The 105,957-nt window shown below is 42.0% G+C and overlaps 4 protein-coding genes and 2 long non-coding RNA genes across 19 annotated transcripts; 2 read left to right on the forward strand and 4 right to left on the reverse strand.

Annotated features, from left to right (window-relative positions):
- The first annotated feature begins 886 nt into the window (after positions 1–886).
- LOC118937636 lies at positions 887–11,622 on the forward strand. Its single transcript, XR_005034891.1, has 3 exons — positions 887–1,045; positions 3,138–3,308; positions 11,582–11,622. It is a non-coding gene; the product is annotated as an uncharacterized LOC118937636 (long non-coding RNA).
- A 2,593-nt stretch (positions 11,623–14,215) lies between these two features.
- Positions 14,216–16,550, reverse strand: rbp4l (retinol binding protein 4, like). The gene is made up of 5 exons (XM_021622908.2): positions 16,499–16,550; positions 15,944–16,061; positions 15,544–15,680; positions 14,923–15,248; positions 14,216–14,716 (listed from the first exon to the last, which is right to left on the reverse strand). The coding sequence occupies exons 2-5, from the start codon at positions 16,058–16,060 to the stop codon at positions 14,706–14,708; spliced, it is 591 nt and encodes a 196-aa protein (XP_021478583.1). The 5' UTR covers position 16,061; positions 16,499–16,550; the 3' UTR covers positions 14,216–14,705.
- Positions 16,551–20,668: 4,118 nt separating this feature from the next.
- Positions 20,669–39,932, forward strand: LOC110537124 (rod cGMP-specific 3',5'-cyclic phosphodiesterase subunit beta-like). Its single transcript, XM_021622909.2, has 22 exons — positions 20,669–21,145; positions 24,026–24,178; positions 25,334–25,423; positions 25,589–25,729; positions 27,188–27,262; positions 27,377–27,441; positions 27,559–27,625; positions 27,767–27,814; positions 27,928–28,077; positions 31,865–32,008; positions 32,113–32,178; positions 32,335–32,481; positions 32,671–32,778; positions 33,135–33,244; positions 33,439–33,526; positions 33,659–33,759; positions 38,341–38,448; positions 38,576–38,639; positions 38,770–38,844; positions 38,938–39,021; positions 39,235–39,358; positions 39,478–39,932. The coding sequence occupies exons 1-22, from the start codon at positions 20,675–20,677 to the stop codon at positions 39,501–39,503; spliced, it is 2,505 nt and encodes an 834-aa protein (XP_021478584.2). The 5' UTR covers positions 20,669–20,674; the 3' UTR covers positions 39,504–39,932.
- A 1,492-nt stretch (positions 39,933–41,424) lies between these two features.
- LOC110537126 (FYN-binding protein 1) lies at positions 41,425–66,502 on the reverse strand. Of its 13 annotated transcripts, XR_005034899.1 has the most exons (19): positions 64,027–64,339; positions 57,823–58,816; positions 53,125–53,251; positions 52,431–52,527; positions 52,279–52,322; positions 51,961–52,084; positions 51,661–51,820; positions 51,403–51,535; positions 51,219–51,238; positions 51,032–51,104; positions 50,145–50,185; positions 49,687–49,786; positions 49,437–49,599; positions 49,298–49,331; positions 49,106–49,137; positions 46,080–48,919; positions 43,516–43,570; positions 43,133–43,231; positions 41,425–42,410 (listed from the first exon to the last, which is right to left on the reverse strand). XR_005034899.1 is itself a non-coding variant. In XM_021622918.2 (18 exons), exons 3-18 carry the CDS (start codon positions 58,784–58,786, stop codon positions 48,897–48,899), a joined length of 2,214 nt encoding a protein of 737 aa, XP_021478593.2. In that variant the 5' UTR covers positions 58,787–58,813; positions 65,703–65,859; positions 65,943–66,502; the 3' UTR covers positions 48,584–48,896. The 13 variants fall into 13 exon arrangements, 5 of the variants coding, with proteins under 5 accessions (XP_021478593.2, XP_036793008.1, XP_021478587.2 ...); XM_021622918.2 differs by lacking the exons at positions 41,425–42,410; positions 43,133–43,231; positions 43,516–43,570; positions 64,027–64,339 and adding exons at positions 49,908–49,986; positions 65,703–65,859; positions 65,943–66,502 and having other exon boundaries at positions 48,584–48,919; positions 57,823–58,813; XM_036937113.1 differs by lacking the exons at positions 41,425–42,410; positions 43,133–43,231; positions 43,516–43,570 and adding an exon at positions 49,908–49,974 and having other exon boundaries at positions 48,584–48,919; positions 64,027–64,337.
- A 7,159-nt stretch (positions 66,503–73,661) lies between these two features.
- LOC118937637 lies at positions 73,662–85,888 on the reverse strand. Of its 2 annotated transcripts, none has more exons than XR_005034901.1 (4): positions 85,773–85,888; positions 83,415–83,518; positions 82,625–82,668; positions 73,662–73,863 (listed from the first exon to the last, which is right to left on the reverse strand). It is a non-coding gene; the product is annotated as an uncharacterized LOC118937637 (long non-coding RNA). The 2 variants fall into 2 exon arrangements; XR_005034900.1 differs by lacking the exons at positions 82,625–82,668; positions 83,415–83,518; positions 85,773–85,888 and adding exons at positions 79,779–80,046; positions 80,135–80,255; positions 80,488–81,179.
- A 2,744-nt stretch (positions 85,889–88,632) lies between these two features.
- Positions 88,633–93,969, reverse strand: ccdc80l2 (coiled-coil domain containing 80 like 2). The gene is made up of 7 exons (XM_021622924.2): positions 92,517–93,969; positions 92,277–92,433; positions 91,537–91,670; positions 91,247–91,389; positions 90,807–90,910; positions 90,563–90,643; positions 88,633–89,816 (listed from the first exon to the last, which is right to left on the reverse strand). The coding sequence occupies exons 1-7, from the start codon at positions 93,693–93,695 to the stop codon at positions 89,515–89,517; spliced, it is 2,100 nt and encodes a 699-aa protein (XP_021478599.1). The 5' UTR covers positions 93,696–93,969; the 3' UTR covers positions 88,633–89,514.
- Between the last annotated feature and the right edge of the window lie 11,988 nt (positions 93,970–105,957).

Consider the following 105,957-nt stretch of genomic DNA (forward strand, 5'->3'; position numbering starts at 1 on the left):
AATAGGATTAGTCAGCGAGCTTGGAAAAGTGACCTATTGGTGACCATCTCATCCATCTGAACATCCAGGTTTACAGCAGATACACTTTTGACCTTGAGATCCACTCTAACTAATACCCCTTACATGTCAAGATGTTTAGCCACAAACTTTACCATGCCGCCAACTTTTCGCTGCCTTTTCTATATATCTGAAAGATATTGCCGGTAACAAAGCCTGTAGCAACGAAGGTAGTCATGAATGCGATAGAATTCTGCTTATGGCTTAGAATGAGTAGAATCAGAGCTTAGCTTGAGCAGCAATGTTGAACATTCCCCCTTTGATCCTGACAAGACGGATGGTTTCAAAATAATAAGAGCAATATGTAGTTGCAAAACATACTTTGGCTTGCTTAAAATTACATTTTCTAAAAGGCAATTTGTGTCATGAAAAAGTAAGCTTTGTTTCCAGATCAAAGTTCCCCAGTCATTGTTGTCTAGTTATTATTGTTGTAAAGTCCTTTGGGTTATATTGTAACCATAGAATAATGTGTTTTTACATCTAAAACCTTAGGTCTGGCTATAATGCTGAGTCACACTAAGTTCACTATAAAGTCCATAAGTTTTTTGTTTCTTAATCGGTCACCAATTACTTTCTGTTTTTGTCTTTTTAGGACGGGGGCGAACAGTTGTTGAGGGAAAAATAATGCATACCATATAGATTTGAGGTACCATAAAGATACAAATAAATCCATAATCATTGCATAATCATCACTCTTCCTCATGAGTGTGGTAGTACTAATGATGGTGGATAAATAAGATAGTTTACTCGGGCTGTTTACCATAGAAAAAATGATCTGTGTAAGTGGGCGTTCCCTCTAGCGTGTCAGAATGCTCTCCTCATGAGCTCACGGTTCCTCCAGAATATCTGGCATGCTCAAGCGAGGAAGGGAACAGCTTGCTCTGGTCAACTGTGTCCCCACAGATGATCCATTATATTGACCAGATACTCAAGTGGCCGCTTGAACAATTATTCAAAAATGGAAGGCGATGGGAGGAGGCAAGATCAGGTGGGTCATTCTAGCGTGTGTGAACAACAGGCACTACTCCTGTATGAAGTGTTTTTTCTTAAAGTTTCTGGGACTTATATCAGTACACTCGTAACAACCTAAGCATTAAGAAAAGTATAATAAATCAAATAAGCGATCAGAAAAAATGTGGGTTAAGGTTGAGTGTCTTGCTTTTTCTTCTGTCTCTGTTAGGCCAAATTAAAAATACCATGTGCCACTAGAGGGAACAGTCTCCTATCTTGAGTTCTCACCATGCCACAATCACCACTGTTGAATAGTACAGAAAGGAAGTTAGAACAGGCTGGCAATGAAACCAGCCTGTTCTCATAGACTAGACATAACATAGTAAATGTAAATCCAGGACACTCAAATTAATATGACACATACATTTTTTTTTTGTTGTATGTTTTCATTTGTGAATGTTCATCATACATCTTGTATGATATGTTACAAATTACAATAACATACAAATATGTTATACATTTCAGATTAATAGGCAGTTGGTCAGGGTGGATGGTAGCTTGTTAACTTGAATGTCTAAGCAACCCAAAGTTTGCGTGATAAAATGTCATCACAGACAACATTACAATTTTAGCTAATTAGCAATTTTGCAACTACTTAGCATGATAGCTAACCCTCTTACCCTAACCCTTTGACCTAACTCCTAACCCTAGCCTTAACCTTAACCCTGACCTTAACCCTAGCCCTAACCTTAATGCTTAACCCTAACTCCTAGCCTAGCTAAAATTAGACACATAGCTACAAATGTGCTGCATATAATATGTTTTGCAAATTCGTAACACATCATACGAATAGTAATTCGTAACATTTAATACTAAATGGATGATGGACACTCACAAATAAATACATACCATATGAAATGTAACATATCATAATAATTTGAGTGTGCCAGATTTACATTTACTGTGTTACATCTACCCCTGAGTCCAGGATGATGCAACAGGTGTTTGTGAATGTTTACTTTATCTATTCATTCTCATGAAATAACTACAGTATTTCTCAGTGGGTGATCATGGTTTAAATATAGCTTTTTATACAACGGGTGGGTCTAATCCTGAATGCTGATAGGTTAAAAGCACATTCCAGCTGGTGTCTATTCCACAAGTTACATCCGGCTAAATCTATGATGTTAAAATGCATATTTACTCTGTTCCATCTGACTGCATTACCCACTGTCTCATCAGTGGCACAGCGGTCTAAGGCACTGCATGAGGTGTCACTACAGACACCCTGGTTCAAATCCAGGCTGTATCAGAACCAGCTGTGATTGGGAGTCCCATCGGGCGGTGCACAATTGGCCCAGTGTCGTCCAGGTTTGGCTGGTGTAGGCTGCCATTGTAAATAATAATTTGTTCTTAACTGTCTTGCCTAGTTAAATAAAGGTACAATTAAAAAATCAGCCCAGGCAGGGAAGTTAAGAACTTGCCAATGCCATGATTACTGTATATATGTGATAACCTTTGTATGCTTGCAATGCGCAATGACTGAAAAGTACTGGGTAAATGGAGATGTACTGCTTTTGTTCCCTGGCTGAGAATGGTCTGAACCTGTTGATTGTCACCCAGGCTCAAGGCCGAGATAGCATAGTGAGAAACCACAGTCTAGACATGTTTTACTCATCTTAGATACTTTGTATCCAATGTTAAGGTATGATTGACGGTAGGTTGTTCACACCACTAGTATAAGGAGCTTTGTCTCCTGTTTCGCCACACAGATCTTTACTATAGACTACTGAGGTACTCTGTATGTGAATCTCTGTCTGCAATTGCATTTTATTACTAAAGAGTTTTATACAAAGGTTCTGTGTCTGTCTATCTGGAAGACTGATTGTTAAAGGAAACTTACATCACCCCATGCACAGGACCACCCAACAGGAGAAAACAGTTCCTGAATAACTAGCTTGATAAGCCTATTGCAACTCCGCTATTCTGTTAATACACAAAGTCACATTTTGTGTGGGCCATATTCACATGGGGACTTTCCGGGTAAAGGCTTTGAAGGCTCACACAAATAATTACATATTAGAACTAACTTGATAATTTAATAGGATATCTGTGGTCTCGTGATTCAGGAGTTGAGGCCGTTGAGCTGGTGTGAGAGAGAACTGACTTACAGAACTGTCCTAGACTGGACCTAGTCTGGACCTAGCTGGACCTAGTGTGGACCTAACTGGACCTGGACCAGTGGAGTCTCTGTCTGCCAGTATTCACAGTTCACAGACTACAGGAGAACAACTGAGCAGGTAAATCCACTTATATTATTAACTATGGCTCTTACAAAGAGGTTCTGTGAGGAGAAGCTTTAATTAGCAATCTGGCGTCTGAGGGACTGGTGAGTGGGACCATCTGGACCAGTGGAAAACAAAACAACAACACAATAGACTCAAAACAAACTAGCTACACTGTTATTAAAAAGGCCAGCTCTTTGAAACTACTTAGCATGTTAGCTAATCCTTACCTTAACCCTTTAACCTAACTCCTAATCCTAACAATAACCCTAAACTTAAATCTTTAACCTAACACTTAACCCTAAAGCTAACCCTTTAACAGAATTCCTAACCTTAACCATAACCATAACCATAACCTCTAACCCTAAGCCCGAGCCTTGCTAAACATTAAGTTTAACCACCTAGCCACCGAGCTACAAATTGTAGTTTGTTACATATCATAAATTTTTCAAATTCATAACATATTGTAAGAAATTGCCGTTAATGACATATTGCGCTAACTGAAATTCATGTCATATGAATTGTAATTCGTATCATACAAGATGTATGATGGACAATCACAAATAAATACATACCATATGAAATGTAACATATCATAAGAATTTGAGTGTGCCAGATTTACATTTACTGTGTTACATCTACCCCTGAGTCCAGGATGATGCAACAGGTGTTTGTGAATGTTTACTTTATCTAAATACAGTGCCTTCAGAAAGTATTAATATCCCTTGACTTATTCCACATTTTGTGTTACAGCCTGAATTCAAAATTGATAAAATATTTTTTTCCACCCATCTACACACAATACCCCATAATGACTGTGAAAATATATTTTTCGAAAAGTTAGCAAATTTACTGAAAAATAAATACAGAAATTTGTCATCTACATAAGTAGTTACCGCTGAGACAATACATTTTAAAATCACAGTTGGCAGCAATTACAGCTGAAAGTCTTTCTGGGTACGTCTCTAATAGCTTTGCACACTTGTCCTGGATTGTACAATATTCACACATTATTATTTTTAAAATTATTCAAGCTCTGTCAAGTTGGTTGCTGATCATTGCTAGACAGCCATTTTCAAGCCATGCCGTAGATTTTAAAGCTGATTAAGTCAAAACTGTACCTTGGCCCCTCAGGAACATTCAATTTCATCTAGGGAAGCAACTCCAGTGTATATTTGGCCTTGTGTTTTTGGTTATTGTCCTGCTGAAAGGTGAATTTGTCTCCCAGTGTCTGTTGGAAAGCAGACTGAACCAGGATTTCCTCTTGGAGTTTGCCAGTGCTTGACGCTATTCTGTTTCTTTTGATCATAAAAAACGTAGTCCTTGCCGATGACAAACATACCCATAACATGACGCAGCCACCACCATGCTTGGATATGAAGAGTGGTACTCAGTGACGTGTTGCGTTGGATTTGTCCCAAACATAACACTTTGTATTTAGGACATAAAGTGCCTACGGAAAGTATTCAGACCCCTTGACCATTTCCACATTTTGTTACGCTACAGCCTTATTCTAAAATTGATTTAAAAAATAAATCAGAAACACAGAATACCCCATAATGACAAAGCAAAAACAGGTTATTATACATTTTTGCAAATGTATTAAAGATAAAAAACAGAAATACATTATTTATGTAAGTATTCTGACCCTTTGCTATGAGACTCAAAATTGAGTTCAGGCGCATCCTGTTTCCAATGATCACCCTTGAAATGTTTCTGCAACTTAAGTTCCTTCGGCGTACACATCATGGACAAACTGAAATGGTCCACCCACACAGACAGTGTGGTCAAGAAGGCGCAATAGCGCCTCTTCAACCTCAGGAGGCTGAAGAAATGTGGCTTGTCACCTAAAACCCTCACAACAGACACACAATTGAAAGCATCCTGTCGAGCTGTGTCACCGCCTGGTACGGCAATTGCACTGCCCTCAACCGCAAGGCTCTCCAGAGGGTGATGCGGTCTGCATAATGCATCACCGGGGGGCAAACTGCCTGCCCTCCAGGACACACCTACAGCACCCGATGTCACAGGAAGGCCAAAAAGATAATCAAGCACAACAACCACCTGAGCCACTGCCTGTTCACCCCGCTACCATCCAGAAGACGAGGTCAGTACAAGTGCATCAAAGCTGGGACCGAGAGACTGAAAAACTGCTTCTATCTCAAGGTCGTCAGACTGTTAAATACATTTATAAATCTTCTTCAGGATCGGTGGGTCCCCTGCGGGATGGTTGAGCTAATCTAGGTTAATGAGATTAGCATGAGGTTGTAAGTAACAAGAACATTTCCCGGGACATAGGCATATCTGATATTGGCAGAAAGCTTAAATTCTTGTTAATCTAACTGCACTGTCCAATTTACAGTAGCTATTATAGTGAAAGAATACCATGCTATTGTTTGAGGAGAGTACACTGTTTTGAACATGAAAAGTTATTAGGAAACAGATTAGGCACATTTGGGCAGTCTCAATTCAAAGTTTTGAATAGAAATGCAATGGTTCTTTGGATCAGTCTAAAACTTTGCGCATACACAGCTGCCACCTAGTGGCCAAAATCCACATTGCACCTGGGCTGGAATAGTACAGTATAGCCTTTCTCTTGCATTTCAAAGATGGTACAATTATTTTTATGTATTATTTTACCAGATCTAATGTGTTATATTCTCCTACACCCCTTTCACATTTCCACAAACTTCAAAGTGTTTATTTTCAAATGGTATCAATAAAATACATATCCTTGCTTCAGGGCCTGAGCTATAGGCAGTTAGATTTGGGTATGCCATTTTAGGCAAGAATTGAGAAAAAAGGGTCCGATCCTTAAAATTTATTTTAATGCCAACATAGACTAAAATCATTAGCCACTTTAATAAATGGATCACTGGTCACTTTTACAAAATGCCACTTTAATAATGTTTACATAAAGTTGATCTCGGAATTTTACATGCACCTTAGCCAAATACATTTAAACTCACAATTCCTGACATTTAAAAAGTAAAAAGTCCCTGTCTTAGGTCAGATAGGATCACCACATTATTTTAAGAATGTGAAATATCAGAATAATAGTAGAGAGAACGATTTATTTCAGTGTTTATTTCTTTCATCACATTCCCAGTGGGTCAGAAGTTTATATACACACAATTAGTATTTGGTAGCATTGCCTTTAAATTGTTTACATTGGGGCAAACATTTCAGGTAGCCTTCCACAAGCTTGCCACAATAAGTTGGTTGAATTTTGGCCCATTCCTCCTGACAGAGCTGGTGTAACTGAGTCAGGTCTGTAGGCTTCCTTGAGCACACATGCTTTTTCAGTTCTGCTCACACATTTTCTATAGGTCTGAGGTCAGGGCTTTGTGATGGCCACTCCAATATCTTGGACTTTGTTGTCCTTAGGCCATTTTGCCACAACTTTGGAAGTATACTTGTGGTCATTGTCCATTTGGAGGACCCATTTGCGACCAAGCTTTAACTTCCTGACTGATGTCTTGAGATGTTGCTTCAATATATCCATATAATTTTCCTTCCTCATGACGCCATCTATTTATAGTGCACCAGTCCCTCCTGCAGCAAAGCACCACCACAACATGATGATGCCACCCCCATGCTTCACGGTTGGGATGGTGTTCATCGGCTGGCAAGCCTCCTCCTTTCCCTCCAAACATAACAATGGTCTTTATGGCCAAGCAGTCCCATTTTTCTTTCATCACACCAGAGGACATTTCTCCAAAAAGTATGATCTTTGTCCCCATGTGCAGTTGCAAACCGTAGTCTGGCGTTTTTATGGCGTTTTTGAGGTAGTGGCTTCTTCCTTGCTGAGCGGCCTTTCAGGTTATGTCGATATAGTTCTCGTTTTACTGTGGATATAGATACTTGTGTACCTGTTTCCTCCAGCATCTTCACAAGGTCATTTGCTGTTGTTCTGGGATTGATTTTCACTTTTCGCACCAAAGTACGTTCATCTCTAGGAGACAGAACGCGTCTCCTTCCTGATCGGTATGATGGCTGCGTGATCCCATGGTGTTTATACTTGCATACTATTGTTTGTACAGATGAACGTGGTACCTTCAGGCGTTTGGAAATTGCTCCCAAGGATGAATTAGACTTGTGGAGGTCTCCAATTTTGATTTAGATTTTCCCATGATGTCAAGCAAAGAGGCACTGAGTTTGAAGGTAGGCCTTGAAATACATCCACAGGTACACCTCCAATTGACTCAAATTATGTCAATTAGCCTATCAGAAGCTTCTAAAGCCATGACATCATTTTCTGGAATTTTCCAAGCTGTTTAAAGGCTCAGTCAATTTAGTGTATGTAATCTTCTGACCGACTGGAATTGTGATACAGTGAATTATAAGTGAAATAATCTGTCTGTAAACAATTGTTGGAAAAATTACTTGTGTCATGCACAACGTAGATGTCCTAACCGACTTGCCAAAACTATAGTTTGTTAACAAAACATTTGTGGAGTGGTTGAAAAATGAGTTTGACTCCATCCTAAGTGTATGTAAACTTCCGACGTCAACTGTATCTTACGTAACTCATCTCATATGTGTATACTGTATTTTATACCATCTATTGCATCTTGCCTATGCTGCTCGGCCATTGCTCATCTATGTATTTTTATGTACATATTCTTATTCCATCCCTTTACATTTGTGTGTATTGGGTAGTTGTTGTGCAATTGTTAGATTGCTTGTTAGACATTACTGCACTGTTGGAACTAGAAGCACAAGCATTTCGCTACCCTCGCATTAACTTCTGATAACCATGTGTATGTGAACAATAAAATTTGATTTGATTTAGCATGACACCTCCACCCCTGAATGGACTGGAATGCCACCACAGGCCTCCTACATTGCCTGGAAAATGGCCATACGTTCAATGGTGTTTGCGATCATACACCTTCCACCCCATATGTAACATGGTTATATTGGTGATTCCCCTTGTCACTTTATTGTTAAGCCAATGGGTTTTTGGTTTTATTTTTGTCTTGCCTTCACCTACTCAACATGGCAGCTTATTGGCTGGTTTGCGTAGCTTGCTTATGAGGGAGGATGTTTCAGTTAAAATCATCACAGTGACCTACCTCCACCTGCTTTTTTCAATTTTTACTAACAACATGCCACTGACTTGACTGAAATGATTGCAACACTCATCAAAGAGCTGCAGTTAGTTTCAGATGGATGTACACAGAGAGCTAATATTAATAATATGCATGTCAATCTCTCCTGGCTGAAAGTGGAGGAGAGATTGATTTCATCACTATTTTGAAATCTGTGAATGTATTGTAATGTTTTACATTTGTATAAACTGCCTTAATTTTGCTGGACCCCAGGAAGAGTAGCTGCTGCGTTGGCAGCAGCTAATGGGGATCCATTTCTGGAAGCTTGCTTCAGAGCTCGGGTATTTTATGTATACCAGGAAGCTAGTTTCTTATGGCAAATGTTTTTTGTTTTTAGGGGTGCGACTGCATCTAGGGTATTGCGCAAGGTAAAATTGAGTTCCTCAGTTAGGTGGTTAACTGATTTTTGTACTCTGAGACTTTTGATTTAACCAAGGATCATCAAAAGTCGTGCTATACATTCTCGGACAACCCAAAGATTCCTAGATGCCCTTCCAGACACCCTCTGCCTACCCCAAAATCAGTTAACCACCTAACTGAGGAACTCAATTTAAACTTGCGCAATACCCTAGATGCAGTCGCACCCCGAACAACAAATAACATTTGTTATAAGAAACTAGCTCCCTGGCATACAGAAAGAACCTGAGCTCTGACGCAAGCTTCCAGAAAATTGTAACGGAAATGGCGCCACACCAAACTGGAAGTCTTCCAACTAGCTTGGAAAGAGAGTACCGTGCAGTATCGAAGAGCCCTCACTGCTACTCGATCATCCTATTTTTCCAACTTAATTGAGGAAAATAAGAACAATCCAAAATGTATTTTTGATACTGTCGCAACGCTAACTAAAAAGCATCATTCCCCAAGAGAGGATGGCTTTCACTTCAGCAGTGATACATTCATGAACTTCTTTGAAGGAAAGATCATGATCATTAGAAAGCAAATTACGGACTCCTCTTTAAATCTGCCGATTCCTCCAAAGCTCAGTTGTCCTGAGTCTGCACAACTCTGCCAGGACCTAGGATCAAGGGAGACACTCAAGTGTTTTAGTACTATATCTCTTGACACAATGTTGAAAATAATCATGGCCTCTAAACCTTCAAGCTGCGTACTGGACCCTATTCCAACTAAACTGCTGAAAGAGATGCTTCCTGTGCTTGGCCATCCTATGCTGAACATAATAAACGGCTCTCTATCCACCGGATGTGTACCAAACTCACTAAAAGTGGCAGTAATAAAGCCTCTCGTGAAAAAGCCAAACCATGGCCCAGAAAATATAAAAAACTAGCGGCCTATATCGAATCTCCCATTCCTCTCAATTTTTTTTGAAAAAGCTATTGCGCAGTATCTCACTGCCTTCCTGAAGACAAACAATGTATGTGAAACGCTTCAGTCCGGTTTTAGACCCCACCATAGCACTGAGACTGCACTTGTGAAGGTGGTAAATTACCTTTTAATGGCGTCAGACCGAGGCTCTGCATCTGTCCTCATGCTCCTAGACCTTAGTGCTGCTTTTGATACCATTGATCACCACATTCTTTTGGAGAGATTGGAAACCCAAATTGGTCTACACGGACAAGTTCTGGCCTGGTTTAGATATTTTCTGTCAATGTTTTGTCCTCTGACAAATCAACTGTAAATTTCGGTGTTCCTCAAGGTTCCGTTTTAGGACCACTATTGTTTTCACTATATATCTTACCTCTTGGTGATGTCATTCGGAAACATAATGTTAACTTTCACTGCTATGCGGATGACAAACAGCTGTACATTTCGATGAAACATGGTGAAGCACCAAAATTGCCCTCCCTGGAAGCCTGTGTTTCAGACTTAACGAAGTGGATGGCTGCAAATTTTCAACTTCTAAACTTGAACAAAACAGAGATGATTGTTCTAGGACCCAAGAAACAAAGAGATCTTCTGTTGAATCTGACAATTGATCTTGATAGTTGTACAGTTGTTTCAAATAAAACTGTGAAGGACCTCTGCGTTACTCTGAACCCTGATCTCTCTTTTGACGAACATATCAAGACTGTTTCAAGGACAGCTTTTTTCCATCTACGTAACATTGCATGAGTCAGAAACTTTCTGTCCAAAAATGATGCAGAAAAATGTATCCATGCTTTTGTCACTTCTAGGTTAGACTACTGCAATGCTCTACTTTTCGGCTACCCGGATAAAGCACTAAATAAACTTCAGTTAGTGCTAAACACGACTGATAGAAACTTGACTAAAACCAAAAAATGTGATCACATTACTCCAGTGCTAGCCTCTCTACACTTGCTTCCTGTTAAGGCAAAGGCTGATTTCAAGGTTTTACTGCTAACCTACAAAGCATTACATGGGCGTGCTCCTACCTATCTTTCTGATTTGGTCCTGCCGTACATACCTACACGTACGCTACGGTCACAAGACGCAGGCCTCCTAACTACCCCTAGAATTTCTAAGCAAACAGCTGGAGGCAGGGCTTTCTCCTATAGAGCTCCATTTTTATGGAATGGTCTGCCTACCCATGTGAGAGACGCAGACTCGGTCTCAACCTTTAAGTCTTCATTGAAGACTCATCTCTTCAGTAGGTCCTATGATTAAGTGTAGTCTGGCCCAGGAGTGTGTGAACGGAAAAGCACTGGAGCAACGAACCGTGCTTGCTGTCTCTGCCTGGCCGGTTCCCCTCTCTCCACTGGGATTCTCTGCCTCTAACCCTATTACAGGAGCTGAGTCACTGGCTTACTGATGCTCTTCCATGCCGTCCCTAGGAGGGTTGCGTCACTTGAGTGGGTTGAGTCACTGACGTGATCTTCCTGTCTGGGTTGGCATCCCCCCTTGGGTTGTGCCATGGTGGAGATCTTTGTGGGTTATACTCGGCCTTGTCTGAGGATGGTAAGTTGTGGTTGAAGATATCCCTCTAGTGGTGTGGGGCTGTGCTTTGGCAAAGTGGGTGGGGTTATATCCTGCCTGTTTGTCCCTGTCCGGGGATATCGTCGGATGGGGCCACAGTGTCTCCTGACTCCTCCTTTCTCAGCCTCCAGTATTTATGCTGCAGTAGTTTGTGTCGGGGGCTAGGGTCAGTCTGTTATATCTGGAGTATTTCTCCTGTCTAATCCAGTGTCCTGTGTGAATTTAAGTATGCTCTTTTTAATTTTCTCTTTCTTTCTCTTTCTCTCTTTCTCTCTCTCGGAGGACCTGAGCCTTAGGACCATGCCTCAGGACTACCTGGCCTGATGACTCCTTGCTGTCCCCAGTCCACCGGGCCGTGCTGCTGCTCCAGTTTCAACTGTTCTACCTGCGGCTATGGAACCCTGACCTTTTCACCGGATGTGCTACCTGCCCCAGACCTGCTGTTTTCAACTCTCTAGAGACAGCAGGAGTGGCAGAGATACTCTGAATGATCGGCTATGAAATGCCAACTGACATTTACTTCTGAGGTGCTGAGCTGTTGCACCCTCGACAACCACTGTGATTATTATTATTTGACCCTGCTGGTCATCTATGAACATTTGAACATCTTGGCCACTCGGCACAGCCAGAAGAGGACTGGCCACCCCTCATAGCCTGGTTACTCTCTATGTTTCTTCCTAGGTTCAGCCCTTTCTAGGGAGTTTTTCCTAGCCACCGTGCTTCTACACCTGCATTGCTTGCTGTTTGGGGTTTTAGGCTGGGTTTCTGTACAGTACTTTGAAATATCAGCTGATGTAAGAAGGGCTTTATAAATACATTTGATTTGATCCATAATAAATACAAATACCTCCATCTCTACCTCCTCCTCCATCTCTACCCCCACCTCCACCCCCACCTCCACCCCCACCTCCACCTCCATCTCTACCTCCTCCTCCAACTCTATCTCTATCACCACTTCTCTCTACCCCCACCTCCACCTCTATCTCTACCTTCACCTCCACCTCTATCTCAACCTCCTCCTCCAACTCTACCCCCACCTCCACCTCTATCTCTACCTTCACCTCCACCTCTATCTCAACCTCCTCCTCCAACTCTATCTCTATCACCACTTCTCTCTACCTCCACCTCTATCTCTATCTCCACCTCTCTCTACCTCTACCGCCACCTCGATCTCTATCTCTACCTCCACCTCTATCTCTATCTCCACCTCTCTCTACCTCTACCGCCACCTCGATCTCTATCTCTACCTCCACCTCTATCTCTACCTCCACCTCTATCTCCACCTCCACCTCTATGTCCACCTCTGTCTCTACCTCTCCCCAGTGGCGCAGTGGTCTAAGACACTGCATCTCAGTGCAAGAGGTGTCACTGCAGTACCTGATTTGAATCCAGGCTGCATCACATCCTGCCGTGATTGGGAATCTGAAAGGGTGGCGCACAATTGGCCCAGCGTCATCCAGGGTAGGCCGTCATTGTAAATAATAATTTATTCTTAACTGACTTGATTAGTTAAATAAAAAATACCTCTACCTCAAATTCTGCCTCTCTCTGTCAAGTTTGCTTCCGTTGTTCGCCAAACATAGGAGTACTCACCTGTGGTCTTTTTATCCATACCAAAGGTCTGATTGCAAAGTGAACATTTATGCAATCACTGTTTGCACATGTGAAGAGAGAAAGTGATCAATTGATAATTCAGCTTAGCTTGTTGAACAGTGTTGCTTTTCATTTGCACACAATAGATTTTAATTGTGAAGGTTGTGCCAAAGGTAGAGAATTGTGTGTTGTGTTTTGCCAAATGTTTGTTGAGGTAGGAAAATGATGTGGATATATTGAAGAAACATCTCAAGACATCAGTCAGGAAGGTAAAGCTTGGTCGTAAATGGGTCCTCCAAATGGATAATGACCCCAAGCATACTTCCAAAGTTGTGGTAAAATGGCTTAAGGACAACAAAGTCAAGGTATTGGAGTGGCCATCACAAAGCCCTGACCTCAATCCTATAGAAAATGTGTGGGCAGAACTGAAAAAGCGTGTGCGAGCAAGGAGGCCTACAAACCTGACTCAGTTACACCAGCTCTGTCAGGAGGAATGGGCCAATATTAACTGAACTTATTTTGGGAAGCTTGTGGAAGGCTACCCGAAATGTTTGACCCAAGTTAAACAATTTAAAGGAAATGCTACCAAATACTAATTGAGTGTATGTAAACTTCTGAACCACTGAGAATAAAATCTGAAATAAATAATTCTCTCTACTATGATTCTGATGTTTCACATTCTGAAAATAAAGTGGTGATCCTAACTGACCTTAAGACAGGGAATTTTTCTTGGAATTAACTGTCAGGAATTGTGAAAAACTGAGTTTAAATGTACTTGGCTAAGGTGTATGTAAACTTCCTACTTCAACTGTATCCACCTCACTCTCAGAGAAAATAAATAGTACTGCTAGGTTTTGCGCTGTCGAATAGGGGGAGGGGGTATTCAACCCAATGTTAGGTAGGTACCCTGTTTGGTATACTCAGTGTAGTATTCATGTCCAGATAGATTTGGTTGAATTTGCTGGACTAAAAATATAATGACTAAAAACTGAAAGTGATAATGCGCAGCTCCATGTCGCAAGGATTTGTACACAATTCCTGAATGCTGAAAATGTCTGATCTTTGTTTTAAAGTATCTGTGACTAAAAGATTCGTATCTGTATTCCCAGTGATGTGAAAAACATAGATTAACTGTGAACTCAGTAAAATCTTTGAAATTGTTGAGCGTTGCGTTTATATTTTTGTTCAGGGTAACTTTGAGGGTTGTTGTGGTGCTTTGTCTCAGTGTTGGTCTCAAATGTACCTCAGGTATCGCTCTTTATAAACTGGGTGTTTTGCGCCTTTAATGCTGATTGGGTGAAAGCCATAGCATATCAGACCAGATACCAAGGGTATGACAAAGCATTTATTTTTACTGCTCTAATTACATTGGTAACCAGTCTATAATAGCAAAAAGGCTGCTCGGGGGTTTGTGATGTATGGCCATTTACCATGGCTAAGGTCTGTATCAAGGCACTCCGCATTGCGTCGTGTGGTAGAACAGCCCTTAGCCATGGTATATTGGCCATATACCACACACACTCAGGCCTTTTTGCTTAAATGCAGTCTTGATCAAACATGGATACAACTCAGAGATTTGTTGAAAAAAAATAAGATACATTTTAACACACACACTTGACTTGACAGAACACACCAACCTAATTGAGCAACCCTTCCCTTGAGACAATGGGTGGCTGAGGCGGGCTTCTTCCCTCCCGCCTCGCAACACGGTCTATTCATTTCTACAGCGCTGCTATGGATGCATCCATCGGCCCTGGAGGCCTCTTCTCATGCCAGCATGTTTAAGGAATTGAGCACAGGGTGTGCTGCCCACTTAGCAAGCTCCTGTAGATGAAAGAGAAAAATAAGTTAGGTTATGGAGCATGAATAAGTTATGTTCCTAAGGTTGTGAATAGTTTTTTATTGTATTTTAACTACAACTCTAAGCTCCCGCTTATCTTTCATTCATTAATCAGGATGCTCTGGATAAATGCTCTCATTGCAATTATCCAGATGGGATCTCATTTTTTTCCATGCTGTGTCCAACTCACCGGACTGCAGGACAGGCTCGAACTGGCCAGCCATGCAGATCTCCTCCTGTTTCCCACGGACAATGCGCTGGATGGCTGGGGGTAGGCCACGTGGGTTACGGGAGAAGATCAGGGAGTAACCATCCTCGCAGCTTCCATCCTCCTTCAGTGTACGGCAGGCGTAGGTGATGGCATAGTTGTCATAGTCGGTGTCAATCACCCAGTAGTTGTCACCTCCACTGGACAGGTAGCTGGCCAGCCCCTGGTAGTTCATAAACATCTTGCCGGGGGTGGTGGGGTTAGGCACACTGTACTGGGCAGCCATGTCAGCACACACAACCCAGAACCTGTCATCACAACAACACACACTCATCAGCACACAATCCAGAACAAACTCAAACTCATATTAGCTCTCGCAAAACAGAACCGGAGGTCAAATACAAACGCAACATTATTGCGATCCATAACATACACTGTAAACTGTTGTCTATATTTCCTGTCCACAAAATCTTGTTGTCTAACAGACAAATTGTTTAGATTAATGTTCGGATATCAAACCACATTCCTCTGTACAATTAGACAATTAGTTTAGACTCTATGCTTTATATGCTAGTTATTAAAAGTTGATATAGACCTACTCACCCGAAGAGAGTGACACGTCCCTTGGAGGAGGCTGTCATAGTGCCGTCATCATCAATGGTGTACTCAGCGGAGATGTTGTCCTGGAGGAATAGTCCCTCAGGGTCCTTCTTCTGAAGGGCATACCACTTCCCTGCATACTGCCACAGAGAGAAACAGAACAAAACCAGAAAGGTGAGAAATGCTCACACATACCGTAGACAGTGATGGAGATGAGGGTGGAAATTCAGAGCACTAAATGTATATATGGAGACGTAAGACTTAATCAGTAGATCATTGTAATAATCTCATATTCATTTACGTTAAACATTCTCGTACAGCCATGTTTATCCAATCATGTTTAGAACTGTTTTTGTCTGTCTAGGGATGTGACCCATAATGTATGTACTGTAGCAAAGCTCACCCTCTTCGGTTCAAAGTCCTCCTTGACTGTGAAGCTGTCGACCACGCAGGAGGCAGACCAGGTGTGTTCCACGCAGGCCATCAGGACCATGAGGAGAGTCAGCTTTGAGGATCCCATGCTGCATAGCAGAGAGAGAGGGAGAGAGAGAGAGAGAGAGAGAGAGAGAGAGAGAGAGAGAGAGAGAGAGAGAGAGAGAGAGAGAGAGAGAACATGGGGATGAACTGACCACACTAGACAAAATATACACTAGATCAGGAGAGAGAGCCTCAAATGAAGTTAGTAAACACACTAGTAGTTGTAGTAAAATTACATAAAAATTTTTTTTTAGGAACGATGGTCATTCTGTTACATGTTCATAGGGTCCTGAGGTAGAAATGAGCTGTCCAATCCCATATTTCGCATGCACATATATACAAAAGCACAACTCATTCTTAGCTAACTAGTATCTTCCAAAATAAATTCATACTGTATTCAAGAACAATATTTACGTTTTCAGTAAGATAATCAAGTTATATTATATCCACGGCTCCTCTTTACCAAGTGGCTGGACCTTACCTTTCTTTGTAAAGATGAGCAGCAAGTAGAACTCAGTGATCTCTGTTTTGTGGTTGTCCGTTAGGTTGTGGAGTCTCTTGTGTTTGGGGTCCTTTATATACACGAACACAGACAAGCTTAATGATTATTTTCACTTCTTGTAAGTAAATAAGGTGATTAAATCGCGGGTTAATCCGGTTGGTGAAATTCCGACTATAATCTGGCTTCACCTCTGAACCCGCCCATGCCTCCCGTAAAAACAATTAGGGCTTTATGTAACTGTGAAGAAACACACACACAAACACACACACACTTACAATGGGAAAATGTATTCTACAAACACAGAGGACCAGCAAGATTAGAGAAAACAGAGCCAGCAGTAATGAGCATTAGTTGTTGTGTTCCAGCACATAAATCATTACTATGCTGATGGAATACTAGTGCCGTTCCACAAAATAAGTGTATTTTGCGTCATTCTTGATATTTTAAGTTGAAATTTTGCACCAAATATAATTTTAAAAGCTGTTATATTAATTTAAGTTCTCTTTATACAATAAATCAGTGCCAAAATTCAGCCTACTGACATGTTCATTTCTGAGACTTACAGAAAGATTTTAACCCACCTAACCCAGGTTTAAGATTTCACTCTGATTGTAAGCCCTAGTTGTTTTGTTCCTTTGACAAAGTTATTTCTGAAGATTATTATTATTTATTTCATGTGATTAGTGATTCATTTTGAAGTAAAAAACAACATGTCCTTCATTTTAAAGTCAACCCCACACTCTAGAAAAAAATGTGCTATCGGCTGTCCCCATAGGAGAACCATTTGAAGAACCCTTGTTGGTTCAATGTAGAAGACTTTTGGTTCCAAGTAGAATTGTTTTGGGTTCCATGTAGAATCCTATCCACAGAGGGTTCTACACAGAACTCAAAATGGTTCTACATGGAACCAAAAGGGTTTTATCTGGAACCAAAAAGGGTTCCCCTATGGGGAATGCCAAAGGGTGTGATAGGTGAACTTAAATCTCATTTTTACATTTTAGTAAATTAGTAGACACTCTTATCCAGAGCAACTTGCAGTAATGAGCTCATACATTTTTGTTCTGGTCCCCAGTGGAAATCAAACCCAGAACTAGTGAGCTAGTGTTTTTATAGATAGGCTTTGTTTGACTCTGATCCATGTATATGTGATGTACATAACTGGCATGGCTTTAAGGTTATGTTTGTAACGTAACACTTGTGTTCTATGGAGACTCCGTGTATGAACTCAGCTGGAAACAACATGATACAATAAACACTAACGCTTCTGTTGTGTCACATACACATGAACGCACTCACACACGCACACACACACACACACACACACACACACACACACACACACACACACACACACACACACACACACACACACACACACACACACACACACACACACACACACACAATTTCCATTTTGAGCCTGCAGGGTGAGGCTGAAATGTCCTAGATTGCTCTCTTCATCTGGAGAGATTCACCCTGATCAGGTGACTTTAATAATATTGTGTAACAAGTGCCATGTGAGATGACCTCACCAGGATCTTAGTATAGTTGCATGATCGTAGTTATTTAAGAAGACCTATTTTTTTTTACATGACATGCCTATTTTTACCACAAGCATGTACTGTGTCAATGGAGTCTCTCTTCTGCTGAGGCTTTTCTCATCCACCTGCACTGGTGTAAAGTACTTCAGTAAAAATACCTTAAAGTACTACTTCAGTCGTTTTCTGGAGTAGCTGTACTTTACTATTTTTGACAACTTTTCCTTTTACTTCACTACATTCCTAAAGAAAATAATGTACTTTTCACTCCATATATTATCCCGGAGAACAACCCTGGTCATCCCTACTGACTCTGATCTGGCGGACTCACTAAACACAAACACTTTGTTGGAGTGTGCCCCTAGCTATCTGTACAAATTATGAAAATAGTGCCGTCTGGTTTTCTTAATATAAGGAATGTGAAATTATTCATACTTTTACTTTTGATACTTAAATACATTTAAAACCAAATACTTTTAGATTTTTACTGGGTGACTTTCACTTTTACTTGAGTCATTTTCTATGAAGGTATCTTTACTTTTACTCAAGTATTACAATTAGGTATTTTTCCCACCACTGTCCACCTGTTACCAGTATAAGAGTGTAATCCCAGTACCTGGAGCCTCCTGCCAGGAGCTGTCTGGAGTTCTCTGGGGACATTTTGTTCTGAGGAGTGGACACAGAGGATGATGGCAAAGGGCATGAATGATTGGCTAATGGGCTCTGCAGAGGAGTGGCACCACCCCTCTTCATTGAATCTTCATTAATTTAACTAAAGGCACTTCCAGTAGTTAGAGCATTGTGTACTGTAATCTTTCTCAACACAACTTTGAGGCATTACACCCAGTGTTATTGTCTATTTCTGGGATAGCTCTTTGGGCATTAGTAGTTCTTTAGTTGTTATGTAGTTCTTTAGTTGTTCTGTAGTTCTTTAGTTGTTCTGTAGTTCTTTAGTTGGTCTGTAGTTTGGTAGTTCTTTAGATGTAATACAGTTGTTTAGTTGTTCTGTAGTTCTTTAGCTGTTCTGTAGTTCTTTGAAAAGCCACATACTGTGCTTGCAAACTCCAAGCTGATGCCTGTACAATATTTATGCTTGTAACACCACACTTGATCTTAGACCTCAGGGAAGATTGCTGGCACATGGATGTCTATTGACAACATCATATGATATTGTACTGCGTTAGACAACGCCCAGCTTTTTCTGTACAGGTATTTTGGTTACCAGGTTACTGTAATCATTTAGACCAGTGGAAAGTAAGTCTAGGCCTGTTGTTGCTTTTTATTCATTCAACCTTTGGGATAGAGGCTGAGAGGGAGCATACATTTGCTGACTATATCTGGCATATCAAATTAATTGAACTGATATTGAAGAATTATAGTGCCAATAGAAAATAACAGAAGGAGTATGACAAACAAGCAACAGTACTAATATGTACTGGTTAAACAAAATCTCTTGAATACAACTATTTTGATGGCTTGAATCTTAATGGCATGGTCAGCCTCAGTAGCAATGATTAACAGTACAAGCACAATTAGCTTGGTCCTTAGTATGAGCCGGCTGCCATCTTGTGTTGTAACACTGTATCTCTAGGTTAAAATGTGGCCCATGCACCAGCGATCACAAAGAGGCAAGAGTTCATTGGTGACGAACAGGTAATGTAGAGGCCTGCAATGGTTGGATTAATATTACAACTAGTGTCATTGGATGTGTACATGTGTTAAATCCCTCATCTCCATGTGTAGAGAGTATCTCAGATAATATAATGCCTTGGGATCAACAGTTCCTCTGCTGTCAGGTCTGTCAGTTCCCCTTGCTGCATGCATACACTATGTACTGACTGACCCCATTAGTTTCAGAGGTTTATACTGTAATTGTGATTAAAGAACTGTTGAATCAATGTTATATTTATTATAAAATAATAGTAGTTATATCCAACATAATACTGAGTAACAAAGATTACAGGCCAAATTATTTTATATACACTCATAAGCAAATGCCCGTAAGCATATACCCTCATAAACGAGGACAGACACGCGCAGGTTCATATGAACGAAACATATGACTATGACACACCTCCCTCGCCAGCCTCGTCTCACTCACAGGTAGCAGATCTGATAGTATGAATCTATTCATGTGGAGATTATCCAGCTGACCTTTTGTATAAGATGGTTAAGGAACCTTAATATAGCCGGGGTGGAAAGATTATTGCCATTTTATCATCAGGCTTGTCTTATTATCTCATAGACCCCCATACATCTCAATGATAGGACTGGACTGGGATGGCCTCCTTCATAGTGATCACCTGATCAGTTTTGCATGAGCAGATCCTGGTTCACCTTCAACACTATTAAGAGAAAAGCTTGCTGATGACAATGGGATTGGACTCAGCCCTCCCTCCCCTGTCATTGCAGGAGTATCCTCTGTTCACAGCAGGACCTAACTAATGTGCCTAACCTGCCTGCCCTCTTTATTCAGGGTGTTTTGGGATAACATGGAGTGAATGTGTCCACTTTTTTATTTGCCAGTAATCAATAGATAATTGGTTTTGTAGTATTTTTAGGGACCATTGGTTTGAATACTGGAACTGGGGTAGAACCAGTACATCCTTAACCCAAGATGAGTGCGACAAAGGAAGATGTTGAAAAGTTCCTGGATGGAAACCCGGCTTTCGCCCAGGGCTACTTCAACAAGAAGCTCACACCAGGGGCCCTCTCAGTGATGGCGGGGATCCCGGAGTCCAATGTGGATTTTGGGATGTTACAGGAGCTGAGCCAGATAGAGGAAGGCCAGATCCTTTTCGACCTGATCAAAGAAATGCAGGAGAATGTGAACATGGAGAAAGTGGTGTTCAAGATCCTGAAGAGGATCGTCGCCCTGATCCAAGCTGACCGCTGCAGCCTGTTCATGTACCGGGAGAGGAACGGCATCGCGGAGCTAGCCACGCGTCTTTTCAACATCACCACAGAGTCTGAGCTGGATGACTGTGTGGTTCACCCTGACCACGAGATAGTCTTCCCCCTGGACCTTGGGGTGGTGGGAAATGTGGCCCAGACCAAGAAACACATCAATTTGAAAGATGCCAATGAGGTAAGAGTCAGATTGTGGAAATGAAACATAAACGTACGCTGTGGTAGTGATGGGGACAGACAGACAGTGTCCCAGAGGTTAGGACATAAACGTTGTGGTAGTGGTTGGGACAGACAGACAGTGTCCCAGAGGTTAGGACATAAACGTTGTGGTAGTGGTTGGGACAGACAGACAGTGTCCCAGAGGTTAGGACATAAACGTTGTGGTAGTGGTTGGGACAGACAGACAGTGTCCCAGAGGTTAGGACATAAACGTTGTGGTAGTGGTTGGGACAGACAGACAGTATCCCAGAGGTTAGGACATAAACGTTGTGGTAGTGGTTGGGACAGACAGACAGTGTCCTAGAGAATAGGAGCCAGAGGTAGTGATGGGGACAGACAGACAGTGTCCCAGAGGTTAGGACATAAACGTTGTGGTAGTGGTTGGGACAGACAGACAGTGTCCTAGAGAATAGGAGCCAGAGGTAGTGATGGGGACAGACAGACAGTGTCCCAGAGGTTAGGACATAAACGTTGTGGTAGTGGTTGGGACAGACAGACAGTGTCCCAGAGGTTAGGACATAAACATTGTGGTAGTGGTTGGGACAGACAGACAGTGTCCCAGAGGTTAGGACATAAACGTTGTGGTAGTGGTTGGGACAGACAGACAGTATCCCAGAGGTTAGGACATAAACGTTGTGGTAGTGGTTGGGACAGACAGACAGTGTCCTAGAGAATAGGAGCCAGAGGTAGTGATGGGGACAGACAGACAGTGTCCCAGAGGTTAGGACATAAACGTTGTGGTAGTGGTTGGGACAGACAGACAGTGTCCCAGAGGTTAGGACATAAACGTTGTGGTAGTGGTTGGGACAGACAGACAGTGTCCCAGAGGTTAGGACATAAACGTTGTGGTAGTGGTTGGGACAGACAGACAGTGTCCTAGAGAATAGGAGCCAGAGGTAGTGATGGGGACAGACAGACAATGTCCCAGAGGTTAGGACATAAACGTTGTGGTAGTGGTTGGGACAGACAGACAGTGTCCCAGAGGTTAGGACATAAACGTTGTGGTAGTGGTTGGGACAGACAGACAGTGTCCTAGAGAATAGGAGCCAGAGGTAGTGATGGGGACAGACAGACAGTGTCCCAGAGGTTAGGACATAAACGTTGTGGTAGTGGTTGGGACAGACAGACAGTGTCCTAGAGAATAGGAGCCAGAGGTAGTGATGGGGACAGACAGACAGTGTCCCAGAGGTTAGGACATAAACGTTGTGGTAGTGGTTGGGACAGACAGACAGTGTCCCAGAGGTTAGGACATAAACATTGTGGTAGTGGTTGGGACAGACAGACAGTGTCCCAGAGGTTAGGACATAAACGTTGTGGTAGTGGTTGGGACAGACAGACAGTATCCCAGAGGTTAGGACATAAACGTTGTGGTAGTGGTTGGGACAGACAGACAGTGTCCTAGAGAATAGGAGCCAGAGGTAGTGATGGGGACAGACAGACAGTGTCCCAGAGGTTAGGACATAAACGTTGTGGTAGTGGTTGGGACAGACAGACAGTGTCCCAGAGGTTAGGACATAAACGTTGTGGTAGTGGTTGGGACAGACAGACAGTGTCCCAGAGGTTAGGACATAAACGTTGTGGTAGTGGTTGGGACAGACAGACAGTGTCCTAGAGAATAGGAGCCAGAGGTAGTGATGGGGACAGACAGACAATGTCCCAGAGGTTAGGACATAAACGTTGTGGTAGTGGTTGGGACAGACAGACAGTGTCCCAGAGGTTAGGACATAAACGTTGTGGTAGTGGTTGGGACAGACAGACAGTGTCCTAGAGAATAGGAGCCAGAGGTAGTGATGGGGACAGACAGACAGTGTCCCAGAGGTTAGGACATAAACGTTGTGGTAGTGGTTGGGACAGACAGACAGTGTCCCAGAGGTTAGGACATAAACGTTGTGGTAGTGGTTGGGACAGACAGACAGTATCCCATAGGTTAGGACATAAACGTTGTGGTAGTGGTTGGGACAGACAGACAGTGTCCCAGAGAATAGGAGCCAGAGGTAGTGATGGGGACAGACAGACAGTGTCCCAGAGGTTAGGACATAAACGTTGTGGTAGTGGTTGGGACAGACAGACAGTGTCCCAGAGGTTAGGACATAAACGTTGTGGTAGTGATTGGGACAGACAGACAATGTCCTAGAGTCTAGGAACCAGTGGCTTCAGTGTGATTGTGTCAATAGCCTTTTTCAGGGGCCTTCAGGGGTCACACACTCCCACATGATAATATATTTTAGCTGTACCTACTGCCACAAATAACAAACACATACAAAATAGATAGATGCATCAAGTTCATATTCAGCCAGACAAACAAGTGAATAGTTATTTATTCCGTGACTATTTTAACATACACATAGTTTTCACATGTTATTCTTGTTAAAACATAGTGCCACATAAAGTAGTATGGCAACTATACTGTTCTGTGGGGAGTTTCTAAATGTATATCTGGAGACAATATAAATCCTCTCGACAGACATAATCCAGTTATTGTATATCCCATTACCCCCTGCTGTATCTGGGATTATGGCACCTGTCTTGGGGCGTTTACATTGGGGTCAGCATGAAGCTATTTATACATTTATAAATGTATATTTCACATTGCCCAAATTTACATTCACTCTTGATATTGAAGTATATTTCTTAACAGAATAGCTACATATATCCCTTTTATACATGGTCTTTTATCTTGAATTTGCCAGAGGTTAACATGTATTAATCTGTGGTCTATAATGATATGTAAACTGAAAAAGGCTCCACACCAAGCCTATGTATTGACTTATAGACCCATCTTAACACATCCATGTGTGATCTCTGATGTCAGTGATTTGTTTGGTTTTCTGCCATACAGAGCAGTCACTTCAGCTCGTTTGTTGATGACCTGACAGAGTACAAAACCAGGAACATATTAGCCTCGCCTATCATGAACGGAGAGGATGTGGTGGCTGTGATCATGGCCCTGAACAAGACCACTGGACCCCACTTCACCACTGAGGATGAGGATGTGAGTACTGAGGATTAAGTGAGTCTCTGAGAATATGATCCACACATCTCTATGTGTCAGCAGGGAAATCCCACACAGTCACAATGGAAATACTATGATGAGGTCATTACTGGTCACCATAGCAGCACCCACCCGTAGCACACGCTCCAGCAGGTATATTTCACTGGTCACCCACAAAGCCTAATCGTCCTTTGGCAGCATTTCCTTCCAGTTCTCTGCTGCCAATGATTGGAACAAATTGCAAGAATCACTGAAGCTGGAGACTCATATCTCCCTCACTAACTTTAAGCATCAGCAGTCGGAGCAGCTCACAGATCACTACACCTGTACATAGCCCATCTGTAAATAGCCCATCCAACTACCTCATCCCCATATTGTTATTTATTTATTTATTTATTTATTTATTTATTTTTGCTCCTTTGCACCCCAGTATCTGCACACTCCAGTGTTAAATTGCTAAACTGTAATAACTTCACCACTACGGCCTACTTCTTATCTTACCTCCCTAATCTTACCTCATTTGCACACACTGTATATAGATTTTTTTATATTGTGTCACTGACTGTACGTTTGTTTATTCCATGTGTAACTCTGTGTTGTTGTTTGTGTCGCACTGCTTTGCTTTATCTTGGCCAGGTTGCGGTTGTAAATGAGAACTTGTTCTCAACTGGCCTACCTGGTTAAATAAAGGTGAAATAAAATTTTAAAAAATAAATTACATGACGTTAGAGCCTGAATTAGTTGGGGATGGGAGGCAGGTAGCCTAGTAGTTAAGAGTGTTGGGCCAGTAACCGAAAGGTTGCTCATTTGAATTCCCGAGCAAGGCACTTAACTCTAATTGCTCCTGTAAATTGCTCTGGATAAGAGCATCTGCTAAATTACTAAAAAGGTAATCAAGAGGCCTTCCCCAATCCCAAAGTTTGTTCACTGAAAGTATATGCAGCATACAAACACTGAATGCTGTTGTAGAACACAAACATGTCCAACAAGGAACGCGTACAAACTGTATTGCCTTTATGAAGAGGATGGTCACATTTACACCTGTTTCCACATACAGTACATGCGTTCATTCTTCTTGCCTTCCCTCTACCACCTTAATTACACATCAATGTATGTCACTCACTCTAAGAATAATTCAGATTTTCTGTCTCCCAGCTTTTTCTGAAGTATCTCAGAATAGCCTCTTTGAACCTGAAGATTTACCAGCTGAACTACCTGTACAACTGTGAGACTCGAAAAGGACAGGTGAGTCTGCTGTCTGCACTGATATTCAGAGGAAGGAATAGTTGTCAATGACAATATGGTGCACACACAAAAAAGGCTCTTCTTTAGCTTTCACACATTTATGGATATAGCAACCAACTGATTCTTAACTAATCCTTTGTGGTTGTTCATTTCTGTCGGGTATAGGTCCTGTTGTGGTCCGCCAACAAGGTGTTTGAGGAGCTGACAGACATTGAGAGACAGTTCCATAAAGCCCTGTATACAGTGCGGGCATACCTGAACTGTGACAGGTACTCTGTGGGCCTACTGGATATGACAAAGGAGAAGGTGATGCTCTGTCTGCATGTATCCGGGTCATTCTTCAATTGCGGTGACATTTCGGCACGGCATTTTGGAAAAAAATGACTTCATTTGTCTAAAATGTGTTTTGTTTAAATGTATTTGGGCACATCTTCCTATTCTAAATCAACTAATATGGCAGTTGAATTACTTTAATTTGTATCATTTATGATCATTATGATAACATTCTGCCACCAGTAGGAGTAGCAACACCGTTGACGGTAACACAATGACACACTTGAAATACATTAAGACTTACTTAAATGGTCACAGATGCTCAAATCGAAGGTCAATAACCCCTTAAAAATAATTTATTAAAGTGATATAATTAATCATGTTGCGCACAACGTAATTTCCCTGCATTTAAATTGAGTAACACCAATTCCACTTTTGATTTAGACACACCAAATGTTCAATGGAATCCTCAAGCCTTATGACATACTAAAAGGGTGTGATTGTAACGGGTGTCGTCGTCGGTGAGGAGGAATCGGACCAAAGCGCAGCGTGGTGAGTGTTCATGACTTTTATTGAAACTGAACACTTAAACAAAAATAACAAAGAGAATACACGAAAGCGAAACGGTCCTGTCATGTGAAGAACACTAAACAGAAAACAACTACCCACAAAACATAGGAGGAAAAAAGCTACCTACGATAGTCAGCTGTCCCTGATTGAGAACCATACCCGGCCAAAACAAAGAAATACAAAACATAGAAAAAGAACATAGAATGCCCACCCCAAATCACACCCTGACCAAACCAAAATAGAGACATGAAAAGCTCTCTAAGGCCAGGGTATGACAGTGATAAGCAAATCATTTTCTTTAATATAGATCCCTCCCCCGATAACAGTCTGCCACTGGAGGGAATGCTCAATGCAATGAGTGATTTTCAAGGCAGTAACACCAATTAAATAAAACTTAGGGACACATATTGTATTTGTAAACATTTTAAAATAAAGGTATTTTAATAGCCCTTGTTTTTATTGGTGTATACAATGCATGGAATACTTTTGATTACTTTCTTGCATTAAAAATAATAGATAGATATCTCCAAATCCCAAAACATGTCACTACAACTCTGCTCATCACAACTGGGACCAGTCCATTTGCTTGCCCCAAGTACTTTAATGCACAAACATAAGGTTTTGCAGTATAAAGTACTTGCATTATGTTTTATCATTGATAATCAGTAAAATATAAACAAAAATATGTATGATATGTAACTATTTTTCATGTTGAAGTGTTTTTTCATGGTTGCAAAGGTGAGGGACGTAAATGCCACCGCTATTCAAGAATGACCAAGACATTTAGTCATCATAAAGACGTTATTATGGGTCCTCTGGTAATACTGTAGCCTACATGACATATCTCATATGGCACTATACAGTATATTATTAATATGCTGTGTGTGACAATCCATCTGTGTCATTGCTTTGTTGCTATAGGAGTTCTTTGACATCTGGCCAGTGTTGATGGGAGATCAGCCCCCCTACGCTGGACCTGTTACTCCGGATGGCAGAGTAAGTGTTCATATCTATCTACTTATTACCACATGAACAGCTCTTTACCGTTTTGCTTTTGTTCTGCAAATTCTCATTTGTAATTTTTTTGGGGGGGGTTATCTGTGATTGCAGGAAGTCATATTCTACAAAGTCATTGATTATATTTTGCATGGAAAAGAGGATATCAAAGTTATTGCGTATGTTTCTCTCACCTTTCTCTGAACATTTGTGTAGAGTTGAAGTAGTTACAACCCTGCATGACACTGTATAGAGGGATAATCAATGTGTGTTGTCTGACTATCTCCTGTCAACAGGACTCCCACTCTAGAACACTGGGTGTTGTGTACTGGATTGCCCACATATGTAGCCGAAACTGGTCTTGTAAGTTCCCCCTTTTAACTAGCATTCCAGTAGTGCTTGAAATGCTTTCAGAATTTGGAATTGACTTAAAATGTGAGAACATTCAAATTGCCACGATTTGCATGTGTTGTTGATGCTGTACTGTTTATTATTAATATCTAGATATGTAACATCATGAATCCCACAACAGAGGAGATGTTCAAGTTTCAGGTACATTTTGCTTCATTATATAATCAGGTGTCCTTATATGTAGTTTTGGCAAAAAGTTGAGCAACTTGCCTAATTCCTGTTGAGCATTTACTTTGTGTCTTCCCATGATGCAGTCAGAGCCCTTGGATGACAGTGGTTGGACCATAAAGAATGTGCTGTCCATGCCAATTGTTAACATGATGGAAGAGATTGTGGGCGTGGCTACATTCTACAACAGGAAAGATGGGAAGCCATTCGACCAGCAGGATGAGGAGCTAATGGAGGTACTTTACTATACTACAACACTCAGTTGATTTCTCAACTCCTTCTGTCTTCACAGAGAAGTGGTCAAGTAAAGTGACTCGAGAAAGCCTTCTTCTGCTCCTGCTTTGTGTAGACCACATTGACTTTAGTGAACTTACTCAAAATGATATTGTGACTGTCTGTCTCCCAATGTTGCAAATAAAATTAAATCAAAGTTTATTGGTCGCGTACACAGATTTGCAGATGTTATCGCAGGTGCAGCAAAAGGCTTGTGTTTCTAGCTCCAACAGTTCAGTAATACCTAGCAATAAAAAAATAACAATACACATATAATCCAGAAATATATTTTAATGAAGAGATATTAGAATAAGCAATGTCAGAGACCAGAATATATGTATGTACAGATATATGTACAGTGCCTTGCGAAAGTATTCGGCCCCCTTGAACTTTGCGACCTTTTGCCACATTTCAGGCTTCAAACATAAAGATATAAAACTGTATTTTTTTGTGAAGAATCAACAACAAGTGGGACACAATCATGAAGTGGAACGACATTTATTGGATATTTCAAACTTTTTTAACAAATCAAAAACTGAAAAATTGGGCGTGCAAAATTATTCAGCCCCTTTACTTTCAGTGCAGCAAACTCTCTCCAGAAGTTCAGTGAGGATCTCTGAATGATCCAATGTTGACCTAAATGACTAATGATGATAAATACAATCCACCTGTGTGTAATCAAGTCTCCGTATAAATGCACCTGCACTGTGATAGTCTCAGAGGTCCGTTAAAAGCGCAGAGAGCATCATGAAGAACAAGGAACACACCAGGCAGGTCCGAGATACTGTTGTGAAGACGTTTAAAGCCGGATTTGGTTACAAAAAGATTTCCCAAGCTTTAAACATCCCAAGGAGCACTGTGCAAGCGATAATATTGAAATGGAAGGAGTATCAGACCACTGCAAATCTACCAAGACCTGGCCGTCCCTCTAAACTTTCAGCTCATACAAGGAGAAGACTGATAAGAGATGCAGCCAAGAGGCCCATGATCACTATGGATGAAATGCAGAGATCTACAGCTGAGGTGGGAGACTCTGTCCATAGGACAACAATCAGTCGTATATTGCACAAATCTGGCCTTTATGGAAGAGTGGCAAGATGAAAGCCATTTCTTAAAGATATCCATAAAAAGTATCGTTTAAAGTTTGCCACAAGCCACCTGGGAGACACACCAAACATGTGGAAGAAGGTGCTCTGGTCAGATGAAACCAAAATTGAACTTTTTGGCAACAATGCAAAACGTTATGTTTGGTGTAAAAGCAACACAGCTGAACACACCATCCCCACTGTCAAACATGGTGGTGGCAGCATCATGGTTTGACCTGATGGAGTCTGCAAAAGACCTGAGACTGGGACGGAGATTTGTCTTCCAACAAGACAATGATCCAAAACATAAAGCAAAATCTACAATGGAATGGTTAAAAAATAAACATATCCAGGTGTTAGAATGGCCAAGTCAAAGTCCAGACCTGAATCCAATCGAAAATCTGTGGAAAGAACTGAAAACTGCTGTTCACAAATGCTCTCCATCCAACCTCACTGAGCTCGAGCTGTTTTGCAAGGAGGAATGGGAAAAAATGTCAGTCTCTCGATGTGCAAAACTGATAGAGACATACCCCAAGCGACTTACAGCTGTAATCGCAGCAAAAGGTGGCGCTACAAAGTATTAACTTAAGGGGGCTGAATAATTTTGCACGCCCAATTTTTCAGTTTTTGATTTGTTAAAAAAGTTTGAAATATCCAATAAATGTCGTTCCCCTTCATGATTGTGTCCCACTTGTTGTTGATTCTTCACAAAAAAATACAGTTTTATATCTTTATGTTTGATGCCTGAAATGTGGCAAAAGGTCGCAAAGTTCAAGGGGGCCGAATACTTTCGCAAGGCACTGTAGTTACTTCAGAAAGTATTTAGTCCCCTTAACTTTTTCATTATTTTGTTATTCAAAAATGGATTAAATAAAACAATAGTGGTCCTAAATCGAAGCCTTGAGGAACACCGAAATTTACAGTTGATTTGTCAGAGGACAAACCATCCACAGAGACAAACTGTTATCTTTCCGACAGATAAGATCTAAACCAGGTCAGAACTTGTCTGTGTAGACCAATTTGGGTTTCCAATCTCTACAAAAGAATGTGGTGTGTTCGATGTATTGAAAGCAGCACTAAGATCTAGTAGCACGAGGACAGATGCAGAGTCTCGGTCTGACGCCATTAAAAGGTAATTTACTACCTTCACAAGTGCAGTCTCAGTGCTATGATGGGGTCTAAAACCAGACGGAAGCGTTTCGCATACATTGTTTGTCTTCAGGAAGGCAGTGAGTTGCTGTACAACAGCTTTTTCTAAAATGTCAGCGTGCACTGCGCCCAGCCTGCCACAGGAGTCACTAGTGAGCGATGGGACAAGGACATCCCTGCTAGCCAAACCCTCCCGTAACCCGGACAACGCTGGGCCAATTGTGCGCCACCCCATGGGTCTCCCGGTCGCGGCCGGCTGTGACAGAGCTTGGAATTGACCTCAGAATCTCTAGTGGCACAGCTAGCATTGCGATGCAGTGGCTTAGACCAGGGCTCCATCATTCTTACATGGAAGAACTTTGGAACCACCAAGACTCTTCCTAGAGCTGGCTGCCAAACTGAGCAATCGGGGGAGAATGGCTTTGGTCAGGGAGGTGACCAAGAATCCGATGGTCACTTTGACAGAGCTCTAGAATTCCTTTGTGGAGATGGGAGGACCTTCCAAAAGGACAACCATCTCTGCAGCACTCCACCAATCAGGCCTTTATGGTAGAGTGGCCAGACAGAAGCCACTCTTCAGTAAAAGGCACATGACAGCCTGCTTGGAGTTTTCCAAAAGGCACCTAAAGACTCTCAGACCACGAGAAACAAGATTGTCCGGTCTGATGAAACCAATATTGAACTCTTTGGCCTGAATGTCAAGCGCCATATCTGGAGGAAACCTGGCACCATCCTTACAGTGAAGCATGGTGGTGGTGGCAGCATCATGCTGTGGGGATTTATTCAGCAATAGGGACAGGGAGACTAGTCAGGATCGAGGCAAAGATGAATGGAGCAAGTACGGAGAGATCCTTCATGAAACACCGGTCTCAACGTCAACAGTGAAGAGGCGACACCGGGATGCTGGCCTTCTAGGCAGAGTTCCAAAGAAAAAGCCATATCTCAGACTGGCCAATAAAAAGAAAATATTAAGATGGGAAAAAGAACACAGACACTGGACAGAGGAACTCTGCCTGGAAGGTTAGAATCCCAGAGTCGCCTCTTCTCAGTGGTGCATCTGTAGAAGTTTGTAAGGGTCTTAGGGGCCAAGCCGAATTTTGTCAACCTCCTGAGGTTAAAGAGGCGCTGTCGCACCATCTTCACCTTGTTGTCTGTGTGAAGGGACCCTTTCAAGTTGTCAGTATTGTGCATGCTGAGGAACTTTTGCTTTTGACCCTCTGCACTACGGCAATGTCGATGTGGATGGGGGTGTGCTCGCTCTGCTGTCTCCTGTAGTCCACGATCAGCTCCTTCATTTTGTTGACTTGGAGGGAGTCATGGGTGAACATGGAGTACAGGAGGGTGCTGAGCACGCTCCCCTATGGGGCCCCTGTATTGAGGACCAGTGTGGCGGAGGTGTTGTTGCCCACCTTCCCCACTTGTCTTCATCAGGACTTTCAAGTCTTCACCAAGTTTTACCATGTTGGCTACTGAATAAACCTACTCTGAATGACATTGTTTCTGTCTGTCTCCCCAGGCTATGACTAACTTCCTGGGCTGGTCCCACCTCAACACAGACACTAATGACAGGATGAAAATGATGGAGAACCGGAAAGACATAGCCCAGGACATGGTTCTCTACCACGTCAAGTGCCGTGATGACGAAATACAGACAATCCTGGTGAAGACTTGCTCAAAGATATTGTACACACCAAAGATCTAACCCCTTTATACGAGAAGTATTGTTTTAATGTTTGACACTCGTTGTTGTTTCATGTATGTTAGAAAACCAGGCAGTATTTCAACAGAGAGCCCTGTGACTGTGAAGAGGATGAGTTTCTGCAGATTCTGGTATTACCACGTTATATTTGTAGAATAACAGTTTGGTCATCCTCTGGTTCCAGATTAACTGGAACAGTAGGCCTGCATTTGAAACTTCTACATTCATATGGCCATATGTTTAGTTCGCTGTTAATAATGCCATAATAATCATGCATTATAATACAGAAAAAAGAGCTACCCGGCCCCAAGAAGTTTGAGATCTACGAGTTTGGGTTCTCTGACTTTGACTGCACAGAGCTGGAGCTGGTGATGTGTGGGATCCAGATGTACTATGAGGTCGGAGTGGTCAAGAAGTTCCAAGTTCCACAGGAGGTAACTTACTGTACACTCATGATCTGTACTGCAACAACGTTCAATGCTGGGGAAGTGTCAATTTGAGCAAATACTCTGAAAATACTGTATATATGAACATGTAGGTATGCTGTTAGTTAATTTATTGCTCTCCCATGATATCTGTTTATGTTCTAATTCTCTACTTCCAAATCCCATGAAAATCATCAGGTTCTGGTGCGTTTCCTGTTCTCTATCAGCAAAGGCTACAGGAAAATCACCTATCACAACTGGCGCCACGGTTTCAATGTTGGGCAGACTATGTTCACACTGTTGACGGTAGGAGTGCTTAAGCCTCAGTAGTAATGTACTTAATTTGTCTCACAGAAAATAAAAGGCATATTTTCTTACAGATATCCTAATTTGACTAGATTCTCACATTAGGAAAATAATCCTGCAGCAACATGGGTTGATATGCTTTTTGTTAGGACAAATCAAGTCTGACATTTCAAAGTGGGTATTACGAACTTTAGAAGCCTTTTTAAACCTCAAATATACTACAATTGGCATTTTCTGCTGCACAGGAATATTCTCTGCAACAACAATTTGTATTTGCCCAAAAACTTAACTGAAAGACATAATTAAAAGACATCTCTAATTCTTAATGTCAAACTGCTGTGTTTTTTTGTGTCAAGACAGGGAACCTGAAAAGGTACTACACAGATCTGGAGGTGATGGCCATGATCACATCTGCTTTTCTCCATGATATCGACCACAGGGGGACAAACAACCTCTACCAGGTGAAGTGAGTACTCCTGAGAATCTCTGCTCTCTGAGAGTTGGTACAACAAGCTCTTCATATATCTCTAGGTCTCTTCTTTTACAATCTCTCTCATTGCAACTGTAAATGTAGAGAAGCACTTGGATTAGCTTTGTGTGATGAATGGCTTATGATGAGCTCCCTGTACAGTGAGTGGTCTGGTCCCTCCTCATCGACAGATCGGGTAACCCACTAGCCAAGCTTCACGGCTCGTCTGTCCTGGAGAGGCATCATCTAGAATTTAGCAAGTTCCTTCTGGCAGACGAGGTACGTAAGTAAGGCTTTTGAATCTCAACTACTGCAGTAGCACCTTTGATGTCAATTATTTATTTATTGGTACTCTTTACTTCCATGTTGATCACATGACGCTTTCGTCTAACTCCTCCTCCCTCCCACCAGTCCTTGAATATCTACCAGAACCTCAACAGAAGACAGAACGAGCATGCCATCCACCTCCTGGACATTGCCATCATTGCAACAGACTTGCAACTCTATTTCAAGTGAGCAATGGCATTTTATTTGTCACATGCTTCGTAAACAACAGGTGTAGACTAGTGAAATGCTTACTTACTACGGCTCTTTTTCCAACAATGCAGAGTTAAATATAAAAACACACTGAACAAAGAAAATACACTAAACATGAAACAATTTCAAAGATTTTACTGAGTTACAATTCATATAAGGAAATCAGCCCTAATCTATGGATTTCACATGGCTGGGAATACAGATATGCATCTGTTGGTCACAGATACCTTAAAAAAAGGTAGGGGCGTGGATCAGACCACCATTCTCCTCATGCATCGCCTTCGCATAGAAATGATCAGGCTGCTGATTGTGGCTTGTGGAATGTTGTCCCAATCCTCTTCAATAGCTGTGCGAAGTTGCTGGATGTTGGCGGGAACTGGAACACACTGTAGTACACGTCATTCCAGAGCATCCCAAACATGCTCAATGGGTGACATGTCTGGTGAGTATGCAGGCCATGGAAGAACTGTAACATTTTCAGCTTCCAGGAATTGTGTACAGATCCTTGCGACATGGGGCTGTGCATTATCATGCTGAAACATGAGGTGATGGCGGTGGATGAATGACACGATAAAATGCAATTGTGTTTGTTGTCCGTAGCTTATGTCTGCCCATACCATAACTCCACCGCCACCATGGGGCACTCTGTTCACAACCTTGACATCAGCAAACCGCTCGCCCACACGACACCATACACGCTGTCATCGGCCCGGTAGTTGAAACCCCGGGATTCATCTGTTAAGAGCACATTTCTCCAGCGTGCCAGTGGCCATAGAAGGTGAGCATTTTCCGACGCCTAACTTCAGTTAGGTCAAGACCCTGGTGGACAATGAGCATGCAGATGAGCTTCCCTGAGATGGTTTCTGACAGTTTGTGCAGAAATTCTTTGGTTGTGCAAACCCACAGTTTCATCAGACAATCCCGCAGGTGAAGAAGCCGGATGTGGAGGTCCTGGGTTGGCGTGGTCACACATGGTCTGCGGTTGTGAGGCCAGCTAGACATACTGCCAAATTCTCTAAAATGACATTGGAGGCGACTTATGGTAGAGAAATGAACAGTCAATTTTCTGGCAACAGCTTGGGTGGACATTCCTGTAGTAGGCATGCCAACTGCACGCTCCTTCAAAACTTGAGACATATTTGGCATTGTGTTGTGTGACAAAACATTTTAGAGTGGCCTTTTACGGTCCCCAGCACAAGGTGCACATATATTCTTTAATCAGCTTCTTGATATGCCACACCTGTCAGGTGGATGGATTATCTAGGCAAAGGAGAAATGCTCACTAACAGGGATGTAAACAAATTTGTTAAGCATTTTAAGAGAAATAAGCTTTTTGTGCTTATGGCAAATGTCTGATCTTTTATTTCAACTTATGAAACATGGGACCAACACTTTACATGTTTCGTTTATATTTTTGATCAGTATATATTTTTAGTCCAGCAAATTCACCCAATTCTATCTGGACATGAATGATACACTGAGTACACCAAACAGTGGTACCTGATATTAGGTTGAATATAAAACATGGGACCAACACATTCTTCCTTCAGCTGTTCAGTGTAATAATAGAAACAGTGACACAAGGAATAAATACACAGTGAATAACAATAATGAGTAAAAATAGCGTGGCTATACAGTATACAAGGAGTACCGAGACAGTGTGCAGGGTTCAAGGTAATTGAGGTAGCTATGTACACACACGTAGGGGTTAAATAAACATTAAATAAAAACAATTTTAAAAAGGGGTAAAGTCACTAGGCAACAGAATAGATCATAGACAGTAGTAGTAGCGCATGTGATGAGTGTGAAAGTGTGTGTGTGTGTGTGTGTGTGTGTGTGTGTGTGTAGTCAGTATGCATGTGTGCGTGTGTTATGTGTGTGTGGACGTACAGTTGAAGTCGGAAGTTCACATATACTTACTTAGGTTGGAGTCATTAAAACTCGTTTTTCAACCACTCCACAAATTTCTTTTTAAACAAACTATAGTTTTGGCAAGTCGATTAGGACTAGTCGATCTACTTTGTGCATGACACAATTAATTTTTCCAGCAATTGTTTACAGACAGATTATTTCACTAATAATTCATTGTATCACAATTCCAGTGGATCAGAAGTTTACATACACTAAGTTGACTGTGTCTTTAAACAGCTTGGAAAATTCCCCAAAATTATGTCATTGCTTTAGAAGCTTCTGATAGGCTAATTGACATCATTTGAGTCAATTGGAGGTGTACCTGTGAATGTATTTCAAGGCCTATGTTCAAACTCAGTGCCTCTTTGCTTTACATCATGGGAAATCAAAAAAAATCAGCCAAGACCTCAGAAAAACAATTGTAGACCTCCACAAGTCTGGGTCATCCTTGGGAGCAGCCGTCATAGCCGTCATACCGCTCAGGAAGGAGACGCGTTCTGTCTCCTAGAGATTAACGTACTTTGGTGCGAAAATTGTAAATCAATCCTAGAACAGCAGCAAACGACCTTGTGAAGATGCTTGAGGAAACCGGTACAAAAGTATCTATATCACAGTAAAACAAGTCCTATATCGACATATCCTGAAAGGCCGCTCAGCAAGGAAGAAGCCACTGCTTTAAAACCACCATAAAAAAGCCACACTACGGTTTGCAACTGCACATGGGGACAAAGATTGTACTTTTTGGAGAAATGTCCTCTGGTCTGATGAAACAAAAATAGAACTGTTTGGCCATAATGACCATCGTTATGTTTGGAGGAAAAAGGGGGAGGCTTGCAAGCCGAAAAACACCATCCCAACTGTGAAACACGGGTGTGGCAGCATCATGTTGTGGGGGTGCTTTGCTGCAGGAGGGTCTGGTGCAATTCACAAAATAGATGGCATCATGAGGTAGGACAATTATGTGGATATATTGAAGCAACATCTCAAGACATCAGGCAGGAAGTTAAAGCTTGGTTACAAATGGGTCCTCCAAATGGACAATGACCCCAAGCATACTTCCAAAGTTGTGGTAAAATGGCTTACGGACAACAAAGTCAAGATATTGGAGTGGCCATCACAAACCCTTGACCTAAATCCTATAGAAAATGTGTGGGCAGAACTGAAGAAGCGTGTGCGGGCAAGGAGGCCTACAGACCTGACTCAGTCAGGAGGAATGGGCCAAAATTCACCGAATTTATTGTGGGAAGCTTGTGGAAGGCTACCCAAAACATTTGACACAAGTTAAACAATTTAAAGGGAATGCTACCAAATATTTATTGAGTGGCCACTTCTGACCCACTGGGAATGTGATGAAAGAAATAAAAGCTTAAAGAAATAATTATCTCTACTAATTCTCTCTACTCTCTCTACTATTCTGACATTTCACATTCTGAAAATAAAGTGGTGATCCTAACTGACCTAAGACAAGGAATTTTTACTCTGATTAAATGTCAGCAGTTGTCTAAACTGAGTTTAAATATATTTGTATAAGGTGTATAAACTTCTGACTTCAACATGTAATTGTGTGTACTGTATGTGTGTGTGTTGGGGTCCAGTGTGTTTGCTGAGGTTGCAGGAGTGTTAATGCCCAAATGGGAACTACAAATGTGGCTCATGCGCACAGTGTAATAGCACTATAAAAACATCTTTCCTCACACATTCATATACAGCTTGAAAGATCTCTGTTAGGGGTATCATCTCATGCAAGACCAAGGGAGTAATCTATCTCATCACCTGTTCATGTGGAAAAGCCCACGTAAGACAAACGAAAAGACAATTAAAACAATGCATAGCTGAACACCGCAGCTCAATCAGGTGTAACGACATTGATTATCCAGTAGCAGGTCACTTTGTTGAAGCTAACCATCCAATCCCCTCCCTCAAATACACAGGCATTGAGCATGTTGCTCTACCAAGGAGAGGAGGTAACATCGAGATCCTACTACTACAAAGGGAGGCTTACTGGATATCTAATAACATTGACCACTAGTTGCCTGAATGTTGACTTTGATCTCAGGCCCTTCTTATGAACATATTTTTCCTTTATGAACAAGTCTTATAAATGTATATATTATTTCTATAGCTTATTAGCGTACAACTAATATGTTCCCCCTGTTGATGATGCTCATTATACGTTAAGGTTGAACCAAAAGATTACATGTAACAAATATGAAATTATGTGAAATTTAATTAAACAATAATGCATGTTGATGCTAATATGATGTACAATATTCCATTATATTTCTATATGATAGCAATAGTGTAATGTATTTAATATGCCATATAATATTTTTTAACAGTTTAACTAATTCATTTTAATTAACTTAATCATTATGAAACACCCCTCACTATTGTCATTGGTTGCACTAATTGCACTGTTTGTCTACATAACATGGTTCAAATCTTAGGAAGAATGTATTGTTGTTAATGTGGACTCTTTCTCTACATATTGAAGCACTGTTAATCCAAATGTTTGCTTTTCACAGCTTTAGCTGCAACGATCATGCCTACTTAGCCCTGTAAAGTTGTGGAAAACAAGATTTCACAATGCACAGCTTATAACTTTAACAGAATGTATAAATCTCTGTTTTTTCCAATGTCACCAGGAAGCGAACAATGTTCCAGAAGATTGTTGACCTATCAAAGACCTACGAAGATGAGAAGAAGTGGGTGGACTGGATGTCACTGGAGACGACCAGGAAAGAGATTGTCTTGTGAGTGCAGTTTATGGTAGGAGGAGGATTGTAGTGATAGTGGGATATTTAGGATTATAACATGCACATTGGATGGTATCTTAGCACTTCTACTTTGCTCTGATACCTCCAATAATTCTCCTCAAAGGGCCATGATGATGACAGCATGTGACCTGTCAGCCATCACTAAACCATGGGAGGTGCAAAGCAAGGTGAGGAGATCCTCAGATTATAGCCTAATTATATACCTTGAAGACATTTTAGCAGAAGCTTTTGTGTTTCTGTAAATCAATAAAGATGTCCAACATAGTGAAATACTTGGGACTGTCTGGCTTCATCCAGGTGGCGCTGTTTGAAGCAGCTGAGTTCTGGGAGCAGGGTGACTTGGAAAGGGAAGTTCTTGAAAAACAACCCATTGTGAGTATATTCATTGTGTGTGTGTGTGTGTGTGTGTGTGTGTGTGTGTGTGTGTGTGTGTTTAATCATGTTTTTCTCCCTCCTTTCCTCCAGACTATGATGGACAGAAACTGCGCTGGCCAACTGCCCAATCTGCAGTGTGGTTTCATTGACTTTGTCTGCACATTCATCTACAAGGTACAGTATGTACCACCACTTTTTCAGACTAGCTACATCTCTCAGTTTCACATCTATTGCTAAGCACAAAGTAAACCATGAATCATACATTCTATTGGATGTATAGAATAACCAAATGCACAACTGTCATTCAAACAAGCATTATTTAGTTAGCTGGCTTGACTGTCAGAAATAGAGCTCGCTAGTTTATGTTTAGTTTATTTTTCCCATCAGGAATTCTCCCGCTTCCATCCGGCCATCCAGCCGATGTATGATGGCCTCCTAAACAACAGGAAGGAGTGGAAGGCCAAGCAGGAAGAGTACGAGGCCAAGCAGGCCATCCTGGAAGCCCAGTCAGGTCAGAGTGGAGGATATATTGCATTATTGCTCTGTAGTTTAGAGAGTATTTTGTCTGCAGTAAAAGTAACACAGATGATCCTTAACACGTACTTTATTTTCTATTCTTGTAATGTACAGGGTCCAAGACGTGCTCAGTGTGCTAGAGCCCGTTTTGGAGGTCGATCACTCCAGGATACATCACAGCCACACAGTCTTGCTGCCGGCCGGGGCAGGGCCAGCCTCACTTCAGAGCAGCTGTGGAAAAACAGCCTGCACTCACAGCATCAGAGCCTTGGAGAAGAGCCAGAGGGACTATTTAGCAGCCACGCAGAAAAGCAGTTGGACCTGCTGGTTACAGACCCATGTTGGCACATTATGGACACAACAGTCAAGTTTCTTCCTTCAGTTGAAGGGTAGTTGTCATTAGTTGCATTGGCAAATCCACAATTTAGAAGTTACCCCTGTCAATATGTTTCACGACCTTCGGAGGAATCCTGCAAGTAGACGTGTGGAGAGTATGCGTCTTATGTACGCTAAGTTCCTGAAGGTCTTTATCAACCAATTTAAGGAACAAGAAATCACTCAATTCTGAAATATTTGTTTCTAAACATGTGGAATGTCCTATGAATATAACATTAATATGCATTGCTTCTCATTTGACCTTTTTCATACAGAATACTGTTAAATAATAAATCATTTTTAACAGTATTCTGTATTTTTTTAACATTTATTTTAACTTTATTTAACTAGGCAAGTCAGTTAAGAACAAATTCTTATTTTCAATGACGGCCTAGGAACAGTGGGTTAACTGCCTTAATCAGGGGCAGTTATTATACAAAACCTTGGTGGATTCATCAAGAATCCAATATTACATCAACAGTGTAATTACAGTGACTTATGTTGTTCTTCATACCTTCCAGTCAGTCATCATTTACATGAGAGAATGTGTTTACCCTAAAGGTAATCAAAAGTAGATTATGCAGTAGTTAGGTTAGCGTCCTGATACGCCATGGTGGTAGCTAGACGAGCGGTTAGATCGTTGGGCCAGTAACCGAAAGTTCGCTAGTTCGAACTCCTGAGCCGACAAGGTGAAAAATCTGTTTGTGCCCTTGAGCAAGGCACTTAACCCTAACTGCTCCAGGGTCACCATTGATAATGGCAAACTCTGGCCATGACCCCATTCTCTGAGGGGGTTGGGATATGCAAAAAAACACATTTCTAATTCACAAGAGTATTAATACACACTTGTACATGTGTGAAATAGGACAGAAAAAGCACCCACAGTATTTATGTATGTTTTATGATTTCACTCCATTACAGGGTAATGTTACCCCTTGTGGGTTGCTATGTGATAATTTTGCTGTCAACTAATTGTTACTGTATTGTCCCGTGCTGTTTAAGTACAGCAAGGTAAATATTATAGAAAGTCTGAAGTCAAGACAGTTGAGATTCTCTCTGTGTGTACATTTAAAATGTATTGTACTGCGATAGGAGAGAAAGGAGTTGACATTTTCAGGAAGGTCTGTTCCAGTCCCTGGCTATCAACACTGAACTAGAAATGCTTCATTTTGAAAAAAATGAATATGTAACTGTTCACTGTCTATTTTAGAATATTTGAATAAGACATACTTTTAAGGTAAAAACAAGATACAATATGTCCCAAATGATGTGTGTGTATGATCTATAACAATATGGATGGATTTCCAAATGGTCCACTGAGGATAATGGTCAAAGTCCCAAACCCTCGATAGTTATTGAAGCCAGTGGCCTTGATTCTGATACGAGCCGACTCAGTGGATCCATAGAATCTCCTAGTACTCGTTATGAACAAAGAATAAACATGTTCTTATAGCAGCCCCACTCTCTATGGGGTATCTATGCTTTGATTAATGTAATCATTTGTAAATAGTCTCCTGCTGTAAATATATTTAAATTATAGTATATTTCTTCAGGTGATTAATAGGTAATACATAGATTCTCTATGAACGTCAGTGCAACATTACTGTTATGCTCTGTGCCGACATTAAACTAAATATCAAGTACCCATTTGTTAGAAGCAGCAATTATTTTTGCTTAACCATACCATTAAAAATTGCAACTAACATTTTATTCCCCAATTTGCTGTTACAAATATTTGCATGTAAACATGACCAGAATTCTGAAGTTCTGTATGTGCTATCTACAATAACCAAAATAAAGTAAATACATTTTTAAAGGATGCATTTTGTCTAATGGTATCTTGTTAGTTTTATATAACAGGAAAACTCATTTGTAAAATATACTATTGTTTGTATGCATATGGCCAGAGGTTGGGTCAAAGTATCTAAGTTACCCCTGGCCCAGCAGCATACAGATAGAAATGCAAGAACAAGTTACAACAAAATGAATTCAGATTATAGAAAAAGTATGTGCATGTCAAATATTCATGAATGTAATCACAAATTGGCCAGGTAGATGACTATTCTGTGTTAAACCCATACACATCACATCATTTATCTGTCCCAAAATGGCATCTGCATTTCGGGCACTAGAGTCTTCACTTGATCTCCATGGTTGAACCTAGGCAGAAGAGTGTGTGGCAGTAGTGTTGACTCAGCACTTTCTTAGATTGGCCTATGACCTGAATCCTGGGATTTATGCTAAACTGGGCCTGGATTAAAACCTAGTCCTTCCTCCTAACATTGAAGGGCAGGGTGACAGTCCCAGACATACAGTATACACCTAGGAACCAGACAGTTAACTTTACTATTTATTCCTATCCATTTAGTCAGTAGAATACACAAGGGTATAGACAAATGTTTTCTGATTTGAGATTAAAATTATACAAAATGTTATGTTATATGAAATTCGACATCTGGTTGAATTTAGATGTCAAAACACATTTTGGATGTGTTTTGAGAGTACTGGAAGTTGTTAGTATTATACTAATAATTGTAAGCACATTACCATCTAAACAGATATACCAGAGAAGAATTCTGTAATACATTCAATTATGTTTATCATGCATTTATTCTTCTTCTAACATGACAGAGTAGATCCATAAGTTCATTTCAGGATGGTGTCTTCAGAGGCTGTGGGGGAGAGAAGAAAAAACATGCTTCACACTCCATGCTCAAATCAAACATTTCTTCACTTACATCTTCACAGCATCCTCTAGCTGATGGTATCATTGAGTTCTTATGCTGAGATAACAGTTGATCTCAGCAGCTGTATAGGCATAGCAGGAGATTTTTCAAACAACCTTTTCTTGGCAACCCTTTCTTCGTTCTCGATTAGGAGAGGCACCGTTGCCTTATACACTTCTGTGTCCAGTTGCAGGTGGTACTCCAAAAACCAGAGAATATTTTAGAAAAACATTAAATCTACTTTTGCACCACGTGAAGAGGTTCCTCGTCATCGAAGCTACCGCACATCTCGCATTTTCCAGCATCTTTGCAGGAACTAGTCATGTCTATGCGACGTCGCCAAGTGTAAAGGTAGATGACAGTGCGTCTCAGTGTGACCAAAACAAAGACTTACACACTGTTAAAATAAAGGTCCAATAAATTAAAATCTCACTTGATTAATATTGTTCTGAATATTCTGTTTTTTTGGAGTACCACCTGTAACTGGACACACAAGTTTATAACTCGCCTAATCGAGGACAAAGAAAGTATCGCAAAGAAAAGGTTGGTCTAAAAATCTGCTATGCCTATACAGCTGCCTGAGATCAACAGTTATCCCAGCATGATAAGACCTGTATGATACCATCAGCTATTCATCTCCTATAACATTCTGATGGGTTTACTTTTACCTTCCGCAAGTGCTTTGGCTATTTTTTCCTGTTCCTCTCGTATCTTCTTCTCTGATTCCTCAACACGCCTCTCTTCCTCAGCTCTTGGCTTCAGATAGTCTAACGGAAATGCAGAGATGACATTCAGTAACATTGCAATTATGAACATTCAAAATACTCTCGGGTGACATTAACACAATATTATATATTGTAGGGAGGCAGGTAGCCTAGCGGTTAAGAGTGTTGGGCCAGTAACCATAAGGTCACTGGATTGAATCCCCGAGCCGACTAGGTGAAAAATCTGTTGATGTGCCCTTGAGCAAGGCACTTAACCCTAATTGCTTTTGTTTGTCGCTCTGGATAAGAGCTTATGCTAAATAAAATAAAAACATAATTTTACTTACCATATCTCTGTTTGCCATAGAACATGCCAATGAGCAAGAATGACCACCTTGCTGTCTGAAATAAAGGAAAATTGAGTTGATTTAACGTTACCCAGTTTAAAAGTATTGACCTCTATCTAAACTGGTTGACTTTCAATCGTCTTTTGGCATGATAATTAATTAAAGGGGCGCGTTTGTAAATTTGCTCTGGTTATCTACTCCGATTTCAGAGCACTCTCATCTGAGCGCAAAATAATATGAATTTGCAAATGCTCAACACCCATTGTCACCCACACGATCAGAACACACAGGTTGAAATATCAAAACAAACTCTGAACCAATTATATTAATTTGGGGACAGGTCAAAACGCATTAAACATTTATGGCAATTTAGCTAGCTTGCTGTTGCTAGATAATTTGTCCTGGGATATAAACGTTGGGTTGTTATTTTACCTGAAATGTACAAGGTCCTCTACTCCAACAATTAATCCACAGATAAAACAGTAAATTCATTCAGGCTTCTTTTTCTTCTATGGACTTTAAATGGCGGTTGGCAACCACCTTTACGGTGCATTACCATAAAGATGAACCGAGTGTGGACCTCAGTTCAGCTTTCAATCACTCACGTGGGTATATACGCCTAAAAACCAATGAGGAGATGGGAGCGTTTGAGCATCACAAAAATAACCAAGTTCTATTTTAGCGGCTGGCCACACAGAAACTCAATTATGCACGAGCAGTGTGGGTGCAATGATTGAATAACATGTATGTGTAAATGGATTTTGCAATGCTCGCGTATGCGGTGTGGTCAGCATGTTACAGTCACCAACGCTCTGGATAACATGAAAACAGCCTAACCAGCTCTGCTAGGGCGAGTAAAATGGTCAGAGTGAGGTGTTCTCTCATGTGTCTGGATGTAGCTAATCAGCAAGCTACCCAATCAGCAAGCTACCCAACGTTAGCCAGTTAGCTTGGGTGCTTGACTGGCAAAGCGTCCAGTGTGCGCTCTGAACACTCCGAGAGCGAAACTCTGAATTTACAAACGGACAATCTGACAACGCTCTACATTTACGAACACCCATAGTGAATTTACGAACACACCCAAAGTTAGAGTCTCACACGCTAGCAAGACTAACGTTTCCTCTTAGATGAATTGGAACGCCCCCAGTTAGCCATGCAAGTCTATAAATTAGCCCGTTGTTATCAATAATTATTACAGGTCAATGAACTAAATTACTATAAACATTGATTTTGGTTTGGCCGGATTATTTAGTTATGTTTGGCTAGTTTTATGGCAGGCATGTCGTTAGTCAACGTTAGCTAGCTAGCTGGCTAACCCTCATTGGATTTAACCAGTCAATGTCATATGAAAGTTCACGTTAGTAAGCTTTCTAACGGCCCAGACATCTGATTTTAACATGACATAACAATAACATGTTGTATTCATCATATGATGTCAATGGAGTTAGTTATACAACACAATTTAATAAAATAAATATATATTTACCTTGATGACAGGCGACACTACAACTGGAGGTACCATATTGCTGTTGTAAAATGGAGGAAATGCGCATGCCAGGGAGGAGTGTTGATAGCAGATCAAGTCGATTATTCGGAACAGTAATTCTTACTTTTATTTATTTGTTATTATGTGATTCAACGTTTTTTCTATAGCATGGGCTTTATATACAATCAATACTTTTGTTCTCTCGCGCTTTCAACCAGACAGGTTAGGGCTATGTCATACAATGTAATGTGGTCATGGACTAGTGATGGGAAGTTCGGCTCATTTTACCGACTCGGATCTTTACGATTCATTCAGTCAAATAAACTAATATTTCGACTCATTTCGTTAATCTGAGGCAGTAATGCCCAGAGCTACGGAACATACAGAGCACGCTGGACCCTCTACTGGCGAACAGAACTCGTGATTCTACACGCCTCTCGTTCACCATAAGGGGCTTATTGGAGCTGTCATTTTTGACTGTGACTTGTAAACGTGTGCTCTAAATAGTGTACATTGGTTAATTGCTAGGCATACAAATACGATTATTTCTTGATAGACCTATATTTGAAACGAGGTCTAGTTGTGGCCTCAAATGGACTAGATTGTGAATGACTTGGCGGAATGCATTGTTACTGACGCGACACATGGTTCTACTAGAACTTCGAGAGCTGGTGTAAACCAAACTGTAAGCACTGTGTCGTTCGCGAACTGCAGACTCCCAAATTATGAATGTTCTAGTTGTTGAGCAGAGGCTGTGGATGTTTTGTTTCTACAGCTGTGACAGCTGTGACCATAACATTAAATCATCAATTAATAATCAATTAATAATCAATTAATTGCATTCATTCTTGCACCATGCAAACAATTCTCAGTTCTAAACATGTATTTTTCTTCTCTATACTCATGATTGCACATATACCAGACAATCATTTTAGTTGGTAGTTGGGGTACATCTCTGGAGGCACTGAGCTGGAGGAGCATGTATTTATCCTGCTGTAGGCCTCATTCTTATAGAGTTCCACAGTATGAGTCATAATACCCATAAAACCTAGCATTCAAACAAAGAAATTGCTCTGACCAGGTTGCTGCCTGCAGGTTGTCCACATGACGTTCCTTGATTGGTGAAGCGTGTAGAGTTGATCCATAGCTCGGGGAATAGGAAATGGCGGCGAGTAGTGCGGGCTAAATGGAGAAAAAGTTGGTGAAGCAACAGCTGTGTTGGAATACGAACAATATGGGTATCAGTTCTGATTGTATGGAATGGGAGGATGAGGGTCAAGGACCAGAATGGTCGGTAGTGGAAAGACAGGAAGAAGAGAGATCATGATACAGAAAGCAGTGGAGCGTCTAGTAAAGAAAGCATAAAGAGGGCCAAGGTTTGAATCAAGAGTAGTGATGTGTTGGAGTGGAAAGTGGTGATAGTGTTTGATGAGACCACTGGGCCCCACTTACACCCTATCCGACTAACTAATGCTTTAGAGAAAGAGGTAGGTGAAATTAAATTAGCTTGGTTAATTGGAAATGGCAGATTGTTAGTATTGTGTGGTATCCAGGCTTACCAAGAGAAGATTTAGAAAATGGAAAAGCTTAATGGGAAGAAGATTAAAAGCCATGTCCCTGGGGTCTCAATATCTATGTCCACAGATGATATTAAAATGTGAATGGAGGCAGACTTATTGAGACCAAAAGGTTGATAAGTAGGAAAGAGGGTCAAAGAAGTGAAAGCTTATCAGTGATGCTGAGGTTTGAGAAAGTCTTGCCGGGAAAAGTACAGATAGGATTCCTTAGTGTCAATGTCAGAGAATTTGTCCCGTATGCACTGCAGTGTTTTAAATGCCAAAGAAAGGGACATGTAGCTGCTCAGTGTAAAGGAAAGAAAAGATGTGCCAAGTGTGGAGGGGCACATGATTATGGTGAATGTGGAAGCAATGTGATGGCTAAGTGCTGTAATTGTGGGGGAGAACACAGTGCAGCATTTGGTGGATGTTAGCTACAGAGAGAGGCTCAGAGATATAAGATCAGCCATGATGTATCATATGCAGAGGCCTTAAAACAGGTTGGTGGAACTACAGTGCGGACTGATGGAGCTTACATGGATGTACCTGTAGTAAGTGGACCTACTGTCTGGTCTGGTGCTTCTGCTGATCCTGGCATGGTTTGGAGGCCTGTTCAGAAATCTTGTGCTTATGAATGTGCAGTGTCAAAGGACACTTTGATAATGAATGAAGTTGACTTCATAGCTGTTATTGATAAGGTTATCAATACGACTCAGGTTGTGGAAAGCAGAAATCAGCATGATACAGATCAAGAATAGTGGGTTTGAGGGGGAGGGGGGGGGGGGGGGGGGGGTTGCTAGAAGTTAGTAGGGATTTAATTTGGTTTTGAATTGTATTTTCATGGTAGTACAGATTTGGGCAGATCATGATTGATCGTGCATTCCAGCACAGTAGGTGGCGGCATGCACTTAAATGATTGTTTCCGGATTGCCATGATATCATAGAAGAAGAAGGTGAAATGATGGGGGGAAATACATGTGAAAATATTGAGAGAGAGATTTACATGATTATCAAAACATCACGCCACGGTAAGCCTACACAAAACACAGCCCTTATTTCAAGTGTTTATAAAATCCCATATGGGAAATAACGAATGGAGGAAAAAAATTGGAACCATTTCCTTCATTAGTTTTTCCCATATGGGATTTTATAAACACTTAAAATAAGGGCTGTGTTTCGTGTAGGCTTACCGTGGCGTGATGTTTTGATAACCATGTAAATCTCTCTATTTTCACCTGTATTTCCCCCACAAAATGAAATCCTAATTAGATGTTCATGTAGCTATCATAAAGAACTACAAATGCCATTATGATCTGGACGAGACTGCCGACTCGAGACAAAGGTAAGAATCTCTGGATTAATTATCTAATGTTAGCTAAATGTAGTAATAAATAAATAGGCTACATTTCTTTGAATTGACAATTATGTGAACTGTCTTGTGCAGGTTTTAAATTGAATCAATACCTGTTAGCAAAGGTGTCAGTTAAAGATGACGTGCAAAGAGGGTTTTGTAGTCTTGCATGATGCCTACTTTGATGTCAATGATCATTTTTGAATCTGAGTAAATGGAACCAAATATATTGATGAAAGTCACCTTGTTAGAGATTTACATGGTTATCAAAATGTCACATCCTTATTTTAAGTGTTTCTAAAATTCCCTATGGGAAAAATTACTGGTGGAGAAGCGATAGGAACCATTTCTCTGTTTGACAGCTGGGTATCATGACGCCTCCACTGTGGGCCTCTATTATTATCTCAGTGGTAGGATACAGTGGTAGGATACATTGCTGCCAGCACAAGCAGGTCTAGCAAAGAACTAAAATGAACAAGTCACTCAGTCAAACTAATTATGATTCTCGAGTCAGTAAAAAGAGTAGTTAAAAAAGAACAAATCGTTTGCGAACTGCGCATCACTAATGGGCTCTTACTTTCAGTAGGTCTACAATATGACCTAACTCACCTGTCAGGTGAGAACCAGCCAACCATATGACAACTGATCAGACATGCTATATTTGGCATCAAATTGTTAATATTTTTTTTTATGAAAATGTATCATCATTGCACCTTTGTTTTCAATCAGAATTGTAATATCTCTTGTTGAATATAGAATATAAGCATTGAAATACAATGTTCCGTTTTTATATTGAAAGTGTATGTCATTTAGGCCTATTCAATGCAAAGTCACAGTTATTCATAAAGGGAGGAAGTGTCTGTGGACTGTGTTGTTCTTGAATGAAAACCACTTCACCTCAAAATAATCGCAGTAAATTAGATAAAGGTTGTTGATATAAACAAGAAACCCCCAAAATACAAATATCGCATCACTTTGTAGACAGTGTTCAGTCGTTGTCATATATGCAACCTGCAAAGAAATGACAGCTATTACTAGAGATGACTGACATTTGAAAAAAAATTCTCAGACAAGAAAAACATATCAGCACCATATTGCAAGAATAAAATTGATAGCGTTGATCACTTGATCTTCTGATTTAGCATATATTATGATATTCATTATTAAATGCCATTGCATGTCAGGTCTGAAACATACCATCACTAATGTCATCATAGATATCAGCATCTCTGTAAAAGCAAAACAGATGATTGGTATCAAATTCTGGGTATTTCATATCCAAGCATTTTTCTCTGCAGTTTAGTAAACTGTTAATTACATACTATATACAGTATATTATGTGTATTTATGGATGTGATTTTGTATGATCTGTTTTTGTGTTGTACTTACTCTACTACAATATGGCTGGTCAAGACGTAGCCGACTGAAGGAGAGAGAGATGGGGAGAGATCATTGAAGTTAGTTCCCTTGCAGATTTGTTTTATTGCAGAACGCCTATGTATCACACTGAGGATTCATTGTTACTCACACTTGCCCTCCTCGTTTCTGCAGATGAGTTTGTTGTCTACAGGCTTAACGATGACATCCAGAGTCTCCCCAGGTCTCAACAACAGAGCTTTACTGCTCCACTTCTTATTGGCCAAGGTGGAAATGATGGTCACCTGATAGAGTACCTGGATTTCCCCATCATACTATAGGAATGAGAGGTCAGGTTTGAGGGTCGAATGAATGTACAAAAAATGTAAAATTATAAACTTAAATTGTGATAGCCAAATTACCTTGAACTTCTTTCTGAATTCCTTCTCTTCCTTTTCAAGTTTCTTTAGCTTTTTAAGATATTTGTCCTCAGCCTTACCCTTGGTTTTACTTAGTGGGAGACTGAAGAGAGAAAAACGGGACATTATCAAAATGCTTCCCAGTGGATGATAAGGACATTCTTATGTAATAACAGCGACTTTGTTTAAACACGGGTGAAAAAAAATACTCTCTCTGTCATTACCTGCTAATAGGTGGAGGCAGATGGAAGTTAGTGGTGTCAACATCATCATAAATATCTGAATCACTGACTTCAGAAGATTATTTTTAGAACAACAAAAGATACAGAGAAATAACATCAAGAACACATTGAAACAGAAGGGAAGTTAACAGTACTTTCAAAATTCTATTCTTCAGTTGTTGTAATGCCACCGACACAGAACACACATAGTCACTCTGCATATGAATCATATTAAGTTACCAGTATTTCCTGTCTGGTCAAACTGGGAAGGTGGGGATACTCTGAAAATGACAAAAACAGAATTAAAATATTAGTCCATGTTATGTCTGGTGCAAGTTGATTTTATTGATTGTGGGTTCATTGTAAGCAAAAGGACACAAATCAATACAGAGAATCTAGCAATAATAAAACAAAAACAGGTCAACAAATCACAATCAATTGAACTATGATTAGAGTTATTTTTTTCACACCTGTACATAGAACATTGTAAGTGAGTGCATCTACAGTAGATGTATAGACAGAAATGGGGAAGGTTGTTCATTCATTAAAGGATGTAAAATAAGTATTTATTTAATGATTTACAGTGCTTGACTTGGGCAGGAGCTCACCAGAGCTAAGTACTGTTACCCCAGACTTTCTACTGCTTGAGCTCCTGTTCCTCTTATAGAATATTAGCTCAATGGTATTGTGGAGCTCCTGCACCTAAATATTAATGGTACCGGGACCCAACATGAGTACTAGCACCTATTTCAGTCCAAGTCAAGCACTGATGATGTAAGTATGATTTCATTAAATTATTCAGTAGTGAGGTAATGAATCCCTTCAGTCCCTCCTGATTAGTGCTTTGATATTTGGGGTTATCGGGATAGGAGGTAATTACAGTGTATTTCCTGATCCATCTTATGGTATTACTCAATTTTGCTGCCTGGGCTTTTCCTCCACTGGTCGAAGCCCTTAATAAACATCCAAGAGCGAGGTTTAGGAAGGGATCTGGAGTCCGAGGGGCTAGGGCTGCACATACATACTTATTCACATACTTACACAGACACATGCATAGAAAATATACACTCACAGATGAATGCACACCAATGAATCTACACCATCATAGTGCAACATGATATTCTCACCTGACGTTGAAGCTTGAATCGTCAAGATCGTCATATATGTCACTATCCTCATCAGGAGGGGAAGGAAGAACCACTAGGAATGACCAATATAAAAATGTAATCTAGATTTAACTAAAGTAATTTGTGACCACATTGCCATATTGTGTTGATCAGATTCAATATTACGTTTTGGTCATTTGAAACTTACTTCCTGCACTCTTAATCCCACTGGAATGAGGAGGACATCATTCCATTGGATCACATAATTACACAATCAAAAGACAGAAAGAAATTCATGCAGTGCATTACAATAATAAGGTATTCATGTCTTTCCAATGGTTATTTGTCTCAAATGTTTTTTACAGTGTCAGCAGGATCGAGAGCCATTTTACCTGCTGAGGTCATTCTGAAAGGCCACATCATCGTATACCTCCGGTTCGTGCTCCATATGACTGGATATAGACACACCCTGACGCTTCAGGGTGTCAAAGTCAATCTCAACAGACTCAGTCTTCACATAGCCATCTGCAAATATACAGAGCACATGTTAGTCTTGCACATGAAGAACAATCAAAAGGATGTGAGGGAGAAAAGTAACCTGGAATAGGAGCGAGGAGAAGAAGGAGGAGGAGGAGACAGCTGTCACTTACAGGAGCCGTCCTGTGACCTCCCTAGCCAGCGTCCTTCTGGGTTGTCCAAAACACGCATGATGTCAATAGACTCTCCCTGCTTCAGCCCCAGGTCCATCTTACTCCCTTTACTGTCCACTCTGGCCTGGACCCTGTGGATGACCTTCAGTGGACCAGTCAGCTGCCACAAAAGGAAACATAAATACATGATAGAAGATGCAGCGTAAACACATTCACTTCATAAATAGTATACTGGATGGACTCTACAATACAGCAATATCTAGGGGAACTACCGAACAACAGGCTTTTGCAAACACTTACTTTGAATTTCCTTTTGGCCTCTTGTTCTTTCCTCTCACGTTCTTTCTGTTCTTTCCTTTCCACCTGTCGTTTTTTCTCCTCCCTCTCTCTCTTCTTCTCCTGCTCCTTTGATTCCACTGCCCCCCTGATTATAAATAAGTGTCAGTGGTGTTAATGCTCACTAGAGGGCAGTGTTTATATAAAACTATAGACTTGTCTCAGACATCTCATCAGCTTTTGGGCACTGTAGAGTCCTCTGTCTGTCTAAAACCGGTTTCCAATTTCACAGATTGGTACAATAGAAAAAGTTGAATAGAACTTGGAGGGAATCTTTCTCACCATCTTTCGTCAAGATCTTCATACATTTCATCACTTTCACTGTCCTATTGGATGAAAAAGATGCAATCAGAATACTGTAGGCCTGTATGGTGGTATTTAATCAAATACATAGGCCTAAATTGGACAAATTAGGAATTAGGAAAACATTTCACCTTAGTCTTTTGACTAGGATGTCCTCCAGAGGGAGGGGGTGGAGGATTGTTCATTAATCCCACATCATCATAGTTCTCATCTGGGTCAGGTTGGATTCTGGAAGCAGAGACACAAAGTCAGTCAACTAGCCAAAATGACCCACCACATCACAATGGAAATAAGATCAGTGGACAAGTATGCCACTGGGCATAGACGTCAGTTCAACGTCGATTCCATGTTGATTCATTGTAATTTCATTGAAATGATGTGGAAACAACATTGATTCAACCAGTGTGTGCCAAGTGGGATTCTACTTTGAAAGTTACTGAAGGAAATAATGAATAGTAGGATCTAAACAAAAACACAGGGATTTGTGAAAGGGAAGGTGTGCTGTTTCTATGCTCTGAAGTAATTGCAGTGTGTGTCTTCAGGCTTATGTGCATTTTAATTATGTATGTACTTCACAGGAGGTTGGTGACAACTTAATTGGGGAGGACGGGCTCATGGTAATGGCTGGTGTGGAATGGAATCAAATACATCAAACATGGTTTCCATGGGTTTGATTCCATTCCATTAGCTCTGTTCTGGCCATTACTATGAGCCGTCCTCCCCTCAGCAGCCTCCTGTGATGTACTTCAATGCCAGTAGTGGTATTTTCTAATATCGTCCGGTTTTCATACGACTCCCCTCTGATTATCAGAGTCCGGCACTCACATGGCTTCTGGTGGTCGCGGGGGCAGGCTAAGGGCCATGGGATGAGAGGGCAGGGGTGGGGCCATATGGTTACTGGGGTGAGAGGCAGGGTTTGGTGGAACAGATCCCTTCTTTAACCCAGCAGGACCTTCAGGGGAGACAATACAGGCCTTTAGATGACCACCTCACACATACAGTGAAAAAGGAAATTGCATGAACATGTTCATTTTCAAATCAGCTACATATAGTGATTGAATGTTTTGCTACACCCACAATAACATCTGCTAAACATGTGTATGCAGTGGCTGATTTAGGTATAGTTGACATGGGCAGCCGCCCAGGGCGGAATGGGGACATTTGCGCGATTGGTTTTCTATCGATCATTTGCACATCACATCAATGATATCATGTCACCGTGTGGGACTTTTTGGTCAATTAACCTTGCCGGAGTGGGCGCACTGATTCTAGTTTGTGAGCTAGGCAGGCTACTGCCTGGGAAGGTCTCCCACTAACAAGTACGAGATGGGGAGGGGGGCAGGGGTAGGTTTACCTCAGGTCTCCCCACTGGAAGCCTGAGCTAGGGGGAGCGGAGGAATCTATCAAATTGCGCACCTCTAACTTTGTACAGTACTAATGCAATTCGAAAAATCAGTCACACTACAAAATGCTACCAAATAAACCACAATTCATTCATAATACTGTGAATATATAGTTTCACCGACATATTGAGGCATTTCTTTCTGGTTTGTGTGAAATGGTTAAGAATAATATAAAACCAGTCTGCACACCACCAAGGTGAATTAGTTTAGTCTTGACTCTTGGTTGACAGTGTTGGGGGATGGGTAATGTAGTCTTGACTCTTGGTTGACAGTGTTGGGGGACAGTGTTTGTATATGTTTTTACATTTATATAGTTTTAAATGTTCTCATTATTTATTTGTGTTGTTCCAAATGTCTGAATAAATATTGCAGTTAGTGCAGAATGGTGCTTTTTTTTTTGGGGGGGGGGGGGGGGGGGGGGACATCCATCCATTCGCCCAGGGATCTATGCAATCTAGAAACGCCACTGTCTGTATGTGACAAATAAAATGTCATTTTATTTGAATAAAGCATCAGTCCTGCTTCTTCTGTGGATGTTATTCTGTAGTTGAAAGGGAGAATAGCAGAGTTTGAGATGACCCTTGTACTCTTGGATACCTGGTTACTGAATATGTTGATTTTCAACCTGCATGTAGGCAACAATCATTACTCAAATCAATAAATAGTGTCTGTAACAGCTTTGGCCTACATTCTCACCAGGGGGAGTGTGGAATTCACATTGGATTCTTCTCTCTGCTGACTAACAGTAATGCATGCAAACCATGCTGAAATCTGTCTTTAGTCAAAACCATATCCCCATGTGGATCCAAACCTGAAACCTTTCACTTGAATATGTGCCTGTTTAAAGACGAACTTCCCAGTTAGGGTGCAAACATCAGCTGTAGAAAGGAGGAAGAAAAAAGAGAAACTAGAGAGGGAACTTATTTAGGGGAAGCATTCATTTCTGCATCTTTGGTTTTACATTTTGACATTAAATTACAGCACAGCTCCGTGTTTAACTTCACTTATTCTTTATGTAACAGAGCTTATATAAAGCAACGCACTGTGCTGTAAAGCAAATTCAACAGCTCTAATCTGTCTCTCAGTTGTCAGATTCTGTCTTGTGGTTTGTGATGAAGACCTATGATGCAGCCGAGTGTGTGAGTGAGTGTGTACTCTACGTGTGCATGCATGTGCGTGTGTGCGTATGCGTGTGTGCATGCAAGTTGCCTGCCTGTGTGTGTGTGTGTGTGTGTGTGCGCGTGTGTACATGCAAGTTGCCTGCCTGCGTGTGTGTGTGTCTGCGTGTCCTCTACTACTCGTCTCTGGGGGTTCTGATCAGTGGAGCATACAACCACATAAACCCCTCTGGTCTGGGTGCAAGACTGTAACGGTTCTCCTCTTGTGAAGTAAAGGCGGACCAAAGCGCAGCGTGGTGGTTGTTCATTGTATTTATTGACGAAACTATACATGAACAAACTAACGAAAACAAAACAAGAAACGTGAGAACTCAAAACAGCCCTGTCTGGTGCAAACACAAAAACAGGAACAATCACCCACAAACACACAGTGAAACCCAGGCTACCTAAATATGGTTCCCAATCAGAGACAATGACGAACACCTGCCTCTGATTGAGAACCATATCAGGCCGAACATAGAACTAGACCAAAACATAGAAAAACAAACATAGACTGCCCACCCAACTCACGCCCTGACCATACTAAATAAATACAAAAACAAAGGAAATAGAGGTCAGAACGTGACAGTACCCCCCCCCCCAAAGGTGCGGACTCCGGCCGCAAAACCTTGACCTATAGGGGAGGGTCTGGGTGGGCGTCTGTCCGCGGTGGCGGCTCTGGCGCGGGACGCGGACCCCACTTCGCCATTGTCTCAGTCCGCCTTATTGTCCGCCTCCGTGGCTTACTCACCATGCCCACCCCTCTCAATGACCCCACTGGACAGAGGGGCTGCTTGGGACAGAGGGGCAGCTTCTCGGGACAGAGGGACAGCTGCTCGGGACAGAGGGACAGCTGCTCGGGACAGAGGGACAGCTGCTCGGGACAGAGGGACAGCTGCTCGGGACAGAGGGACAGCTGCTCGGGACAGAGGGACAGCTGCTCGGGACAGAGGGACAGCTGCTCCGGGCGGAGGGGCTCTAGCGGCCCCTGGCTGACTGGCGGCACTGGCGGCCCCTGGCTGACTGGCGGCCCCTGGCTGACTGGCGGCACTGGCGGCCCCTGGTTGACTGGCGGCGCTGGCGCTGGGCTGACTGGCGGCACTGGTGGCCCCTGGTTGACTGGCGGCACTGGCGGCCCCTGGCTGACTGGCGGCACTGGCGGCCCCTGGCTGACTGGCGGCACTGGCGGCTCCTGGCAGACGGGCGGCACTGGCGGCGCTGGGCAGACGGGCGGCACTGGCGGCGCTGGGCAGACGGGCGGCGCTGGCGGCGCTGGGCAGACGGGCGGCGCTGGCGGCGCTGGGCAGACGGGCGGCGCTGGCGGCGCTGGGCAGACGGGCGGCGCTGGCGGCGCTGGGCAGACGGGAGGCTCCGATGGCGCCGGGCAGACGGGAGGCTCCGGCAGAGGCGCCGGACAGGCGGGAGGCTCCGGCAGAGGCGCCGGACAGGCGGGAGGCTCCGGCAGAGGCGCCGGACAGGCGGGAGGCTCCGGCAGAGGCGCCGGACAGGCGGGAGGCTCCGGCAGCGGCGCCCGACAGGCGGGAGGCTCCGGCAGCGGCGCCGGACAGGCGGGAGGCTCCGGCAGCGGCGCCGGACAGGCGGGAGGCTCCGGCAGAGGCGCCGGACAGGCGGGAGGCTCCGGCAGAGGCACCGGACAGGCGGGAGGCTCCGGCAGAGGCGCCGGACAGGCGGGAGGCTCCGGCAGCGCTGGAGAGGAGGAAGGCTCTGGACGGATGGGCCGGAGAGACAGCCTGGTACGGGGAGCTGCCACCGGAGGGCTGGGGTGTGGAGGTGGTGACGGATAGACCGGGCCGTGCAGGCGCACTGGAGCTCTTGAGCACCGAGCCTGCCCAACCTTACCCGGTTGAATGGTCCCGGTCGCCCTGCCAGTGCGGCGAGGTGGAATAGCCCGCACTGGGCTATGCAGGCGAACCGGGGACACCGTGCGCAAGGCTGGTGCCATGTAAGCCGGCCCAAGGAGACGCACTGGAGACCAGATGCGTAGAGCCGGCTTCATGGCACTTGGCTCGATGCCCACTCTAGCCCGGCCGATACGCGGAGCTGGAATGTACCGCACCGGGCTGTGCACCCGCACTGGGGACACCGTGCGCTCCACAGCATAACACGGTGCCTGCCCGGTCTCTCTAGCCCCCCGGTAACCACAGGAAGTTGGCTCAGGTCTCCTACCTGGCGTAGCCATACTCCCTGTTAGCCCCCCCCCAAGAAATTTTTGGGGCTGACTCCCGGGCTTCCATCCACGACGCCGCGCTGCCTCCTCGTACCAGCGCCTCTCCGCTTTCGCCGCCTCCCGTTCTTCCTTGGGGCGGCGATATTCTCCTGGCTGAGCCCAAGGTCCTTTACCGTCTAATTCGTCCTCCCATGTCCATACCTCCTCGCGCTGCTCCTGCTGCTGCTTTCTCCTTTGCCCATTACCACACCGCTTGGTCCTGTTGTGGTGGGTGATTCTGTAACGGTTCTCCTCTTGTGAAGTAAAGGCGGACCAAAGCGCAGCGTGGTGGTTGTTCATTGTATTTATTGACGAAACTATACATGAACAAACTAACGAAAACAAAACAAGAAACGTGAGAACTCAAAACAGCCCTGTCTGGTGCAAACACAAAAACAGGAACAATCACCCACAAACACACAGTGAAACCCAGGCTACCTAAATATGGTTCCCAATCAGAGACAATGACGAACACCTGCCTCTGATTGAGAACCATATCAGGCCGAACATAGAACTAGACCAAAACATAGAAAAACAAACATAGACTGCCCACCCAACTCACGCCCTGACCATACTAAATAAATACAAAAACAAAGGAAATAGAGGTCAGAACGTGACAAAGACGGAAAGTCTGAACAACTGCAGCATGTTTAGAAAACCACAGCAGAAGCATCTTCACTATTGATGGATTTGGCGGTATGTAATTTATTAGTTACGTTTGAGATAGAACACTTACCATCGGTACTAGCCTCTGTGCCCTTCTTGAACTTATCCAAGGTCACCCTAGGAGGCCGGTTGGGTTTGGCTGGCGCAGTCCCTATTGCCAGGAAATTGGGCATGGGGTTCAATTTGGGGGGGGGCGGGCTACTGTTGCTCACCCCCACGACTGGGGAGCTGGGACCCAGGGGCTTCTTAATGAAGCTGGGTGTCTTACTGGCTGTAGGTATAGGAAGACAAGAGTCGCTGGAAGTGAGGGGAAGTTTGGTTATTTCCTTTACCCCATTCTCAGATAGGGTATCTCCTCTGTTGGACATGTTCTGTGCAGTCCTGAAGTTGGAGGGTTTGAGGATAGAAGCTGCTCCCAGTGGTTTGGTTGTAGAATCCACTGCTCCATCCACACTATCCTCTGTCTGTAGACTCATCTTTGCAATGGAGATTATGTTTTTTTTGGAAGGGGGTATTTTGGGTGGGATGGAGTTCGAGGTACCCCCACTATCGTCAGGTTTGGGGCTGCTGTCTTTGACCCAGGAGGGTTTGGCCACACCCAGGGGAGGTTTGGGAAAGGCAGACTTGGTGTCAGACGAGGTTAAGCTCAGAGATGGCTTCTGGAGAGGGAGTTTGGGCAAAGGGCTTTTGACCTCAGCATCCTGGGATATCTCTGGGCCAGGTGGTTTGAGTTTATAGGGGTACTGTTTGACAAAGGAGGGTTTGCTGTCCTCTTGGGTGTTTCCAAACTTACTAGGGATAACTTTGATTTTGGGAAAGTCCCTGACTTCTGGAGCGCTCTTGGTGGAGATGGTGCTCTTGAGGAAGTTGGGTTTGGGTGCGGTGGAGGCTGCGCTGCCTGAGAGGCTGGTCTCCAGGGCATGTTTCTTAGGCTGGATGGGGGGTCCTGAGGACAGGGTGGGGTGCACTGTAGCTTTTGGACCTTCTGAGGAGATACCCTCTGTAGCATTTCCCCCCGTGTTGAAGCGAGCCATGATGGCCTTCACATCAGACTTGTTGTCCTGCTGGCAGGAAACAGAGAAAGACTACTGAGGAGGAAGTGTGCTTTATGTATACTCTCAGGAATTTCCCCTAATAAATATGAATTTGAGGAAGACGGAAACATTTAATGTCATTCACATCAATATTGCATTATTGATTCATTAACCACCATTGAAAATGTCTCTACTATACAAACACAGACACATTTAACGAGGGAGCTAGAGAAAGAAGAGAGGGAGAGAAAGGGAGAGAAAGGGGTGGGACCCAGGGGGGAGAAAGCTGGAGGTTGTAACAATTGTTCAATAACTGACATTTAGAAATTACTCCAACTTCCACATGTACAGCTACTCATTCCAAACCAATCACAACATCTAAGAGAAAGGTTGCTCTATGATTTTACAGCTCAGATTGATGAAACTCAAAGGATGGACTCTAAAAAGGATCCTAAGCCTTACGACCGAACCCTGAGTAAACTATACTGTCTTTGCACCATGTTGGTATTTTTAGCCACTTCAATCTCACTGAAGTAAGCCAACAATGATTCACTTACCTCTTTGTGTCTTGAGGTACTAAGAGCACTTAGACCCTCAGGACCCAGTGTGTGACAGATCACACAGGAAATGCAACAAAGTCATGGTGCTAAACAGGAAGTGGACACATAGGTGTTTTGTGCTCACATTACTTGATTAACCCATGCTTTGCTTTTTTTTTCATAGTCAATATAGGAGGTCTAACGATAATGGTTCTGCTACTTACTATTTGACAAAAACAATATATTGAATGGCTGGTTGTTAAAAATATAATTACGATGACCTAAGATGGCCCAAATAACCAGATTACCACTCTATGGTGAAAGAGTTCTTTAACTTCTGTGTCCGCCTACATTGTTGTTGTAGCTGTAGTCTCTTGTTAATCCTGTATTTCCACGCTCAAGATGCAAATGACAAAAAATCTGTTTTTTTGTGTTCTGTCTGTGTGAAAAGGTACCATAGGTTCTGGGAACTCTACTCTGGTGTGAGGTTTTGAACATGCATCTGTTATAAGCTGCACTAGTGATAGCTGCAGTAAAAGACTACTACTGTATGCTCCATGTTGTTGACAGTAAGGGATAAGTGGTGGATGACTTTAATCTTGTAGCACCACACCTCACATTAATGAGGTTTGTTTGAATTGAGACAGAGCAACCTATCATGAGGAAGTGTTGATAAGTCCGGAGGACAGACATTCCTATTGCACAAGGGTGACGGCACCCTGGCCAGGGAGGAACACGCTGTGCTGTTGTTGAACTTGGACAGACAATTGAGACAGCTAGGGGGGCAGAAGTGTCCATAAGAAGTGGCATCAACTAATCAATTAATGAAACATGTTAACACTTGTTTCACAATGTATTGTATTTAATGAATACACAAATAGCCTAAAAACATTGTGTCTTGCCATATAAAGAGCAACAACTTGTAACACAGCCACAGAGGGAGATTACTTATTAGGTATCTGAATATCATTCCCACTGGTTCAGCTTAAAGCAGTCAATGCACGTGACATGTTCAATCATTAGTTAAACACTACCCTTTGCCTCATTGGTGAGCATGCATGACTATTGCTCAACTCCGTAGTTTCCCCCCAGAAACGACACGGAATCCACTTCAGCTGGAATCCACTTACAGTGGCAAGAAAACGTATGTGAACCCTTTGGAATTATCTGTATTAGTAGTGGAAATTTCCTGTATTTACCAAATCATGAGACCAAACCACCACACAAGTCAGAGTTATCATAAAGTCCATCTTTAATTATTTTGAGCTCCATCACAACCCTGTGACTCTCAGATCAATTCAGTGTCTATAAATGAATTCTCTGAGAGTCCTTACACATTGCAACTGAGATCCTTTATAGCAAAGACACACATAGCCAGACAGCATTGGCTATAAATTATTGTTCAGCTTTCTCTCCTAAACTATGTCCTTATCTCGCTCTTGGTACCACTCAGGACCAAAAACAAAACCTCATCCACTAGCATATATCAAATACACCCCTCCTGGACAAGATCACAGAGACAGAGACTGGCACATAGACATTGTTGAGCCAAGAGATAATTGGTTCCCCCTCAATCATCCCTTCACATGGTTTAAAATATATGTTTACATATGAAGACAAGCTTGACCTCTCTCCTCTCTGCGGCCCAAGTAACTGAACCCAGGACAGAGAAAGCATAACTGCAAATGGCCACCACTATAGTACAACAAGATACATTCTAAATGAGAAGTAACTCACAAGCATATAATGAAAATAAAACATCTTATCTATGTTACCCAACTATTCTGATTCATCCCCAACAATTGGTCATCAAATTTGATCTGCTCCTCATCTAAGTCACAACGATAGACAAAAATGTTGTGCTTAAACTAATAACACAAATTATTATTGTATTTTTCTTGTCTATATTGAATACATAATTTAAGCATTCACAGTGTAGGTTGGAAGAAATATGTCAAACCCTAGGCTAATGATTTCTCCAAAAGCTAATTGGAGCCAGGAGTCAGCTAACCTGGAGGTTCAATCAATGAGACGAGATTGGAGATGTTGGTTAGAGCTGCCTTGCCCTATAAAAAACTCACAAGATTTGAGTTTACTATTCACAAGAAGCATTGCCTGATGTGAACCACGCCTTGAACAAAAGAGATCTCAGAAGACCTAAGAATGGTTGACTTGCTTAAAGCTGGAAAAGGTTAAAAAAAGTATCTCTAAAAGCCTTGATATTCATCAGTCCACAGTAAGACAAATTGTCTATAAATGGAGAAAGTTCAGCACTGTTGCTATTCTCCCTATGAGTGGCCGTCCTGCGAAGATGACTGCAAGAGTAGAGTGCAGAATGCTCAATGAGGTTAAGAAGAATCCTAGTGTCAGCTAAAGACTCACAGAATATTTGGAACATGCTAACATATCTGTTGACGAGTCTACGATACGTAAAACATGGGAGGACACCACGGAAGAAGCCACTGCTGTCCAAAGAAAACATTTCTGCACGTCTGAAGTTCCCAAAAGTGCACCTGGATGTTCTGTGGACAGATGAAACTACAGTTGAGTTGTTTGGAAGGAACACACAACACAGTGTGGAGAAAAAAAGGCACAGTACACCAACATCAAAACCTCATCCCAACTGTAAAGTATGGAGGAGGGAGCATCAGGGTTTGGGACTGCTTTGCTGCCTCAGGCCCTGGACAACTTGCTATCATTGACGGAAAAATGAATTCCCAAGTTTATTAAGGTATTTTTGCAGGAGAATGTTAGGCTTATCTGTCCTCCAATTGACGCTAAACAGAAGTTGGGTGACGCAACAGGACAACGACCCAAAACGCAGAAGTAAATCAACAACAAAATGGCTTCAATAGAAGAAAATACGCCTTCTGGAGTGGCCCACTCCTGACCTCAACCCGATTTGAGATGCTGTGGCATGACCTCACGAGAGCAGTTCACACCAGACATCCCAAGAATATTGCTGAACTGAAACAGTTTTGTAAAGGGGAATGGTCCAAAATTCCTCCTGACCGTTGTGCAGGTATGATCCGCAACAGAAAACATTTGGTTGAGGTTATTGTTGCCAAAGGAGGATCAAGCAGTTATTAAATCCAAAGGTTCACATACTTTTTCCACCCTGCACTGTAAATGTTTACACAGTGTGTTCAATAAAAACATGAAAACCTATAATTGTTTGTTATTAGTTTAAGCAGACTGTGTTTGTCTATTGTTGTGACCTAGATGAAGATCAAATTTTATGAAAATTTTATGCAGAAATCCAGCTATTTCCAAAAGGTTCACATACCTTTTCTTGCCACTAACTAGTTCATGTCCCTTACAAATGTAGCCATTTGGAAGCTAATCATTATTCAACAAAGATCTAAAGGAGAATGTGTGTCTGTCTGTTATGGATGTGCTAAAGACTGTGTGACAATGCTATCTCATGTTTATGACTTTACAGACACAGTGGGTTTCACTTGTCTAACGGCTACTGTATGTGTCACAAAGACATTAAAGAAGGTCCTTTCAGCATCCTTCTGTCTATAGTCACCTCACCAGAGATGTGCTACATGTCTAGCAGGAGTAAATTACAGCCAATAACAGAGGTTCTACAGCAACACATTGACTTTTTTGATACATGAGATTAGTTGGCTGTGAACTGGGAATTATTTTGGTATGACATGGCCTTGAGCAAAATCCATGGGTGAAAAAAAGTAGGCTGTTGTAATTAAGATTACTTAGAATTAATGATTTTTCCAACAAAATTATTAACCTCCTGACACGCTAAGGAGAGGTCAGTGTCTTAGATGTTGTTCTTATAGCTCAATAAATGAGAACATGTCTTGAGTAAAAGCAAAGAGGAACCAAAGGTTTCAAGTTGAAAAGGCTGTATTACACAATCCAAACTGCCACAACCCTGTTTAGCAAAACTGCTTTGAACAAGTACTTCTCTAATGCAGAGGTTAAGAGCTACTCTTATAAGAAAAAACAAAAAGACATCAAACTTTTCTAATCTCCGTCTCATAGCGCTTTCATAAAACTTCCAAGAAAAATCAGCAAAGAAAACAGGGCACCGTATAACAAAGAAAATTAAAATAGAATAGTATATATTTACAAAACTCCTGCTCCTACCTGCCACTACACTACGTTGTACAACAAGGACGGTAAACAAACAGTAAAGCTTTCCCAAGTGAAATGTTCTGCCCTGTTACATGTATATCCTACTACCATTCACTTTTTATATATAAACCCACCTGGCACTGACCTGTATATACTTGCATTCTCATGTTTCTTTAACTCTCATTGCAGTTCTTGTGTGTTTTTTAGTCAGACTTAACATTTTATCTATGTTATCTAAGTTATGATTATCATTGCACTGTTGGAAATATCTCTCAAGGTTAGAATATTACTGTACCACAGGAGGATGTTGGCACCTTAATTGTGGAGAATGGGCTCATGGTAATGACTAGAGTGGAATAAGTGGCATGGTATTAAAAACAGCAAACACCTGGTTTCCAGGTGTTTGATGACATTCCATTTGCTCCGTTCCGGCCATTATTATGAGCCGTTCTCCCCTCAGCAGCCTCATGTTTACTGTACTGTTTTACACCTGTTGTATCCTGTGCACGTGGCAAATAAACTTTAAAACTTGAAACATGAAGCTAGTTATACAGTAGCTAATAAAGATACAGTACCATTTACTGTAAGTCTGGTACTCACCATAGTGGGAACAGTCAGCGCCTAAGGAATCTATCCAGTCTGTACGTGGGCTGGTGGTCCTTGGGTAGGGGAGAGTCTTTGTTTGTGCATGTGAATGAGTTCCTCTGTGTGTGTGTGTGTGTGTGTGTGTGTAAGCAATTGTGACCTCAGTGTGTGTGCTTTTAACAACTTCCCCTCTCTGCAGAGGGACTCCTATTGAGTTATAAGTACAGCAGCCTTATCACTTTCTATTCATCTCCTGTATTTGCCTATTGCAAGCAGCCCCACTGCTGTTTTCATCTCCACTGAACCACCAGTGTCACATGTCTACTGTAATGTTTGTCATGTGAAATACGGCCTCTCTCCTCCTCTGGACTACCAGTCAAAAGTTTTAGAACAGCTACCAATTCAAGGATTTTTCTTTATTTTGACTATTTTCTACATTGTAGAATAATAGTGAAGACATCAAAACTATGAAATAACACATATGGAATAATGTAGTAACCAAAAAAGTGTTAAATCAAAATATATTTTATATTTGAGATTCTTCAAAGTAGCCACCTGAAAGATTAGTGGAATCTTTGTGGGTAGCTGGACAGGTATGATGACTGACAGTGAGGTGTCAGGTGACAGAGGAATGGATGAGACTGAGGCAGGAATTCCTATAACCATAAAGTGGTATATTTACTGAGTAGTCTGTGCTGCATCACTAAGGAAACAAATAACATGTATCTGATCAAATTCCTCATCCCAAAGATCATATAACAATCAGTCATGATTAACATAATTAGGGAAGTCAACAATCCAGTTCATTAAGAAGTCAATAGTACTCATCCGTAAGTCATTTAGGCTCGTAACTATTTATCATAAATCATGAAAGAATACAAACAGTGAATGGTTATTCAATCTATAATCCCCATTAGTTTGGTATCAAAATCGATCAGTTAGCAAACAATGACGTTTCTCATTTCACCCTTTCAATTGTCTTCATGTGTACATATAATTAATTTCATTACATATTAACTCTCTGGAGAGAGTTTGCTGCACTGAATGTAAAGGGGCTGAATAATTTTGCACGCCCAATTTTTCAGTTTTTGATTTGTTAAAAAAGTTTGAAATATCCAATAAATGTCGTTCCATTTCATGATTGTGTCCCACTTGTTGTTGATTCTTCACAAAAAAATACAGTTTTATATCTTTATGTTTGAAGCCTGAAATGTGGCAAAAGGTCGCAAAGTTCAAGGGGGCCGAATACTTTCGCAAGGCACTGTACATAATCTATGAGCACTCTTACTGTTTTACCTTAACTATCTACGAAATCCCTAGTTTGAAAGCGACTGTTTTCTGGAAGCTGTGCTACGCCTTTTCCCCTACATTTACCCCCACGTAGCAATTCAAGTTCTAGCCAATTAGTTTCAGCCCTTCTCCATTTGAGTGACAGCTAGCAAGATGCACACACAGCAGAGCGAGAGAGAGCGCAATGACATGGTGCACATATGTGATGTATTATGCAATTTTCGGGTTTCATTTTTGGCTTATGAGGGCTACTTTCAGAACTGCTGGCTAAAAAGTATACAAAAGTACAGGATAATCTCTATAATAACACTATGATCCAGAAGAGAAAATTATTTAGGATCAATGTAGGATCTATCTAAGCGAGATGGAGTCAGTAGACACAGACACACACATAGTAGTACCAAGTTGGTAATGGTGCAGGGTGAGGGTAGTGTCAGGCCCTGAGCTCAGGATGGTTGCCGTAGTAACTTTTCTCAGGGCAAGGTCACAGAAATGAAGCTCGTTCTCCTCCCTCTGCTGGACATACTGAGGTGTGCTGGCACTGGGCGTGGCTATCACCTGTATCACAAATGGATGAACACATCTATCACAAACAAACAGATTATTTGATATACTTAAAAGAGACCTATAAAAGCACATACCATAAGTCTTCTCTTCCCCTTCAAATGCTCTACAAAGTCCATCAGTGCTTTCTTATTGTTGTCATTCACTTCTCTGTGGTTTTTCTTCACTCTCCCTTTCCCTCTCCCTTTCTTCCCATCTTTCTTTCCCTTGCCTTTTTTGGGGGGGTTGTTTTTGGAAGGATTCTTCTCCCCCGCCAACGTTCTCTGGTTTGTTATCTCTAGAGTTGGCTACAGTCTTTCTTTCTCTTATCTCTACAGTAGAAGGATATGTGTTTATTTCTGTAAAAACATTTCCATTCTTGTTTTGGTTGTCCTTTCCCACAGCTTTGGAGTTTGCCTTCCCTGCGATGAAAACTTGTGTTCCTTTTGAATCAGTGGTCATCTACAAATGACGAGCCTAGAGCGACCGCTGAGAATGTCCTGAATTTTGCTCTTCAGTGCAGCCTTCCCTTTGCATTGTATACTCCTTTGGGACACTTGGTGTAGGACGGAACAGGTCTGCAGTATGTCTTCACAGATATCTTATTCAGCACGTTGCACCATGCAAATTAAGACACCATGATAACACAGAGGATAGAAATCAGCCGAAAAGAGGAAGATGTCAGAATCTTGTGAAATGAGAGTAAGCACGCATCTTCTCTGTAACATGGATATAGCACTTTAACTATTTGCACAATGTAACAACACTGTACTGTATATAGCCATAACATAACATTTTAAATGTCTCTATTCTTTTGGAACTTTTGTGAGTGTAATGTTTGTGGTTAATTTTGACTGTTTATTTCACTGTTGTTTATTATCTATTTCACTTGATTTGGCAATGTCAACATATGTTTCCCATGCCAATAAAGCCCTTTGAATTGAATTGAATTTATATATTGACAGACAGACAACAAAATAGGAGGTAAAGAATATTAAGTTTGCATGAAAACACTTGTGCCCCTGGTACTGATGGAGAAAATAAAAATATACGAATATGTTTCGCATAATTTTTTCATTAAGCAGTTTACAAAAAGTAGCTTACAAAAACTTCTGCAGGTTTCCTGTGATTCTTTGTGAAGGAATTGTGCAGGTGTCTCTTGCATGACTAGTCCTACAGAAATTTTGAAAATCTACATAACTACATATCCTCCAGCAATCCTGCAGAGCCAAAGGCTGCATGTGTAATATGTGTAGTGGAGGAAGGAGTCAGACGCAGGAAACAGAGAGTTCAGAGTAGCGCTACTTCTTTATTCACCAACCAGGTGAAAACAGACGCCACTCAAAACAAATGCTCCTTAAAACTTGTTGAGGATAGGGGGCAGTATTTTCACTTTGGATGAATTGCATGCCCATAGTGAACTGCATCCTACTCTGTCCTAGATTGCTAATATATGCATTTTATTCTTACTATTGGATAGAAAACACTGAAGTTTCTAAAACTGTTTGAATTATGTCTGTGAGTATAACAGAACTCATAGGGCAGGCAATCTTCCAAACAAGAAGTGAAATTCTGAATGTGGGGCAACTTTGACGTCATCGCCCCCTCCTTTCCCAACAAGATATGGCTCTGGTAGCACTTCCTACGCCTTCCACTAGATGTCCTCATTCAGTAGAAAGTGGAATGGAGCATTTGCTGTGAACTTTGACCGAATGGGAGGGGAAATAGTCAGTGTCCTGACAGAATGCCATTTTCCTGTGGCGCATTTCTCTGTGGATGCCACCGTTGTTCCATTTGGCTGCAGCTGAAAACGTATGATCCGGTTGGAACGTTAAAGGATATATATGAAAATAACATCCTGAAGATTGATTCTCTACTTAGTTTGACCAGTTTATTCGACCTGGAATTTATATTTTTGAAGTTTTCGAGCGAGTTATCCTGGACCAGCAGTCAGTTTTTGGGCACGTGAGCTGAAAGTGATAGCAAATGCAGCTACTTGGACACTAGTATTGGACATTATGGAACAAAACAACAATTTATTGTGGAACTAGGAGTCATTGCACTGCATTCTGATGAAAGATCATCAAAGGTAAGGGAATATTTATGTTGTAATTTCGTATTTCTGTTGACTCCAACATGGCGGAGAAATACTTTTACGTCTGAGCGCTGTCTCAGATTATTGCAATGTTAGGCTTATTCCGTAACGTTTAAAAAAAATCTGACACAGCGGTTGCATTAAGAACCAGTGTATCTTTAATTATATGTAGAACATGTATCTTTAGTCAAAGTTTATGATGAGTATTTCTGTTATCTGGCGTAGCTTTCTATAATTCCTCCGGATATTTTGGAGGCAGTTCTGAACATGGCGTCAATGTAAACCGAGATTTGTGGATATAAATATGCATATTATCGAACAAAACATAAATGTATTGTGTAACATGATGTCATATGAGTGTCATCTGATGAAGATTTTCAAAAGGTTAGTGATTCATTTTATCTCTAATCCTGCTTTTGTGACTATCTTTGGCTGGAAAAAATGGCTGCGTTTTCCCTTTGATTTGGTGGTGGTCTAACATAAATATATGTTGTGTTTTCACTGTAAAACATTTTTTTTAAATCGGACATGGGTAGATGAACAAGATGTTTATCTTTCATTTGAGGTATTGGAATTGTTAATGTGTGGAAGTTAAATATTTCTAAAGAATATTTTTGAATTCACTGCGCCACCTCTCCAAGACACTATTCCGGTCGTTTATGAACCCCTCGACCAAGCGTGTGATTGTTTCCAAGTCTACACGTGGGGCATTTTCATAGTTTTGAGTCACGCCTTTGGCTTTCAACACCACGTGATTGTCTTTTGTCCTAAAAGCATAGCTTTTGGGACCACAGGAGGACCATTCTGTGATATGGTCACCATCTCTGTGTTCACTCGTTAAACGACCCAGATAGTTGCTAAACAAATTCCAAAAATTCTTCAGGGTCTTTAATGATCGACATTGTTAGCATATTGCAACTCTTACGAAAGCTTCCCCCAAAGCAAGTTTAAGTACAATTTCGACACATTTATTTTGGTTTTGTTGACCTCTATTCTGTCAGGGTCAAGAAGTATGCCTTCTCTGTCGTGATAGTCTTGAATGTACTTGTCTTTGCTCTCTTGATCTGTGACCGATGCAGGATAGCCTGAAGCCATTTGCTTGCTCAAGAAGGTCTTGATGTACTCTTTAAAAAGAGTGTCTGATTTGCTGGAAAAGTTCCACACTTCAAAGATTTTGACCACACGATACCCCATCACTAGAGCCTTAGAGAATTCAACTGTGACCCCTACACCTATCAGGGCTCTTTCTTGATCTGAGTGATCACAAGGGTTTTCCTGGTTGTTGTTTTCACTGCAGGTCCGACAAAGGGGAAAGACAAGTTTTCCATGAGGTCCCTTGTAAGGCAATACTGGTATAAACAAACCCCTAGGAGGGAAGGCAGTTGCTTTGATCAGACCAAAATAGTTTTGGGGTAAGTCAAAGTCGCGGTGAATAATTTCAGGATGACACTTAGGATAGCATGAGGAACTCATTACATGAGGATAAAGGGATGTAAAATCGACATATCCTATTGTCTCGTCGGGTTGCGCTACATGCCTCAATGTCAAAGCATTGGTACGGCCTCCATACAAGTTTGTCGTGGTTCCAAGGGTTCTGGTGTGTCAAAGCTGGAAAGGAAGGCTCGAACATGAGGATCAGACTTTTTGATTGCGATCCATTCCTGCTCCCACATCACATTCACTTTTAACCCGCAAGTAGCCTGTAAATAATCAAATTTGTCTTGAAACTCTTGGCACATTTCCCCAAAAGTGTTTTGGGTTAGGACACACGTGGCCTGGGGAACAAATCAAGATGTTCAACCGTGGAAGAAACAACCGTTGTACTCAAACACGGTCTCAACACCGTCAATCTGTGTGTATCCATCTACATGATAAGACCCAAACGTTTTCTCACCCCTATTCAAAGCATGTTGAATAAAAATGTATTCATCCTGGGCCAAGTACTCCAACCATTGAATGGACCCACTAGAGTATGACTTGAATTGGCGTCGGTAGTTGTCAGGCGAGGAGATAGCTATAGATGCTGTAGGTAGAAAGTGTGTACGATAGGTTTTCATGCATGCCGATGCAATAGTTGTACAACTCCAGGGGTCAATGCCTGAATCTTTGATTACCTCTTCTCTGAATCTGAGGCATCCTTCACGAAGTATAACCACATCATTGTCACAGTATGATTCCATCTCTTTATGGAGATCAAAGGTGCTATGTCTTACTGTCTCGTACCACGTCATGAATCTTTCTCCCTCTTTGGGAGACATTTGATCACACCCGTACATTTCGGGGCTGGGATAAGATCCGATATAATGTAGATTCTCCTCAGATATGAAGAAGTGGGGAAACCAACCTTTCACAGAGTTTTCAAACCCCAAGGCCTCTGGCATTTGAGCCAATCTCATGGGTAAGAAGCTTAAACTGTCAATGTATCTCTGGTTTTGGGTGGGGTCTAAAAAACACAAGATTTTACTACCTTGAGCTATGACACTGGGTGCAACGCCTTGCTGTATCAAGGGGTTCAGAAGAAGGTAGGAGTCATAGGCTCTAGAATTGTACACTATAAACGTGAAGTTTCTGTACTGGGGTTTTCTAAAGTGTTTTAGAAAGAGCAGTGCACAATTGGGCCCCTCTGCCGACCACTTTTCACCCTTGAAAGTCATGATAGATACAAAACTAGGCAAATGAACCTCTGATTGCTGATTGCTGATTTGTCTCCAAATCATAGGCCTGAATATAACACTCGTGTGGCACTTCTTGAACCACTTCAGCGTCTCTGCTTTTCAAAGGCCCTTTACAGATTGGGCAATGTATGATTCCACACACATGAGTTTTAGGGCTATCTATTTTAAGGTTGTAATTGCAATAGCATTTTGGACATTTCTTGTTAATGTCACAACTGCTTACAGATTTACAGGTCTTGGGGTGCCATGTTTCAATTTTGTGTTTTATTCGTAACAGTAGGCCGAACGACATGTGCGCTGACAATCCACACAGGGTGTCAGGTTTAAGGGCTGCATCTGACAATTTTCATCCAGACATACTGAACAGTTATAATGGCACGAGTCCCCCTCATTTTGGGTGTAGCTGGTATGGCAGGATGGGCACACATATGGTACACCTAAAAACGCGGTGAGGTTGGTAATAGCATAATAGTGGGTGTTTTGCACATAAAAGTACAGAATCTGAGGATGAGGTTGGGGGTTGTTTTGGAATTTCAAGAGAAATGGGTCTACTGTGGTACAAAACCACAGTCTTGATGGTCAGAGAGTTTTCAAATTTGACTATGTCCGAGAAAGCCACCGCATCCTGTATACCTAGACCCACGGCCGTTTGGAGCTCTGTAGCCTTGTGTAACGCCGCTAGATCTGTACACCCAGGGTTGAGTAAATGTGCTAGGCCTATTGCAAGCATAGCTTATTACCAGGATTGTGAACGTTTATGAGATATGCCCTTTTATTGCTTATGATTTCTGATTGCATTAGGCTATCTAGTTTCCTTCTCTGACCCCCGCCACCCAGGGTTTAACGTATTATTTGCACTACAAGCTCAAGGGTCCTATCGGCTATGACGGATAAATTTGAGCTATAAATTGTTCAAGATCTGCTTCGCCATTGGGTAAAATAAGAGAGAGCCTGCATAACACTATCTCCACAAATTCCCGACTGTTGATGGAGTTTAGCTTTAAAGGAATGATTAGAATACTCCACTCAGAAACCATATAATTGTAGAAATTGACTAGAATCATAAAATTATAATTAATAATGATGTGTGTAGTTTTAGTCAGTCGAACAATATGACTATTATAGTGTCGCTATAAAATGAAGGTCCTTGTACTGTGCACGCCAGAACGTTCCCGTGAAAAAACACAGACTGTCTGAGTTCGGTGCCAACCTGACTAGAGATTTGGGAGAGAACGGGACATCTCAAGGACAAGGTCTCCCTAAACTCTGTCGGCTGAGTAGTGAGACAGTATGTGCATAGGATACCTTCTGTTTTGTGTAGAAGTATGTGTGTGCGTATGTTTGTGTGAATGTGTGAGCGTATGTTTGTGTGAATGTGCGTGAGAAGCCAATATAAAATGAATTGTTTTGTACAACAGGCTAGTGTGCTCTCGTAAATACATTTTCTGACTATTGTAGCTGGCCCTTCATTTCAACCAGTTTCTTACAAATTCTGGGTTTCAGGCTGAGTAATTAATTCAATTGGGTTTATGGACATTGAGAACATAATTCTCGTGACAAAGACATCATGAGGTTCGCCATAATATCTTGCCCTGTCTAACAGTTCATTCAGAGTATCCAGGATCATCACATAAAACACTGCATAGTCAAGATTCTGATTCACCCATGTGAAATTGAAAAATTGTCAAATCTCTGTATTGCTGAATTTATTTCGGTACACAACCCGGACACTTCTATCAATACCATCTCCCTCCTGATATATTTGACAATTTTCCAATTCCTCAAAAACATCGTATTGCATTTCAGACTCTTCGGACATGGGCGTTAATGGCGGGGTTTGTGGGGGGTCCGGTGTGGAAGATCTTAGACTCTCATTCATCTGGTTAATTAACGATATGAGGGCGTCCGGGATCTGGGTTAACAGGTTTTCATCGGTCGCCCCTGACTCTTTCATACGATTAATTATTTCTATGAGTTCGGGCGGTATCTGGGATAACAGGGTTTCATCTATCGGCATCATGTCTGTTACCCCAGCCTCATTCATGTGGTTAATTATAGCTTGGAGTTCGGGCGGTATCTGGGATAACAGGGTTTCAACTGTCTCAATTATGTCTGTTGGCTCTGACATTTGGATAATTAATGATGTGTGTTCTTGTGGTATTCTAGAAGGATACATGTTACATATATGTTTTTAGCGCCTGTATTTGCGTTTTTTAATCGGATTGCTGTTTAACAAACGTGGCATTATTCTATACCAGAAGGATAGATCCTGACAGTATTGTCGCTCGAGTAAAGCCCCCATTCGTTTGTAGAGCAAAACCTTTCGGGATTTTAGAGCCCTGGAAAAGGCTGTAAAAAACCTAACTTGTTCTATTTCAGGTTTGGGTGTTTCCACCAAAGAATTGGAGGAATCAATAAGGTTGGCCACCTCCCATAATAACAGGCCGTCTACCTCTGAAATGTCATTTAAAACGATGAAATCCTCCGGTTTCGTTGTTTCATTGTGAATGTCCGGTGAGCCGAAATCCTCCGCATGCTCTAGGTGTGTGAGGTCTTCTGCACTAGATGTCAACAGTCAATAGAACTTTGTCTGATGACTCTCAAGTGAAGGGGGGTCGAGTGACACAGGAAATAGTCACCACTGCCACGAGTTGACCATGCATTCACCAAGCGCTTTCACAGGGGAAGGACCTGCGTTCCACCGGTCATCTGAAGTCATTCTAATTCTCCGGTTGGAACGTTATTCAAGATATATGTAAACAACATTCTAAAGATTGATTCAGTACATCGTTTGACATGTTTCTACTGACATGTTACGGAACTTTGGACATTTCGTCACGTTGTAGTGGATGCGCTTTGTGACTTTGTAATTGTTTACCAAATGCGCTAACCAAAGTAGCTAATTGGACATAAATAACGGACATTTTCGAACAATTTCATTTATTGTGGACCTGGGATTCCTAGGACTGCATTCTGATGAAGTTCATCAAAGGTAAGGAAACATTTATAATTTATTTTCTGGTTTCTGTTGACTCCAACATGGCGGCTAATTTGGCTTCTGTTCTGATTACCTTTAAAATTATACAAAATGTCAAATACATTTCAGATATAATGCTACATATTAACAATACATAATTAAATTACCTCTGCTTTTTTGACGAGGGCTATTCTGACGAATCGCAGAAACCGGGGGCTCTTGACTTTTTTCACCAGGTATTCCAGATTCTGCCAGGCATGTCTCGTTGGAGTCTGAAAAAACATTATTAGTCATTGTTTTAACATATCAATCATCAAAAAAATGTATAAATAATTAAATATGTATAACTAATAATATACACTGCTCAAAAAAATAAAGGGAACACTTAAACAACACAATGTAACTCCAAGTCAATCACACTTCTGTGAAATCAAACTGTCCACTTAGGAAGCAACACTGACAATAAATTTCACATGCTGTTCTGCAAATGGAATAGACAGCAGGTGGAAATTATAGGCAATTAGCAAGACACCCCCAATAAAGGAGTGGTTCTGCAGGTGGTGACCACATACCACTTCTCAGTTCCTATGCTTCCTGGCTGATGTTTTGGTCACTTTTGAATGCTGGCGGTGCTTTCACTCTAGTAATAGCATGAGACGGAGTCTACAACCCATACAAGTGGCTCAGGGAGTGCAGCTCATCCAGGATGGCACATCAATGCGAGCTGTGGCAAGACGGTTTGCTATGTCTGTCAGCGTAGTGTCCAGAGCATGGAGGCGCTACCAGGAGACAGGCCAGTACATCAGGAGACGTGGAGGAGGCCATAGGAGGGCAACAACCCAGCAGCAGGACCACTACCTCCGCCTTTGTGCAAGGAGGAGCAGGAGGAGCACTGCCAGAGCCCTGCAAAATGACCTCCAGCAGGCCACAAATGTGCACCTGTCTGCTCAAACAGTCAGAAACAGACTCCATGAGGGTGGTATGAGGGCCCGACGTCCACAGGTGGGGGTTGTGCTTACAGCCCAACACCGTGCAGGACATTTGGCATTTGCCAGAGAACACCAAGATTGGAAAATTTGCCACTGGCGCCCTGTGCTCTTCACAGATGAAAGCAGGTTCACACTGAGCACGTGACAGACGTGACAGAGTCTGGAGACGTCGTGGAGAACGTTCTGCTGCCTGAAACATCCCCCAGCATGACCGGTTTGGCGGTGGGTCAGTCATGGTGTGGGGTGGCATTTCTTTGGGGGGCCGCACAGCCCTCCATGTGCCTGCCAGAGGTAGCCTGACTGCCATTAGGTACCGAGATGAGATCCTCAGACCCCTTGTGAGACCATATGCTGGTGCGGTTGGCCCTGGGTTCCTCCTAATGCAAGACAATGCTAGACCTCATGTGGCTGGAGTGTGTCAGCAGTTCCTGCAAGAGGAAGGCATTGATGCTATGGACTGGCCCGCCCGTTCCCCAGATCTGAATCAAATTGAGCACATCTGGGACATCATGTCTCGCTCCATCCACGCCCGCCACGTTGCACCACAGACTGTCCAGGACTTGGCGGATGCTTTAGTCCAGGTCTGGGAGGAGATCCCTCAGTAGACCATCCACCACCTCATCAGTTGCATGCCCAGGCGTTGTAGGGAGGTCATACAGGCACGTGGAGGCCACACACACTACTGAGTCTCATTTTTACTTGTTTTAAGGACATTACATCAAAGTTGGATCAGCCTGTAGTGTGGTTTTCAACTTTAATTTTGAGTGTGACTCCAAATCCAGATCTCCATGGGTTGATAAATTTGATTTCCATTGATAATTTTTCTGTGATTTTTTTGTCAGCACATTCAACTATGTAACGAAAAAAGTATTTAATAAGAATATTTCATTCATTCAGATCTAGGATGTGTTATTTTAGTGTTCCCTTTATTTTTTTGAGCAGTGTATAATATATACAGTGCCTTGCGAAAGTATTCGGCCCCCTTGAACTTTGCGAACTTTTGCCACATTTCAGGCTTCAAACATAAAGATATAAAACTGTATTTTTTTGTGAAGAATCAACAACAAGTGTGACACAATCATGAAGTGGAACAACATTTATTGGATATTTAAAACTTTTTTAACAAATCAAAAACTGAAAAATTGGGCGTGCAAAATTATTCAGCCCCCTTAAGTTAATACTTTGTAGCGCCACCTTTTGCTGCGATTACAGCTGTAAGTCGCTTGGGGTACGTCTCTATCAGTTTTGCACATCGAGAGACTGACATTTTTTTCCATTCCTCCTTGCAAAACAGCTCGAGCTCAGTGAGGTTGGATGGAGAGCATTTGTGAACAGCAGTTTTCAGTTCTTTCCACAGATTCTCGATTGGATTCAGGTCTGGACTTTGACTTGGCCATTCTAACACCTGGATATGTTTATTTTTGAACCATTCCATTGTAGATTTTGCTTTATGTTTTGGATCATTGTCTTGTTGGAAGACAAATCTCCGTCCCAGTCTCAGGTCTTTTGCAGACTCCATCAGGTTCTTCCAGAATGGTCCTGTATTTGGCTCCATCCATCTTCCCATCAATTTTAACCATCTTCCCTGTCCCTGCTGAAGAAAAGCAGGCTCAAACCATGATGCTGCCACCACCATGTTTGACAGTGGGGATGGTGTGTTCAGCTGTGTTGCTTTTACGCCAAACATAACGTTTTGCATTGTTGCCAAAAAGTTCAATTTTGGTTTCATCTGACCAGAGCACCTTCTTCCACATGTTTGGTGTGGCAAACTTTAAACAACACTTTTTATGGATATCTTTAAGAAATGGCTTTCTTCTTGCCACTCTTCCATAAAGGCCAGATTTGTGCAATATACGACTGATTGTTGTCCTATGGACAGAGTCTCCCACCTCAGCTGTAGATCTCTGCAGTTCATCCAGAGTGATCATGGGCCTCTTGGCTGCATCTCTGATCAGTCTTCTCCTTGTATGAGCTGAACGTTTAGAGCAGGGGTGTCAAAGTCAAATGGACGGAGGGCCAAATAAAAAAATCAGCTACAAGACGAGGGCCGGACTGTTCGAATGTTCATTGAAAAATTTTTAAATGACGCATATAGTCTAGTGAACCTAATTGAACCTACTGAAAACCTAACAAATATATTACAATATGATCAGATAAATAAAGCAATATTTTCTTATGGCTCTGTCAGTAATCTTTAATTTTCAACAGACACAAAAGACAAATTTCCTTTATATAAATATCCCCATAACATGAACATTAAATGAAAGAAACCGGTATTCAAGGCACCATCAGTAGACTATATTTTCTATTTTAGCAAAAGTGGGCTAAATTTACTTCAAAGAAAAAACAATAATAGCAATTTTCTATCATCCACTCAACTGAAATATTTTTAAAATATAATTGGATTGAAATACAAAAAAATAAAGTGCAAAAATCTATTAATCAAAAACAACACTTTGTTTAAGGAGAAGTAACATGCAGTGAAAACAAATATTAAATTTTAACTTTTAAACTTGAACTGAGTAAAAACTCTAAATATGTGATTGCACAGTAATGTTCACTTGTTTGAGGTTGAGGGTGATACTTGGTGGTGTCCCATCTTTTCCACAAGTTCATCAATGTTCGGGGTAAGGCTCTGAGCTGAAGAAATCCTCAGAATTGAGTGGAGGTGTTCAGCAGTAAGTCGACTTCTGTGTGATGTTTTGTTCAGGTTCATCAAAGAAAACAGTTGTTCACACAGGTATGTGCTGCCAAACATAGACAACGTTTGAGCAGCCTGGATGCGCAGCTGGGGCATTGTGCCGGGGAGGAAACGGGCGAACTCCGCAGCACCCACTGCCGCATATTTTGCCCTCAGTGCATCATTGCATTGGAGGTCAATCAACTCCATTTGGAGGTTTGGTGGTGAGCTTTCCACGTCAACAGCAAATGGGTTACCGAGCAGTTCCAACCTGCTTTTTTGTGCTTCAAAGTCAGCAAATCGGCGTCGAAAGTCAGCGGCAAGCATACCTATTTTATCAGCCAACTGTGTGCTCGGGAACGCACTGGTAGAGAGCTTCTCTTTCATGGTCTGGCAGCTGGGAAAGTGGCTCAAATTTTCTTTCCGCATCTGCGTCTCCCACAGAGTCAGTTTGGTTTTAAATGCCTTCACTGTACTGTACATATCAGAGATGACACGATCCCGACCCTGCAGCTGCAAGTTTATTGCATTCAGATGACTCGTAATGTCACACAGAAAAGCCATTTCACACAGAAACATTTCGTCTCGGAGTTGTGTTGTGTCTTTCCCTTTGCTGTCCAAGAACAGACAAATCTCCTCACGAAGCTCGAAACATCTTTGAAGCACCTTTCCCTGGCTTAGCCATCGCACCTCTGTGTGATAAGGCAAATCACCATGCTCCGTTTCTAACTCCGTCAGAAATGCCTTGAACTGGCGGTGATTCAAACCTTTGGCTCTGATAAAGTTAACTGTGCGCGTGATGATGCTCATTACATGCTCCATTTTCAAGGCTTTACCGCACAACGCTTCCTGGTGTATGATACAATGATAAGCTGTCAGCTCACCTGTCGCGTTTTCCTCTTGCATCTTTTCCCGTATCTTCGCCACCAGTCCGCTCCTGTGTCCACACATCGCAGGTGCTCCGTCGGTTGTCAAACCCACGAGTTTTTCCCAAGGCAGCTCCATCTCATTTACACATCTTGACACCTCTTCATACAAATCATGCCCCGTAGTTGTGCCATGCATAGGACGTAAAGCCAAAAACTCCTCTGTCACGCTTAGGTTGGAGTCCACTCCGCGGATGAAAATTGACAACTGGGCAATGTCAGAAATGTCGGTGCTCTCATCCACAGCCAAGGAATATGCAATAAAATCTTTTCCCTTTTTCACAAGCTGCTCTTTTAGATTGATGGACAACTGGTCTACTCTCTCGGCAATGGTGTTTCTGCTCAGACTCACATTTAAAAAGAGTTGCCTTTTTTCTGGGCAAACTTCGTCACAAACTTTAATCATGCAGTTTTTGATGAAATCCCCCTCCGTAAATGGCCGGGCTGATTTAGCGATCTCTTCTGCCAAAATAAAACTGGCCTTGACAGCAGCCTGGCCTTTGAGGCCTCGTTTTAATTCCTCTGCCTTTTGTAGCCTTTGTTCCATGTCCATATTCTTGTTTTTGTCCGCGTGTTTCGTTTCATAATGTCGTCTCAGATTATACTCTTTCAGTACCGCCACACTTTCTCCACACAGAAGACACACAGGTTTTCCAGCTACCTTCGTGAACATATACTCCGACTCCCACCTTGTTTGAAACCCCCGGTTCTCAGTATCCACCTTCCGTTTTGCCATTTTTGATGGGTATCTGAAAGTTAATTTTACTGTGATGCTGACGACTGCTGTGCCAATAAATATTGAAATGAAGCAGCCTACTGCTCGGTGCGTCACCTTTGCATTGTGGGAAATGTAGTATTGGTGCGTGTAAAAGATCTGCGGGCTGCCGGCTTGCTGCGGGCCGGTTCTAATAATAAATCAAGATCATCCCAGGGGCCGTAAAAAACCTTCTTGCGGGCCGGATGTGGCCCGCGGGCCTTGACTCTGACATATGTGGTTTAGAGGGACGGCCAGGTCTTGGTAGATTTGCAGTGGTCTGATACTCCTTCCATTTCAATATTATCGCTTGCACAGTGCTCCTTGGGATGTTTAAAGCTTGGGAAATATTTTTGTATCCAAATCCGGCTTTAAACTTCTTCACAGCAGTATCTCGGACCTGCCTGGTGTGTTCCTTGTTCTTTATGATGCTCTCTGCGCTTTTAACGGACCTCTGAGACTATCACAGTGCAGGTGCATTTATACGGAGACATGATTACACACAGGTGGATTGTATTTATCATTATTAGTCATTTAGGTCAACATTGGATCATTTAGAGATCCTCACTGAACTTCTGGAGAGAGTTTGCTGCACTGAAAGTAAAGGGGCTGAATAATTTTGCACGCCCAATTTTTCAGTTTTTGATTTGTGAAAAAAGTTTGAAATATCCAATAAATGTCGTTCCACTTCATGATTGTGTCCCACTTGTTGTTGATTCTTCACGAAAAAATACAGTTTTATATCTTCATGTTTGAAGCCTGAAATGTGGCAAAAGGTCGCAAAGTTCAAGGGGGCCGAATACTTTCGCAAGGCACTGTATATAGAATGGCTTCATACCGTATCCATGGAGCGCCGTTTCTTGAAGCAGTAAGTTCCCTGCCCAGTAACACTTTTTGGTCTGGGGTGATTCTGCGCAATGTACTTGCGCACGAGTTGTGCATTGCTTGTTTGGGTCTGGAATATGGAGCGAGGGGGGGGAGTTGACGGGATGTTTAAATCCTCGGTTCTCGGTGTGTTTGAGAAAACGTTCGTACAGAATGGGAGAATAGCATCTATGTCATCTTCTCCGCCATAGTCGTTCAGAGTACATAATGCGGTATGTCAGCTGTAAACACAAATAGCTTTTAAAATAGGGTGCACACTTTTTGTTTTTAATGTATAAATATTCTTGTGTATGTGATTATTGGACTTACGTCTACAATAATGTGATGGGGACTGGCTGCATGCGTGTTGCTCCTCTGAACACACTTCTAACGAAGGCTGTTCCAGATCATTTATTCCCCGGAGCAACTGCGTAAAGGATGGATGGATACCCTACAAACGTTAGATAATATTAACATATTTTTATCCGAGTTATATATACATTTTAAATTATAAGAATACGTACATTTGACATATTTCCTAAAAAATCATTGCCCCCCGTTTAAAAAAACATCACGTCGGTTTAATATTCCAATAATATCAATAATATCCATACCATTCCCTGAAAATACCTAGCCTTCAAATCAAATATATTATTTTCACTGAGTTATTTTCACTAACTCACCTTCAGAAAGCTCCATTAGGACGGATTCACGGATGATCTTTTAGCTGTTCTGGGCTGTTGGCCTGGTGTCTGGAGTTAAGCTTTTGGCCATTCGTACAGAGGGGATAGTATCTGTTTCACTAGCCTCGCTCCGCGGTCTTGGCTCAAAGGAGAGATATTCTGTAATGATCTTACAGAGCGGGGATGACGTTTTTTTCGGGTGGCAGGACCTCGGAATGTTTAGAGACCCCAAAACCACAGGTGGAGAGAGATAGAGCCTTGGGTGCAAATGCCATGGCATTGTTGAACACACACCTCCACCCCCTTTTGTTTTGAAACACACACACACCTACACTCGCACGCAGACGCCCGCACACACATCTTTTCCGAAATGATTTTTCTCAGAGACATGCATGATGATAGATCTAAAAGACAGAGCCCCTTCGTTAAAGGCGAGATACCTCTTTAAAACAATTTATTTAATTCATTATATTTAGTACATACAGTGTAAAACATGTTATAATCAATTTAACATTTTTACTATTCATTTATTACAGATAAAGGGGCCGGTTAGCCCTGACCCCCATCCGTCTCCAATTCACCCACGTCAAGACATGCTCTCTTGCTCTCAGGATATTCCACAAACTCTCCGTCAAGGCTCCGTAAGTTTTCACTCCAGGGATAGATCAAACGTCTGGCATGTAGATCCTGGGTATGTTTTAAGGATAGACGTGGCCAGCGCCGTAATTGTTCACGATTTTGGAAAAGACTGTCCAGCTTATTCATCAGGGTTATGTATATAGGGTAATCAATCCATTTAAAGCTAAACACTGACATAAAAAAATTTACATCCTTGCAGGCTTTGGAAAATACATATGAACGGACAGACTTCGTCGCATTTGTTCACTATCAAATTGTTCACATGCTAAAATTGTCACTTTAGAGTCGGGGCTAAACGCTATTGAAGCGATTCTTAGGGCCTTCAAATCACTGCGCCAGCACACAAGTTCTTCCATTGCATTTCCTGGCAGGGTTGTACTGCTCAGGGCCTGTTCAATTTGACAGAGCGCTAGCCTTATCTTGAGCCATTCTCTCATACGTATGGAATGGAATCAAAACCCGGGGAAAAACTCCCGGGTTTTGCATGATAAAGGTGTTTGGGGCCGCTGTCTGTGAATATCTTAACAGTAGAATCCTTCGGTTGGAATATGTAAGACATATGTCCATCACTCGTATCCAAAACTCCTTTAAAACATTCAGGGGCCTCACACAAAACGTCCTCAATGCTTTTATCATTGGGTTCGTGACAAGAGATGCATAGCACCCCGAGAATTGGCCTAGGATACATACTTTTCTGTTTAATGTTCTGGGTTTTATTTTTAAAATCTTGTTTAGTGTTCTGGGGCCGCATGTGTTGTTCTGGGCTTTATTTATAATGCGTCTGCATCCCCCCCCCCCCCCCCCCCCCCCCACACACACATTCCTGCTTCATAGACAACAACCCTAAGGGCAATAAAATAGGGGGGATGTGGTGTCATCCTCTTTGAAAAGTTCAAACACAACCCCCCCCAGTTCAACCAGGTCCCTACACATAAATCATCATGACAACTTCAAAGGTATAGATGCAATATAGATATAAATTAACACACCCTCTAACACGTGACAACAGGAACAGGATGTCCTGGCCGGATACCCATATTTGGGTATGTACGCGTCATCTGGACATTGGGTCATAAATCAGTCTACTTTATTCTCTCTGTAGTATACCGGATGGATTCTACAATACAACAAGATCTAGGGGAACTACTGAACAGCAGGCTTTTGGGAACACTTACTTTGAATTTCCTTTTGGTCTCTTATTATTTTGTCTTACATTCTTTCTGTTCTGTCTTTTCCACCTCCTATCGTTTTTTCTCCTCCCTCTCTCTCTTCTTCTCCTGCTCCTTTGATTTCACTGCCCCTCTGATTATAAATAAGTGTCAGTTGTGTTAATGCTCACTAGAGGGCAGTGTTTATACAAAACTATAGACTTGTCTCAGACGTCTCATCAGCTTTTGGGCACTGTAGAGTCCTCTGTCTATGTCTAAAACCTGTTGCACGTTTCACAGATTGGTACAATAGAAAAAGTTGAATAGAACTTGGAGGGAATCTTTCTCACCATCTTTCATCAAGATCTTCATATATTTCATCACTTTCACTGTCCTATTGGATGAAAAAGATGCAGTCAGAATACTGAAGGGGTTGGAGGGCTGTTCATTAACCCCATATAATCTGTTACGTTCCCCAGTTTCTGTGTTGTGTTTGTTTTTTTGTATGTGTGTGTTTCAGGATGGCTTCCTGAAATTCCCCCAAGCAGCTGATTGGTCAGCCCTTTTTGCTAATTGGAGCTGACCCCGCCCTCTCGTCAGTGGATACAGCTGTATCCCATTACAGACTCCTTCTATATAAGCGAGTGTTCTGTTGCTACAGAGAGCTGAGGTTTATGTCCTGTATTTTGGAGAGTGAGAGTGAGAGTGAGAGTGAGAGTGAGAGTGAGAGTGAGAGTGAGAGTGAGAGTGAGAGTGAGAGTGAGAGTGAGAGTGAGAGTGAGAGTGAGAGTGAGAGTGAAATGTTATTGTTAAGTACTTTGTAGCCGCTGTATTAAGGTATGTGTGTTTTTGATTATTGAAATTGTTTACTCACGTTTGTATTCTGTTTTTGTTCCCAGGGGGGAAGGGGAAGGCACCTAGGGAGTGTCTATACACACTAGGTAAGACCTGGGCGGACCACCCCCTGTATTTTGGTTAGCGCACCAGGTGGTAAGTAGTGGGCAGGTAAGGTAGGAGAGAAGGCTTTGACATTTACTTTCTTTGCTTTGGTTCTGTTACAGCCCCTTTTCCCCAAATTTACCTTGTGAAGGAATAAATTCTCTGCTTTTGTCATCCTTACTCGCACCTACAATCCCATACCTTGTTCACTCCACGGAGAGTTGAATTCTAGCAGGGTGTTGCGTTCCCTCTTCCCAGAGGCGTACGTAACATCATCATAGTTCTCATCTGGGTCAGGTTGGATTCTGGAGACAGAGTCACAAAGTCAGTCAACTGGCCAAAATGACTCAGCACAACACAATGGAAATAAGATCAGTGGACAAGTATCCCACTGGGCATAGACATCAATTCAATGTCGATTCCATGTTGGATCACTGTAATTTATTTGAAATGATGTGGAAACAACGTTGATTCAACCACTGTGTGCCCAGTGGGATTCAACGGTGAAGGTTACTGAAGGAAATAATGAATAGTAGGATATAAACAAAGAACTGGGTTTTGTGAAAGGGAAGGTGTGCTGTTTCTATGCTCTGAAGCAAGTACAGTGTGTCTCTAGAGCCTTATGTGCATTTTACTGGGAAGGACGGGCTCATGGTAATGGCTGGTGTGGAATGGTATCAAATACATCAAACATGGTTTCCATGGGTTTGATTCCATTCCATTAGCTCTGTTCTGGCCATTACTATGAGCCGTCCTCCCCTCAGCAGCCTCCTGTGATGTACTTCAATGCCAGTAGTGGTATTCTCAAATATCGTCCGGCTTTCACACGACTCTCCTCTGATTATCAGAGTCCGGCACTCACATGGCTTCTGGTGGTCGCGGGGGCAGGCTAGGGGCCATGGGGTGAGAGGGCAGGGGTGGGGCCATATGGTTACTGGGGTGAGAGGGCAGGGGTGGGGCCATATGGTTACTGGGGTGAGAGGGCAGGGGTGGGGCCATATGGTTACTGGGGTGAGAAGCAGGGTTTGGGGGAACAGATCCCTTCTTTTACCCAGCAGGACCTTCAGGGGAGACAATACAGGCCTTTAGATGACCTCCTCACGCATACAGTGAAGAAGGAAATTGCATGTACATGTTCATTTTCAAATCAGCTACATATAGTGATTGAATACAAGCATTTTTCTACACCCGCAATAACATCTGCAAAACTGGTATGCGACAAATACAAATTATTTTATTTGAATCAAGTCTCAGTCCAACTTGTTCTGTGGATGTTTTTCTGTAGTTGAAAATGAGAATAGCAGAGTTTGAGATGACCCTTGTACTCTTGGATACCTGGTGACTGAATATGTTGATTTTCAACCTGCATGTAGGCAACAATCATTACTCAAATCAATAAATAGTGTCTGTAACAGCTTTGGCATACATTCTCACCAGGGGGAGTGTGGAATTCACATTGGATTCTTCTCTCTGCTGACTAACAGTAATGCATGCAAACCATGCTGAAATCTGTCTTTAGTCAAAACCATATCCCCATGTGGATCCAAACCTGAAACCTTTCACTTGAATATGTGCCTGTTTAAAGACGAACTTCCCAGTTAGGGTGCAAACATCAGCTGTAGAAAGGAGGAAGAACAAAGAAAAACTAGAGAGGGAACTTATTTAGGGGAAGCATTAATTTCTGCATCTTTGGTTTTACATTTTGACATTAAATTACAGCACAGCTGCGTGTTTAACTTCACTTATTCTATATGTAACAGAGCTTATATAAAGCAACGCACTGTGCTGTAAACCAAATTCAACAGCTCTAATCTGTCTCTCAGTTGTCAGATTTTGGCCTCGTGACTTATTAGTTATGTTTGAGACAGAACACTTACCATCGGTACAAGCCTCTATGCCCTACTTGAACTTTTCCAAGTTGAACCTAGGAGGCCGACTGGGTTTGGCTGAGGCAGTCTCAAATGCCAGGATATTGGGCAGGGGGTTGTTGGCACCTTAATTGTGAAGAATGGGCTCATGGTAATGACTGGAGTGGAATTAGTGGCATGGTATCAAATATATAAAAAACATTGTTTACAGATGTTTGATGCCAGTCCATTTGCTCCGTTCAGGCCGTTATTATGAGCCGTTCTCCACAATTAAAGGTGCCTACAACCTCCTGTGGTACAGTGAAATTCTAACCTTGAGAGATCTTTCCAACAATGCAATGATAATAATAACATAGATAATAACTTAGATAACATAGATAACATTTTAAAAAATAAGTCTGAATAAAAACTATACAAGAACAACGATGAGAGTTAAAGAAACATGAGAATGCAAGTATATGTAGGTCAGTGCCAGTGCCTGTACTCAATGTACAGGGATACTGGAGTGGTCTAGGTTCTCCCCTCAGCACCCTCCTGTTCACTGTACTGTTTTACACCTGTTGTATCCTGTGCACATGGCAAATAAACTTTGAAAGTTGGAGCTAGTTATACAGTAGCTAATAAAGATACAGTACCATTTACCTCTTAGGGTCCCAACTCACGATGATCTGATTGCAAGTCTGGTACTCACCATAGTGGGAACAGTCCAGGGTATCTATCTAGTCTGTACGTGGGCTGGTGGCCCTTGGGTAGAGGAGTGTCTTTGTTTGTGCATGTGAATGAGTTCCTCTGTGTGTGTGTGTGTGTGTGTGTAAGCATTTGTGATCTCAGTGTCTGTGTGCTTTTAACAACTTCCCCTCTCTGCAGAGGGACTCCTGTTGAGGCATAAGTATGGCAGTCTCCTCCTCTGGACATACACTACCGGTCAAAGATTTTAGAACACCTACTCATTCAAGGGTTTTTCTTTATTTGTACTATTTTCAACATTGTGGAATGATAGTGACGACATCAAAACTATGAAATAACACATATGGATTAATGTAGTAACCAAAAAAGTGTTAAACAAATCAAAATACATATTTTTTTAGATTCTTCAAATAGCCATTTTTTGCCGTGATGACAGCTTTGCACACTCCCGGCATTCTCTCAACCAGCTTCACCTAGAATGCTTTTCCAACAGTCCCATGTATGCTGAGCACTTGTTGGCTGCTTTTCCTTCACTCTGCGGTCCAACTCATCCCAAACCATCTCAATTTTGTTGAGGTTGGGGGATTGTGGAGGCCAGGTTATGTGATGCAGCACTCCATCACTCTCCTCCTTGGTAAAATAGCCCTTACACAGGGGTCATTGTCCTGTTGAAAAACAAACGATTGTCCCACTAAGCCCATCCAGATGGGATGGCATATCGCTGCAGAATGCTGTGGTAGCCATGCTGGTTAAGTGTGCCTTGAATTCTAAATAAATCACAGACAATGTCACCAGAAAATCACACCCACACCATCACACCTCCTCCTCTGTTTTACGATGGCAAATACACATGCGGATATCATCCGTTCACCCACACCACGTCTCACAAAAACACGGCGGTTGGAACCAAAAATCTCCAATTTGTACTCCAGACCAAAGGACAAATTTTCACCGGTCTAATGTCTATTGCTCCTGCTTCTTGGCCCAAGTAAGTCTCTTCTTCTTATTGGTGTCCTTTAGTAGTGGTTTCTTTGCAGAAATGTGACCATGAAGGCCTGATTTACAGTCTCGTCTGAACAGTTGATGTTGAGATGTGTCTGCTACTTGAACTCTGTGAAGCATTTATTTGGGCTGCAATTTCTGAGGCTGGTAACTCTAATGAACTTATCCTCTGCAGCAGAGGTAACTCTGGGTCTTCCATTCCTGTGGCGGGCTTCATGAGAGCCAGTTTCCTCATAGCGCTTCATGGTTTTTGCCAATGCACTTGAAGAAACTTTCAAAGTTCTTCACATTTTCCGGATTGACTGACCTTCATGTCTGAAAGTAATGATGGACTGTTGTTTCCCTGCTTATTTGAGCTGTTCTCACCATAATATGGACTTGGTCTTTTACCAAATAGGGCTATCTTCTGTATACCGTATCACAAAACTACTGATTGGCTCAAACGCATTAAGTAGAAAAGAAATTCCACAAATGATCTTTTAACAAGCACAGCTGTTAATTGAAATGCATTGAAGCTTGAATTGATTGAATTGAATTGATTTGAATTGAATTGAATTGATGCATTGAATGCATTGAAGCTGGTTGAGAGAATACCAAGAGTGTGCAAAGCTGTCAAGGCAAAGGGTGGCTATTTGAAGAATCTCAAATGGAAAATATATGTATATTTGTTTAACTGTTTTTTTGGTTACTACATGACTCCATATGTGCTATTTCATAGTTTTGATGTCTTCACTATTATTTACAATGTAGAAAATAGTACAAATAATGAAAAACCCTTGAATGAGTAGGTGTTCTTAAACTTTTGACCGGTAGTGTACATCATGCACTAGTATACAAAACCCTGTAATACAATTGACTGTATTATGTGACAAGAGGATCAGAGACACAAAGACGAAAGTCCACTGGCCAATACAGTCAAATCTGAGGGCTCGCCAATATGTGAATGAAGGATTGATGTTGTTGTTCATTGTTGAAAGAGACTGTGGAAATGAAATGAAAAGTGTCTGGGTGTATGCTGTGTGAAATTTTAGATAGTACCTAGCCAAGATCTTTAATGAAATAGATTGATCTGAAATAAACAACTGATTTGTCCAAACTGAAATAATGGAAAGATGAAGGTCTGTCTTTGACAGTTATTTACTGCAAATTTTTCCCGGCGTGCTGTAACTTTCTTTTTTACTATGTGCTGCACCTAGTTATCAGCGTCCATTTCAAAGCTGCTGAACACATGTTTTTTTCCCCCCACAAATCCTACTTTAATTGCTCCCGGTATAGCTGAAAAACAACAGCCCAAAATCCAGGTCAAATACTGTACAACCATATTTCTTAGACCCATCTTATTTCTATTATATGTTTACTGATGTAAGATCTTAATTTGAGCCAGTTTGCTACAGCAGGAAAATAATCCTGACGCAACAGGGTTATAACTAATGGACATTTTTTGTAGGGGTTGATACATTTTTCACAAGGGAAAGTGGAAATTACAAAAATCAGAAGCCCTTTTAATTCTTGAATACATTATACGTTTTGCATTTCCTGCATTGCAAAAAAGTTCACCTACAACAGGGTGATTAAATTAAGATCTTGCATCTGTAGGTCACGATGAAACACATTACTATTAGTTTACAGCTAATGACCTGACCTTCTGTTGTCAAACCAATTCCTATCCTACTACCTGGATATTGGTCTATAACAAACTGTAAGAGTTGGAGTTATTTTCCATGACAATGTAGACATGTGTGATTGATGTGGCCAAATAGGGGAGTTGTTGAAGCACACCTTCAGGCATACTTTTTCATTACTTTCTTTTTTACAGCTTTCCACGTCTGTAATTTTGAAAGAAACAGATGTCAACATCACAATTATAAAAACAAACCTTTTTTTAATTTCAAGAAACATATTAAGTATTTGAAGAGTTTATTTCCAAAACGTTACATCCATAAAATTTTTACATTTGTGTTTTTTAATCAGCAATGATTGCTTATGGGTACCATAATGTGTGTAATATATATATATATTTTTTTTTGGGGGGGGGGGGGAGGGGTAAAACAGTATATGTCCATTGTTTAGCTGGAATGGAAAGTTTGTATCCTGTATATCTGACTGTGATATGTGGTTGTCTCACCTAGTTATCTTAAGATGAATGCACTTACTGTAAGTAGCTCTGGATAAGAGCATCTGCTAAATGACTAAAATGTCAAATGTAAATGTTTTACATACAGATCTCATATTACTGTAGTGAATTATACATTTAAAAATGTCAAATAAATGTATAATTTGTACTGTTCTTTATTAGAAATGTAGTTATTTGTAACATTTCACTGTGTAAAACCAGTACAACTTATTTCTCTGAGAGTGAGGCCGGTATATAGCGTTTTGTTAAAAAACATGATTATTTGCCTCTCTGAAAGCATCAAGTGATAGATTTTAAACAAATACATTTGTTTGTTATTGAACAACCCCGTGTCATGATTTGATATTACATTAAACAATAAAAGCTAATTTACCAACATTTCTGAAAATGGATATACAGCGTTTTGGAACTCTTCAATTGTAGATCCATTTACGTAATGTCGGCCATTTCTAACTACAAATGCCACGCCTCTGATAAATGTTTGCAAAAACATTTAAAATAAAAAGCCTTTCATGGTTCAATCTGTTATTGTGTCAAACTTTCACCCACAACCATTCATTTGAGCTGACTGCCATGGGGTCTTTGAGACCTTTGGGCTGTTTACTGTCCTTTACTCCTCTGACCTGTGGTAATCTGCTTCCTCATCATAACCTTGGTAACTACCGCCAGTGTCCTCAGGGCAGTGAATACCTAAAGTCCTCTGCAGCTTCTCTTCTTGCTGCCGCAGCTCCATGGAGTCCACCAGGTCATAGATGTTGGCCAGAGACCACATGGGCGAGGGGAACCAGGCTTTCACGTCCCCGTCCTTCCCCACCACCAGCATACTGAAGTACTCCCGGTTGATCTTCAGCTGGTCCTGGAGACCAGTGACCACGTCCCGTGACAAAGGCTCGTTCTCCGTTTGGCTCTTTCCTGTCAAGGATAAAGGAAAGGTGTTTGTCATGCTATTTCCCCATTATTGCCATCACCATTTGACTGTTAATAAATCAAATCATAGTTGATTGGTCACGTACAAAGATTTGCAGCTGTTATAGCAGGTGCAGCTAAATGCTTATGCTACTAGCTCCAACAGTGAAGGAGAACGTCTATCAAATACAATACAAATAATAAATCAATCTGAACAAGAAATCAAGAAATGACAGAACTGGTCAAATTATCAATCCAGAGTCGATATATTAGAGTGAGTATGAATCAGTGTGGGACATGACAGAAGAACATACTGCCATACCAAGCAAAAAGGCAGTAACTGCTCATAGCGTTGAACTGAAGAAAAAAAAGGCTTTTATTTACCCTGGTTTCACAGTAACTTTATGCAATTACTGCTAGCATAAACCAAAATTTCTCCAGAACACAATACAATAGAGGCGGGATACTTGTCCACATGATTAAGCATGTATTTAATGTAGCAAAAATGACATTAACTCATTTTCGACCAAATGAGCAGTTACTGCCTTTCTGCTTGGTAGGGCAGCATAGACAGATTGTTTTTCCGTAGCATATCTCTTGGAAAAGGTCTGTGTATAGGAATGGTTAGATCATTCAAAGGGAGTTGGATTCCATTTCCTGCCCAACAACACAGAATGCATGACATGTTGACATTAACTGTTGACATTGTGTCAGTACACAGTATCATCTTTAGAGAAAACAAAAAAACTCACCATTGAGTGGAAACAGTTCCACAGTGCCTGAGGCGGTTGGTCCTGTTCCGATCAACTTCAACAAGGCAAAATGACGGACGCCTGTTGGAAAGACCAACAATGAAATGTAAGAATTTAGTAATTATTCTTCCATCACTTGTGACTGAGAACTATTGTGATAATAGCATAATGTTGCTGAGGTTAACCCACAATAACTTTTAGACTAGTCTGGTTGGAGATGTTTAACAGGGAGCCTAATACTAACCCATGGGACAGGCCTGTCCTCTCAGCCCCTGGAGCTGCTGTTGGAAGGAGTAGTCGTCCTCAGATGGAGTAGAGATGATCAGCAGTCTCCTTTTAGACATGAACCTGGTGGGGATAAATGTCTCTATTATTATCTGTACGCTACACTTGAAACATTATTATCTGTGCACGGCATTATAAAGCACTATAACCACTTCCTTTACATTTTAGTTAATCATTTAATGCAGAACAATTAGAGTTAAGTGCCTTGCTCAAGGGAACATCGACAGATTTTTCACCTAGTCGGTAAGGGTATTTGAACCAACAACCTTTTGTTTATTGGCCCAACACTCTTAACATTCAAGGCTACGTGCTGCCAAGTACTACAATGCTTTTTTGCAGCTTTAAAGTTTTTAAGTACTATGGTGTCATTACAGATACTGTGTAGTCTTAATCACATACCTCAACAATGCCCCGCCCTGTTCTTGGGATTTGGAGCAGGCCAGTGGAGTTTTTCTCTCTCTCTCCATTTCAGATCGTCGCGATGTAAAGGTGTCAACATATTCCATCAATGCAGATGAGGGTGGAGGTACATCAAATACTTCCTGAAAGGGATATAAATAATTAGGATACAAATACCACATACTGCATTTATAATTGGCACGTTAAGTACAATAAACATTTATACACTTTTCTGAGGAAAGTGATCTGTGTCATCAAAATATCACTGGCAAGATAGAGATTATGCTTACATTGGGTTTCAGGTCATAGTCAGTCATAGTCATAGAGAAAACCTTAGAGGACATCCCATACTGCTTCATCAGTTGAGAGATGAGATCTGGGTCAGTGAACTTCTCTGGTAGTGAGGTGAATGGCGTCTCAGAATCTGGAATATAGAAATGCAGTTTTACTGTATGAAAGCCCAAAGAGGAACCCGATTTTTTTGTTGAAGACATGATCTGCAACTTTGGCGGCTGCCAAGTATTTTTGAAACCTCCCACTTTGGGCTGAATGTGTGCATAATCTATGAGCACTATTACTCTGTCTTACCTTAACTATCTACGAAATCCCTAGTTTGAAAGCGACTGTTTTCTGGAAGCTGTGCTACGCTTTTTTCCCTACATTTTCCCCCTCATGGGCCAACCCCCTAGAAATTCAAATTCTAGTCAATGAGCTTCAGCCCCTCGACATTTGAGTAACAGCTAGAAATATGCTCACACAGCAGAGCGAGAAAGAGAGAGCAATGAAATGGTGCACATATAGATATCTGCACATATGTGATGCATTATGCAATTTTCGGGATCCACTTTTGGCTTGTGAGGGCTACTTTCAGAACTACTGGCTAAAAAGTATTTTTTAAAGTACAGGATAATCTCTTTAAGACTATAATGACACTATAGTTCTGAAGAGAATATGATATAGGATCAATGTAGTATCTACATGTATCTAAGGGAGATGGAGTCAGTAGACACAGACACACACATAGTAGTACCAAGTTGGTAGTGGTGCAGGGTGAGGGTAGTGTCAGGCCCTGAGCTCAGGATGGTTGCCGTAGTAACTTTTCTCAGGGCAAGGTCACAGAAATGAAGCTCGTTCTCCTCCCTCTGCTGGACATACTGAGGTGTGCTGGCACTGGGCGTGGCTATCACCTGTATCACAAATGGATGAACACATCTATCACAAACAAACAGATTATTTGATATACTTAAAAGAGACCTATAAAAGCACATACCATAAGTCTTCTCTTCCCCTTCAAATGCTCTACAAAGTTCATCAGTGCTTTCTTATTGTTGTCATTCACTTCTCTGTGGTTTTTCTTCACTCTCCCTCTCCCTCTCCCTTTCTTCCCATCTTTCTTTCCCTTGCCTTTTTTGGGGGAGTTGTTTTTCTCCAAGGATTCTTCTCCCCCGCCAACGTTCTCTGGTTTATTATCTCTAGAGTTGGCTACAGTCTTTCTTTCTCTTTTCTCTACAGTAGAAGGATATGTGTTTATTTCTGTAAAAACATTTCCATTTTTCTTTTGGTTGTCCTTTCCCACAGCTTTGGAGTTTGCCTTCCCTGCGATGAATACTTGTGTTCCTTTTGAATCAGTGGTCGTCTTTCGAATGATGAACCTGGAGCGACCGCTGAGAATGTCCTGAATTTTGCTCTTCAGTGCAGCCTTCTTGGCCACAGTATTCCTCTGGGTGACAGAGGTAACGTTTCCATGCATTTGGGGACTGAACACCTTCTTTTTCACAGGAATCTTTTTCTTCATCAGCCTCTTCTTGGTGATTTTACATTTCAGAGGGGAGCCCTTCCTGGTGAGTTTTTCCAGCTTGCGCAAGGGGAACTGATCAATGACCTCTAGGATGGCCTCCACACGGACAGGGTAGGGGAACCGCTCACTCACCCTAAGGTTCTTCTTCATGACTAGCATGGAGAAGCCTTGATCCCCCAGCTCAAGGTAATGCAGCAGCTTGGTGACCATGTCTGAGTCAATGCTCTCCATGGTGGCCTCTCCTTGGAAGGTGGTCTTCTGGATCCTGCCTTCCATCATGGCATTCTGGATGATGGTGACAATGAAGGTGTCCCTCTCAGCCAGGCGACAGTTCAGCCCCTCCTGCTCCATGTCCTGAATCTGTTTCTCCATCATGCGGAGGTAGTTGTCACTGTGCGACGGGGCCGTGATTACCCACAAACGCTTCTTACCTGCAAAATCAGACAGGAATTCCTGTTCTGGGTCAAGGACTGTCCTGGTCTCATGGTCTCCCTCTCCGCCATGATCATCCTCCGGAGCCAGGAGACCAGCAGGTTCTTTATACTGAGGTCTGGTCTTATGTCTTCCCTTCCCTGGCTGTGAGGCAGAAACCCCTAGGCTGTGACTACACAGAGACATAAGGACAAGCAGAGCACAGAGCAACCTAGACATCCTTGGTGGGGTGGTGGTCACTTTATAATCCACAGGGAAACTGCCTTTAAGCAGACGCAGCACACAGCTGAAGTGATGATATCTCTCCCAAGCAGATTGGCTTGACTGGGGATAAGGAGGAATACTCCACGGCTCCTGGTTCACATTATACTCCAACGTTGTTACAGGAAACTCCTGGAATTTTTTCAACTTCAAAGCATTACTCTCTTAAGCAGCATGCTTGGTGGGAGCTCCTCTTCAGACTGAGACTGCCTTCAATGTGTTCGATGCTGAGCTATAGAATAACAGAGTGGAGGAGAAGAAAGGGTGAGAGCGGAGGGGGTACTGAAACCTGAGCTTTTACAAATTCCAACATAAAAACAGTGCAGGAACATAAACAAGCATGTATCTGTATTGTACATCTAAATTAAACACAGGATATATTTATTGAAATTAGAACATTAAATGTAAACATGCAGTGCACAGTAACACATACTTTCTTCCATTGTCGTGAACAAACATACTTGGGATCGTATTGCGATCCAGAGACGTTTGAGAGACAGACACAAGGCTTGTTTGGTGCTTCATGCCTTAAAGGCTGCCACATCTGGGGCCCATTATTACACAATACACCCCACAGTGCCTGGACTCCATGAGTGGACAAGATCCCAGCACAGCAGACCCAAGCTGGGGGAGAGAGAACGCTATGAATAGAATATGATTCACATTATTGCTGAGATTTAGAGAATGGCTTTGTTTGACAGGTTTGATCCCAGCATCTGTCAGATATTCAAGTGCGGACTTTATAGGTGCTAAATAGCAACAAGTAGCTTAATCCCATGTTTTCGTCTTGATCAATGTTTTTAAAGGTAAACTTACTCTTTAATGTATTGTTTTTACTAATTCACCATCCCACTCACCATCCCACATGAGGTTTGAGGTGTGACACACACCACACACTAAAGCAGTTGTTGTCCAGATTATAGCTGGCAAAATCCTTTCCATGCTCAATCTTTACAGGGGTGCTATCACTTCTACTTCACTGATGTTGAATTGGCGGGACTTTCAGATGTTGTATGTCAGTTTTAAGTTCTGCTTTTTCCTCCTGAAAGAAAAGAGAGACAGAGTAAGATCATCTATTCAATGACATTCATGACCTCACATTCTTAGACAAAAGGGTTCCAAAACGATTATTCGACTGTTCATCGGTCCAGGAAAACCTTTTTTGGTTCCAGGTAGAATAATTTTGAGTTCCATGTGGAGGCCTCTTTGTAATTTCCACTTTGAAATTTCAGTCATGATTTTCCCTTATTTTCCCGTATGGAAAATGTATTACCTTAATTACCTTAATTATACCTTAATTATAATCTGCATAATAATTCACATTTCCTGCTGCATAATAATTCACCTTCAGTAATGAGTGTGTACATGTGTTTCATACTGGTCTACCCATGGAGATTGAACCCACAACTCTGGCATTACAAGCATCATGCTCTACCAATTGAGCTACACAAGATACTCCCTTGGTAGAGATGAGATTCAGCAACACCCATCTCTACCTTCGTTTGCTCCTCAATTCATGCACCTTGGTTGGAAAGTGAGGTAGCGGCAATGATCCCTTCCCTTTGCATTGTATACTCCTTTGGGACACTTGGTGTAGGACAGAACAGGTCTGCAGTATGTCTTCATAGATATCTTATTTCGCACATTGCACCATGGAAATTAAGACTCCATGATAACACAGAGGATAGAAATCAGCCGAAAAGAGGAATATGTCAGAATCTTGTGAAATGAGAGTAAGCACGCATCCTCTCAGTAACAGGGATATAGCACTTTAACTATTTGCACAATGTAACAACACTGTACTGTATATAGCCATAACATGACATTTGAAATGTCTCCATTCCTTTGCAACTTTTGTGAGTGTAATGTTTGCGGTTAATTTGTATTGTTTATTTCACTTTTGTTAATTATCTATTTCACTTGCTTTGGCAATGTCAACATATGTTTCCCATTCCAATAAAGCCATTTGAATTGAATTCAATTGATATAGAGACAGACAGATAATAATATAGGAGGCAACGAATACTAAGTTTGCATGAAAACACTTGTGCCCCTGGTACTGACGGAGAAAAGAAAAATATAATAATATGTTTCGCATATTTTTTTCCTAATTTGAATCAATGATAAGAGCCAAGACAATTAAAGGCAGAATCCTTATAAAGTTGTAATCGCTAAAAGCCCTGGTCACCGCACATTCCATACAGTAATAAAGAGCCAGATAGTTAGAAACACATGATGAAACATCTCTCCACTTTAAGAGATGATAAATAAAAACCAAAGACGCATACAATAGTATTAATATAATCTTTGATGTGAGGCTCCTAGCTTTGTGTCAACCCCAGTCATGCTGAGTTTGACTATAGGCTATTTTAACTTCAAAGAAGCAGTAACTATCAGGTAATGTGTTATTATCTGTTTACACACTTATTTATACACACCAATTTTTCCAGTCATTACCTTATTGGGGAATTTTAAATTGTTGCACCAGACTCATGTCTGACCAACAACCAGTGTTGGGTAGCAGTGAAGTACGTAATAGTAATTTAAGTACATTTTGCAGTAGCTTGGTGGAAAGTTGAACTAAATTAAAATCTTGAGTGTTTTCAGTAGTTAATTCAAATAAGTTCCTGCCATTTAGCAGTGTAGCAAACTACTGGAGCTACACACTACTTTTTCTGTTAAAAAAAGAAAAACAATATGGGTGAAGTAGGCAAGAACTCCCTTTGTTTTTTGGGATTAGACCGGTCAAATTCTCAATTGAAACTTAGTTTTTGTGTTTAATATGCTAGATTACACATTCTGTTAACATCTGACTCCAGAGTGGTCTGACCCTTGAATTTGTAGTCTATGACATTTCATATTTAGATATGATAATTTATCATGAAGCAATTTACAAAAAGTAACTGTCACGTCTGGCGCTTGTGGGCGCCAGGCTGCCCTGCATCACGCACCCCAGCCATCTATTACGCACACCTGCCTTCCCTTGTCATGCATATCAGCGATATTGGACTCACTCATCACCTGTTTATTTCCTCCCCTATATTTGTCAGTTCCCCAGCTCTGTTCCCTGCTGCTGCATAATTTTTTTTTGTCTGTATAACTCGTTTGCTGACGCTGTTCCTGTCTTGTTCCATGTCCGTTCTATATTAAATGTTTGACTCCCCGTACCTGCTTCGTCTCTTCAGTGTCATCCCATGTGAGTAACTTACAAAAAGCTCCTAGAGGAATCCTGCAGGAATTTGACCCTTTGTGAAGGAATTGTGCAGGTGTCTCTTGCAGGAGTATGACTTGTCCTACAGACATTTTGAAAATCCTGCACAACCAAGTACATTCCTGCAGATTATGGCAATTCCTTTAGGACCAAGTACATTCCTGCAGGAATCATGCAGGACCGAAACCTTCAGGATTTTGATATTTGTGCAAGATATGACAATTCCTGCAGGACAAAGAACATACCTGCAGGAATCCAGCAAGATCAAAACTTGCAGGATGCTGAAATTCCTGCAGGATATAGCAATTTCAATTTAACTACATGATTTGACATACTGAGAAAAGAGAATTTTGAAATAGAGTGCAATATCATACATTTCAACTCAGTGGATGTGAGAAATGAAAGAAATGACAATCAATCAAATTTCAATCAATCAAGTTTATTTATAAAGCACATTTTACATCAGATGTCACAAAGTGCTATACAGAAACCCAGACTAAAACCCCAAACAGCAAGCCATGCAGATGTAGAAGCACGGTGGCTAGGAAAAACTCCCTAGAAAGGCAGGAACCTAGGAAAAAACGTAGTGAGGAACCAGCCTCTGAGGGGAGGCCAGTCCTCTTCTGGTTGTGCCGGGTGGAGATTATAACAGTACATGGCCATTAAGGCCAGATGGCTCCTCAAGATGTTCAAATGTTCATAGATGACCAGTAAGGTCAAGACAGCAGGTGCGGTAGAGCAAGAGAGAGAGTCAAAACAGCAGGTCCAGGACAAGGCAGCACGTCCGGTGAACAGGTCAGGGTTCCATAGCCGCAGGCAGAACAGTTGAAACTGGAGCAGCAGTATGACCAGGTGAACTGGGGATAGCCAGGAGTCATCAGGTCAGGTAGGCCTGAGGCATGGTCCTAGGGCTCAGATCCTCCGGGAGGGGAGGAAGAGAGAGAGAGAATTAGAGGGAGCATACTTAAATTCACATAGGACACCAGATAAGACAGGAGAATTACACCAGATATAACAGACTGACCCTAGCCCCCCAGCACATAAAAAATTGCAGCATAGAGACTGGATAATGTTGTCATGTAATAAATATAGTGTATGCTACTTTTATTTGATAGATACCAAAACAATTGATAACGGTTCAGTAGGCCCACAGTTCAGTCAATGTACTTTTTTGAATTTATTAGGCATTCCCCTTAGCTGCTTCCAAGGCAGCAGTTATTCTTCTTGGGGTCCAAACACATTAAGGCACTTACATTACACATAACAACAAAATACATTATTACATATCTACAATACAAAATTTATAATACCACCATACAACAATATTACAATGTATGTGTGTGTAGAGTGAGTGTGCTAGTGTTTATGGGTATATGCCTGTGTTTGTACCTCTGTGTGTCCATTCACAGTCGCCGCTGTTCCATAAGGTGTAGTCAGAGTTATACTTAAACAACATCTTTAATAATAAAAGCTTTGCAATAGCCTTTTGACTTTCATTGATGCGCTATCTCTAATGAACCATTGAAAGTGACTACAGAAAAATACAAAGACTTTTATAGCCACGACACAATCCTCTCAAATAACATGACGAACCACAGATCTTAGGAACTGTTCATAAAGGAATACTTTTTCTTGAGAAAGGAGTATCCCTTAGCCAGATAACATTCTCTATTAATTATCGTTGAGTTTGGTCCCTCAGACGAGGTTCTAATCTCGTTCCTGTTACTTCATAGTACAAAACCATTACCTCATCCAATCTGGAATGCTCTTTAGGTTTTATCACCCAAAGACATTGTAAATCTCCTCTGTCAGTGCTATCTCATAGAGGCCCATCCTCAGTGGAACGCACACACAATACTCTATTCTGTCAAATAAAAAAAAACATTACAATGCAATACAAACATTATAACATAATCAATTTTCCATGACAGTGTTCGTAGAGAGTGAACATTTCCACTATTTGTCCTGGTACACCTTGAGTGCAGTGAAGGCTCATAGTAATGGCTGGAATGGAGTCAATGGAGTGGAATCAACCACATGGAAACCACCACGTCTTTGATGTGTTTGATACCATTCCACTGACGCCATTCTAGCCATTATCATTAAGATGGTGCTGGAGAAGAAGGCTGACGTTTTATGTGTTCCAATCCAATTGTGTTTTTTTGTTCATTTCTTTGCGTTGTTTGTAACTTATTTTTTTACTTATTTTGTACAAAATGTTGCTCCTACCATCTCTTATGACTGAAAATAACTTCTGGACATCAGAACTGCGATTAATCACCACGAACTGGCAGAATCCTTTTTTCCTTTAACGAGTCTGACGAGCACGACGTAAATTACATTCTGCTTTCCCGGGAACAGGCCCAGATCCCTGTCATTTGTGGAAGAGAAGGTGGAGAGAAAGGTGCCGGAGGGTGAGCTTCCTTCTGAGAATTCGTAGGCTATCAAATAAACCCCCTCTGCCTTCCATTCTGATAGCAAATATGCAATTTTTGGAGAATAAAATCGACAAGCTATGCGGAAGATTAAACTACCAACTGGACATTAAAAACTGTAACATCTTATGCTTCACGGAGTTGTGGCTGAACAACGACATTATCAACATACAGCTGGCTGGTTATACACTCTATTGGCAGGGTAGAACAGCGGCGTCTGGTAAGACATGGGCGGTGGACTATGTATTTTTGTAAATAATAGCTGGTGCACGATATCTAAGGAAGTCTTGAGGTTTTGCTTGCCTGAGGTAGAGTATCTCATGATAAGCTGTAGACCACACTATCTACCTAGAGAGTTTTCATTTGTATTTTTCAGAGCTGTCTACATACCACCACAGACTGAGGCTGGCACTAAGACCACACTCAATGAGCTGTATTCTGCCATAAGTAAACAGGAAAACACTGCACTCCTAGTGGCCGGGGACTTTAATACAGGGAAACTTAAATCGGTCTTACCAAATTTCTATCAGCATGTTAAATGTGCAACCAGAAGGAAAAAAAACTCTGGACCACCTTTACTCCACACACAGAGACGCATACAAAGCTCTCCCTCGCCCTCCATCTGGCAAATCTGACCATAATTCTATCCTCCTGATTCCTGCTAACAAGAAAAAATTAAAGCAGGAAGCACCAGTGACTCAGTGGTCAGATGAAGCAGATGCTTGTAGTATATGTAATCTATATCTGTTTATATGAGTTACTATGCTGTTACTAAGCAGTAATCTATTACGGCAGTGTTACTTTACTACACCTAATAGGAAATGCACATGCACACTATTGGGCCCAGGGGCTGTAGAGCACGAGAGGTTTTGACTAAACGAAACTAACTGTACTTCCGTCTCCTGCCTGGTAATTTCTCCACAACACAAATACTACAGCGGCGACGAGATGATTAAGCTTCTTCAACAGACTTTGCTTGAAGGGAAGAATGTTGCGTGAGTAATGGAACTCAAAATGATTTTGTAAATCGTCAGTTATTTATGCAGTTTTTTCGCAGTAGAAAAGGCTAAGCACTGCTAGTAGGTACAGCGTTTAGGAGCTGCCAAGTGGCAAGCCTATTGGAGTCCAGAATAGTGTCACTTCCCTCTGGTGGTTAAATGAAAAACTGTCATTGAACCCATTGAAATTAGGCAATCTCAGTGGAGAAATATTGTTAAAAAAAGGAAGAAGAAACTTAACACAGTGTGTACATTATTACAAATGAGTGCAGTGAATTAAGTAATTTCAGAAACTTCTGAAATTAAGAAAGTGAAGAATTACATGAAAATTCAGAAAAATAAGGAATACAAGGAATGAGGATACTGAACAATTAATTGTGAAAATGGCAACCATTGGCCGAGTACCAGAGTTTGAGGCTGCAAAAGAAGATTTTGATTCCTATTTAGAGCGTTTTGAGTGTTGGCTGGCTGCAAATGAAATCAAAGATGAAATGAAAGCAGACGTATTTCTCAGTGTTTTATGTCCAACTGAGTATGGATTGCTGAAAGGCCTCATTTAACCAATAAAAGTAGTGGAGTTGACTGAAACGCTTTCAAGGGATTTCAAGCATAAGCCAATTCTCATTGCAGAACATTTCAGATTTTACCAACGTCACCAGAGTCAAAGGGAAACCGTGTCTGACTACATCCTTGCTTTGAAAAGGCTGGCAAGTACATGTGAGTTTGCATGATTTCTTGATGACGCTCTCCGAGACAAGTTTGTATGTGGCCTCACATGTGAAGCATATCACAGAAGGCTTCTGTCAGAGAAGGGCCTTTAAGAAAGCCTGTGATATCGCATTTGGACTCGAGCTTGCCCACAGGGATACTATTGAGCTATTGGGACATGCAGAACGTCAGAAAGGTGTTCACAAGGTCAGTGATGCACGTGGTGGAAAAGGCTCACAAAAGTCACACTTTTCTCAGTCCTGTCCTCAAGGTTACACAAGAACAAAGCAGCCCACATCACAAAGGTCTACGTAAGGGTTGCGGAACTGGTGGCAGTGAAGTCAGATGCAGGAGAGCAGAAATAGGTAATAGCCGGAGCAGTTTAATTTCAAAACCAACGGTAATAAAAAAATTACCTGAATGGGAACAAAACCTGATGCACCCCAGTAACATAGTGCACAAGCACTTACAAACAAACAATTCCACACAAGGACATAGGGGGGGGGGGGGGGGGGGGGGGGGGGGGGGTGGGGAACAAGGAGAGGAAACAACTTCGGTGGAAGAAGTGACAGTACCCCCCCCCTTTGATGCACGGCTCCAGCAGCATGCCGACACTGGCCTTGGGACGACCCGGAGGGCGAGGTGCAGGGTGATCTGGACGGAGACGGTGGAACTCCCGCAGCATTAAAGGGTCCAACACGTCCTCCACCGGAACCCAGCATCTCTCCTCCGGACCGTACTCCTCCCAGTCCACATGGTACTGAAGGACCCTCGCCCGACGTCTCGAATCCAGTATGGATCGAACGGAGTACGCCGGGGCCCCCTCGACCTCCAGAGGGGGCGGAGGAACCTCCCGCACCTTAGACTCCTGGAGCGGGCCGGCCAGCACCGGCCTGAGGAGAGACACATGGAACGAGGGGTTATTTCGGTATTCGGGGGGAAGTTGTAATCTGTAAAATCGCGGACCCAGCTTCCGGCAGGGCAGGCGGAGGGGCAGGTTTCGGGTCAAGAGCCAGACCCGGTCCCCCGGTGCGAACACCGGGGCCTCACTGTGGTGACAGTCTGCGCCGGCTTTCTGGCTCAGCACAGCACGCTGAAGGTGAACATGGGTGGCATCCCATGTTTCCTTCACGCGCCGGAACCAGTCGTCCACCGCAGGAGCCTCGGTCTGACTCTGATGCCAAGGAGCCAGAACCGGCTGATACCCCAGTATGCACTGGAAGGGGCAGAGGTTAGTGGAGGAGTGGCGGAGCGAGTTCTGGGCCATCTCTGCTCAGGGCACGAACTTTGCCCACTCCCCTCGGCTGGTCCTGGCAATAAGACCTCAGAAACCTACCCACATCCTGGTTTATTCTCTCCACCTGCCCGTTACTCTTGGGGTGAAAACCCGAGGTAAGGCTAATCGAGACCCCCAGACATTCCATGGATGCCCTCCAGACCCTCGAAATGAACTGGGGACCCCGATCAGACACTATGTCCTCAGGCACCCCGTAGTGCCGGAAGACGTGTGTAAACAAGGCCTCCGCAGTCTGTAGGGAGACCAGGCAACGGGAGGAGACGGCAGGACTTAGAGAAACGATCCACAACGACCAGGATCGTGGTGTTTCTCTGTGATGGGGGAAGATCGGTCAGGAAATCGATCGACAGGTGTGATCATGGCCGCTGTGGAACAGGTAAGGGGTGTAGCTTACCTCTGGGCAGGTGCCTAGGAGCCTTACAATGGGCGCACACCGAACAGGAGAAAACATAAACCCTCACGCCCTTAGCCAAAGTGGGCCACCAGTACTTCCCACTCAGACAGCGCACCCTCTGACCGATGCCTGGATGACCAGAGGAGGGTGACGTGTGGGCTCAATAGATCAGCCAGTCACTGACAGCAGGCGGAACGTACAGACGCCCAGCGGGACACTGGAGGGGAGCGGGATCTGCACGCAACGCCTGCTCAATGTCCGCGTCCAGCTCCAACACTACCGGCGCCCCCAGGCAGGAGGCCGGGAGTATGGGAGTGGGATCCATGGGCCGCTCCTCTGTGTCATACAGCCGGGACAGTGCGTCTGCCTTCGCGTTCTGGGAACCTGGTCTGTAAGAAAGGGTGAAAACAAAACGGGTGAAAAACATGGCCCACCTTGCCTAGCGAGGGTTCAGTCTCCTGGATGTACTCCAGATTGCGGTGGTCAGTCCAGATGAGAAAAGGGTGTTTAGCCCACTCAAACCAATGTCTCCACGCCTTCACAGCCTTGACAACAGCCAACCGCTCCCGTTCCCCCACGTCATAGTTTCGCTCCGCCGGGCTGAGCTTCCTCGAGAAGAAGGCCCAGGGGCGGAGCTTCGGTGGCGTATGGCTCCTATCCCAGCCTCGGACTCGTCCACCTCCACTATGACTGCAAAAGAGGGATCCTGATGGGCCAGCACGGGAGCCGAGGTAAACAGAGCCCTCAGGTGACTAAAAGCCCTGTCCGCCTCAGCCAACCACCGCAAACGTACAGATAAACCTCCGGTAGTAATTAATTGGCAAACCCTAGAAACCACTGTACCTCCGTTACCGTGGTGGGAGTCGGCCAATTACACACGGCTGAGATACGGGAAACAACAGTCAACCAAGCACCTTGCGCACCAGGGACACATGCTCGGTGCGTGTAGCGGAGTATATCAGAATGTCATCAATATACACCACTACACCCTGCCCGTGCAGGTCCCTGAAAATCTAATCTACAAAGGCTTACTTTGTATAAGAATACTTATATTCTAATGCTTTTCAGAATTTGGGCTCTGATAACTTTTCCTCTAGTTGATTTTTGACTGACAAGTTCATGAAAACTGATCCACTCTGGCATGCCACAACACCTGAGCTTTGTATTGTTGTCATAATGAGGCTATTTGCATGGTTTGGACCATTGTGTTGTGCTTTTTTTAAATTTCAGCATAGAGAGAAAGATAATATCAATATTTAATAAAAGTAAAAAAGAAGTTGTCTTCGGTGTTCTTTTGTATCATGTTTAATTGTATATAATTACATAGGTCAATCATTACCCATGTGACTGAGTTGACAGCCCATTGGTAATACAACTTAATGGCCTTAATTCCTAGCCACCGTGCTTCTACACCTGCATTGCTTGCTGTTTGGGGTTTTAGGCTGGGTTTCTGTACAGCACTTTGAGATATCAGCTGATGTACGAAGGGCTTTATAAGTGGTTTTGATTTATTGATTGATTGATTGATTGATAACGATTTTTAACAACAATCAAGTTTGTTGCTGTTCCAAGATGACCCCTTTCATTGATGTAGATTTATTACAGTAAGTACTTTTCTGGTACACACGAACAGAAAATGTCAGTATATCAGATCAATGCTGTTTTTTTAATGACCAACTCTGTTGAGTTTATGCGAGTGACTGATTGACTGTACAATCTGATTGATTGTACATGGGAGGAATCCAGAACATTGTTCTGGGAACCAAAAGGAGTATGTCGGTTTCAAGGTCCCAGCTTTGAGAGAAGAAGCCATGTCAGTCACACGCAGAAACAAAAATTAATAATGAGTAATGTAAATCATGTTTATATGACTTGTTTGTGTAGCAGTATATAAGGACTGAAAGGGAACACCCTTATAAGAGTTTTCATCAAGCTTGGATTGAGTTTGTGAACCTCTCCGGCCGTGATAATAAAGATTGATTAATTTACATTGAGTTTGAGTCATTAGTGGTGCATTTCTATAACAACTGTTAAAACGGAGCCAAACATTCACACACACAGTTTCTGCTGTTACATCCTATGAACTCTGCCCCTCTTATCTCCTCTCCAGTTAAGACCGAGCCTATGAACAACAGTGAGACTGACTAACACAGGATGCAGCACTGGACAGCCATGCAGGTGATTTTCCTAGGAATCATCTTTTATACAACCCTGGAGCTGAAATGGACAATCAAAATCATCATTTGTTGCTCCATTGAATAATACAATTGCAATTGAATATGATATATTGTGCTTTCTGTCCATTCTTTTGAAAACGTGTATTGTCCTACAGTAACCTGTCCTACAGAACCTACAGGAAATGTCCTACAGCAAAATAGCCCCAAAATCCTGTGGGATATCCTATAGGTGAAACCCTTCCTTATCGTAGTCCTTCAGGAAAATATCCAGCAGGATTTATTTGAGGACTATCTGCAGGATTCATGCATTGTTTTTCATCCTTTGTTGCTGCATTGAATAATTGAATTGCAATGGAATCTGATATCTTGTGCTTTCTGTCCATCATTTTGAAAATGTGTATTGTCTTACAGTAACTTCTCTATGAAGGATGATGAGGGGACCCTGCAGATTGTCCTACAGGAAAATGGCCCTGAAAAGCTTGTGGAATTATAAGCAGGAATCTTACCTACAGCATATCCCACAAGATTTTGGGGCCATTTTGCTGTAGGACAATTCCTGTAGGAGTCCTGTATGTAGTTCTTCAGGAAACAATCCTGCAGGATTTATTTTAGGACTATCTGCAGGATTCATGCATGATTTTTCTTCTGAAGGACTACCTTTAGGATTCCTGCTGGACCCTGCAGGATTCCTGCAGACATTGTCCCACAGGGAAGTGGCCCACAAAATCCTTTGAGATATTCGTTTTCCTGCAGGATTTGTATTTCTGCATTCGTATTTCTGCATTCTGGATTCCTATATGACTTTTTTTGTAAGAGATTTAACAAGTGACATCAATCAAGGGATCATAGCTTTCACCTGAATACACCTGGTCAGTCTATGTCATTGAAAGAGCAGGTGTCCTTAATGTTTTGTATTTCATGTCTCCCATTCAAATCGTAAATATCCACTGTTGCAGCCTCCACATGGGCAAATAACTGGCCCAGTTTGGAGGGCTTGGCC

The sequence above is a fragment of the Oncorhynchus mykiss genome, chromosome 12, assembly GCF_013265735.2.
Source record: "Oncorhynchus mykiss isolate Arlee chromosome 12, USDA_OmykA_1.1, whole genome shotgun sequence".
Classification (NCBI taxonomy): Eukaryota; Metazoa; Chordata; class Actinopteri; order Salmoniformes; family Salmonidae; genus Oncorhynchus; species Oncorhynchus mykiss.

Coding starts and splice junctions, on each gene's coding strand:
- LOC110537124 (XM_021622909.2), top strand. CDS start 20,675: ATGAGTGCGACAAAGGAAGATGTTGAAAAGTTCCTGGATGGAAACCCG. Junction 21,146..24,025: donor ATTTGAAAGATGCCAATGAG/GTAAGAGTCAGA, acceptor TCTGCCATACAG/AGCAGTCACTTCAGCTCGTT. Junction 38,449..38,575: donor ACCAGGAAAGAGATTGTCTT/GTGAGTGCAGTT, acceptor TTCTCCTCAAAG/GGCCATGATGATGACAGCAT.
- rbp4l (XM_021622908.2), bottom strand. CDS start 16,060: ATGGGATCCTCAAAGCTGACTCTCCTCATGGTCCTGATGGCCTGCGTG. Junction 15,681..15,943: donor AGGACTTTGAACCGAAGAGG/GTGAGCTTTGCT, acceptor TCTCTGTGGCAG/TATGCAGGGAAGTGGTATGC. Junction 15,249..15,543: donor GGACGTGTCACTCTCTTCGG/GTGAGTAGGTCT, acceptor TTGTGATGACAG/GTTCTGGGTTGTGTGTGCTG.
- ccdc80l2 (XM_021622924.2), bottom strand. CDS start 93,695: ATGTCTAGGTTGCTCTGTGCTCTGCTTGTCCTTATGTCTCTGTGTAGT. Junction 91,390..91,536: donor ACTATGACCTGAAACCCAAT/GTAAGCATAATC, acceptor TATCCCTTTCAG/GAAGTATTTGATGTACCTCC. Junction 89,817..90,562: donor GGAACTGTTTCCACTCAATG/GTGAGTTTTTTT, acceptor TATCCTTGACAG/GAAAGAGCCAAACGGAGAAC.
- LOC110537126 (XM_021622912.2), bottom strand. Junction 51,536..51,660: donor GAGGTCACAGGACGGCTCCT/GTAAGTGACAGC, acceptor GTATATTTGCAG/ATGGCTATGTGAAGACTGAG. Junction 49,787..49,907: donor CTGCCTCCACCTATTAGCAG/GTAATGACAGAG, acceptor TTCTCTCTTCAG/TCTCCCACTAAGTAAAACCA.